The following is a 144179-nucleotide window of genomic DNA, read 5'->3' as shown; positions in this document are numbered from 1 at the left end:
CGAGCCACAACTACTGAAGCCCGCATGACACAACTACTTAAGCCCGTGCGCTTAGAGCCTGTGCCCTGAAACAAGAGAAGCCACCGCAATGAGAAGCCCATGAAGCCCGTGCACCACAATGAAGAGTAGCCCCTGCTCACCACAACTAGAGAAAACTCGCATGCAGCAATGAAGACCTGATGCAGCCAAAAATAAATAAATAAATAAATAAATATTTTTTAAAAGGACATCCTGACCACCTGAGACCCTACACACACCCTAATCTTGTCGACAACCCCAGCCTTTTGAAACTTTGCAGAAGAAGAATGCAAGACCTTACTGCCTTGATCCTTATCACATAACTCTGGCAACTGAGTCCTGACTATATAACCTCTCCCTATTCCCCAAGGAAGAGGGCACAGTTCTTGAGGCGCTAGCCTGCTGTGTTCCCCCTTTGCCTGGCAAAGAAATAAAGCCACTCTCTTTCTCCTCCATAACTCTCTCTGTGTATTTCTGTTTGGCATTGGTGTACAGAGAGCCAAGATTCTGGCAACAGTAGCAGTTTCTGCGGAAAAGTCTTGAGGTTTTAATTTATCAGACACTAAATATTAAGCAATTATGCAACCTGATTTTTAAAAAAACTGTAGTGCTATCAGCCTAGATCCAGACCAAAGGAGATTTTAACCTTCTGGCCTCCACACTATTAGAACCCTCCTATGGTAGTATTCAGGTAACACATTTGGGGAACACTGGAAAATGTGCATATCTTTAGAGAAGAGCAACTTGGATTGTAAAGGATTTAGAAACAGTTACAGGAGAAACAGTTAAACCATGTTTAGAGACTGGAAAAGAGAAGATCTCTCTCTTTAAATATTTAAAGTGATGACAAATGAAAGAAGGAGAGGATTTACTCCTGTTTGCTCTATTTCACAAAACTCAGGCCAATGAAACAAAGTTTTGGGGAGTTAGACTTACTTCAACTTGTAAAAGAATGTCTAATCAATTTCAGATGCATCACAATGGAATGGGCTACCTCAATAAAATAGTGAGCTCTTTATCATTAGAATTATTCAATTCATCCAGAGTCTGGATGAATCTTCTTGAATAATTTGGGGGCGTGAGAGTTGGACAAAGTGACTTCCAATCTTAAGAACGTATGTTTTTAAAATTAGTTCCTATTAAGATTTTAATGACTAATATGTACAGTATGATACCATATGACAAAAACAATGACTAATGGCACCACACCAAGCATTATCACAATCATTATCACAAGGTATAATGAGAGATAAAATTTTTGTCTGGGGTAGGGCAAGGAGGGTCTTAGTGCTTTTTCACCTAGGCAGTATCATCATTATATAAGACTGACTTCAGTTACATGCTTGACTGCATCAGTATCTTTGTAAGATATTGGAGAGAGGAAGCAAAGGAAGGGAGGAAATTTTATCCTATGAAGCGTAATCATCAACCTTCATATATATTATTTCAATTAGTCCCTCTGACAACCAAGGGCAGTAGAAAGTATTACACCCATTTTACAAGGAAAGATACTGACACTTAGAGAAGGTAAGAGACCAGGGCTCCACAGCTAGTAAATCAGGATTACAACATAGTGACAAAGATAGAAAAGAAGATAAATGGGCTTTCTTTTTATGGAATCCCAGATCTCTGAGAAGGAAAAAGCTTTAGAGGTTCTTGATTCCAACCACCCAGCAGCTACATGAAATCCTTCTTAGCCTTGAGAAATTAGGTATGTGCACTTGGTCTGAAGGTCAACCTATTAAGAGAAGAATGAAGTTGACTTAAACCCAGTGATTCTAACAGCTCTGCCCTCATCAACCCCCTCCACCTAGTTTAGATCAGCCTCCTCCTTCTGTGGACACCCAGTACAGATTAATGGGTGCCTAGCTCTGGGGGCAGAGACTCCAACAGACTGTGCCCTTGGTAATCTGGTGTTCACCAATGGCTTCTGGAACCTGATGGGGCCCCAGGCCAAATCCTAGTCCTTTCCAGTCCAGACACCCAGGAAGCTCTCTCAGTTCCAAACCGCTCCACAGGCCTGCACCCCAGGGAGAAGAGATCAATAGGAAAGAATGTATTCCTAACATCCCTGTCATCGATTCCATTCCTTTCTCTGAATTTCCTGATTGGGCTGTGGATGCTTCAAAACTGCCTTAGAAAGAAGGCCCTAAGATGCAATGCTTTCTGCCCCATAACTTCCTCTCATTCCTGCAGCAGTCCTGGGAGCAGTCCAGCCATGGAGCCAGTGCAAGCAAGAAACTCGTGGCCTCCTGGTGTGATTCACTGGCCTCTCATTTCCCAGCTAGTGACACATCCTGGCTCAAAAATCAATTTTTAATCTTCATCGAATCTTTGGAGAAGAGCCCAGAAGAACTGAGTGGCATGAGAAAGACAAAAAAAAAATAAAAGGGGAAGGAGAATGAGAGCTATCTGCTCTCCAGTATCCTTCAGGGCAGAGGTCAAGAGCAGGTTGTACTAGTTCTCTAAATTCTAAAACAAGAAGTTCTGAGAGGTCTCCCATGACTGTGCTAGTGCAGCTTTCCTGGCTCCTATCATGCTGTGCATTCTCTATGAAGAATACAAAGTTGTGTAAGGTAGTCTCCCGGTCCATAAGGCTCAAACCTCATGGTAGAGCCTTCTTGAATCCTCCAGACCACGATGGCATCTTTCACCATCATCCCATAGCACCCAACCTCTTCCCATCGAGTTTCACACTGTAAATGGGTCTCTACTTGTGTCCCTCACTACACTAGAAGTTCATGAACTCCAAGAACCAGATTTTAATCATCTTTATAGCCACAGGGCAGCTAGTACAGTGCCTGCCACACAAAAATGCTAAGTGTGAATTGAATGCAGTTTTATTGGAGAGATAAAAGATATGTAGGGATAAATGAAAAGTGCATGCCAGGAAGTATAAATGTGGCATAAAGGGGCAGAACCCCAGGTGATGAATCAGCTCACTTGGCTCTGATCCCAGCTCAGCCATTAACAGCTGTATAAACTTGGACAGGCTGCTTCCTCTGTTTGGAACCTGCCAATACAGGCATCCAAGGTTCCATGTTTGCCAAATTAAGGAGCTGGTAAAAGATTTCTGGAAGTTCTTCCAGAAAGAGGTTCAGAGGTGATGAATCCCTAAGGGATGGGCAGCAAAGGTCTATGTGAACTCATTGTGTTCTGGGAGCCCAAACCTGAACTTCTCCCTCTGGAGGTAAGGCTATCCCCTCAGCCTCAGACTATGTCTTCTAGTTCCTTTGCCATGAGGAACTGATGGGCCTCTGGTGGAGAAAACCTGAACAAAGATTTGCCTCAATGTACTTCTCTCTATACCACACCCTGACATCTTGTTTAAGCAAGAAAGCAGTTTTCTGTTCTCTAAATTCCTGAATATACTTTTCCTGCCATTTTTGAAAATTAGGGCTGGCAATTCTATACCTTAAGCCAATTGTAAGCGGAGAATTGTAGAAGAATTCTCCACAGTTAATGTAAACCCCTGCAACTAGTCAAAGGAAGTAACCAGTGTATACATATTGTCCTGAATCAATCTGACACCCAAAAGAGAAGAGACAGAGGCCCCAAACTGGAATCCACCAGAAAAATACTTTTTAATGACTCCTGGCTCAGGATTTCACTAGTATTCTACAGAGCACAGGGGTTTTGTTTGTTTGTTTGTTTTTGTAGTAAATGACAGAACCAGAAACATATTGCTCTTTTTTTTTAACTTAACATGTATGTATTTTGTGGTACACAACATGTACACTCACCATGTTCTTAAATTAACTGCTTAATAAATTCGACATTGTTCATTCTATAGTATAAGTTCAGCTCCTATCAACTCATCTTCTTGTAGCTTTTATTAAAGTCAACATAAAAGAGTTTGGGGAGATGTTGTTAAGAAACATCTGAAATTGAACCCACTGACATTTGCAGTGAAAACTGGAATGTCAAGAGAAGGAAGCTCAGCAAAACTGCCACTCTTAAATAATTCTTACCTAGGTGAGCCACATATGACATTAGATAGGATATTGAAACTTTTTAAAATGCATTTTGCACCAGGATGGCATTTACGATATAATTGGAAAAGAATGAATTATTGTTACATAAAATGCTAAATGATAATAAAAGCTAAAAATAATATTTAAGGTATCATGAAACAATATTTGATTTATTGCTAAGTGAATATTATTGCCGTAGGATATCAGAAAAGGAATAAAGAAATCAAAAAAGAATTAAATAAATGGAGGGATGTCCAATGTTCATGGATAGAAAGACAATATCGTCAATATGTTAGTTCTTCCCAATTTGATCTATAGATTCAATGCAATCCCAATCGAAATCCCAGCAAGTTATTTTATGGATACCAACAAATTTATTCTAAAGCTTATATGGAGAGGCAAAAGACCCAGATTAGCCAATACAATATTGAGAAGAACAACTACCCCAACTTCAGAATTTACAGTAAAGTTACAGTATTCAAGACAGTATGGTATTGGTGAAAGGATAAACAAATAGACACAGAGAACCCAGAAACAGACCGACATAAATATAGTCAACTGATCTTTGACAAAGGAGCAAAGATAATACAATGAAGTGAAAATAGTCTCTTCAACAAATGGTGCTGGAACAACTGGACATCCACTTGCAAAAACTGAACATAAATACAGATCTTACACCTTTCACAAAAATTAATTCAAATGGATCATAGACCTTAATGTAAAACACAAAACTATGAAACTCCTAGAAGATAACATAGGAGAAAACCTAGATGACCTTGGCTATGGTGACAACTTAGATACAACACCAAAGACACAATAAAATTAAAAAGTTATGCTTTGCAAAAGACAATATCAACCGAATGATAAGACTAGCCATGGACTGGGAGAAAATATTTACAAAAGACACATCTGATAAAGAACTGTTATCTAAAATATACCAAAAAACTCTTAACATTCGACAATAAGAAAACAACTTGATTAAAAAGTGGGCCAAACACCTTAACAGATACCTCACCAAAGAAGATATACAGATGAAAAAGAAGCATATGAAAAAATGTTCCACATTCATATGTCATCAAAGAAATTCAAGTTAAAACAACAATGAGATACCAGTATGCACCGGTATTAGAATGGCCAAAATCCAGAACACTAACAATACCAAATGCTGGTGAGGATGTGGAGCAACAGGAATTGCTGGTGAGAATGCAACATGGTATATAGCTACTTTGTAAGACTATTTGGTGGTTTCTTACAAAAGTAAACATACTCTTACCATACAATCCAGCAATCCATGATTCTTGGTATTTGCAAAGGAGTTAAAAACTTATATTCACAAAAAAACCTTCACATGGATGTTTACAGCAGCTTTATTCCTAATGGCCAAAACCTGGAAACAACCAAGATTCCTTCAGTAGGTGAATGGATAAACAAACTGTGGTAAATCCAGTCAATGGAATATTATTCACTACAAAAAAGATATAAGCTATCAAACCATGAATAGACATGGAGGAAACTTAAAGGCATATAACTAAATCAAAGAAGCCGGGACTTCCCTGGTGGCACAGTGGTTAAGAATCCACCTGCCAATGCAGGGACACAGGTTCGATCCCTGGCCCGGGAAGATCCCACATGCCGCAGAGCAACTAAGCCTGTGCACCACAACTACTGAAGCCCATGTGCCCTAGAGCCTGTGCACCGCAGCTACTGAGCCCACGCGCTGCAACTACTGAGCCCACATGCCACAACTACTGAAGCCCACACACCTAGAGCCCGTGCTCTGCAACAAGATAAGCCACTGCAATGAGAAGCCCGTGCACCACAAAGAAAAGTAGCCCCCGCTCACCACAACTAGAGAAAGCCCGCGCACAGCAATGCAGACCCAATGCAGCCAAAAAATTTTAAAAAAAATTTTTAATAAAATAAAATAAATCAAAGAAGCTAATCTGAAAAGACTACATACTTTATGATTTTAACTATATGACATTCTGGAAAAGGTAAAACTATGGAGACAATAAAATGATCCGTGGTTGACAGGGGTGCAGGAGGACAGGGAGAGAAAACAAGGCAGAGCACAAAGGACTTTTAGGGCAGTGAAAATACTGTTTGATATTATAATGATGGATATGTGTCATTATACATTTGTCTAAAACCATAGAATATATAATACCAATAGTGAACTCTAAGGTAAGCTATGGACTTTGAGGGCTTATGACGTGTCAATATAGCTTCATCCTTGGTTTAAAAAAAAAAAAAGTACCATTCTGATGAGTGATGTTGGTATCAGGAGAGGCATGCATGTGTTGGGGTGAAAGCTACATGGACCTTCCTCTCAATTTTTTTGTAAATTTAAAACTGCCCTAAAAAATAAAAGTCTTTAGAGAAAAAAAAAAAAGACCTACTCAATGAACAATGAATAAAAGTTAATTGAATACAATGAAGAATAAGGATAGATAAATTTTAGGGTTGGACAGTGAAAAATATGTATTGCATGAATATGAAGCCAAATACATGCATTATGAGTTGTAGGAAGTTCCTTTTATTTTACATAGTTTTAGGAGATCCAACACCTACTTGCATGCATTCCATGTGATATTCACAATATCCATGTACAACAGTCAAGGCCAATGTTATCCCCCTTTTACAGATGAAAAAACTAAGGCTCAAAATCTAATCCTTCTGACTCCTAATGCAGTGCTGCTCCTTCAAGGGTAAAAGGGCCAAAATAACTGAACAATTTTCTTGATTAACTCTCCAGCCACTATTGAAAACTTTAATACTTAAAGTCAAGAAGACTCACAAACTGTGGCTCAGGAAACCTGGGCAATAATCAGGAGATATGGGTACAAGATATAAAGCACAAATGCTCTGAAATTATAAAACTCTACAAAATGTTAGTGGTGGTGATGATTCTCTTTTAGGCACCACTTCCCAACTTTCTGAACCCACACATGGAAATGCCATTTCAGTCCCAACTAGAGCACAGCCAATGAGGCACACCAGGCCTGCTGACTGAGGAGTCAAGACCTGCTAGAATGTCCCCTTCCTCCATCAATTCCTTATATCGCCAGAGGCGCTGTGGAAGGGATGAAATTGCAGCTCTCCCATTTTATGACCTTCATGCTGTAGCTGAAGGATTTTAAATAGCCAGCCCAATCACTCAGGGAGGCTAGGCGTTTTGGGAAGCCTTCTCTTCATGTTTTGTTTGCTTCTGTCACAGTCTCTGTGGAAGTGATGAAGACATGTCCTTCCTGGCAGCTGACTCTGTCAGGCCTGCTCACTTGCCTCAGATCTGAGGCCAGGGGTTGGGAAGGGGGGGCTTAGGGTGGGGAAAAGTGGTCCCAACCTAGGGTGGTTCTTTCCTCAGACCCCTATATATTAAGTATATTGTACAAACCACCGTGACCAAGAGGGGCTCCCTCCAGGGTCAGCGAAATCTAAATTCAAATCCAAGCTCTGCCACTTGCTCATTGTGCAATAGTGAGCAAATTACTTAATTTCTCTAAGCCAAGTTTCCTCTTCTGTAAGAGGAGGAGAATAATAATCCCTACCTCACACCAGCATAGAGCCTCGCACAAAACACTAATTGCTAGCTATTGCTATTACTGTTGCAACAACTAATACCAATTATTATTAAGGGCTTAATATGACAATAAACTGACCAGAGATGAATGAAGTGAAAGATCTAAGAGAGTTTGGATCTAGGATCTATGGGTCAACAGATCAGAGCACTGATTGTCTTCCTTTTTGGAGTGGTTGGGAGAGATTTTTGGTGGGGAGTGGGTAAAGTGCATTCATCTTCTTCTATACATTTATTCACACTAAAAAATACTAGATCTGATTCACAGAAAGATAGACAAGATGAAAAGGCAGAGGGATATGTACCAGATAAAGGAACAAGATAAAACCCCAGAAAAACAAATAAATGAAGTAGAGATATGCAACCTTCCAGAAAAAAAATTCAGAATAATGATAGTGAAGATGATCCAGGACCTCAGAAAAAGAATGGAGGCAAAGATCGAGAAGATGCAAGAAATGTTTAACAAAGATCTAGAAGAATTAAAGAAAAAACAAACAGAGATGAACAACACAATAACTGAAATAAAAAATACACTAGAAGGAATCAATAGCAGAATAACTGAGGCAGAAGAACGGGTAAGTGACCTGGAAGACAGAATGGTGGAATTCACTGCTGTGAAACAGAATAAAGAAAAAAGAATGAAAAGAAATGAAGACAGCCTAAGAGACCTCTGGGAAAATATTAAACAAAACAACATTTGCATTATAGGGGTCCCAGAAGGAGAAGAGAGAGAGAAAGGTCCAGAGAAAATATCTGAAGAGATTACAGTTGAAACCATCCCTAACATGGGAAAGGAAATAGCCATCCAACTCCAGGAAGCACAGAGAGTCCCATACAGGATAAACCCAAGGAGAAACATGCTGAGACATACAGTAATCAAAGTGGCAAAAAATAAGACAAAGAAAAATTATTGAAAGCAACAAGGGAAAAATGACAAATAACATACAAGGGAACTCCCATAAGGTTAGCAGCTGATTTCTTAGCAGAAACTCTACAAGCCAGAAGGGAGTGGCATGACATATTTAAAGTAATGAAGAGGAAGAACCTACAACCAAGATCACTCTACCTGGCAAGAATCTCATTCAGATTCGACGGAGAAATCAAAAGCTTTACAGACAAGCAAAAGCTAAGAGAATTCAGCACCACCAAACCAGCTCTACAACAAATGCTAAAGGAACTTCTCTAAGTGGGAAACACAAGAGAAGAAAAGGGCCTACAAAAACAAACCCAAAACAATTAAGAAAATGGTCATAGGAACATATATATCAATAATTACCTTAAACATGAATGGATTAAATCCTCCAACCAAAAGACACAGGCTCGCTGAATGGATACAAAAACAAGATCCACATATATGCTGTCTACAAGAGACCCACTTCAGATCTAGGGACACATTCAGACTGAAAGTGAGGGGGTGGAAAAAGATATTCCATGCAAATGGAAATCAAAACAAAGCTGGAGTAGCAATACTCATATCAGATAAAAATAGACTTTAAAAGAAAGAATGTTACAAGAGACAAGGAAGGACACTAAATAATGATCAAGGGATCAATCCAAGAAGAAAATATAGCAATTATAAATATCTATGCACCCAACATAGGAGCACCTCAATACATAAGGCACCTGCTAACCGCTATAAAAGAGGAAATCGACAGTAACATAATAATAGTGGGGGACTATAACACCTCACTTACACGAATGGACAGATCATCCAAAGTGCAAATAAATAAGGAAACAGAAGCTTTAAATGACACAATAGACCAGATAGATTTCATTGATATTTATAGGACATTCCATCCAAAATAGCAGATTACCCTTTCTTCTGAAGTGCACATGGAACATTCTCCAGGATAGATCACATCTTGGGTCACAAATCAAGCCTCAATAAATTTAAGAAAATTGAAATCATATCAAGCATCTTTTCTGACCACAATGCTATGAGATTAGAAATCAATTGCAGGGGAAAAAAATCCTAAAAATCGCAAACACATGGAGGCTAAACAATACGTTACTAAAAAAACAAGAGATCACTGAAGAAATCAAAGAGGAAATCAAAAAATACCTAGAGACAAATGACAATTAATACACAATGATCCAAAACCTATGGGATGCAGCAAAAGCAGTTCTAAGAGGGAAGTTTATAGCTATACAAGCCTACCTCAAGAAACAAGAAAAATCTCAAATATACAATCTAACCTTACATCTAAAGGAACTAGAGAAAGAAGAACAAACAAAACCCAAAGTTAGCAGAAGGAAAGAAATCATAAAGATCACAGCAGAAATAAATGAAATAGAAACAAAGAAAACAAGAGCAAAGATCAATAAAATTAAAAGCTGGTTCTCTGAGAAAATAAAATTGTTAAACCATTAATCAGACTCATCAAGAAACAGAGGGAGAGGACTCAAATCAAGCAAATTAGAAATGAAAAAGGAGAAGTTACAACAGACACTGCAGAAATACAAAGCATCCTAAGAGACTACTACAAGCAACTGTATGCCAATAAAATGGACAACCTAGAAGAAATGGACAAATTCTTAGAAAGGTATAACCTTCCAAGACTGAACCAGGAAGAAACAGAAAATATAAACAGGCAAATCACAAACACTGAAATTGAAACGGTGATTAAAAAGCTTCCAACAAACAAAAGTCCAGGCCCAGATGGTTTCATGGGTGAATTCTATCAAACATTTAGGGAAGAGCTAACACCCAGCCTTCTCAAACTGTTCCAAAAAATTGAGGAGGAAGGAAGACTGCCAAACTCATCCTATGAGGCCAACATCACCCTGATACCAAAACCAGACAAAGGTACTACAAACAAAAAAAATTACAGACCAATATCACTGATGAATATAGATGCAGAAATCCTCAACAAAATACTAGCAAACAGAATCAAACAACACATTTAAAGGATCATACACCATGATCAAGTGGGATTTAATCCCAGGGATGCAAGGATTCTTCAATATACACAAATCAATCAATGTGATACACCATATTAACAAATTGAAGAATAAAAACCATAAGATCATCTCAAAAGATGCAGAAAAAGCTTTTGCCAAAATTCAACACCCATTTATGATAAAAACTCTCCAGAAAGTGGGCATAGAGGGAACCTGCCTCAACATAATAAAGGCCATAAATGACAAACCCACAGCAAACATCATTCTCAATGGTGAAAAACTGAAAACATTTCCTCTAAGATCAGGAACAAGACAAGGATGTCCACTCTCGCCACTATTATTCAACATAGTTTTGGAAGTCCTAGACACAGCAATCAGAGAAGAAAAAGAAATAAAAGGAATACAAATTGGAAAAGAAGAAGTAAATCTGTCACTGCTTGCAGATGACGTGATACTATACATAGAGAATCCTAAAGATGCCACCAGAAAACTACTAGAGCTAATCAATGAATTTGGTAAAGTTGCAGGATACAAAATTAATGCACAGAAATCTCTTGCATTCCTATACACTAATGATGAAAAATATGAAAGAGAAATTAAGGAAACAATCCAATTCACCATTGCAAAAAAAAGAACAAAATACCTAGGAGTAAACTTACCTAGGGAGACAAAAGAGCTCTATGCAGAAAACTATAAGACATTGTTGAAAGAAATTAAAGATGATACCAACAGATGGAGAGATATACCATGTTCTTGGATTGGAAGATCAATATTGTGAAAATGACTATACTACCCAAAGCAATCTACAGATTCAATGCAATCCTTATCAAATTACCATTGGCATTTTTTACAGAACTGGAACAAAATATCTTAAAATTTTTATGGAGACACAAAAGACCTCGAATAGCCAAAGCCGTCTTGAGGGAAAAAAACGGAGCTGGAGGAATCAGACTCCCTGACTTCAGCTATACTACAAAGCTACAGTAATCAAGACAATATGGTAGTGGCACAAAAACAGAAATATAGATCAATAGAACAGGATAGAAAGCCCAGAGATAAACCCACGCACTTATGGTCAACTAATCTATGACAAAGGAGGCAACGATATACAATGGAGAAAAGACAGTCTCTTCAATAAGTGGTTCTGGGGAAACTGGACAGCTAACTGTAAGAGAATGAAATTAGAACACTCCCTAACACCAAAGACAAAAATAAACTCAAAATGGATTAGGGACCTAAATGTAAGACCGGACACTATAAAACTCTTAGAGGACAACATAGGAAGAACACTCTTTGATATAAATCACAGCACGATTTTTTTGATCCACCTCCTAGAGTAATGGAAATAAAAACAAAAATAAACAAATGGAACCTAATGAAACTTAAAACCTTTTGCAAAGCAAATGAAATTACAAACAAGACGAACAGACAACCCTCAGAATGGGAAAAAATATTTGCCAGCAAATCAACAAAGGATTAATCTCCAAAATATATAAACAGCTTATGCAGTCAATATATAAAAAAACAAACAACCCAATCCAAAAATGGGTAGAAGACCTAAATAGACATTTCTCCAAGGAGGACATACAGATGGCCAAGAAGCACATGAAAAGCTGCTCAACATCACTAATTATTAGAGAAATGCAAATCAAAACTACAATGCGGTATCACCTCATACCAGTTAGAATGGACATCATCAGAAGATCTACAAACAACAAATGCTGGAGAGAGTGTGGAGAAAAGGGAACCCTCTTGTACTGTTGGTGGGAATGAAATTGATACAGCCACTATGGAGAACTGTATGGAGGTTCCTTAAAGAACTAAAAATAGGAATTACCATATGACTCAGCAATCCCACTACTGGGCATATACCCAGAGAAAAACATAATTCAAAAAGACACATGCATGCCAATGTTCATTGCAGCACTACTTACAATAGCCAGGTCATGGAAGCAACCTTAATGCCTGTCGACAGATGAATGGATAAAGAAGATGTGGTACATATATACAATGGAATATTACTCAGCCATAAAAAGAATGAAACTGGGTCATTTGTAGAAATGTATATGGACCTAGAGACTGTCATACAGAGTGAAGTAAGTCAGAAAGAGAAAAACAAATATTGTATATTAATGCATATATGTGGAACCTAGAAAAATGGTACAGATGAACCAGTTTGCAGGGCAGAAATAGAGACACAGATGTAGAGAACAAACATATGGACACCAAGGGGGGAAAGCAGCGGGGGGTGTAGGTGGTGGTGTGATGAATTGGGAGATTGGGATTGACATGTATACACTGATGTGTATAAAACTGATGACTAATAAGAACCTGCTGTATAAAAATATAAGTAAAATTAAATTAAAAAAAATACTAGATCCTACATGCCTCAACTAAGAGCCCGCATGCCGCAACTAAAGATCCTGCATGCTGCAACTAAGACCCGGCACAGCCAAATAAACAAATATTTAAAGAGAAGCAGTATATCTTAAAAAAAAAAAAAAATATATATATATATGTGTGTGTGTGTGTGTGTTTGTGTATATATAATATATATATTTATATATATATATATATATTTTTTTTTTTTTTTAAGAAAAAGGAGAAAAAGCCTCCTCCCTTCCAGCACCCAGTGTCCACTGGACTTAGCAGGGGTAGAGCCAGGGCCAGCCCCCCGGGAGAAGGTGCAGGAGCAGAAGGCAATGGCACTGGCATTTATGCTCTATGGGGAGGAGGTACCAGTATGCCTGGCACCTAGGTTGGCCCCTCCCTAGGTTGGCTGAGGAATGCAGCCTCATTAGGGTGAAGCTAGAGAAGGAGTTCTGAGCCTGGATCTCTCTGCCCTGGGTCAGTGCCAAGAGGAAAGCTTCCTTCAGCAGCTCCCAGCCCTTCCTCACAGAGTCCACACACAGTGGGGAGGCCCATCTGTATGGGGAGGAGGAAGGTTCACTAAGCACCTCCGGTAGGTAGGAGATTTACCTGTGATGTTTATGCCATCCTCACCACCACTGCAGTACTACTAGCTTCATTTTACAGATGATAAAAGTGGGATGCAAAGACCAAGGTTACAGTGCCGGTAAGTGACACATCTGATCCATCACAGATGTGTGACTTTAAAACCCAGTTCTGTCTAAGGTTCTATAGGGCCCAGGTCCAAGAAAGAGCTCATGAATCTTAAAGTCTGGAAAGTTGGATTCTAGCTGCCATTCTGCTGCTAACTAGCTGGGTGACCTTGGGAAGGACTTCCAGGGGCCAGAGATTCCTCATGGATAAAATGAGACAGTGGCCTCCATGGTAGGTTAGGACCTACCACATCCACCTGCATTCTAGGAGTGTGATCCAGTGTGTGCACAGGGCCTAGTGCACGGGGAGAGAACAGTCCTTGCCCAAAATGTGCTGGCCACAGAGGGCAGATCCAAGAGGCACCACTGGCCCCATCACGTCAGCACTTCCTAGCTCTGTCTGCACAACTTGGTTCCCAGGAGCTTCTCTTCATCTTCCCCTTCCTCTCCCACCCTACACATGTGGTCCCACCTGCTGGGACGAATGCCCACTCCCTCTGCTCTATGCCATACATTCAACTACAATCAAGGGGGCAGTGCTGAATTTAATAATGTCCCCAAGGTTACACTAAATCACAGTAATTGCTATTTACTTCCTCTCAGATTCAGTTATTAACAAGCAATTCATGTCCTGAAAGCACGAGAAATCCCCAAATCCTTAAATGTTCTGGGGCTGATAAAGGCATAATCTGGTATTTGGCCTAGAACTGCCTTTCCCTCACCCCCTCCCTAGCCCCAACCCCACCTGCTCATCCACAGAGGGAGCCAAAGGCTTCCTGGAGAGCAAGTCCTGCAGAGCCCTGCTCACCCTGAGAACCTCGCAGAGGGCAACTGCAGCCTCTAGTTTGCGATGCTCTGAACTAATTCAAAATCTTCACTGGGAGGAGCAAAGGGTTAGGAGTCTGGGGAGAGTGACACACAACTAACTGCTGGCAGTAATCACCTGAGAATGTTCCGCCAGTGACTCATACCTGGTGTGGGAAATGGAGCTAGGAGGTATTCACTGTTCCAACACTGCGAGTAACCCTAGGGGAAAGGCAAGAGAAGGATTCTCTCCAACTGAGGGATTCACCCCAAGTATGTGTTCCTAGGAAGACAGATGTGAACGTTCTAGGTTTACAGGGGCTGTCCCGCACTGCAGAAGCTAACATAGCCCTGAATCAATGGCATATTTCTGATTTGCATCCTGGCTCCTTCACTAACTAGCTCCTTCACCTCTGGAAAGCTATTCGATCTCTTCCTATGTCTTTGATCTTTTCTGATGCGTAAAATGGAGCTAATCACTTGTCACATAGGGTTTTTGCAAGAATTAAATGAAATAGTGCAAAGGTCTTTTCAAGTAGTAAGTACTATTAGATTATAACTACGATTGTTTGGGGAACTTGTGGTGAGTCCTGCTTCAAAGCCTGTACTCTTTTGTCTGATAAATTTGGCTTAGTTTATATAAAGTTTTCTTAAGTAAATCTTGAGACCAAACAATTTCCTGCTAGAAGAAAACTTGCTTTGTTTAAAAGAGGTGCGACAGCCATATTGGAGAGGCACCGATATTGTTTAAAAGAAATGGATGACACAGAATCCCTCAGAGTCCCCAAAGACTTCAACAATGCTCCTCTGTCTGGGAAGCAGGACTGGGGGCAGGGACCCCCGAGGGGAGAAGGGCTAAGGTTCAGGAGAGTGTGGGTGTACAGAGACCAGGGCTCCTGAACAGAGAGCATCACTCTGAGGCATCTTTCTGGCTAAAGAACAATCGCTGTGACCATGATTGAGGGGTCTGCCACCCTCACACAGTGTCCCTTGGTCACCTGGTCCCTTGCTGCTGCTACTGAATGAAGCAGTGGCCTGGACAGAGCCAGCCAGTCACTTCTCAGGAGGGATGAGGAACACAGGGAGCGACACAAGCTCCTCATTATCCCTTAGCTGCCCTCTCCCACCTTGATGGTCCTCCAAGACCTTGAAGCATATTTAGGTGTAGAGAGGTGATAAGCACGTGACAGCATGGTGGCAGTGGATGGTCATCACTGTTCTACAGCTCACCGTACATGCTTCCTCTTGGACGGCCCTCATCCAGAAAATGGAAACAGGTGGGAAAACAGACAAAAAATATGATGTGAGACTCTGGGGAAGGAATGACCAGGAGGAAGTAAGAGCTGTTCTTTCCCACAAGGACCAACAAGAAATTAGCAAAATAGAACATTCTTGAATGAAAGAAGCAATCAATCTAAGAATCAATTAATTGCAATTATTCCAGCTGGTTTGCTTCAATAGATTGATGCCAGAGGCATCAATGGAGAAGAGCAAAAGGGAGCCAGTGTGGAGGTTCTAGGGATCTATCTGGGCTTGTCTTAGACCCGCTTCAGCCCCAGAACAGGAGTCATAGTGTTTGGACATTTGAAAAGTCCCACAGTGGAAAACCCCCCAAGAAAAGACCCTGTTGAGCCTTTTGGCTCCAGGGAAACATATGCCAGAATTACTTCCTGCACCACCCCATGTCCAACAAATACACAAATGTGTTTTGTTCTGTGAAACTGGCTCATATAAATGACATGAGCTAACCTTACCACATCCAGAAACGTTTGAAACAACATAAAAATCACAGTTGGCCCTGGACCAACTCTAAGCGCTCAGAATGTTTAATCCCCAGGCTTTTCACCCGCTTGTGGGTAACGAGGGTATTTGCCAGCAGAAGCCCTCTCCTTGTGACTGAATTCATCACCCTCCTACCCCCCTGCTCGTGACACCACCTCCCACGGTCCCCCTTTGAGCCTCAAAGACTGAAAGCTTCACAAACACTTTTTTACTCTTTCTTTCCATTATTCCTGATCCCAACGACATTATATCCTGCTGTTTCTTCCTTTGAAGAACATTTACATTTGCTGTTGGTTTTCATCTATGTGGCTACAACCCCAGCCCAGGCCCTCATCCCCCTGCATCTGTTTTATAGCCCTCCTGCTACCCACGTCTTCCCTCCTACACTCGCTGCAGGACAGGGTCTTTTCTCATGCTATGCTGCCATGTCATGTCAGTGACTCCCATCCTTACCAAGTCTTGTCTTCCCTTAATCACATTGAATTCATGGTAAGGGGGATCTGTTCCATCACCAAAGGGTTGAACTTGAAGCCCTCCATCCCTGCCTGGCGGAGACTTCCCAATGTTTATGGCTAGCTCAAGGTCTACTTCTATTGTGAAGCTTTCCCCACTTCCCCTAGTAATAAAAGTTTTGTGTTACTTTGCTCATTCCTTTAATACTTATCACATCTCATCCTCTAAGCAGTAATTATAAAGCTAAATTATTAGCTATTTATCCATCTTACTCAACCCTCTTCCTTGCAGCTCCCTGCATAGAGCCTTACAGCAGTAAACTCTGGATAACGGTACTCATGCTTACCCCTACTCCTTCTGATCCTCTCTGCCTATTTACATCCTACCTACCCTTCAAGTCTTGCCTCTATTTCTAAACTTCTGCATGGGATTCTGAAGCACAAAGTCCTGCCATATCAATTTCATTCTTCTAGGACAAGATTATTCTAGACTAACATATTAGGGAATCTGACCTGGTAATGAACATGACTGCAGCAAAGCAGATGAGCATTTCAAGATAGCTTCATGAACAAGCATAGAGAAACGAGGGGTAGGTACTAGAATTACTAGCTAAATAGTAAAATTAGGACAATTATAACTAATTGAACTACCATATCCAAAGGATGTAGGTCTCCACCCTATGCTTAAATTTTCCGACAAATATTTACTAAGCTCCATATTTTTATTAATGGCTTAAATTAAGGTGTACAAGGCATGCTTGATACATAAGTGAGGAATAGCAAATAACAACTGTCTAAATACAGGAATGGGGGTGGGGGAGTCAGCCATGATTTATCAGCAATAGGTTTGAAAAATATCTAAGAGTTTTGACTGATACTAAACTCCATATGTCATAATAGAAGGACAGAAGAAGGAAGAAAGGAAGGGGGTAGGAAAGAAAGAAGAGGGAAAGAGAAAGAAGAGGAAAAAAATAAATGATTTTGGGTGACATAAATAGAAGTTGAGCAGCGCCTTCCAAATCTTCATGGCACATGAGGGAGGCTAATGTGTGATACTTTAGCAAATAGCTCTGTGGTCAAATAAAATTGGGAAACACTGGGTTAGGTAAAGGTAAACAGGACTACTCAGATCCTTTAGTACTCTAATGTGCACTTTGAAATCTCCAAGAGGGAGGATAAATCTGCAGGATTGCCCAAAGATATTTGACTGAAACTAACTGACTTCCCACTCCTGACCTCAGAGAATCATGTCCCAGGAGCTAGGATGAATGGAACTCACTTTGGGAAGTATGACTTATAGCAAAGGAATCCAGCTCCCTGGGCTGATCAGAGCCTAATCTAAAGTGTGGCATGCAGCTCTGGGCACCTCAAAGGAAGAGGAAGAGAGTCAGTTGGACAGGATTAGTAACAGCAGTCAGGTTGGCACAAATATTCAAAACCATAATATCTGAGGAATGTTGGAAAATTTGACATGTTTAGCCTGGGGAAGAGCTGAGATGAGGGGTATGAGATGATAACAGAAGGTTGAGATGATAACAGAAGGTTGAGGGCTTGATAATTGTAATTAAATATGTGAAGAGTTGTCCAATAAGGAAGGAATTAGACTTGTTCATGTGTGACCTCAAAAGAGAAAACTAGGACCAATGGTTGGAGCCCTCTGGGATCACACAGTTTGCTTTATCCATACTCCTTTTGGCTAAAATTCTGATGCAATATTTATTGACCAGCTAGGAGTACTATGTTCAAGAGTTTCTGATTCCCTTGCTTTTCATTCTTTTTTGCCCAACAACAGGAATTGAGTCATGAGGGATCAAACGGGGCACTCAAATCCTACCTGAGGTAGTTTGAAAAGAGTTGAATCCATGAGTGGGTCCCAGCCAAGACCTTGAGGGGAAGCTAAGAGTCAAGCAAAGAAGAACAAAGAGCAACCCCAAGTCCAAGGACAGGAGACAGTAAACAGCAGCCAAGGCCAAGAGTCAGGCCCAGGCAGAAAGAACACTGTAATGGGAACAGGTCAAGGACCTGGTCTGGGATCACTGCTGTAAACAGCAGCTCATCTGTAGGGAATCAGCATATGAGATATCAGGCTGGCATAAAGATGCTGGATGGCAAGGGGTCTCAAAGAGCCAAGCTGGATAGCAGTAAGGAGTCTTTCGTAGGCTGTCCCAGGTAGATCATCTACCACAGATAATAAGCAGTTAAGTGACACATATAAAACACCAATATTTGAATAAATTCCAAGAGCCTCTTTCATTTATTCTTCTTAGACTAATATTTTAAGAATCTTTCCATTACTTTGAGTTTCTTCAGCACTTGTACGAACTGGTCCAAGCTCCTTGTTTTACAGACGAGAAGACAGAAGCCCAGAGAGGGGCAATGATTTGCAATAGTGACATAACCTGATAGATTATGGAAAGGCAGGGCGTGAACTAACGTCCTCTGGATTGCCATCCCATTCTTCTCCCTTTGCATCTACCACGGTGCCCAATACAATGATCACCTCCCAGTCTCTGCCCCATAAATGCTGGTTGAAGTAAATTAAGTAGGCATCAGTGCGTCAAGGGCTAATGTTTACTTCTGTGTTTAAGTACTTCTCTACTTAAGTAATATTAAGTAGGAAGACTAAGGAACAAATGTGGCTCCTGCTCTGAATGTAGGCTGATGTCCCTATTTGGTATGGGGGACTGAAGAGCCCCTAACTTTGGCATACTCCTCGTAAGAATGCTGGCCTGAGCTCTAAGTGCTGACCCAAGGAAGACCCTGTGAGCCCAGATACACCACATCAGATTCTGAGGTGATGCTGAAGAAGGGCTCTGGGGAGTCTTTGTCCCAGGCTACCTATAAATAAAGTGTAATTTTAAGTTGAAATATGGGCTATGGGTTTTTCCTTGCCTGGCATTTGAGAACTCCCCCCTGGGCCCCCAGAGTCGTACTGCCAGAAAAGGCCATTAATTCCCACAGTTTGGGGGTAGTGCTGCTTGTCAACCAAGGCTCATAAAATTTCAAACAGAAATCCTTCCAAACCCAGGAAGATCAACCTCGTTGACAAGAAACACATGGGCAGAGCCAACACATGGAATGCATTTTGCTCTGAACAGCTTCTTTTGATGCTGTTTCTAAAGGCTGAGACCACAGCTCTCTGCACCTTCATGGCAAGTGTTTCTTGTTTCTCTAGGCCTTGGCATCTTGTTAGAGCTCCTACTCTCTGGGACTGTTGATTCTCAATACCTTCGTTGTGCTACAGAAGTGGCCTCTGGCCCTTTGGGCATGAACACATTACACACTGTCACTGTTTCAACCAGACTGTTTCCTCCACAACAGACACAGACTCAGAGCTACAAGCATGGGCCCTCAGCTGTAGGGCAGACAGCCTGATATGGAATGCTCATCCTTGCTTGTACTAAGGACCATTTTTCTGCTTGTTGCACTTCCCTAAATAAGCCTGCGATGTATGATTTCTTCACTGGAGTCTCAACAGCACCCTGGCAGTTCCCATCATCCTTATCTATTCTACTAGCTCTCCCCCAGCTGCCATTACTGCTCTCATTACTGAGTAGCGTATCCGTGGATAGCCCGTTCCAGGCCCTGGACCACGTCCACCAGTCCCTTCCTCCCCACCCTCAAGCATTCTGTACATCTTTCTCCCAACCTGGAATGCTCTGCCTCCTCCACATCCCCTTTCTTCTATCTCAATCAATTAATCCTCTAGGAAACCTTCCCAAGTTGACCCCTCCTAGCCCAGATCATTGCCTTTCTCCTCTCATTTTTAGCCCTCTAATCTATTAGCCACATTGCAGTGACTTATGTGCAAGTAGATGAAGTTTGGGGGCATGTTATCCATGTTTATCTTCTAAAACTTTCTTCTGTTTCACTGTAGTTAATCAGTGTGTGTGGATGGATAATAGATGAAAGGATGGATAGATGGATGGATGGATGGATGGATAAATGGGTTAAAGAAATAAACAGTGACTTCCACCAAACCCTGGACCTTGTCTAACCCTAAATTCCTATATTTGGTACAAGAATCTTAAGCACAGTACTCAAGAAAGGTACTTTTCTCTGGTCATGAGGCCAGTCACTTTTTCTACGATAGGGAACTGCCAACCTCAAGGTCCAAATCATAAAGTCTATTCTGTTCTGAGCAAAGCAATCAGAGGGCCTGGACCTGGGTTACCACCTTCAGTAAAAACAAGGAGACCCCCCTCCTTGACTAACCCCTCTTCTCCCTGAAGTCACCAGCTGCTCTCAGGTACCCGCCAATAGCCATCAAAAGCCTCCTGTCTCAGTTAGTTCAAAATATCATAAACTACGTGGTGTATAAACAACAGAAATTTATTTTTCACAGTTCTGGAGGCTGGGAACTCCAAGATCAAGGCAGCAGCAGATTCAATGTCTGGAGCGAGCCCTCTTCCTAATTCATAGATGGTTGTGTTCTCACTATGTCCTCACACGGTGGAAGGGACTAGGGATTTCTGTGGAATTTCTTTTATAAGGGCACTAATCCCATTCATGAGGGCTCTACTCTCATGACCTAATCATCTCCCAAAGGCCCCACCTCCTAATGAAACCCTAACGGGCCCTATGGGGCTCTGAGGCACAGAGGCTTTTTGTCCCCCATTTCCTGTAGGCAAGACTCCAGCCTCCATGACCTCCCCTGAGTTCCAAAGGGCAGATTCAAACCGTTGCAAATCAAGGGAGGAGCAGCCAGGAAACCACCTGAGGCAAGATTAAAGGGACCAGAGAAGCTCATCAAGATTAGGAGACCACCTGAGACCCTGCACACACCCTAATCTTGTCAGCAATCCCACTCTTCTGGAACTCCGCAGAAGAATGTAAGACTGTTACTGCGTTGATCCTTATCACATACCCCTGACCGCAAGACCCGCCTATAAGACTTCCCTATTACCCAAAGAGGGGGGCACAGTTCTTGCGCACTAGCCTGCTGTGTTCCCCCCTTTGCCTGGCAAAGAATAAAGCCACCCTTCCTTTCTCCTCCAAAACTCTGTCTCCGTATCTCATTTCGGCATTGGTGCACAGGGAGCCAAGATTTTGGCAGCAAATTCTGGGGGCTCTTCCAGGATCAACTCGTGGGCATGTGGCCGCACAGGGCCCCTCAGTTTGATCAGATGCTTGGGGATTTCTCTCCATGCCAGTGTCCCCAGGGAGAGCAGAGGGTTGGAGGATTTCTCTGAAGCCAGGTCACCAGGGTACCCCTGCCGTGGGCCGTGCCCTGATCACACCTAGCCTGCCGTCTGGACTGCGGAACTCCGAGGTTGCAGTGACGAATGGGGGACAGGTTGCCCTAGCAGCTGCCAAGGCTTTCCTTGCCTGAGGACACCTTCTTTTTCCCTTCCCTGCATCGCCCGGACTTTCACTTTGAGGAGACATTAACTCTTGGAGGATCAGAAAGAGGTCATTTGGTTCGTCATGACACACCCGCTAGCAATTTGGTAAGTGCACACCAGGATCTTTTCGACTTTGTCCATTTGGGGTACTTCGGTTCCAATGTGGGGAACTTCGGTTCCAATTTGGGGAACTCTCCCTGTGAAGGGAAATTCCATTTGTAAGATGCCACTTTAGACAAAGGTCACAGGTCTAGTGGGACTGGGAAGTCACATTTGGGGCATTTTTGCCATTTGGCTTTTGATTTCTGGGCATCTCTTTGCCTTTTGTTTTAATTTGAGTGTTACTTCCAGCTGGTGAGGTTCTGGTTTGGTTTGGTTACTTTGGTTTGAGCACACAGACATCTGGTACTAACTGCTAGAGCTAAAATGGGAAGTGCTTCCTCTAAGGTTCCATCCCCACCTGGGAGCCCCTTGGGAAAAATTTTGAATGACTGGTCGACCTATAGCTATGATCCAATGACAAAAAGGCCTAAAAGTGCGTCTCTTACAATTAGATCTTTATTGCTACAGGATGGGAAAATGGATGGACAGAGGTTTCCTTATGTCCAGGACTTTCTCCTATAATCAAAAGCCAGGGGAATCAGAAAAACTCTCCTGTCTCAGGGGTGAACCAAGCTTCCCCCACTTCTGCAAGTTTCCTTAATCCTTCAGATTCTTCTGAACATACTAAGACTCCCACCTCCCCAAAGGGACAATCCCTGCTGGAACAACATTTTTTTTATTTTTTCAATTTATCAGGATTTTTTTTTTTTAACATCTTTATTGGGGTATAATTGCTTTACAATGGTGTGTTAGTTTCTGCTTTATAACAAAGTGAATCAGTCATACATAAACATATGTTCCCATATGTCTTCCCTGTTGCGTCTCCCTCCCTCCCACCCTCCCCATCCCACCCCTCCAGGCTGTCACAAAGCACCGAGCCAATATCCCTGTGCCATGCGGCTGCTTCCCACTAGCTATCTACCTTACTGCGTTTGAGGGAACAACATTTTATCAGCCAGTCTGTCCTTGTTATCAGGGCCAATTTGAGCACTATCTGCTCTAAATTTTAGCTATGAACTATGACCACAGAAAAGGAAAGGTGATTTTTGACAGTGTGGCCACAATATTCTTTGGACTCTGGAGAAAACTGGTTAGATAAAACTTTATTGAAATTGCAAATTCAATTATTTTTGCATGTGTAATTAGAGAAAGCTAGCTTGTTAAAATACTTCTTTTTTTTTTTCAGAATTCTGACCCTGAGGGAACAAGTCCTACTAGGAGAACATGGTTTCTCTCCTGTACCTTGAGACCATGGCTGTCAGGAATACTTATCTTATCTAGACCACCCCTAATTCCTGAGACTTAAGGAAAAAAAAAAAAGAGGAAGAAGGCTTTTAAAATTTTTTCTTATTCCAACTGTTTATAAACTAGTGAGTTTTATATTGTGATATCTGATTCATGACTAAGTTTGGAAAATGAAGCTATGAGATCTCTTGTTGTGTCTGTCTGGATATATGTACGTCTCAGTATATGTCTTTGGATATTATTGCTGAGGTTAATTTATAAATGAGCTCTATTAAATTGGCTTAAAGAAGAGTGCTTAAAGTAAGCACTTACAAATCAAAAGATTCTAAATACATGAGAAATTAAGCTAAATGAATTTTAGGCTCACGTGAACTGGGAAATATTCAGTATTAAATTAACACCTGGTATTAATGTTTAAGTTTGTTGATCTAATTAATATACATGTCTTCAGAGTCATCAACATTAATACTTTCACTGAACCTAGGTTTCATATGAGTTAAATAAGACCTTATTATATCTGTTGCAAATTTGTCAGCAAGGAAAGTAACTCGATGTGAAGAAACTTTTAAGGAAAGAAAATGCAAATGAGATGAGATTTTAGATAAACTCTATTAATAATAATTATACTTTAGGACTGTCTATCTAAAATAGATTCTGGTAACTTGAAATTCTAGAGTTGTGCTGAACTAAGTTAAGTGATGGAAGTTTATTGAACAGCTAGGTCATTCCCAAATAAAATAAGATACTGAAACATTAATTACTGAACATTGGCTTCCTTTTACAGAGAAACAAAAGGTATTTAGAACTTTTTTGGGTTTTTTTCGGGCCTCTCACCGCTGTGGCCTCTCCCGTCGCGGAGCAGAGGCTCCGGACGCGCAGGCTCAGCGGCCATGGCTCACGGGCCCAGCCGCTCCGCGGCATGCGGGATCCTCCCAGACCGGGGCACGAACCCGCATCCCCTGCATCGGCAGGCGGACTCTCAACCACTGCGCCACCAGGGAAGCCCTTAGAACTATTAACGAATATGTTTGGTGCCACGTTCTCTAAAGAAAGCAAATGTTTTTAGAAAATATCACTGGTATTTATGTTCCCCAATCTACAGAATGCTGATGTAAAGGACCGTTCATAATTGCTTACTTCTTAGTTTTCACAAGAAATTAAGGTTTTAAGAGCTGAGGATTCCAATTTAAACATGTAATTAAAGCTAACAGAAACAATAAAGGAAACATTTCAGTATACAGTAGGAAAGTAGAATGTATGTTTTCAATAAAGAAGGGATGAGGGATGGAATTGCATTTTACTAAGGGAGAGGGAAGTAGGTCTGACTTACAGCTGGCTGATTCTGAATGGGGAAATAAAGTGATGGATACAAAAAGTGATAGAAAAGTTTGTCAAAGTGGACCCCGAGAAAACCGTTTTGTGCATGGTTGGGACTGACTAAGGTTAAAATAAATTTAATTGAGTAAATGAATTTTAAAAGTAAGCAGGTGCAAAACTTGGATTTGTTTTTTCTCTCTCTTAAGAGGACAAGATTTCTTAAAATGTTGAACTGCCTACGATAACAGATTTCAAGTTTCTTTACCTTTTAAGTGATCTGTTCTGTAATTGCCTTTGAAATCTTTTATTGTTACTTTGGCTGAGTGAATAACACTGTTTCACAGTGACCTGTGATTCTATATGACTGAGTGTTCTAAACCCATTTGATATTTCCTTTTTTTTGACAAAACTTCCCAAATAAAATTATAATGAAGTTTCTTCAACCTCTAGTTAACTTTGGGATGCTTCAAAGGGCCCCTGAAACATCCCAGAAAGAGATATTTAACTATGGTTCATTTGGTATGTTAAATTACATGGAAAGTATTGTCAAGTAATAAATCTTCTTAGGTTATATGGTATGGTAAATTTTTACTAATATAGATATTCTAGAAATTGTATGGAATTCCTAAAGATCTGACATGTCCTGGTAAAATGTTATCAGTCATAATTCTAGTTATTATCTTAAAGTGTTGTATGTCACAGCAGTAACCAAGTTACTTTGTCAATTGCATTGTAAGCAGATTTTAAACATGCCTTCTTAAGTCTTTTGTCATTATAGACACTTATGGTTTTACTCTAATGCCTTTGCAAAAATGCTTCCTCTTCAAGAAGACTTAGAGAAAGGACTTTTGGATTAATACAAGTTTCTGACTTTCAGACCATAATGTTGAACTGGAGATTAGAAACTCTCAGGTTCCCAGCAGCTTTATCAGATGAATTAAGAAGGCTAACTCACTAACAGATCAGATGTCCCAAGACCTGCAACCAGGGGATTAATGCATGCTGGAAAAGACATAACTTAAAGGACTATCTCCAACGTGGACAGAAGGACCCTTATTAGAGAAGACTGCTGACCTCAAACTCACCTTAAAACAATGCTCAAACAAAGGAGAAACTACACTCATACCAGGATGAGAAGAAGACAACATCAGAAGCAGACAGCTTACCCTAGATGCTGGACCTGATTTGTATGATCATTTATAATGTTTTCTTGACTTCTTGGACTTTTACATATAAATCGAATATTTTTCTATCATGGACATGATCCTATGCTAGTTTTAAAAACTCAGTCCAATTGTTGGGTTTGTGGCCAATTACCTGTGTCTAGGTAATTATGGATTACCTTGGTGGATTTCTCCATTCCAAGGCTCTAACTGGATAGCCCTTAGGAAATTTATTTTAGAAGAAAGAAGGTTCAGTCCTGTTCAGGCTACTCTTGATATTACGAGATGGGATCTCCTCACCTAGCCAATTAATAATACTTGTTCCGACTCTGGCCATAAGTATTAATTTTCCTCTATTACTCAGGCTCAATCAGGGCAACAAGCAAAATTTCAGCCAAAGAATAAAACCTCCCACAACTATGGGATGGATTTATGTAGTTAACACCAAACTATGCTAATTTAAGTTTAAAGGCTCCTCTATGTTGAGAACAATTAAATTGTACTAAGGATAATCAGTCTAGTAACATTAGGATATTAGGCTGTGTGCCTTATGGACAGTACCATTATATCATTTCCCTTAAAGATAAGGGTTGATACAGAACAGACTAAGTCAGATGACCTCAGATATACCAGGCTGCACCTAATGGAAGTTCTTGACATATATTCTTATTTATGATTTTACTAATCTGCTAGCTATATATTTGTTTTTTTTACATTGTCTGTTTTACAAAATTGTTGTTTCTTGCATTACCAAATGTGTGACTAAGCCTCTGATAAAATGATGATGTACAGTTCCGTGTGAGATCAATGATTGCAATAGTGTAACTCTAGATATGGGAAGAAGCAACAACAGGGAATATTTTCCTGGGCCATAAGAGATTAGTGAGACAGGTGGTCCGGAGACTTTTGGCACTATTAATGAGGCCTAGTCCAATAATAATAGCACATTGAGTGGCTTATCAGTGAAATCTTCACCAGACCACGGAATAAGCATTCCTAGCACCGTGGGATGAAATGGTCATGAAATGTGCCCCCAAACTATGGTCAAATTTATGACCCTGAAGGGGCCCTGCCAACTGAAAATTGGCACTTGCCATCTGCCTCTGCAAGGATTAAGTCAATGGCCACTGTGGCCATTGACCTTCAACACCCGCAGAAAGGAGTTCAGGGTGGAGATCAGGAATGAGGCACTCTGTGCTCTGGGGAAAAACTGGCAGAACAGGCCTTCAGATAGTTAGATACTTTCAGGAGAAGATTTTATGAGCCTAGATTCTTGCATTTTCCCATATCTAGAAAAGCAGTGAAATCATTAATAGTGCCATCTGCTTTAACATTGAGGAGGGGAATGCATTTGAAAGTCAAAATGGAATAACTATGGTAAAACTAGGTGACCACTGTGGATGTGATCTCAGATGCATTCATTCCTGTGTTGTTGCAAACTTGAATTTTCTAAGCTATATCAGACTCCACAAGGTTTGGGACAAGGTCTTTACAATTGCTATGTTCAATTGTTAACCGCTATGCATGAGTTTGTGTTCCACAGGTGTCCCCCTTGCCTGAAAGCCCCCTTGCACCCCCTCAAAGCAGGAGACTGGGTGCTACTGAAAGTATGAAAAAGAGCAATGACCTGAGCAGCAGCTTGAAGAAAAATGGAAGGGATCCTACAACATTCTTCTCTAAAATTGGATGGAGTAAAACCGTGGGTACATCACACCAGAGCAAGAAAATTACCAGAGACTGACCAGCCAAGCCTGCCTACAGCCAGCGAGCAGACTCCTGAGAAGCAGGCATTTCACCCTTTGAGAAACTTTAAGTATGTGTTACAACAAGCTGAATGAAAGTTCTGTTTTCTTATCCTTTCTCATACCTTATGCATACACTGATTCTTTCGATAATTCTAACTGCTAGATATGTGGTCAGCTTCCTATTTCCGGGTCTTCAGGATTGCCTTGATGGTTTTTCCCCATACAGGGAACGGTTTGGAAACAACTGTCTCTGAAGTGCCAGTTCCAGACTGAACTTCAGACCTATTCTCCTGAATTCCTAAGGAAATGAGATTTATTCTGTCTACTACAGTTCTAGTTCTCACTCTTCTTATCTCTAACTGGGTCTATTGCACCAAAATGGCAGAACAAGGGATTGAGATCTTAATCATATAAGACTTGGATCCAGGACTTGAAACTCAAATATTTCTAATTTGGTATCTATTCCCCCAAATTTAGGCAGGACTATGCCCCATCTCAGCAAGAAGTAGTTAGAGCGGTCGTCATCCCATTCCCTGAAAGATTTGGAGAAAGATAAAACCAAAATGGGGATTAAAACCAAGTCCCCCTAAAACCGAGTCCCTCTGCCGAGTTTATGATTAACATCTCCATCCAAAATGATTGTTCCCTTTTTCGTCCAACATCTGTTCTCCTCAAGATTGAGGAGTATCAAAGAAAAGGGAGGAATGAAACCGAGCGGGGCCCTATGGGGCTCCCAGGCATGGAGGCCTTTTTGTCCCCCATTTCTTGTAGGCAAGACTCCAGCCTCCATGACCTTCCCTGAGTTCCAAAGGGCAGATTCAAACCGTTGCAAATCAAGGGAGGAGCAGCCAGGAAACCACCTGAGGCAAGATTAAAGGGACCAGAGGAGCTCACCAAGATTAGGAGACCACCTGAGACCCTGCACACACCCTAATCTAGTCAGCAACCCCAGTCTTTTGAAACTCTGCAGAAGAAAGAAGCATGCAAGACTGTTACTGCATTGATCCTTATCACATACCCCTGACCACTGAGCCCTGCCTATAAGACCTCCCTATTCCCCAGGGAGGGAGGCACGGTTCTTGAGGCGCTAGCCTGCTGTGTTCCCCGCTTTGCCTGGCAAAGAATAAAGCCACCCTTTCTTTCTCCTCCAAAACTCTGTCTCCGTATCTCATTTCGGCATCCGTGTACAGGGAGCCAAGATTTTGGTAACACTAATACTGCCTGAAGGTGGGGGACAGTGTCAGAAATTCTACATATGAATTTCCAAGGGACACAAACACTCAAACCATGGCATCTCCCATGCTTCATTTTGCCTTTTTTTTTTTTTTCTGTACATCTAACAGCAACCAAATGTGTTCATTTTAAAGATTTTTCTGTCAGCATTTTTTAAGAATGAAGAAGAGTAGAGGTATGGAGAAGTTAAACATCAGACATAAGCCATCTAACCACAGAAGAGAGCAGAGAATTTTTTAAAAGGAAAAAAAAAGCCCCTGCCCAGAGGGCTTGTGGTGTCGATTAGACACGTGGAGGGAGCGCGACAAGACAGGGCAGGCACTCGGGGAGACAGGTGGCAGCCAAGGATAACTGTCTTTGTTCCTGGCCAGGCCAGCCTGTCACCTGCCACCTTGGAGGCAGCTCAGGGGAAGGCTCCAGAGAGAGATTAGAGAGAGGGCAGAGTGGGATGAATTACTTCCAATAATAAGTGGAAATGAAGAATGGCTGAGAGGGGCCCAGACACTTGGCTTCTGACTCCTGTCCTCTCATATTCCTGCGCATGAGAGGGAGACATGAAGAATACCAATGAAGCTGCTCCCCAACCTTCACAAGACTAAGAGGAAAAGGCAGACCTGAGAGCCAAACAGAGGGTGTCTAGGATGTGACACTGGCATTGCTAAATATCATGTGTATATGTAGGAGTGTGTGTATGTGTATGTGTGTGTGTGTATGTGTATTTACTGTTCCAAGGTTAGTTTATTCTTCTAACATATGTTATTGTGCTGAACCCTTGTGTGCAGGTGACATCTTCCAGCCTCACCCATGCCATAACCCTGCAGCATTCTCTATTCATGGATTCCAGGGCTAGAGCCCAAAGACATCTCAGTCCAACACATCTTGTCACATTGAAATAAAAGCAAAATTAAAACCTAGACATTGTGGAATGCCTCATAAACCTCCCCCGACACACAGCCCAGGCTCAGGTTTCCAAGCGTAAAACTGCTGCTCCTAAGACAACCTCTTAATAGGCATGTGGAGTATGTAGGTCAAGAAGGACAGATTTTAATCCTTTTATTACAAGAAATTACATCAGTTCAAGGCATGCTATTGAAGGAGAGTGTCCAGAGCAAAGCTGATGAAAGGTGGCAAAGTCTGTCCAATGTGGGATTCAACCCTGGTTCACCAAGGACGCAGCTGGGACTTGCATCCTGTGTATGCTCCCCTCTGTCCCTGGATCGGCAATCTCATAAACTAAGGAAAAAAGGGGGGGGGTCTGTGAGCACTCAGGTCCTGATCCCTGAGTTTACCTGACTACTTCATTCCTTTTTAAGATAGTCACCTCCGTTTACTAAATGGCAACTCGCCCAGTTACACGGCAGTAAATTAAAGTGTTAGTTGGGATTGAGTTTTTGCATTGTTCCCTTTCTTCAGTGATTTCAAAACTTGTGGAGGACGAGTATTTTCGACTGTGCCAGCCAGAGGAAGGGAAAAGAGATTCACAGGGTTTGACAGTTCTGATGAATGAATAGTTGAAACATCACAGGCTGACTCTTCAGGAGCCATGGAGATAGCCAGGACCCAGAGAGAGGCAAAAGCCTTTCTTGGAGAGGAAGGACTCTACCTGGTTGGTAAGAGGGTGACAGCTTTCAGCCCCTTCCAAGCTCCACCTATGGCATAGAGGGTAGGAAGCGCTAAGACAGGGGGAAAGAAAATGGCCTCCCTGTTGGTGCCTGGGTCTTGAGTGCTGACTTCCAGAGCTGAGGCTGGACTTGACACTAGTTGCTGAACTACTGGGGGGAAAACAAGATAGAGGCACCTTGAGCCTGCAGTTCATTTCTTTTCATCCCCCGCTGTGAATGGAGAAAGTTTGGGACAAGCCCTGATGTGTGCAATAAAAGCTGTCTTTCTGGATTTGCAAGTAGATTAATGAGGTTGAGTTTTATAGAAAACATATTTCAAACACATTAGCCACAGGCCAAACATCTCCTTGGAAGAATTTTATTTTTAGAAGAGACTTAAGAGTACTTTCTTTACAGTACCTGATACTAAAATCAATCCCTGTGACTACTTGAAACTCTATTTACTGTAAACCTTCCAGGACAAGAAAGGCTTTGACAAATTCTCACCAGAGTGGGGTTGCATGCTCCACTAATCTCACTCATGAAAACTGGGAGTGGAGAGGGTGGGAAGCAGCCCTGCAGTTACACTCGGCCGTCTCCTGCTTTTCAAGTTGTCTGACAGAAACTGCCAGATCGGAGAACCAAGTTCCTATTTGGATTTGACACAGTCTTGGGCGTGTCACAACTTTTCTAAGTCTCAATTTTCCTATTTATATAAGAAAGAATCGCAAGGATTTCCCTGGTGGCGCAGTGGTTAAGAATCCGCCTGCCAATGCAGGGGACACGGTTTCGAGCCCTGGTCTGGGAAGATCCCACATTCCATGGAGCAACTAAGCCCATGTGCCACAACTACTGAGCCTGTGCTCTAGAGCCCGCGAGCCACAAGTACTGAGCCCGCGTGCCACAACTACTGAAGATCGTGCACCTAGAGCCCGTGCTCTGCAACAAGAGAAGCCACTGCAATGAGAAGCCCACGCACCGCAACGAAGAGTAGCCCCTGCTCCCTTCAACTAGAGAAAGCCTGCGTGCAGCAATGAGAACCAACACAGCCAAAATAAAAATAATAAATTTTTAAAAATAGAGAAATAAACTGGTACTAACTTGTAGAATCTCTGTGGGGAGAGAAACTTTCATAAAAAAAAAAAAAAAAAAAAAGAAAGAATTGCCAAAACCATTTCCTTCCTAGCCCAGGAATTGCTTTCAGAACTATGAAAGCACACCTGAGATTCCCTCAGCTTTGCTAAGGAACATACCTACCGGCACAAATTTGAGTCAAATCATGTCTGGAAGTTTTACATTTAAAGTGGAAACATTTTCAGGATTGCTGTTTCAATCCCTCCAACAAACCTATGAGGCAGGTAACATAGATGAGAGTTTGAGACTTAGAGAGCTTATGTATTTTTCTCAGTCCCAGAGCTATTAGGTGATAAACTGGTACCGTTCATTTATTTCTACTGCAGCAATTCCCCATCACCTTTTCTAGCTGATTTCTGTGACCAGTTGCAGAGAATTTACCTGTCTCCAAAGTCTAGGACTGAATCATAGTTGTAATAGTTGCTACCAACGGAGGCTCTACTATGAGCCATGTATTTGGACAGTTACATTCACTAACTCACAGCAACCCTGCAAGTAGGTGGTATTGTACTCATTTTATAGATCAGTAAGGCTAGAATCATTTAAATATAAATGATGGGGTAACGATTCAGATCTTTGCTGTGCCACCTTCCACTCCACGATTAGGAGAGAAAGAATTCCATCAGGGGACTCTGGAAAGTCTAATGACCTTCCCAATATCACTAGACTCCTGGGGACTTCAACTCAAGGTGCTCTTACCAGGGCCAAGTCTTTAAAACTCACCCAAATCTATATGCTGTTGGCTGTGGAACATCCAGAAGGTATGGTAACTATATCAGTCTACTATGTAAAATTCCTGCCTGAGAGGGAAAACTCACTCATGTTCTGGGGAAATCCAGAATTTATTAACCTTCCACCTCGGACTACAGCACATCATGGCCATTTATGAAAAAGCAATTATTTGTATGTCTACAAAATATATCATCCTCTCCATGAGATTATAATCTCTGGGGGAGCAGAGCCCATAGGTTGTACTTTGTGTCTGCCTGGCCCACAGAGAATGTAAAGCAGATACTGCATAAATACAACCAGCCCAGTGGGTAGGCGGGTGGCTAGGCTGAATGACTGGGCTGCAAGAAGGTTTAGGGGAGACTTCAGCCTACCCTGAGACTTCAGATAAAAAATAAAAAAGATAAAAATAAGAAAGTGGGGGGCATGGAACTACATTAAAGAGAGCCCAAGTAAGCAAGGTACAGACCATTTTAAAAGGCCAGAGAATTCAATCCCACACTCAACTCAGAAGGGATAAAGTTAGCACAGTGCAAAACAGTGTAAAAAGTAAACAGTGTAAAGGCAAGAGGATTTTTCCCCTTCAGGAGTCCAGCAAAATTGCAGCACCACAAAATATGTCTTATTCTAAGTAGCAAGTAGCAAGCATGCAGTCCCAGGGGGTGTGACAACCCTGTTATTAAGTCAGGGCTCATAAAATACATACTCCTGTGGGGACTTTTGCCAAAGGTCTCAGAAGTCCATCTGAGCTTTTGCTTCTGGAAGGTTCCCCTCCCAGGAATATATCCATAAATTGATCATTCTAATCATCAGTCACCTCCAGGACAGGGCTTATCATGCGGGGTGGGGGGGTGGTGTTAAGAACGTACTTTACATATAGAAGAAAGACCCTTCCCTCCCTAGAGCACCCAGAGAACTAAGAGGGATGGAAGCTTAACCACGAGTTTACATTGTGTTCAATTTTTAAAGAATCCTCAAGTGCAGTAAACACTTCATTCATTACCCATAGGTAACTTCGTTCTTTTACAAACTTTCCACCTCATTTGCCATCGCTGGGTGACATCCCCCCATGTCCAAAAATGGCTCAGGGTATCCTAGCACCTAACATTAGTCAGTGAGGATCCAGGGAATGCTTCTGCATTTTAGTATCAGCTAAAGCAAGCATAATACAGTTAAACCTGTTATTCTCCTTCCCTCCCCCATCCCCGCTCTACACACACACACATGCACGCACCCACGCACGCGCGCGCGCGCGCACACACACGCATTCCAAAGCTAATTACATGTGATTTGGGGGTTTTTCCAGAGCTAGAGATTATCCACCTCACTGTTTCCCTAGGGTCAACTGCATTGTGACACATTTTACCATCCTGCTTAAAGAAGCAGGTCTGACATCTCATCCTGTGGCTCTTTTAGAAAAGGGAAAACAGCGGGAATTTCACACAACCGGACCTGACCCTCAGCAGCACAAATCTGGGATGTGTTAGGGATGAGAAAACAGCTCCACATCTGCATGGCGACTTCCGTTCGCCGAGCTCCGGATGGACCAGAGACTTCACTGGGGCCTCACTAGTAAACCAGGGTTCCATCCAGCCTGTCAGCCCAGGCCTCCAGGCGACTCCTCCTGACCACAGGAGGCCTCCCTGGCCTTTTGTTCTGCAGGCAGTTTGGACCACATCCCTTCAGCATTTCAGACTCCGCTGTTCCCAGCCCAAATCCGAACTAATAATCCAATCTCCATCTGTTTCCCTGCTCTGAAAAATTTTAAATGGGAGACGCGCTGCTCTTTATTTCCTGTCTCACTCTCCCCACTGATTTTTAAACAGTTTGGCACTTCCACCCTCAGCAATGGCTGCCCTTCACTGACCCACGGAGCCATAATAAGTGACCGCACAAACTCCAATCGGGGTGCTGAGCTGAACAGCGCGGTCTCCACTCAGAGTGCGGTCTAACCAGTCAAGATGCAATCTACTGCATCCGGAGGTGGATGCATTCTGACCCCTAGGGGGAGAGGGCTCCTCGTGCAACTGGCTCTATTCCCCCCTCTACCTTGTACTTTCTCCTTCCCTTGAGAATTGAGTCTCTGATGTTCTGTGCTAAGGAAAGGACAAGCACAATCCCCTGTTCCCAAAGCTGCTAATCACAAACAGCAGGGAAGATGGAGACGTCGCCCTCCACATTTGTGGGAGACAACTGTGCACACACATAGCTCCGCTCTTGTTCCTGGAAGGCAGCGTTCTTTTTTGGCTTGAATTCCCAAAGGAAGTGGCTATTTTGAACCAGCCTGGGGGATATGAAGATAGCTGACCATTCTTGTTGTCCAAAAAGAGAGAATATCCAGAAGGTGAGGGACCGTCTGTGGCTGGTTTAACTACATTCTTTAAGTTTTAGGTCGAAGTTGATTCTCTTCCCATGCGATTTCCACAATGTTCCTTTTCTTTATTTTTCCATGAAAAACTATCCTCCTACACTTTCCTATTTGTGACTGTCAAGGTTTTTTTTTGTTTGTTTTGTTTTTTTATCTTTTTTTTTAACATCTTTATTGGAGTATAATTGCTTTACAATGGTGTGTTAGTTTCTGCTTTATAACAAAGTGAATCAGTTATACATATACATATGTTCCCATATCTCTTCCCTCTTGCGTCTCCCTCCCTCCCACCCTCCCTATGCCACCCCTCTAGGCGGTCACAAAGCACCGAGCTGATCTCCCTGTGCTATGTGGCTGCTTCCCACTAGCTATCTATTTTACATTTGGCAGTGTATATACGTCCATGTCACTCTCTCACTTCATCCCAGCTTACCCTTCCCCCTCCCCGTGTCCTCAAGTCCATTCTCTAGTAGGTCTGTGTCTTTATTGAGGATAAAAAACACAGAAGCCCCTCCAGGCATGTTGTTAGTGCCCAATAAGCTGAAACTTGAAACAAAACTGTAAAATTAAGTTTTTCTCCAACACTCAACACTTCTCCCACCCCCAACAGGCACACACACTTTGCTTGCTTCTCTCACCACCTTGATACCCTCCTGAGGCTTCCTGGAAGCCCTGGGCATGGGACAGTGGCCTGCCCACCCACCCCCATCCTGCAGTTGCCTGAGCTCCAAGTTCACCCCTTCCCCCATCACTTAATCTCTCAAACTCATTCAAACAGATGTGTTAATGGACGATAATGGAAAATAACAATAACAACACTTTACAAATGTACGGAATAAAATACTGTTCAAAGCACTGAACAGTTTTCAAGGCTTTTACATTAAATCATTTCACTTGATAATGTTTCTTACATTGGCCCATTGGTTAGATAGGACAGAAATTTTCGTCTCCGTTTTATGGAAGAGGTAATTGAGATCCTTAGCGTTTAAATGTCTGGACCAAAGTCACAGCACTGGAAGGATGAGGGTTGGGACTAGATCTTAATGTTCAGGAAACTTGTTCCCATGCTATGGCTGGACGGTTGCTCTTTCAGCCTGTGTGTCTCCTTTTGAAAAAGAACAGCTAAAGTAGGCAATGTCTTAATTGTTTCACAAGGCAGAGACACGCTAGAACCGCTGGGGGTACTTGTTCATAGTGCAGATTCCTGGGCACCACCCCAGACCTACTGAATCTGAATCTGAGAGTGGGGACTAGAAATCTATAATTTAGTTCATTTCTAGAATGATTCTTATACACACTAATGTCTGAGAACCTTTTTATTTTAAGTCAAAGAGCTAGATTTCTAATGGTGAAATTTCAGCCTTTAGAGAAAGGTTAAAGAACTATATGAGAAACCCTTTATGTTGAATGCCGTTAATGCTTTCTGAGCACACATCTACTACGCTGTGGTCTGCACATCCCAGAATACCAAGACTCTGCCGAAGTACTGTTCCCCACCTTCCCCTCCACCCCAAGGCTATTCTGCCCCAACCTGGAGCACCCACCGCAATTTGGAGAGGGGGCCATGTCCTGTGCTTTTTTCTGTTTTCTGTCCTCAGTCTCCATGTTCTGTTGTGCTTGATGCTGTTAAGTATAAACTCAGAAAGGAGAAGAAAGAATAAAAGAGTATTAGGAAAAGACTCCCGTCTTCCTTCCAAGAACATTTTTCTCCACCATTATGGAAGAATAATACGTTATTATCAAGGATCAAATCCCCATTGTGACTACATTTATGTAAAATTCCAAAACATCTGGATAATTGATTGACTTTTTCTCTTTTCATTTGACTGTGCAGCATTGTGTACAACCAGCCCGTGTGTTCCCCCATGGGAACTGCTGTGGATATAAATCCATCCCTCAGCTCTTTAATTAAAGTTGCAAAAACATCAAGAGGGTCTCACCCTTGTAAACATGAGGAGGCTTTCCAGGAAATAGCTCTGCCTCTTGTGTTAACAGATGTCATGGGGCAGTTGGGTGGGAGAGTGTTGTTTTAAAATTCTCAATCTGCCTTGCAAGAGTTTTTTCCTTAGATGGTTCCTGGATAGCATCACACTTTTCTCTTTTCAACTTTCACATCACCTCATGCAGCTTTTCTGCCCCTCCTCACAGCTGTGGTCTGAACGTCTGTGTCCCCACCCAAGATTCATACATTGAAATCCTATCCCACAAGATGAATGGGAGGTGATTAGGTCAGGAGACCCCAGAGACAACACTTGCCCCTTCCACCATGTGAAGGCAAAGCAAAAAGTCCGCAGTCTGCAATCTGGAAGAGGGCCTTCACCGGAACTCGACCATGCTGGCACCCTGATCTTGGACTTCCATCCTCCAGAACTGTGAAAATGAATTTCTATTGTGTATAAGCTTCCCAGTCCCAGTGCTATTTTGTAATTGCAACCAGAACAGACTAAGACACTCACCCTGAACACTTGCCATGTGGACCAGAAATAACCCAAACACCAATTCCTTAGACCTCTGATGGCCGTCATCTGCCATGGCTGATTTCCCTGGATCGGGCCACATTCTCATTATTTCCCTCCTGAGAGAGTGAGCAGCTCTGTAGTACCACAATACTGGATGCATCTTCCTGACTTTAAATATCTGGGTGAAAAGTAGAAAATCTTTTCAGAAAATCATCATGGCAACAAGGTTCCAGACACCAAAACGAATTTTTTTTTTAATCCAGATTCTTTTGGGGTTATTGGTTTCAATGTCTCTTTGCATGCTGCTATGCCAACAACAAGCAGCCTTCCAGGTAAGTGTTCTTCTGTTCCAAGAAAGGATGGCAAAAAGCTACTATAAGGAAGAACTGAGTGCCTTCGTCCCAGCAGGGGAGCAAGTCAGAACTAGAGGAGAGCTAGGAGAATACTTCACAGAAGCAGCAGGGTGAGGAGACAATGTACAGAAGGTTGGGGGTCAGAGATTTTGAAATCTTGAAGATAAGCAATTCTGAGTTCAGCCACCATGCAGCAATCAGTCCCAAGATATGGCTGATAAGCAACTAAAGAGAACAGAGATAAAGTTCATTGGAACTGACTCTATCAAGGAATGGAGCTGGGAGGGCAGAGATGCCTCCACCCGGATGCCAAAGTCCCTGGGATAATCAGCACCTACCAACCTGTGCTCAAATCATGGAGAACAGCTAAGATTGTCCACCAGATGTCAAATGATGAAAACAGCAAAGCAGTAAATGAGGCAGTAGGAGAGGGTTGGCCTTCCAAAGAAGTGCTATACTCAGAAGATGGTGGAACAATGGTCTAGAAGCAGAGGAGATGCAAGGGTTATGGCAGCCAACCTCATGGTTTGGACACCCACTGGGAGAAAAGTGGTGCCTCTGGGATTTCCTCACCCTCCTCCCCATTATTTCCAACCCATCCCACTCCTGTATCCTACCACCCAAGAGATCCTGCTCTCAATCCTTGTCCCTATGCTTCAGGATCCGCCTCTGTGTGCCAGCTACACAAAGACCAGAGCAGCAATCAGTCCAGAGCCCATAGCTCTGTTCAATCAGCATCCAGCAGAAGGTGAGTGGGAACATGAGTGTGACTCCATCCAAGGACAGCACCACAGGGAGGAGACAGGCCCCCAAGTGAATGCACTCTGAACCTCTCACATCTTAGAGCAAAAGTTCAGTAGCAGAGAGTCTGAGAGGTAGAGGAGGGGTGAGTTCAGAGACAGAAATGGTGCTCATGCAAAGAGAAACCCTTGCACTCACGCTGCTCTTAGGCGTGAATGAGCCTCCAAAAGCCCAGGCTGAATGTAGCATGACTGATACCCAATGAGTTGGTATCATGGGAAGCAGAAGAAAGAGCACTGGACTGAGAGTCTGAAAACTGAATTCTAGACCTGACCACCACTAATTTCTGGTGTGACCCTAGGCAGGTCATTTAACATCTTTGGGCCTTAGTTTCCTCATATGTAACAGAAAGGGGCTAGGTTGGATGATCTCTAAGGCTTCCTCTAGCTCTGATGTCCAGTCACATTTGGCTCAGGGAGGAGGGAGCTGAGGGAAGCACAGAGGCCCTAGATGATAGGGTATTACTGCCAAAATCACCCTTTCCTCTCCCTCCTGTTCTCTCACTGACATGCCCTTTATTATCTTGTTGTTGTTGATGTAGTGTTTTTCCCACAGAGCTTTGTGGGATTGGACAGCAGAGCACACACAGAGTTCATAGGAAAGGAGAGGAGAGTGGCAGTAGGAAAGGCGGGTAAGGGCTTCTCTAGGAATTCCCAAGCCACTGCCCTCCAGGGCTGCAGGCTGAGGAGGTGGCCTTCCAGACTGGGACTCTGAGAAGGTGAAGGTCTCTCAACATCCTCACCCCCTCCACACCCTGCAACCTTCTCACCTATGTTCCTGGTTCCAGCACCAGGTCACTCATCATTGTTCTCCATCATATCCTGCTTTCTTTCCAAACTTCTCTGGGAGTCTGGCTCATTCCTGTAAAGGTCAAGGAGCTGAGTTGGTAGGATCTGTAAATCACAGCATGCTTCTGGCAACAAATGGGCTTTGCTACACAGCAAAACACGGCAAAATTTAGTAATTTAAAGCAACAATCATTTTATTTGCTCCAATTCTGTGGGTCAGCTAGATGGTTCTTCTGATCTGGGATGGCGTGTCTGTGGCTAGATGGTCTAGGATATTATATTTCTGCCCAACAGAAATATAACTAGGATATTATATTTCTGCCCAACAGAAATATAATATAAATCATGTCTATAATTTGAAATTTTCTAGGAGCCAATTTTAAAGACTTACACAGGTGAAGTTCATTTTAATTATATATTTTAAGTTAACCCAATATAACCAAAGTATTATTATTTCAATATGTAATTAATATAAAAATTATTAATGAAATGGTTTACATTCTTTTATACAAGTCTTCAAAATCCAGTGTGCATTTTAAACTTACAGCACATCTCAATTCATACTAGCCACATTTCAAGTGCTCAAGGGCCACCGTATAGGACAGTGAAGGTCTAGAATGACCTCACTCGTGCACTGGGGTTCTATTGCTGAAAGAAACTCTTCCTCTGTCATGCAGACAAACCTGGGCTGGTCTCCTGGAGGATGAGAGGCTATGTGAAGAGAAGCTCCAGCAATTCCAGCCATCCCAACTGACACCTCAGACATGTGAGTGAGGTCTAAACTCCCACTGGCCAAAGCAAGTCACATGACCTAACCCACAGACAGTGTGGGAGGAACATATCTGAGGGTCTGGTTACCAGGAGATAATTAGGAGGCCACTTCTTCCAAACCCCCAGGCTCCAGGGAGACATCCCACCATCACCACCAGCCTCCTCCTCTTTCCCTAGAAAATTTAAACACTGAGGAAAACACAAAAAAGCAAAATTAAAATAATTTGTAATCCTTCCTGCCACAAATAACCACAGATAAACTTGTCTCCCACAGATGCTGTTACCTTTCCACCATTTTTTCAATGCATATATACATGGTCATGTTACACTTACAATCAAATTATAATAATACTATTTTCATTTAACGAAACATCCTTAACATATTCCCATGTTATTAAATATTCTTCTAAGATGTGAATTTTAGTGGGTTAATACCACAATTTATTTAAACACTCCCTTATTGTTAAAGGATTGTTTCCCATTTCTTCATGCTTATAAATAATGAGGAAATGAACCCTCTTAGTTCATATATTTTCCATTCATTCAAGCCAATATGTGAAAAACAGATTCCTAGAAATATAGATTCTGGGTCAAAAAGTATGGCACATGTCAAAGTGTCTGATTAATTGATTCATTCATTCCATCAACAAATAGTTACCAAGCACCTCTAAGGTCCAGACACTCTTAAAGGTGCTAGGGATACAGCAGTGAGCCAAACAGATAAAGATTCTCTATTCTCATGGAGGAGCTTACATTCTACTAGTGGGAGGCTTCAATAAGGAAAGAAGTATAGTCTCTACTATGTTAGAGAATAATAAATGCTATGGAGTAAAGTAGATTGGGCATAGAGGATGGGGAGGGCCAGGGTGCGGAGCCAGGCTACAAATGTGATTAAGATAGTCGGCAAAGGCCTCCCTTATGTGACATTTGCTCAAAATATATTGTTCAGTTTATTTTTTCAGGGTGTATAAGACGAGGAGGGGGCAGGACACTGGGGCAAAGTACTAAACAGGTGACTAAAAAGGTCAGAGTCCAGTTCAGCTCAATTGTAGGTCTTCCCTGGGCTATTCCATTTGCCTTAATCTGTAAAAAAACTGCAGAGTTACAACTAGACCCCAGGTTGTCAAGCTGGGGATCCGTGGGGCTGGAGGCCCATGCTGTGAGTCCCACAGGGATATATACACAGTGGTACCCACATAACTGCGGGGAATAATTACAGTGAAGAACATATTGTGGAGAGAGGGCAGACAGCAGAAGCAAGAAGAACCACAATCCTGCAGCCTGTGGAACAAAAACCACATTCACAGAAAGATACACAAGATGAAAGGGCAGAGGGATATGTACCAGATGAAGGAACAAGATAAAACCCAGAAAAACAACTAAATGAAGTGGAGATATGCAACCTTCCAGAAAAAGAATTCAGAATAATGATAGTGAAGATGATCCAGGACCTTGGAAAAAGAATGGAGGCAAAGATCGAGAAGATGCAAGAAATGTTTAACAAAGACCTAGAAGAAATAAAGAAAAAACAAACAGAGATGAACAATAAAATTAATTGAAATGAAAACTACACTAGAAGGAATCAACAGCAGAATAACTGAAGAAGAAGAACAGATAAGTGACCTGGAAGACAGAATGGTGTAATTCACTGCTGATGAACAGAATAAAGAAAAAAGAATGAAAAGAAATGAAGACAGCCTAAGAGACCTCTGGGACAACATTAAACACAACAACATTCGCATTATATGGGTGCCAGAAGGAGAAGAGATAGAGAAAGGACCAGAGAAAATATCTGAAGAGATTATAGTTGAAAACTTCCCTAACATGGGAAAGGAAATAGCCACCCAACTCCAGGAAGTGCAGTGAGTCCCATACAGGATAAACCAAAGAGAAACACACCAAGACACATAGTAGGCAAATTGGTAAAATTTAAGACAAATAAAAATTATTGAAAGCAGCAAGGGAAAAAAGACAAATAACATACAATGAACTCTCATAAGGTTAACAGCTGATATCTCAGCAGAAACTCTACAAGCCAGAAGGGAGTGGCATGATATACTTAAAGTGATGAAAGGGAAGAACTTACTACCAAGATTACTCTGCCCTGCAAGGATCTCATTCAGATTCGATGGAGAAATCAAAAGCTTTACAGACAAGCAAAAGCTAAGATAATTCAGCATCACCAAACCAGCTCTACAACAAACGCTTAAGGAACTTCTCTAAGTGGGAAACACAAGAGAAGAAAAGGACCTAAAAAAAACCCCAAAACAATTAAGAAAATGGTCATAGGAATATACATAGCAATAATTACTTTAAATGTGAATGGATTAAATGCTCCAAACAAAAGACACAGGCTTGCTGAATGGATACAAAAACAAGACCCATATATATGCTGTCTACAAGAGACCCATTTCAGACCTAGGGACACATACAGACTGAAAGTGAGGGGATGGGAAAAGATATTCCATGCAAATGGAAATCAGAAGAAAGCTGGAGTAGCAATACTCATATCAGATAAAATAGACTTTAAAATAAAGAATGTTACAAGAGACAAGGAAGGACACTACATAATGATCAAGGGGTCAATCCAAGAAGAAGATATAACAATTATAAATATATATGCACCCAACATAGGAGCACCTCAATACATAAGGCAACTGCTAACCGCTATAAAAGAGGAAATCGACAGTAACACAATAAGAGTTGGGGACTTTAACACGTCACTTACACCAATGGACAGATCATCCAAAATGAAAATAAATAAGGAAACAGAAGCTTTAAATGACACAACAGACCAGATAGATTTGATATTTATAGGACATTCCATCCAAAAACAGCAGATTACACTTTCTTCTCAAGTGCACATGGAACATTCTCCAGGATAGATCACATCTTGGGTCACAAATCAAGCCTCAATAAATTTAAGAAAATTGAAATCATATCAAGCATCTTTTCTGATTACAATGCTATGAGATTAGAAATGAATCACAGGGATTAAAAACGTAAAAAACACAAACACATGGAGGCTAAGCAATACGTTACTAAATAACCAAGAGATCACTGAAGAAATCAAGGAGGAATTCAAAAAATACCTAGAGACAATGACAATGAAAACACGATGATCCAATACCTATGGGATGCAGCAAAAGCAGTTCTAAGAGGGAAGTTTATAGCTATACAAGCCTACCTCAAGAAACAAGAAAAATCTCAAATAAACAATCTAAACTTACAGCTAAATGAACTAGAGAAAGAAGAAGAAACAAAACGCAAAGTTAGCAGAAGGAAAGAAATCATAAAGATCAAGCAGAAATAAATGAAATAGAAACAAAGAAAACAATAGCAAAGATCAATAAAACTAAAAGCTGTTTTTTGTTTTGTTTTGTTTGCGGTACATGGGCCTCTCACTGTTGTGGCTTCTCCCATTGCGGAGCACAGGCTCCGGACGCAATGCTCAGCGGACATGGCTCACAGGCCTAGCCGTTCTGCAGCATGTGGAATCTTCCTGGACCTGGGCACGAACCCATGTCTCCTGCATCGACAGGCGGACTCTCAACAACTGCGCCACCAGGGAAGCCCAAAACTGGTTTTTTGAGAAGATAAACAAAACTGATAAACCATTAGCCACACTCATCAGGAAAAAGAGGAAGAGGACTCAAATCAATAAAATTAGAAATGAAAAAGGAGAAGTTACAACAGACACCGCAGAAATACAAAGCATCCTAAGAGACTACTACAAGCAACTCTATGCCAATAAAATGGACAACCTGGAAGAAATGGACAAATTCTTAGAAAGGTATAACCTTCCACGACTGAACCAGGAAGAAATAGAAAATATGAATAGACCAATCACAAGTAATGATATTGAAACGGTGATTTAAAATCTTCCAACAAACAAAAGTCTAGGACCAGATGGCTTACAGGTGAATTCTATCAAACATTTAGAGAAGACCTAACACCCATCCTTGTCAAACTCTTAAACTGAGGGGGAAGGAACATTCCCAAACCCATTCTATGAGGCCACCATCACCCTGATACCAAAACCAGACAAAGATACTACAAAAAAAGAAAATTATAGACCAATATCACTGATGAATATAGATTCAAAAATCCTCAACAAAATACTAGCAAACAGAATCCAACAACACATTAAAAGGATCATACACCATGATCAAGTGGGATTTAATCCCAGGGATGCAAGGATTCTTCAATATATGCAAATCAATCAATTTGATACACCATATTAACAAATTGAAGAATAAAACCCATATGATCATCTCAATAGATGAAGAAAAAGCTTTTGACAAAATTCAACACCCATTTATGATAAAAACTCTCCAGAAAGTGGGCATGGAGGGAACCTACCTCAACATAATAAAGGCCATAAATGACAAACGCACAGGAAACATCATTCTCAATGGTGAAAAACTGAAAACATTTCCTCTAAGATCAGGAACAAGACAAGGATGCCCACTGTCACCACTATTATTCAATATAGTTTTGGATGTCCTAGCCATGGCAATCAGAGAAGAAAAAGAAATAAAAGGAATACAAATTGGAAAAGAAGAGGTAAAACTGTCACTGTCTGCAGATGACATGATACTATATAGAAAGAATCCTAAAGATGCCACCAGAAAACTACTAGAGTTAATCAATGAATTTGGTAAAGTTGCAGGATACAAAATTAATGCACAGAAATCTCTTGCATTCCTATACACTAATCCTGAAAAATCTGAAAGAGAAATTAAGGAAACACTCCCACTTACCATTGCAAAAAAAAAGAATAAAATACCTAGGAGTAAACCTACCTAGGGAGATAAAAGGGTTGTATGCAGAAAACTATAAGACAGTGCTGAAAAAAATTAAAGATGATACCAACAGATGAAGAGATATACCATGCTCTTGGCTTGGAAAAATCAATATTGTGAAAATGACTATACTACCCAAAGCAATCTACAGGTTCAGTGCAATCCCTATCAAATTACCAATGCCATTTTTACGGAACTAGAACAAAAAATCTTAAAATTTGTATGGAGACACAAAAGATCCCGAGTAGCCAAAGCAGTCTTGAGGAAAAAAAAATGGAGCTGGAGGAATCAGACTCCCTGACTTCAGACTATACTACAAAGCTACAGTAATCAAGACAATATGGTACTGGCACAAAAACAGAAACATAGATCAATGGAACAAGATAGAAAGCCCAGAGATAAACCCACACACCTATGGTCAACTAATCTATGACAAAGGAGGCAAGGATATACAATGGAGAAAAGACAGTCTCTTCAATAATTGGTGCTGGGAAAACTGGACAGCTACCTGTAAAAGAATGAAATTGGAACACTCCCTAACACCAAAGACAAAATAAACTCAAAATGGATTAGAGATCTAAATGTAAGACCGGACACTATAAAACTATTAGAGGAAAACATAGGAAGAACACTCTTTGACATAAATCACAGCAAGATCTTTTCTGACCCACCTCATAGAGTAATGGAAATAAAAACAAAAATAAACAAATGGGATCTAATGAAACTTCAAAGCTTTTGCACAGCAAAGGAAACCATAAACAAGACGAAAAGACAACCCTCAGAATAGGAGAAAATATTTGCAAACGAATCAACAGACAAAGGATTAATCTCCAAAATATATAAACAGCTCATGCAGCTCAATATTAAAGAAACAAAGAACCCAATACAAAAATGGGCAGAAGACCTAAATAGACATTTCTCCAAAGAAGACATACAGATGGCCAAGAAGCACATGAAAAGCTACTCAACATCACTAATTATTACAGAAACAGAAATCAAAACTGCAGTGAGGTTATCACTTCACACCAGTTAGAATGAGCTTCATCAGAAAATCTACAAACAGCAAATGCTGGAGAGGGTGTGGAGAAAAGGGAACCCTCTTGCACTGTTGGTGGGAATGTAAATTGATACAGCCACTACAGAGAACAGTATGGAGGTTCCTTAAAAAACTAAGAATAGAATTACCATATGACCCAGCAATCCCACTACTGGGCATATACCCAGAGAAAAACATAATTCAAAAAGACACATGCACGCCAATGTTCATTGCAGCACTATTTACAATAGCCAGGTCATGGAAGCACCCTAAATGCCCATCGACAGATGAATGGATAAAGAAGATGTGGTACATATATACAATGGAATATTACTCAGCCGTAAAAAGGAAAGAAATTGGGTCATTTGTTGAGACGTGGATGGCTCTAGAGACTGTCATACAGAGTGAAGTAAGTCAGAAAGAGAAAAACAAATATCATATATTAACGCATGTATGTAGAACCTAGAAAAATGGTACAGATGAGCTGGTTTGCAGGGCAGAAGTTGAGACACAGATGTAGAGAACCAATATATGGACACCAAGGGGGGAAAGCTGTGGGGGGTTGGGGATGGTGGTATGATGAATTGGGCGATTGGGATTGACATGTATACACTGATGTGTATAAAACTGATGACTAATAACAACCTACTGTATAAAAAAGTAAATAAGATAAAATTAAGAAAGAGAAAACATTCAAAACATTTCATTTCATATTCAATGGCCTGTGAGGTACAGTATTCCAAAATGAATGTATACTTTTAGGATATTGATTAAGGATTTTGTTTGTAACAAAAAAGAAAAAAAGAAAAAAAGAAAAAGATATTGTGGGGCAGTGGGGTCTTTGAGCATTTTCCCCATAGGTCAACTCTCAGTCTCATTGGGGCTGACTCACCTCTTTGGTCAAGTATTTCTTCTGATTGGCCAGAAACCTCCCAGAAGCTACAATCAGTGACTTTTTTTTCTCAGAAAGCTCAGGCCATAAATAAAGACCCTCTTCCACCATCATAGCAAAGTGCTTGCAAATATTTAACACTGAGTATATATTTTTGATGAATGCGTGGTAAATTAAATAAACTGAGTTAAGAATAAATAAATAAATAAATACCTATATTTGATGAAGGCGAAGAGGACTTTACTATTCACAAAGCAAGCCCATGGAATTGTAGAGGCAGAGTGAGATTAGAAGGATGATAGTAGTCTCATGAAAAGAGAACTTTAGTCTAGTTGTAATTCTACCACTGACTAGATTCATGTTCTTGGATGCTGCACTGATCTCTGGAATTGTCATATTTTTATCTGGACATGGATAATACAAAACAGTATACACCTCTACCTTTGAGGACTGGGTCATAGAGAACACAAAGAAAGATCTTCCTGCGGAAACCATCCTTTGCTGCTACTCACAAAAGCATTCATTCATTCAAGCAACAAATGTATATGATGTGCCTATTATGTGCCAGACATTATTCTAGATGTTGAAAACAACTATTCTGGGTGTCAGAGATAAACAAGAAAGACCAGTCCAGACCTACATTCTATGGTGGCAGGTAAATATATAAATATATGAAAATAACCAGATACCAACACATACTATAAAGAGAAATGAAGAAAGCGTGATGTAATAGAAAATGACTGAGTGGTCTCTTCAAGTTGGGTGGTCAGGTAAGACCTCTCTGAGGAAGTGACATTTAATTTGAGATCTGAATGACAAGCAGGAGACAGATAGGTAAAAATCAGGGGCAAAAGGGAGATATAGACACCCTTAGGTGTGTTTAAGAAACAGAGAGGACACCAGAGTAGCTGGAGCTTCATGGGTGACGGGAGACTGATGTGAATTGAGGGTCAGGTAAGGAAGCCTTGTAGGAGGTTGAATTTTAATCGAAAAGCATTGAAGAGCTTACAGTAGTGATTTGTATCTCTATATCTGATTTGTGTATGGAAAATGGAAAAGGAGTTTGAGGGCAAGAGTAATAAGAAGAGTAGCAAAGAGACTACTGCAGTAATCTTGGTGAGAGATAGAAGGATTAGGGTGGCAGCAGAGAAGAAAGAAGTGGACTGATTTTGTGGTATTTTTCAATAGGATTTCCAATGGATGAGATCTTGGCTTTGGCTAGTGGCTAGATGCTGGGACAATTTACAGAAATGGGAAAGATTATGGAAGTAGCAGATTTTGTGGTAAAACTCAAAAGATCTATTTTGATCTCATCAAGCTGGAGAAGACTATCAGATATCCAATGGAGGTGTTGAGTAGACAGCTGGAAATGAGTCCAGAATTTTGATCGTGTTCAGGTTTGCAGGGCACAAGTCTAATTTGGCAGGACATGGATGTGAGTCAGTGTAATCTGTTATTAACTCTTTTCATTAAGTTGTCAAATGATAAAATGAATGAGTAGTTGTAAGGAGAGTAAAGAACACTAACTCAGCCTCATAAGACCAGAATCATCTGCCGCTAACTGAGCGAGTTGATTCCCCACCTCCAATCTTCATTGTGCTTGTCTGTCAAATAGAGTTAGTGGTGATACCTACCAAGAGGAGTTGTTCTGAGGATCAAAGGAGCCAACATTTGCAAAAGTGCCTAGTAGGGTATCTAGCACAACGGAGGCCTCTTTCAGTAAATGGCTGTCTACTCTATTCAATCTGTAAGGCCTTCTAGAAAAAGGCAAAGAAAAATATGGGGATCACTCTCAAAAGGAATATTCTCCACACCTCACAGATCTTTTTGTTGACAGTGTTGGTAAAGGCAAAATCTACACTCTACAGAGCCCTCACTTGAACCTAAACTTGGCTGCTTCTGGAAAAAAATGGTGATGAATTTCTTGACAGCCACGCCATTTGTCAGCTGATAACATATTTTTTCACACATAATTAGACTTAAACCAAGTAAGTGACAGTGAAAAAAAATGCATTCTACAAATATTATTACTACTTCTGAACATTAGTTTTCTCTCTTTCCCTCTCTTTCTCGCTCTCCCTCCCTTTCTCTCTCTCTCTCTCTCCTTTTTTTTTTTTCCTTAAGGAAGTGCCTACAAGGAACCTATTTTGGGGGCTGACTTGGTTGTTTTCCTGGCTGTCCTCCAGGGAGGTTTGTAGCAAGGGTTGCTAAAGCTGCAGATAGTGGTTTTGTGGGCTATTTGTTGCTGCTTTTAAGAGCCCAGAAAACCTCTCATTCCCATGTGTTCCTAGTTCACAAAGGAGGTGCAGGACTCCTGACCACTAACAACGAGCGCAGAGCCTCTGAAATCAAAGGGTTGGAGAAGGAAGGGGGAAGGGCTATTACTTAATTCCATGGTCATCTGTTCCCTTCTCAGGACAGTGGCAACTCTGCACTGGACATGCTCCAGGATCCTGGTGGGAAAATCTGTAGATGACTACCACAGCAAACAGCATCCTTGGGGAATGTTCTTGTCATGTTTCTGTCATAAAGGGGCCATCTGCACTCAAGAGGTTTCCACAGAGGACACCAGCCCAGCACGGTGTGTCACAAAGAGGCCACGGGGCACGGGCCTGCTGTGAACCACCCAGGCCTCTGCACAGGAGGTGGGGGCAGGGCTACCGCATGAAGGCCAGTGGCACAGCAGGACTGGACAAGCAGAGACGGTTAACTGGCCAGCTCAAGTGGGTCTTAATTCTGGGTGAATAAATTAAGCCTTGACATGTCACAGATATGGCTGTGCCTGGAAGCACCAGTACCAGCTTCTACTCTGAATTTGTTGGAGAGGATAACCTCCCTGGAGCTTCCGCCTGAATGGAGAGAAGTATCCCTGAACTCTTTAGGAAAAAGTCAAGTTAGGCCAGACAGTGGGCGTCTCCTGGTGGCAGCAAGTGGGCAGGAATCGGCAGGAAGTAAACCATGGTCAAGAGTCATGTGAGCTGCCTCCTGGTAAAGCAGGTCCCTCTCACAGTCCCCTTGCTTTACCAACTTCCTGTCAAGAAGCCAGCCGTACTGCCTGTCCTGTCTGGGTAGTCCTGTGAATGACAGAGGTCCTGACCCAGTCACATGCAGGAAGGAAAGGAATTCCTCCCTCCAGAATTCCTCCCTTACCACCTTTCTGCATACTGTGCTTGACCCTGGACAAGCCTCCCTGGCCTCAGGGAATGTCTGTCAGGCACCAGGGCACAGTGGAAAGGGGGATCTGCATCCTGGGACTGGACCTGACACTGTGCTTCTCTGAACAAACTTCATTCAGTTATTCAACACATATAGACTGAGCTTCGTGAAAGTACCAGAGAGTTCCTAGATGCAGCAATCCAAAGGCAGTCTGCCCTCAGGCTTATGGGGTAATGAAGCACACAGGTAAGTACACCTCTCTGAGCCTCAGATTCCAATCTATGAAGTGTAGGTAACTGCAACAATATGGAAACATCATAAATGACCATCAGCATATGAGCACATCACTAGATTGTGGTATAAATTTGAGAATTCTATAGGGCAGTGAATGGACATGAACTAGAACTGCATTTATCAATATATAGATAAGTAAGTGAAAAAAGCAAATTGAAGGATAGATTAGCAGGATTATTCATATAAAGTTGTAAAATATGCAAAGCAATAATAAATTATGGATACATATCTTTGTAATAAAGTCAAGAAATTATGCATGGGAATGATATGCTAAATTTGGAAAAACAGTTCTCTTTGGGGAGAAAGGGAGAGGGACTGGAAGGCACACTCAGGAGTTTGCCAGCAGAGATGCTCAAGAGTTTTCATTTAACCTGAAATGCTTTACCTTTTCAGGGAGCTAGAGGGTACACAGGTGTCTCTTATATTATTTTTATTTTTGGTATGCCTGAAATATATCGAAATAAAAGTTTAATGCTACATTGAACTTGGAAAGATAATTAGTTTTTTAATCCTTATGATCAGTCAATTGTACAGTAGTATGAATAACCCAAACAACAGATAACCCTAAGCATATCTATTTAGGCCTGGAACATTCCATTTTATTTCTGAGGAAGGGTAGATAAAAGGTTGACTTCCCAATTATTATTGATAATTACTACTATCAACATTTACTGAGTGCTTACTATGTGCCAGGCATATAATACATAGTCACTAAGGATTTTACATGCATTATTACCATTTTAAGTGAAGTTGCTGAAGCTCAGAGAAGTTGCCAACCTCACATGACCATAAGCAGGGAGTTCATTATTCAAACCCAGGTCCCTTTGCCTGAGTATTCAGCAGGGAGAAGCTGTAACGAGGAAGTAAACTCCTGGGCAACTCAGCACTCTTCCTGATTCAGTGCCTGATGCCAGGCAGGCCCCTCACCTACACCCTGTATCTCAGCTTTCTCTCACTGGCTAGAATTTGAGGATAGTAACAAGAGCTTCCACCTTGAATGGACTTTGTAACTGAAAATGGTGGACAAGTAAATGGTGGCTGGATGGTGCATGAATGGGGAATAGATGGTAAATTAATGGACGGTTGCTAGATGGATGGATAATGGGTTGTGTACTGTGGAAGTGTAGATAGAAGGTGGATGGTGGGTAGAATGAATGGATGGATTCTGGATGGATAGATGACGATTAGGTGATAAATGGGTAGATGATGGGTAAATGACAGATAGCTACATCTTCGAAAATGGATCCGTAGCAGGTGAATGGTGGATGGGTAGACGGTGGAGAGATAGTGGATGGGTGGTAGGTGATGAGTGATGGTAAATGGATGGTTTAATGTATCATGGAGCAAGATGGATAGATGGCAAGTGGATGGTGAACGGATAATGAATGAAGATGGATATTGAATGGATAGTGAATAGGGGATGGAGGGGTAGAAAATGTGCAGATCTCTCTGGGGCCTTGGACCGGATGTCACACAGTTACATTCAGTGAGATTAAATGAAAGTCTCCTGCATTGTCCCCACCTTGGTGCCACTCTTGTAACTCTCATGGTTGCCCCTTTTCTCAGTTTGACTCTCCCTGTTGATATTTCTACCATCAGCTGTGCAAAAGTGAGGTTAAGTTCAAAACTGACGTCTTAATTAGGCCATTACATTCCAGATCTAAAATACTTTTTTGCTTTTTATTATTTATTTACACTTAATTTCATAGATAACACATAAATACATTTTTATGAAAATAAGGCCAAATTCTCCACTAAACACTATACATAAGCCTCAAATGTCAGGCTCACCTCCCCAGAGATAAGAGTTTCCAGTTTGGTGACTATCCCAGTCTTTCTCAAGTCATTCACACAAACCTGTATGTTCCTATACAGTGTGGGGGCATTTATAAAAATTGTATCATGCTATATCCATCAGTCTAGAGCTTGGTCTTTCTTTTATTATCTTTTTACTTTTAGCAAAGTTATACAAGCACATAATTTAGAGTCAACTAGATCAATCAAGTTTATTAAGTCAAAACAGTGGTCCTCCGCCTCCCTGTCCCATTTCTTTCTTCCCACAGGCAACCGCTTGCAATTCCTCTGGATGATTCTTTTGGTATTGACTTCCTACCTCTTAATAACATGCTTGCTACTGTTGTTTGTTTGTTTGTTTTAGGAATTATCGATTACTTTCGCACAATAGAAGGTGAAATTTGGCTCTCTTTCCTCCTTCCCACCTCATTCTCCTCCATGTATTCTTCCCACCATTTCATTCTCCCAATATACTTACAGCACAATTTTAACTAGATCAGTATTTGGGAAACATGATGGTGACTATTCTGGAATTCACAGCTGAGTTTTGTAGTAAGCTATAGTTAAATCCCTTCCCCACACACCTTTTTGTTTTCTCTGTATTTAATAATTATCTTTTTTCCATTTTCTTTATTTCCTAAGTAACTATGATTAATTCAACAAATTCATGGTCAACTGTTTAAATTTTTTCTCAATATATTCAGATAGTTCAGGTAGTCTGTTGATTACATCTTCTTGAAGAAGCCTCCCCTGGAATCTTGTCACCTGCTTCTGTTCTCCTTGTGTGCCAGGTGCCCAGCTCACATCATGGGATCTCCCTCCATAGTAGTCCTAAGAACTCTCTTCATCTCTTTCCTGCATTGGATCTCCTGTGTCTTGTATCTTTATTCTTCCTCTTGCTTCTCTCTCAATTTAATGGAACACATTATCTATCCGGCAGCTTCCAGAGAAGGGGTACATGGAAAGTAAACCATTTGATACACTGTTGTCTGAAATGGCTTTATTCTACACTGACCCTTGATTGACAGTTTGGCTAGGTATAGAATTCTAAGTTATAAATCACTAACTTTGAAATTTTTGAAAGCATCACTCCACTGTATTCTAGTTTCCAGTATTACCACTAAGAAGTGCAAGGCCATCTTGCTTCCTGATCCTTTGTATATGACCAGTGGTGTTTTTTGTTTCCAGTTATTGGTGTGCAAAACACCAAGTATTGCATGCACTCCTCTAGGTTTTCCAGCCTTTCTAGCCTTGACTACAGTTAGATCAGGACCATATGACTAGTTCTGGCCAATGGCCTGAGAGCAGAAGTGACACATGTCACCTCCAGGCTACAAGCCAGTATGCCTCCTCCAACCCTAATTTCCCTTCCCACAACTACCTCAGAAGACCCTCAATCCAGGTGACATAATTATAAGGTGGAATTGGACCTCCTGAAGTACATCAGGCTTTGCATAAGTGACAAACTTTGGTTTTGTTAAACCACTAAGATTTTTGAGGGTTGTCTGCTGGGGGGGTGGTTCCAGCATTAATTTCCCTGACAAATATATAAATATTCTGAAATTTCACAGGGATATGCCTTGATGTGATTCTATTTTTAACCATTATACAAGTTAGTAACTGGGTCCTGAAGATGCATAGCCTTCAGTTCTAGGAAATTCTATTTCACTGTTAACTTCCTCACCTTAGTTTTCTCTGGCTTTTTTCTTGAATTCCAATTATTCAGTTATTGAACCTCCTGGATGGGTCCTCCAATTTCATATCTTTTCACTTCTATTTTTCATCTCTGGATTTTTGCTATGCTTTCTGAAAGTTTTCTTCAACTTTATTCCAAGATTTCTATTGAATTTTTAATTTCTGCCATTATATTCTAAACTTTCAAGAGCTCTCTGAACATAAAAGTCCAGACTCTTACAAATTTGGCATATCATTCCCATGCATAATTTCTTGCCTTTATTACAAAGATATGTATCCATAATTTATTATTGCTTTGCATATTTTACAACTTTATATGAATAATCCTGCTAATCTATCCTTCAATTTGCTTTTTTCACTTACTTATCTATATATTGATAAATGCAGTTCTAGTTCATGTCCATTCACTGCCCTATAGAATTCTCACACTTACACCACAATCTAGTGATGTGCTCATACGCTGATGGTCATTTATGATGTTTCCATGTTGTTGCCGTTACCCACACTTCATAAATAGGAATCTGAGGCTCAGAGAGGTGTACTTACCTGTGTGCTTCATTACCCCATAAGCCTGAGGGCAGACTGCCTTTGGATTGCTGCATCTAGGAACTCTTTGGTACTTGCATGAAGCTCAATCTATATCTTTTGAATAACTGAATGAAGTTTGCTCAGAGAAACACGGTGTCAGGTACAGTCCTGGGATGCAGATCCCCCTTTCCATTGTGCCCTGGTGCCTGACAGACATTCCCTGAGGCCAGGGAGGCTCATCCAGGGTTACGCACAGCGTAGAAATGTGGTAAGGTGAGGAATTCTGAAAGAGGACTTTAAAAAACTCCATCAGTGATGTGTATTTGTGTCTTCCTTTAGTTCTGTCAGTTTCTGCTTTATAAATATAAAAGCTCTGCTATTAAGTGAATACTCATTTGTGATTGTTATGTTTTCCTGATAAATTCATTATGAAATCCCCCACATTATATCATTATGAAATGGCTCTCTTTTCTCTATTCATGCAACTTGCCTCAGAATATATCTGCATACCTTTCTTTGTTAAAATATATATTAGAATGTTTGTCTTTTTATTGTAGAATTATAAGAATGCCTTATATATTCCAGGTAGAAGTCCTTTGTCAGATACATGTAAGACAAACATTATCTCCCAGTCTAGGACCTGACATTTTCATTTTCTTAATGGTAACAAAGAGCAAAATGTTTTAATGTTTATGAAAAACAATTTTTAAAAATTTTCATTAGGTTTTTTCCTTTGTCCTATCCACAAATTTTTTTGCTTAACCCAACTTTGCAAAGATATTCTCCTACGTTCTCTTCTAGAAGTTTTATAGTTTTAACCTTTACTTTTAGATCTATGATTCATTTCAAGATAATATTTGTATAAGGAATAAGTCAAGTGCTGAGGTTCATTTTTTCAAAATGGGCAACCAATTGTTTCAACATCATTGTTGAGAAGACTGTACTCACTGAATTACCTTGGCACATTTGGTGAAAATTAATTGTCCATGTTTCTGTGGGTCTGAACTCTCTATTTTATCCCACTGCTCTACGTGTCTATCCTTACATCAATATTACACTGTTTATTACAGCTTTTTGGTAAGTCTTCAAATCAAATAGTTCAATCCTCTAAATTTCCTCCTCTTTTAAAAAGTATTTTGGCCTAAGTCCTTTTCAATTACATAAAATATTAAAATTAGCTTGTAAAATTTTTAATGAAAAAACACCCTAGAATTTTTGTTAGGATTCCATTATACCTATGGATCAATTTAGAGGGAGAACTGCAATTTTAGCAATATTGAGTCTTCTGATCCTGGAACATGGTTTATCTCTCAATTTATTTAAGTCTTTTTTAATCTCACTCAAGTATGCTTTGTAGCTTTCATTGTACAAGTCTGGTACCCAAATGTTAAATTTATCCCTAAGTATTTTACGTTTCTGGACATTATTGTAAGTGGTATTGTTTTTTAATTTTATTTTCCAATTTCATTGCTAATATATAGAACGGCATATATTTTTGTATCTTGACTTTTTAACTCTGTGATCTTGCTAAGCTCACTTATTACTCTTAGCAATTTTTTGGTAAATTCCGTAGGGCTTTTCATGTGCAAGATTATCATTTGTGGTCTCCAGTAAAATGTTGAAAAGAAGTACTGAGGCGTTCTGGTTCAATATGGCAACATAGGAGGCTCCTAAACTAACCTCTTCCCACAGACACACAAATCTACAGCCACATATGGAAAGAAATCCAGGAACTAGCTGAGCAAATCCTACACATCAGGCAAATGAGGGGGAAAAAAAAAAAAAAGAAACACTGAAATAGGTGGAAGAGACAGAAACAATCTGTTCATAAACTTCCCCCTTGGTGCAGCAACACACAGGCAGAAGGGAACTCACAACTCTCAGTTTCTCCCTGAGTGAAGGGTTTGGACCCAACATTTAATGTCCCAACTTTTTTTTTCCAATCAGACTGCATCTAGGTGCTGACTGAGACCCTCCCCTGTGGGACACTGACAGGTCTTAGCACACCCTCAACTGCTGGGAGCCACTAAGAACAAAGACAGCAGCTTGGACAACCACAAAAATCTGAGAGTCAACTAGGAGCTATGGCCAGGTTTATTGATGAGGTTTATCTCCTACATGAGACCAGTCTGTCAAGACTGGAAAAGGCAGCTCTTTTATCTAACACACAGAAACCAACACAGAGAGTCAAGGAAAATGAAGAAATAAGAAATATGTTCCAAACGAAAGAATAAATCTCTAGAAACCAATCTTAATGAAATGGAGATAAATGATTTACCTAACAGAGTTCAAAAGAGAATTCATAAAGATGCTCACCAAAGTCAGGAGAGCAATGAACAAACAAAGTGAGAATGTCAAGAAAGAGATAGAAAATATTTTTTTAAAGTACCAAGAAGAAATTATAGAGCTGAAGAATAAGTTAACTGAACTGAAAACTCAATAGAGGGGTTCAACAGCAGACTAGATCAAGCAGGAAATAAAAGATCATCAAACTCAAAGACAGGGCAGTGGAAGTCATCCCACCAGAGAAGCAAAAAGAAAAAAGAATGAAAAAGAGTAAAGATATTTAAGAGACTTAAGGGACACCATCAACAGGACCAATATATGCATTACAGGAGTCCTGGGGAAAAAAAGAGACACACAGAAATGGACAGAAGCTTATAAAAAGAAATAATAGCTGAAAATTTTCCTAACCTGAAGAAAGAAACAGATATTCAGATCTAGGAAACCCAAAAACCAAATAAGAAGAACTAAAGAGACACATAAAGACAAAGAAAGAATCTTACAAGCAGCAAGAGAAAAGCAACATGTTACATACAAGGGAACCCCCATAAGATTAAGAGCAGATTTCTCAACAGAAACCTTGCAGGGCAGAAGGAAGTGGGTGATATATCAGAGTGGTGAAAGAAAAAACAATGCCAACCAAGAATACTCTACCTTGCAAAGTAATACTTTGGAACTGAAGGAGAGATAAAGAGTTTCCCAGACAAAAGCTGAAGGAGTTCATCACCACTAGACCAGCCTTATAAGAAATGTTCAAGGGAGTTCTTCAACCTGAAACAAAAGGATGCTAATTAGTAACATGAAACATATGAAACTGTAAAACTCACTGGAAAAGGTAAATATAGAGTTAAATTCAGAATACGATGATATCATGATGGTTGAGGGTAAATCATTTTCAACTGTAGCATAACAGTGAAAACACAAAAGTATTAAAATAACTATAACTACAATAATTTGTTATAGATATATAATATAAATAGATGAAAATTATAACATCAAAAATGTGAATTTTGGGGATATAAAAATGTAGAGCTTTTGTATGCATTTGAAGTTAAGTTAGCACCTTAAAATGGATAGTTATAGGATGCTTTATGTAAGCTTCATGGTAACCACAAAGCAAAAACCTCCAGTAGATAAACAAAAGGGAAAGAGAAAGGAATTCAAGAATACTACTGTAGAAAATCATCAAAACATAAAGGAAGATAGCATGGAGGAAGAAAGGAAAAAAGAAACAGGAACTAGGAAACAGCCAGAAAACAATGAACAAAATGGCAAAACTAAGTCCATTTGTATGAATAATTACTTTAAATGTTAATGGACTGAGTTCTCCAGTCAAAAGATACAGAGTGGCTCAGTGGATAAAAAACGAGACCCAACTCTATGCTGCCTACAAGAGACTCATTTCAACTTTAAGGACACACATAGACTGAAAGGGAAAAACATATTCCATGCAAACTGAAACCAAAAGAAAGTAGGGGTAGCTATACTCATATCAAACAAAATAGACTTTAAGCCAAAAACTGTAATAAGAGACATAAAATGATAAAGAGGTCAATTCATCAAGAGGATATAACAATTGTAAATATTTATATGCACCAAACATCAGAGCAAATAAATACATAAAGCAAACATTAATGAGGCAAAGGGAGAGACAGACAGCAATACAATAATAGTAGGGGATTTCAGTAATGCACTTTCAACAATAGATAGATGATCCAGATAGAAAATCAATAAGAAAACACTGGAATTAAACTACATGTTGGATCAGATTGACCTAACAGACATACACACAAAACAGGCCATCCAACAGCAGCACAATACATATCCTTTTCAAGCAAAAATGAAACAGTCTCCAGGATAGATCATATGTTAGGCCACAAAAAAGTCTTAATAAATTTAAGATTGAAATTATATGAAACATCTTTTCTGACCACAATGTTATGAAATCAATCACAACAAGAAAAACAGAAAATTCACAGATATGTGGAAATTAAACAACATGCTCCTGAACAACCAATGGGTCATGGAAGAAATCAAAAAATATTTTGAAATAAATGAAAATGGAAAACACAAAATACCAAAACGTATGAGTTGTAGCAAAACCAGTTCTAAGAGGACAAGTTATAGCAATAAATGCCTACTTTAAGAAAAAGAAAGATCTCCACAACACTGTAAATCAACTATACTTCAATAAAAACAAAATAAAACAAAACAAGAAAAAAATCTCATATAAACAACTACCCTTACATTTCAAGACTAGAAAAAGAAAAGCAAATTAGGCTCAAAATTAGTAGAAGGAAGAAAATAACAAGAATCAGAGTGGAAATAAATGGCACAGAGACTAAAAAGACAATATAAAAGATCAATGAAACTAAAATCTGGTTTCTTAAAAAGATAAAGAAAATTGACAAACCCTTAGCTGGACTAAGAAAAAAAGAGTGAAGACTCAAATAAAATCAGAATTGAAGTAGGAGATATTACAACTGATAACACAGAAATACTAATGATCATAAGAAACTATTATGATAAATTATACACCAACAAATTAGATGACCTAGAATAAATGGATAAATTCCTAGAAACATACAACCTACCAAGACTGAATCAAGAAGAAACAGAAAATCTGAACAGACCAATAACGATTAAGAAGATTGAATCAATAATCAAAAATCTCCCAAAAAACAAAAGTCCAGGATCAGATGGTTTCACTGGTGAATTCTACCAAGAATTTAAAGAAAAATTAATACCAATTCTTCTCAAAACTCTTCCAAAAAATAGAAGAGGAGGAAATACTTCCAAACTCCTTTTATAAGGCCAGCATTACCTTGATACTAAAACAAGACAAGAACACTAAAGATAAGAAAATTAAAGGCAATATCCCTGATGGACATAGATGCAAAAATCTGCAATAAAATATTAGCAAACTAAATTCAAGAGCACATTAAAAGGATCATACATTATAATCAAGTGGGATTTCTTCCAGTGATACAAGGATGGTTCAACACATGCAAATCAATATATGTGATATACCACATTAACAGAATGAAGGATAAAAATCATAGGATCATCTCCATAGATGCAGAAAAAGCATTTGACAAAAGTTAATACCCTTTCATTATAAAAACTCACAACAAACTGGGTAAAAAAGCAATGTACCTCAACATAATAAAGGTGACATACAACAAGCCCACAGCTATCATCACACTCAGCAGTGAAAAACTGAAAGCTTTTCCTCTAAGATCAAGATGGCCACTCTTGGTGCTTCCCTGGTGGTGCAGTGCTTGAGAGTCCACCTGCCGATGCAGGGGACACAGGTTCGTGCCCTGGTCCGTGAAAATCCCACATGCCGCGGAGTGGCTGGGCCCATGAGCCATGGCCGCTGAACCTGCACGTCTGGAGCCTGTGCTCCGCAATGGGAGAGGGAGCCACAACAGTGAGAGGCCCGCGTACCACAAAAAATAATAATAATTTTAAAAAATTTAAAAAAAATAAAATAAAAATAAGATGGCCACTCTTGCCACTTTTTTTTTATTCAGTATAGTACTGGAAGTCCTAGACAGTGGAATTAGGCAAGAAAAGGAAATAAAATTCATCAAATCAGAAAGGAAGTAGTAAAACTGTAACTCTTTGCAGATGACACAATATTACCTATAGAAAATCTTGAAGATTCCACCAAAAAAAAAAAGTGTTAGAACTAATAAATAAATTCAGCAAACTTGTAGGATACAAAATAAATATACCAAAATCAGTTGTTCCCACAGAATGGGAGAAAATATTCTCAAACAATGTGACAAGGGATTAGTCTCCAAAATTTACAAACAGCTCATGTGGCTCAATATCCAAAAAACAAACAACCCAGTCAAAAATGGGCAGAAGATCTAAGTAGACATTTCTCCAAAGAAGACATACAGATGGCCAAGAGGCACATAAAAAGATGCTCAACATCTCTAATTATTAGAGAAATGCAAATCAAAACTACAATGAGATATCACCTCAAACCAGTCAGAATGGCTATCATCAAAAAAAATCTACAAACAATAAATGGTGGAGAGGGTGTGGAGAAAAGGGAACCCTCTTGCACTGTTGGTGGGAATGTAAATTGATACGGCCACTACAGAGAACAGTACGGAGGTTCCTTAAAAAACTAAAAATAGAACTACCACATGACCCAGCAATCTCACTCCTGGGCATATACCCGGAGAAAAACATGGTTTGAAAGGATACATGCACCCCAATGTTCATTGCAGCACTGTTTACAGTAGCCAAGACATGGAAACGATCTAAATGTCCATCAAAAGATGAATGGATGAAGAAGATGTGGTACATATATATAATGGAATATTACTCAGACATTAAATAGAATAAAATAATACCATTTGCAGCAATATGGATGGACCTGGAGACTATCATACTAAGTGAAGTAAGACAGACAGGGAAAGACAAATATATGATATTGCTTATATGCACAATCTAAAAAAAATGATACAAATGAACTTATTCACAAAACAGAAACGGACTCACAGATTTAGAGAACAAACTTATGGTTACCAGGGGGAAGGGTGGGGGGGAGGGACAGATCAGGAGTTTGGGATTGACATGTACACACGCTATATTTAAAATGGATAATCAAAGTAGCTTCAGTCAATCACCAGAGGCAAGCAAAGAAGGGAGTTAATGTGCTTGCTAGGGTGATTCATCCTGATCACCAAGGGGAAACTGGAGTACTGCTCCACAATGGAAGTCAATGGAAAACTACAGCAATCCAATCCAAGCAAGACTACTAATGGTCCAGACCCTTTGGGAATGAAAGTTGGAGTCACTTCACCAGTTAAAGAACCAAGACCAACTAAGGTGCTTGCTGAAGGCAAAAGAAACACAGAAGGTATAAGTGGAAGAAGGCAGTTATAAATACCAGCTATAACTATGTGAACAGTTACAAAAACAAAGACTCTAACTGTCATGAGTATTACCTATTTTGTTTTAAATATATGTATCCAAAAAATAAATAAATAAATAAAATGGATAACCAACAAGGACCTACTGTAAAAATAAATAAATAATTAATTTAAAATGTTATATTTAAAGCATTAAAAAAAATCCAGTTACTACATACCAAGTACTTTTCAAAAAAAAATCAGGTGTTTCTGTACACTAACAACAAATTATTGGAAAAAGAAATGAAGAAAACAATCCAATTTATGACAGCATCAAAAAGAATAAAACACTTAGGAATAAATTTAACCAAGGACGTGAAAGATCTATACACTGAAAACTATAAAACATTGATGATAGAAATTGAAGACGATACAAATAAATAAGAAAATGTACTGTGTTCATGGATTGGAAGAATTAATATTGTTAAAATGTCCATACTACCCAAAGCCATCTACAGGTTCAATGAAATTCCTATAAAAATTCTGATGGCATGTTTCACAGATATAGAAAAAATGCTAAAATTCATATAAAACCACAAAAGATGCCAAAGCACAAAGAAATCTTGAGAAAGAAGAACAAAGCTGGAAGCATCACATCATCGGATTTTAAACTATATTACAAAGCTGCAGTAATCAAAACAGTATTATACTGGCATAAAAACAGATATATAGACCCATGGAACAGAATAGAGACCCCAGAAATAAACCCATGTATATATGGTTAATTAATTTTCGACAGGAGGACAAAAATATACAGTGGAAAAGGACAGTCTCTTCAAAAAATGATATTGAGAAAACTGGACAGCTGCATGGAAAAGAATGAAATTGGATCCCTATCTTACACCACACACTCAAAAATCAACTCAAAATGGATTAGACTTGAAAGTAAGACCTGAACCTGTAAAGCTCCTAAAAGAAAACATAGGGGATAATCTCCTTGACATAGGTCTTGGGAATGACTTTTTCAGATTTGACACCAAAAGCAAAAGCAACAAAAACAAAAATAAATAAATGGAACAACATGAAACTAAAAGGCTTCTGCACAGCAAAGGAAACCATAAACAAAATGAAAAGGCACCTATGGAATGGGAGAGAAAATATTTGTAAACCACAAATTCAATAAGCGGTTAATATTTCAAAATATACAAGGAACTCATACAACTCAATAGCATAAATAAATAAATAGCCCAATTGAATAATTGAATAGATATGTTTCTAAAGAAGACATAAAAATGGCCAGCAGGTACATGAAAAGATGCTCAACATTACTAATCATCAGGGAAATGCAAATCAAAACCACAATGAGATATTACCTTTTAGCTGTTAGGATGGCTATTATCAAAAAGATAAGAGACAACAATTATCAGTGAGGGTGTGGAGAAAAGGGAACCCTTGTACACTGAGGTAGAAATGTAAACTGGTACAACCACTATGGAAACAGTATGAAGGTTCCTCAAGAAATTAAAAATAGAACTACCATAAGATCCAGCAAGTCCATTTCTAGGTATATACACAAAGGAAACAAATTCACTTTCTTGAAGAGATATCTGTGCTCCATGCTTACTGCAGCATTATTCACAATAGCCAAGGTATGGAAACAATCTAAGTGTTCCTCAACAGATGAATGGATAAAGAAACTGTGACATTTGTATGGTTGACCCTTGAACAACTAAGGCGTTAGGGGTGCTGACCCTCTGTGCAGTCAATAATCAGCATATAACTTATCGTTGCCCCTCCATATACCCAGTTCCTCCAATTCTGAGATTCTGCATCTGCAGATTCAACCAACCTCAGATCTTGTAGAACCGTAGTATGTACTATTGAAAAAGATCTGCATATAAGTGTAGCCATGCAGTTCAAACCCATGTTGTTCAAGTCAAGTGTCAACTGTGTATGTGTGTGTGTGTAATGGAATATTATTCAGCCTTAAAAAAAAAAAGAGGAAAGCCTGCTATTCATGACAACATGGAAAAACCGAGAGGGCATTATGTTAAGTGAAATAAGCCAGACAAAGAAAGACAATAATAATATTGCACAACAATATGTCTGCATGTCTACAGAGAATAGAATGGTGGTTGCCAGGGGCTGGAGAATGGGGGAAAGTGGGAGAGGCTGGCAAATTGGTATAAATTTTCAGTTAATAAGATGAGTAAGGTCTGAGAATCTGATGTATAACACAGTGACTATAATTGATAATATGGTATTGCATAATTGAAATTTGCTAAGAGAGTAAAACTTGTGTTTTCACACACACAAAAAAAGGGCCAATATGTGAGGTGATGAATGTGTTATTAACTTGTTGGTGAAAATTCTTTCACAGTGTATACATATATCAAATCACCATGTTGTACAATTTAAATAATTACAATTTTATTGGTGAATTATACCTCAATGAAGCTGAAAAATATTTGTTGGACATTGTGAATTTTATGTTGCTGAGTATCTCAATTTGTTGCCCTTCATAAAAATAGGATTGTGCTTTACCTTTGTAGGAAGTTAAATTGCAGATGAGCTTAATCCTTTCAGAGCTTGTTTTCCAACTTTCTCTTAGTATGACTCTAGAGTAATATGCTTATAGAGATATTCTCACCTTACTAATAAAGTGTGACCCTGCAGGAGTCTCTTCTTTGTGCCCTGGGTGATTAATAAGGACGCTATTCTGGCTGATTGGGACACGACTGCCTCCCAGCCCCATGTGAGGTCTAGTAGTTGTTTGGCTTATAGCTTCATAGTCTTTCTTTGCCCACCCTTACGCAACTTCACTCTACACACGAGCAGCTTAGTATTCAGCAAAGACTCAATCAGACACCTATACGGATTTTTGTATCTCCCTTTCTGTTTAGCTCCCTCCATTACAAAACTCTGGCCCACAGGTTCCAGTCACCTCAGCCTCCTTAAACTTAGAACTCTATATCATCATCTAGCAAGACTACTATATTTTGCTTGAGATCCTCCTCCCTATACCTTGATTTAGAGTGTGTCTCCAAGTGGAATGTCACGGCTATCACAGACTTCATCTCATACATTTCTCTTCTCTTAGGGATCAAAGGCTCACCCTGCCTGTAGTCTATTGTTGAAAACACTGCTTCAGATATTTGTTCTGTTTTCTGGTCATTTATCATGGGAAGTCAAGTCTGGTCCTTGTTAATCCATCATAACTGGAGCTTAGATATCTTTTAAAGAAATTGAAAGAACAAAAATACAGCATGTTTTATACTCCTTACATATTTACTATTTTGAGGTCTCTTCATTCTTTCCTGTAGATCTAAATTTCCATCTGGGACCTTTTCCCTTTTGTATGAAGAATTTCTTTCAGAATTTCTTGTAGTCATGTCTACTGACATTGGTTTCTCTCAGCTTTTGTTTATCTGAAAAAGTCTTCACTTTGTCTTCATTTTTGAAGTGTATTTTTGCTGAGTATAGAATTCTGGCTTGACAGGAGTTTTTAAATTATTATTTTAGTACTTTAAAGATGTTATTCCATTATCTTTTATTTCCACTATTCCTGATGTGTTTTATCTTGCTTAGTGATCATTATGCTTCTTAGATCTATATGTGTGTGTGTGTGTGTGTGTGTGTGTGTGTGTGTGTGTATATATATATATATATATATATATATACACATATATATATATTTTTTAATCAAATTTGGGATACTTGTTTAACATTTTTCTGTCTCATTCTTTCTTACTTCTCTTTCTGGTCTCCAATTACACATGTTAGATCACTTGATATTTTTCCACAGGTTACTGAGGCTCTACTTATTTTTCTTTAATCTTTTTTCTTTCTGTCCTCCAGATTGGATAGTTTATGTTAATCTAAGTTCAATGTAATGACCCTTTCTTCTGCCATTCTCAATCTGCTGTTAAGCTCATCCATTGAATTTTTCATTCCACGTATGGTATTTTTCAGTTCCAGGACTTCCATTTGGTTCTTTTATATAATTTACATTTCTTTGCTGAGATTTCCCATCTTCTCATTCTTTATAATCATATTTCCCTTTAAGTCATTGTGTATATTTATAAGTTCTGCTTTAAAGTTCTTATTTGATAATTTTAACATCTGAGTCATCTCATAGCTGGTTCCTATTGGCTGATTTTTTATCTTGACTATGAGTCACATTTTCCCATTTCTTGGCATATCTAGTGATTTTTTTTATTGTATAATTATTGTATATGATACCTTTCAGAGTCTCTGGAGACTGTTATTTTCCTCAGAAAGGGGTTAATTTTTCTTCTAGGATACAGATTAGGGCAGCAGCTGAAATATCCACTTAGTTCCTTCAGTCTTCCAGCAGTTCCTTTCTACCTGGTTCCCTGGAGTTTCCCCTCCAGTTGCATAAATTAGTAATTAGCCAAAAACTGGGTAAAGCTTACACACAGAAATTGGGCTCCCCCTTCTGCACCTCTCTCCTTTCCAGGATTCTCTCCCTATCTTTGCAACAATTTTGGCAACCCCAAACTCTGTCCTCTGACACTTTATGGCAGTAGTACTGGAGCTTTCTGCATGAGGTCCAGCCATCCTGCACCATGCAGACTAGGTAGAATGCTTGGGTATGAAAACCTTGCTCGGTTGCCCTCTTTCATGGCATGACATCCCTCCAGTTTGCACCAACTTTTGGTCACTCTCCAGTGCCTTTAAATGGTTGATTTTAACATTTTAATTCAGAGTGTATCACTGTTACCCATAGGAGGGCTAATACAATAGAAGCTACTTTACCATTACTAGACGCACACTCCTTTATAACTTCTTTTAAACTACATTAATCAGATTAAACAATATTTTTGTATTGCACACCTGAACAACTTTCCATAAAAAATAATATGTTTGGGCTTTCCTGGTGGCTCAGTGGTTGAGGGTCCGCCTGCCGATGCAGGGGACACGGGTTCATGCCCCGGTCCGGGAGGATCCCACATGCCGCGGGGCGGCTGGGCCCGTGGGCCATGGCCGATGAGCCTGCGCGTCCAGAGCCTGTGCTCCACAACGGGAGAGGCCACAGCAGTGAGAGGCCCGCATACCGCAAAAAAAAAATAAAAAATAAATTAAAAAAATAATAATATGTTTCATGATTTTTACATTTGGTTTTATTTTCTAACACACTAGAAAATATTTTTACTGTACAATTTAAGCCCATTTTACCACTTAAGCAGAAGTACCTTTAAAAATAACTTTGCTTTGTATCTGTTTATTCTTTGATCTTTAAATTAAATTTAGCTAGGTATAGGGTTGCTTTGAATTTTCATTTTATTTTTTCCAGGTGTTATGTGTAGCCAACATGTTTCCAGGTTTTTTCTGAGTCAACTAACCTTGAAAACAACTTAATCTTTGTTAAGACTGAGAATTACAATGCTGATATTGTGTAAATGATGAGAAAATATGGCTCTCAGGACTTTGTGGTGAAAAGGGGATTATAATAAGAATAGATGAACAGGAATTACTTTGCAAGCCTCTACACTGTTTCTTTTGTGTGTGTGTGTAAGGGCATGCTCCTTACACCTGGGGAAGAACGGAAAACTGTTCCCACAATCTTGTTCTATTTCCTCAAGGATAAAACCAACCCACCCTAGCAGCTTCTGCCCCCAGGCAATGACTGCACCAACTAAAATTAGTTCTTGCAAACTCTGTCCCTTAGACCTGAACATTTAACATTCTATGTCCTTCATTTTAATCATACCAAAGTGTCCTTATTAAGGTCCTGACTGAGCACAGTGCTGTACCCAGCAAGTTAAGCACATGGAGTCTCTGTTGTCAAAGCAGAGAACATCATGAAGAAGGAATACAGACAATTCAGCATAAACACTGAATGGTGATTCCTTTCTCTCTGGTCTACTATGCCTACAGGATGCCAAACATCTGGACAGAAGATGCAACATTCAGTCAGGAAGCTCACTGTTCTTCCATATAATTGAATAGACTTTTATGCGAATTGTATAAACCTATCAATTAAAATAGTTATGCCAACTTATATTTCCATAATGATTTACAACTGCAGGGTACATATATGTGTAAGTGTATGTGTGTATACAACTTCATTTAATTACCATACCCTTATGTAATAGGCTTAATTATCCAATTTTACAGATGAGAAAGTTGAGAACCTTTATCAAACATGTATTGATCTCATAATCTGTGCCAGACACACGCCTACAAAGGAGAAATAAAACAGTTCCTGCCCTACTGGGAAACCAAGGGAGGAGCTTGGAATTGAACAAACTTGACTTGCCCAAATCATACAACTACTTACTGTCAGATCTGGGACTATGTCCAACTTTTCTGACACCAAGTTCATCACTGCCTTCACAGCTGCCTCCAATAAAGGCCAGATGCATTTACAGAGCAGTGAGTAGAAAGGGGACAGGACAGAGGTGCCACTGGAGTTGGAAGAGTCTTGTTATTAACACTGAGATCAGAAGTGAAGTGTAAGTCATTAAAATTACAATCATGAAGACTAAAACCAGACACTGAAAAATGTTTCTGATGTAACACTGAGTTAAAAAAATTTTTAAAAAGCAGAGCATTAATGGTATGTCTACCCATGTTCACTTGATACACATATGGACAGGTACAGGACAAGACCATGGGCAAATTTAATTTAAACACCTGGATTTTCTTCATGTGGCAGGGTTGTGGCTGAAATTTCCCTGATTTCTTTCCTTCCTTCTTTTTCCTTTTACTCTATAGTTTTGTTGATGTTGCTAAAATATAAATTATAGGTAGGAAAAAGATAATTTTATGGAAATATTAAAGCTTTTGTAGCCAGATAGACCTGGATTCAAATCCCAGTTTTGCCAAAGACTAGCTGTATGATCTAGGGAGAGTTATTTAACTCCTCTGTGCCTCAGTTTCTTTGCCAAAGAATAATGTTAACCTCGCAGTGTTTTGCTGAGGATTAGTGGTTATGTGTTAGAACACGTAATACACACAGAGCAACCACTCAACTTGTAATTATTATTATTATTCAATGTAAACCAAGATGTGTGTTGAAGAACAGGCAGGCACTGCAGACCTGCAGTGAGGCACAGGTTTGGTCAAGAGTCTGCCGTGGCATCTTTAACCCAAAGAACAGCAATGTGGAATCATCCTTATCAGCAGCAAAAACACATATTGAGTCAGGTCTTCAAGATACAAACGTGTTAAACATCACCTGTCCTAAAGGTGATGTCCTAAACCATCAATCTCTTTACCTACTCAATAAACATTTATCATACACTTCCTGTAAGTCAGAGACTAAAAGAAGAACTAGTGGTATAAAAGTTAAATGGGACTTAGTTCTTACCATAGTTCACTAGGGGAGGAACAACCATGGAAACAGATAAATACTATATAATGTGGAAAGCATTATCACAAAGCTAGGCATTTTACAGCATAAATAGATAAACACCTAATCCCACTTGGTAAGGGAAGATGAGGGAAGTCTAGGAAGGATTTCTGGAAGCACTGACCTGGAGCTGAACCTTTGAGTATAAGCAGGAGTTAATTAGGAAAAGGGCCTGGGTGAGGCAGTAGTAAAACATCCCAGGCAGACAGGAAGATATACGGAACCGTGTATTAGAGAACAACAAGCAGTTCAATTTTGCCAGAGCACAGAATTGGAAGCAGGGGATGAGATTGAAGGGGAAGGTAGGAACCAGATCATAGTGGGGTTTGTTCACCTTATCCAGAGAGCAGTGAAGGATTTGAAGCCAGGGAGTTCAGAGTCAAGGTAGTCAGCTTAACATTTCAGACAAAAGCTCTCGAGGAAGAGCTGCACCTGCAGAGGAAGGATGTGAATGGGACAGCCTGTTTGCAGTTAGGAGTCTGAACTCTTGGGGTTCAGGAGAAAGATGAGTCTGCACAGAGACAGTGATCATGGGCACAGAGACCAGGGCGAGGGAAATCAGATGGCAAGACAAGTCCTAAAAATCCCAAGAGCCCAGTGAGAAGCAGAAAGGAAGTACTTACTTAAGCTTTGATGAAAATTTTGTTACACACCCAGTCTGGGAAACTTCGTGGAGGAGGTAGGATATGAGCAGTTTTTTAAAGAAAAAGAAGACAGGTAGTGAAGATGGGCAAATCCCAGGGGGAGGGAGTGTAATTAACAAGGCCAAAGAAGCAGTAATATGTAGGTAGTGTTCACAGAAATAGATGAGTTGAGAATAAGAACATATGATCTCTATCATGCCCTCTACATGATAAATTCTCATCCCCATCATAGGGACAGCATTTGTGAAGGATACATTGTTTTCTCTCCAAAACCCCTGCTTTTCTGAGATGAAGCATAAAGAGAGGCTACAAGGAGCTCAAGGTGGGAAAAAATTCAGAAATTCTTCTAGACTATAACCCAGAAAAGAAAAGACAAGACAGAGTCCCTCCTGATGGCAAGAAAGGTCTGGTGGTCTTGAGGTGACTCCAGGTTGTGACCAAACAAGCTTTCTCATTCCCCACCCCCAGCTCCACTCCTTGCCATCCAGTGGCAGGCAGAAGCGACTGACCGACCAGCTGTGTCAAGGAGAAGAGAGGATAGGGGAGCATGGGGAAAGAAATGTTAAAGTGGCCTAGGGGACAAAGGGGAAGGGGAGAAAGACAGGGTCTGAGGTGAAAGGTTCCCTAGCCAACCTGAATGTCACAGAGGTGCTCAGGGTTAGAATGGGAGCCGGCAAACTTGCTCTGTAAAGGGTCAGAGAGGAAACAGGCTTTCTGGGACATCCGCTCTCTGCCTCAAGTACTCATCTCTGCCATTTAGCACGAGAGTACTCACAGACAGAGCTAGGTATCAGTAAAACTTCGTTTATGGACACTGAGATTTGAATTTCATAAAATGTTCACGTGTCACAAATATTCTTGATCTTTCTCATCTAGTTTAAAGTGTAAAAATCATTCTTAGCTCACATACAAAAACAGGCAGCAGGCTGGGTTTGGTTTGTGGAGTCTGGCTTGCCTTCCCTGGTTTAGAATAAGGGTCTCATCCCAGATAAAGAGCTCGGATGGGTCAGCACAGAGAAGCCTCCCTCAAACCTATACTCCTGTAGGTTCTGGATGGGATGAGACATAGGGCTGAAACTGAAGGAAAGAACTGTTTTCTATGCTCTTCTAGATTTCATGGGCGCTTCCCTGGCTAGCAACAAGTTGTTTAGTAATGGACTATACCACCCCTTTCCCCATAAGTAAGGATGTAGTAATGGGGTTTTGCATTGCTTTTATATAAATTAAATTTTGAAATACTGCTTCCCACATATCTATAAACCATATCACGGTATTCAAAAAATCCAATAGTAAAACAAAAGCCACACATATTTTCGCTATAATACACTCCTCTGGCTACTAAAAAAGCCAAGTAACACGTGGGGCCATGCTCATGAGCAGCTGGACCTCCCTGTGGCCTCAGCTGCCCATCTGGGAAATGGGCAGAACCTCCTAAGCAGCTTTGAGACTTACTCTTGCCCAGCTGGCTGCTCCAGCTTGGAAGGTTCTCAGATCACCTACAGATGCACAGTGTTTTATTTACCCTCCCAATTCTCAGTCTCTTCCCTTGTTAGGTACTAAATGATCTTTTCTAGTTTCCAAAGATTTATGTGGTCTTGCTTGGAAAATACTGAGAACCCTCCAGCTTTGTCTTTTCTCCTAGAAGCATAGCTGAGGGATAGCTGTGCATCAAAATTAGATGATTAGGAAGACTGACTTACAAGATTCTTGACAAAGAGCCCAACCATTTTCCTTGGCCTGGGCACAAGGCTTCAGATTTCTTAAAAATAAATCAATATCATATCAAATTCAGACTCTAAAACCACTAAATCTCTCCTCTCTCTCCCAACCCCCAACCCACTGCTAATAGAATAAAATGATTCATGTTGTTACATTTCCCTTCTTTTCTGTTCCTTGGAAGCATTTATACCTCCTTCTTAGAGAGAATGTTTGGGATGCTTTCATTGACCTCTTCCCTTATCTATTCTCCAAGATCTCTAACTTCCCAGCTACCACCCCAGACTCTTTCTCCTTCTCTGACACTCAGTCTTTTAGAAGTAGGTATAAAAGGATGGGATCAAAGAAAAGAAGACAAGCCTCAAGAAAATAAGGATGTATGTGGGGAGCTCTTTTTCCTGACACTCCTCCTGCCCTTAGCTGCCCTGATGACCAGGAAAGGAGCCAGCCACTAGATCCACCCAGGACCTAAAAAGTGAGTGAACCACAGAACTCAAACCTGAAAGGACCCTGCCTAAGGGATTTCACAGCACCAACAATGGCAAACGTTGTTGTGCACATTTCCAAGTCAAAGCTCACAGAACCTGCCTGGCTCTCAGTGGAGAGCTGGCCCCTTGTACCGTGTTTGGAGGAAGATGGATGCACCTTTCCCAACGCCAGGGCTCCAGTGAAAACCACTTTCTGCCATGAGGCACCGGGTTGGTTCAGCCGACTTGCCACAAATCTGGTTCTGCAGGAAGCATGGAGCTCTGCTGAAAACACATTCATCCTCTTCTCCCATTTGATTTTTCTTCCACATGCCTTTTGCATTAATGCTGGCATTTTGTTTCCATCTGTTTTCAAGTCTTGGTTAGAAACGTGCAAGTCCAGCTCTAGCTCTCTCCAGGGCTGGGGGTCCTCCGCAGGGTGTAGCTCCAGAGAACAGTCTGTGGGCGATCAGCTGCGTGTCTTATTTCAAACCTAAAAACACTGAGTGAGTGCCTCTTAGGTGCCAAGCATTGTGCTGTCCATCAGGTACTTGCCAGATGCCACATCATACTGCTGCTCAAAATTCAGCAGAGACTCCCATTTCACTTGGAGTAAAAGCTCAAGTCATTACAACAGCCTACAAGACCTAAAACGACCCCCTTCCCACCCCTACCTCTCCGACCTCTTCTTCTGTAATTCTCCCTCTTACTCACTCCCCAAAGCTACCTGGGCCTCACTGCTCTCCCGTGACCATGCTGCTTCCTCTGCCTGAGTGCCCTCGCACTGGCTGTTCCCTCCTCTCCACCCGGAATGCCCTTTCCCCACAGTGGCTAACTTCCTCACCTTCTGCAAGTCTTTGCTCAAATATTACTTTTCAACAAGGCTTAAACTGACACTTCTGTTGAAAACGGCACGCCTTCGACAGCATGTCTGATCCCCCTTCCTGCCCTACCCTAAATTTTCTCTTTCTGCAGCACTTATCACCTACTGCTTTGGCCCAGTTCCCTAGAAAACATAGCTTGAAGGAACGCAATTCCAGGGAAGCAGAAATGAGGCGAAAGGAGAGTGAAGCCTAGAAGCAGAGAGAGCAAACCTAAGGGAGTATGTTTCCAAAGAACCTCAGTGTTGTAACAAGAGACAGCTCAGTTCCACAGGACATCTTCAGAGGCACTGAACGAAGCTAATGCAACCCCAAACGATCTGCCCAGAGGAGGAGAAAAGAACGTGTCCTTCAGCATCTGTCTCCTGTTGGTAAAAGTCTGCCGCATGGGGGTTAAGTCCCTCATATTTCCAGCTGATGAAAATGCAGGTTAGCACACAGGAGGTCCCTCACCTTAGCAGCAGCAGGGAAGCCCCAGCGTGGAAGGTGGGAGCTAAGAGATGCAGCACAAGCGCCAGGGGAGGAGCTATGGGGCCCACATGTGAGCAGCATGAGGGCAGCGCTCACAGTGGCCTCTCTGCCTGTAGGAGTGGCAGTGGCTGACAGAGCACCAGCGGCTCCAGGACTGAAGGCGCAGACTGAGCTGCTGCCAGGGCTGCTCTAGCCCGGCAGGGTCCGTGTGTGGATCTGGATGTATATAAACTGAGTTCTGTATGATCTTCCAACACAGTATCCATCGCCCCAGCTAGAATATAAGCTCCCTAAAGGCAAGATCTTTCTTTGTATTCCGTGATGCACCCCAAGAGTCTAGAAAAGGGCCTGGTACATAATAGTCACTCAGCACACTGTTAAAAGAATGAAAGGGCTATGATAATGAATGAGAATACACATGCTGCCCTCAATGAGCCTTCAGTGCCCAGGAGGACACACTCAAGCAAACAGGCAGGACAGAACACGAGGGCTGCGCTGGCGGCAGGCCAGGCGGCTGCAGGAGCACTTCTCAGAGCTGTGGGCAACCGATCTCTGTCTGAGTCCTGGCGCCTCCGATAGAACAAGGACACTGGTGTAGGAAGTCCAGATCTGGGCTCTAAACCCAACCTCAGCCACTCATGGGCCATAGGATCTTTCAAGAGTTATCTAAATTACAGTAATCACTATTCATCAAGCACTCACTTTCTGCCACATCACAGGCTGAGTAATTTACTGTCTTAGTCTGTTCGAGCTGCTGTAACAGAGTCCCATAGATTGGCTGGTTTATAAACAACAGATACTTATTTCTCACAATTCTGGAGGCTGGGAAGCCCAAGATCAAAGTGTCCGCAGAGTCAGTGTCTGGTTAATAGATGGCTATCTTTTTTTTTTTTTTTTTTTTTTGCGGTACGCGGGCCTCTCACTGCTGTGGCCTCTCCCGTTGCGGAGCACAGGCTCCAGACGCGCAGGCTCAGCGGCCATGGCTCACGGGCCCAGCCGCTCTGCAGCACGTGGGATCCTCCTGGACCAGGGCACGAACCCGCGTCCCCTGCATCGGCAGGCGGACTCTCAACCACTGCGCCACCAAGGAAGCCCTAGACGGCTATCTTTTCACTGTATCCTCACAAGGCAAAAGGGATGAGGGAGCTCCCCGGGGTCTCTTGCATAAGAGCATTAATCCCATTCATGAGGGGGGAGTCCAAATCATCTCCCAAAGGCCCATGTCATTGGGGGTCAGGATTTAACATATGAATTTGGATGGACACACATATTTAGTCCACAGTATTTACATACATTTTATTTCATTCTGACAATTCAGTGAGAAAAATATATTGATTCTCATTTAATAGACAGAAATCTGAACTGAACCCAGCAACATTCAATGAACCTACCCAGTTCTCCTAGCTAAGAAGTGGCAGAGCTAGGATTTGAACTTGAAACTTCCTCTGCCAAAGTCTAAGCTCACAATCACCCCCCTCTAGCACTGTACAGCTGGACCTCAGTGCCCTCTTTGTAAAATGAAAAGATTAGACTATATAATCTTTAAAGTCCTCTCCCATTAAGCTATATACTAAACATGTCAAGGTCAAAGAGAAATGATCCAGCACAGACTTGTGGGAAGTGATTGGATATTGTCCAGGACAAATATACCTACAGTGTACCGTGGGCCACCAAGCAGGTCTGAGTCATCAGGAGTCCCCTTCCAGCCCCCAGACTGGTGAGCACATCTCCCTATTCTGTCCATGAGGACACACACAGGAGACCAACCTGGCTAGGGTAGAGGTACCACCTGAGGGATCTTAATGTGAGACCATGAAGATTCACAGAGTGAACTACATACATAAGTTTACATTTTCTAGTAGCCACACTTAAAAAGTAAAAAGAAAGTGGTACAATTAATATTGATAATATATTTTATTTAACCCAGTGCCTCCAAAATATTATCACTTCAACATGAATCAATATAAAAATTTACTGAGATATTTAACATTCTATTTTTCATACTAAGTCCTTGATATCTGGTGTGTAGTTTACTTAGAGAACATCTCAAAGCAGAAGCCACATTTCAAGTTCTCGATAGGAATCAACATAAATCAAGTGCTCACATGTGAATCATGGCTGCTGAATTGGACCGTGCTGACCCATATAAATGCACACACTCATCCCAGAGCAGCACAAATATCAAGGAACTTTATCAAATCCCTGCAGCATCAGGGCCGGCAAAAAACACAGGTTACAGCCCTGCACCCAGGCATCTAGGTGCAGCACCCTGGACAGGCAGAGGCCCAGGGGGAATGGACGCCAACCTGAATTCATGCACACAGAGTGCAGACAAATGACAGGAAGTCAGCCACTCATGAGGGGAAGAGGACATCTGGCTCGCTGCCCTTTGAAGTTCAGTTCACCTTCTCATATCAAGAGCAGCAGGCCAAGAAAAAATACTGGGGGCCTTAAAGCAACTGAGGCAAGAGGTCAGGGGTCCTTGGTCAATTCCTTGGGAAATGAGTTTCATATGAGATTTGGAAGACGGGGAGAAATTGTGGAAAATTTTTGAAGTTAACAATTTGTGTATTTAAGTGGTGTTAAACCACAGGAGTCTGGAGTCCTAACACGCTAATGAAAGCCTCAGCCTCAGCCTCATTTACACTGAAATGAACTGCTGCTCAAACCCAATCCGCAGAAGTAAAGGATAGCAGGGAAGATACGTGTTTTTCAAAGCCGAAGGACTTGGAGACTGTTGGGGGATTGTGGTTTTTCCAGGAATGGGATGGACTGAAATGGGTTTTTTTTAAAAAAGAAAGAAAGGAAAATATTTTCATGCTCCCCCACACCAACCAAACACGCAAAGCAGGAAAGCAAGGGCGACTCTTCTGCCACCGGGAGAAGGTGGTTCCCTCCCTGAAGTGGTGCCTCCCAGTGCGGACAGTCCCTGGGCCCCGCCTCCCCAGCCCCTCCCCCATCAGCAGAGAACCATCTGGGTGACACTTCAGAACTACTCTTGGAGAGTGTTTACTTGCTGCATGTGTGAGTTTGAGACTGCAGCCACATGGAAGGCACATGCAGGAAATGCACTGCAATAGTCTTCTGCTTATAATTCTGAGAGAAGGATGGCAGAGTCGAGGACGGGATTGATCAGGTTCCAAATCTATTTCCTGGAGTCAGATTTAAAAGAGAGATGTTAAGGGCAAAATCTCTAACGATGTGGGTACATTGCAACAAGTCCCAAGTTTATTTCTATTGGTATTTGTACAGATTTTTTTAAATCCATTGCTTTCTTCTCACATGTACTAGCCCATCCCTGCCAAAGCTTACAGAACTCTGAAAACTGCCTCCTGTAATACATTCTTATCAAATTCAGAAAATCTGATTTTCTAAGAGTTCAGTGACAGGACAGCAGTCCTGTTGTGCTGTAATGCCTTTATCATTTTTTTTATTGTTATTGTTCAGACTTTGTGTTACCATCTGAAAATCTTGTCCATTCTCAGTGATGTTAAACATCCATCCAGTCATAGTTTGGTTACAGATTTCTCCTGGACAACCAAAGCTTACAGTGGGTCTGTTCCCATTCCCTGGCACACCCATGCAAGAAGACGTGTTTAAGACTTGAAGAGTCTCTTTCAAAGCCTCCTGTCTGAGCTGGCCACTCCCCTGGAGCTGCCTCTGAGTCACTGTTCCCCATTGTCTCTCTCAATTAGAATGGGATATTTTATAGCTCTTGCTGGGAAGTAGATTTTCTGGACTCCTTAGCATGGCATTTAAATGCTAGTTACACGCCTCAGGTAGGAAAGCTGTGAGGTAATGAAGAAAAAGAGGTGAGCTGAAAAATGAAGTGTAAGGATGACTCATAGTGATTGTTGCTGTCAGCAGAGCACTTCACTGTTTACAAAATGATTCCACATGTGATATCTCATTTAACTTCACCATCACCCCATGAGACAGGAATTTAACCTTCTTTTTACAATGAGGAAACTGAGGCTGGGTTTGCTGACACATCTCACCTAAGGTCACCCATGTAGCCCACGGTGGAGCCAGGAATTGGAGCCACTCTTCAGATAAGAAACCCAGCCCTGCTCTGTCCATCTGTCATGTCCTGTAGACAGCAGCAAACTACCCCAGACAGCAGAGATGTTTTCGTGTAGCCTCACTCAATCAAACTTCGAGTGTATGAGATGTGTTTAACTGCAAATGAACACACCTCTTCTATTTAGCATGTTTCTAGGTCTCTTCCCTCATTGCCTTTTCTTATATTTCTTTTTTTTTGTTTAATTTATTTTTGGCTGCATTGGGTCTTCGTTGCTGCGCGCGGGCTTTCCCTAGTTGCGGCGAGCAGGGGCTACTCTTCCTTGCAGTGCACGGGCTTCTCATTGTGGTGGCTTCTCTTGTTGCGGAGCACAGGCTCTACGTGCGTGGGCTTCAGTAGTTGTGGCATGCCGGCTCAGTAGTTGTGGCTCACGGGCTCTAGAGCACAGGCTCAGTAGCTGTGGTGCACGGGCTTAGTTGCTCCGCGGCATGTGGGATCTTCCCAGACCAGGGCTCGAACCCCTGTCCCCTGCATTGGCAGGTGGATTCTTAACCACTGCGCCACCAGGGAGCCCCCTCATTGCCTTTTGATGGTGCTTAGGTAAAACAATTCCAGTGTTCTTCCAAAATGAATATAATGAGAGGAGAACAGTAAAATTTTAACAAATATTTGAGGGTCTCCTGTGTAAGAAAAAACTTGATGCTTACTCAAGAAATATATCATGTTTGAGTAGCAAAGCTATAGGCTACTGAGGATTAGATATCAACATAGGGTACCGAAACAAGAGCTGTCGTCATTGTCAAAGCGGGAGATGCATCTTAGGCTGGGACAGAGCCGTGGAGATTTCGTGGGGAAGGAACACGAGCCAGCCCTGGGTGTGGAGTCCTCAACTTCCCTAAAGACGAGTCACCAGGAGTGCTTGTTACAAGTATGGATTCCTGGACTTAATCCTGAATGGGAATTCCAGGGAAAAGCCCTGGTAAACTAAGTATTTAACCTGTGCTCCAGGTGATCCTTATCGTGGGGAAGGCTGGGAGCATGGGAAGCCTGAGTCAGCTCCAGAGGCTGAGACAGTTCAGCTGCGGAGAATTTCTGTGAGCTGTGAGAGGGGAGGGAAAAGGCAGAGAACGTGCTGAAAGGGATTGAGGGAAGTGAGACTTATAAATTAAGACAAATACCAAAAGAAGACTTAACTCCAAAATACGGGCAGGGACAGCAAGAAGTCAGCAGGCTGCAGGACAGATGGAGGGCAAGAAGGCTCCAGGAGAGACGGAATCCTGGCTCACACTTGCTCCTGAGACGGGAGGAGGTGCACACAGTGCATCTGGGGGGAGCCTAACTTCAGGGACATCACTTGCTGAGGCAGCGCTCACTTCTGCCTGCAAGCCCATCCTGGGAGCCACAGACCATCCTTGTCCTCCTGTTTTCAGCTGAGGGTCAGGCGGGGCAGCAAAGTGACCTAAGTTGCTAAATAAACACATCTTTGCTCAATACCTGAATTCCTTTTTCTTTTTCACCCAGCTACATCTATGACCAAGCCCTAGGAGACCTCAGGGGAATTCTGTCCCAAAGAAAGCCTTTAGCAGCCATGGTGAAGGTAGAAAGGTTCTCGGTCTAGGGGAAATCTGGGTTCAAAGCCTAGTTTCACAAGGACCTCACAGTGCAAAACCACATCTGTGGTCCTTGATTTCTTCTTCAACTAAATGATAACAACACCTAACATGTATATAGTACTCACTACATGCCCAACATTGTTCTGTATATTTTTATATGTTTTAATCCATTTAATTCTAACCAGGTAAGGAAGGTTCTGTTATTGTCCCAGCTTTACAGATGAGTAAACTGAAGCACAGAGGTTAAATCACTTGCCCAAACAAGTAAATGAAAGAGGCAAGATTTGAACTCAGGCAGTTTGGCTGCAGAAGCTGAGCCCTTAACCACTATCCCTTACCTCCTCTCTAAGAAGGATGATGTCTGGTTAAAACAAAAAGAACAGATGTGTGTATATGTGAATGTGCCCTGTGTTTGGGGGGAGGTAATTGACTTCAGTGAGATGAGAGATTTGTTGCTGAATGGTACCAAAGTAGATGCTAAGACAGAAGATGATTTCTGAGCTAGAGTGGGGTAGGAAGTCATGAAGCAAGACTGATTCCACCCCCCTGATGAGAAAGCCCAGAGGAGTAAAGAAGATCCATATGGGTGGAGACTGGGAGAAAGGGAATTTGGGGTGAAAACGCTTAGCACCCAATGGGTTCATTCATCCAATTCCACAGATGTTCAATGAGTGCCTGGTGTATATCAGGCCCCATTACAGACAAAGGAGGCACAGTAGTGGGTGAGCAGACATCCTCCCTGCCTTCGTGGAGCTTAGAGTCTAGCAGGTGAGATGGACAAAAAAGAAAGCCAACAAATGAATTAAACAATTAGCAAAGTGATGAGCCAGAGGAAAGGAAAATCTGGAGGATAGCAAATGGGTGGCTATTTTAGCCCGGGTGACAGGAATGTCGGTCTGAGGAGGGATCATCTCAGCTAAGTCCTGAAAGAGCTGGGTGGGTGCAAGAAAGTGGCAGGCCAGCATCATTAGAAAAGAGGTAATGAGGAAGAGGTGACAGAGGTGAGGGTGGCAGATGGGCAGCGCCCTCGAGGCCACCAGAAGGAGATGGGAGTGCAGTGCAGTGGAGGGGACATTGCCAGACTCTAAGCAGGAAACAGACAGGATCCAATTTCTGTTTTAGGACAAAACGTCTGACTGACTGTGAGGAGAATGGCTTGCAGGAACCCGGTTAAGAGGGCGTTGCTGTCGTCCAGGCAGGAGTGGGTGGTAGCCCGACAGGTGGTGTCCGTGGAGATGAAAAGAAGGAGCGTGAATTGAAATGTATGTTAGAGGCAGAATTGACAGGTGCTCATAACTTTGTTCCCACCACCATCGAAGCAGTAGGATTTACAACTCCACCGGATAAAGCATAAATCCAGAGGAAGAGGGCAAGAAGGACCACGTACTTCCACAGCGCGTGCCGGTGGGAAGGACAGACGGACACAAAGAGATGCTCTGTCTTGGAATCAGTAGTCCCGAGCTGCTCTCCAGGTACACACGACTCTGAAAGGTGAATGCGAGAGCCGGAATCTCTCAAGCGCTTTCGAACGAACCCAAACTTAGGGCAATGATCCAAACAGGAACAGTAGGTGTTCTGTGGAGGGCCCAGCACAATCCCCACGCTTGGCACTCACAGTCAGACAGGCAGCGCGGTGACTCATGGTGTTCTGAGACAGGACACTGTGCCGAGCAGCGAACAGACTCACAGAGCTGGGGAGAGGAGATGGCCAAAGGGACAGCACAGCTGTCTGAGAGCAGAAACACAGGGCACAAGCACACGGGGGCCCGGAGGGGGAAGGGAACTCGAGTCAGGGAAGTCCAGGTGGCATCTCAGTGTCTGTGGCCATGGACTAATAGCCAGGGACAGGGGCTGCTGGAAATGGAGTAAAACTGCTGATGGACTTCGAATTTTTGGTACTCTGTTTCATTTTTAATAGACTTTTCCTTTTAAGCAAAACCAGTAGTGTCCTAGTAAATTATTCTGCTAGCTTCCTAATCTTACTCCTTTGTTTATTTATTTAGTACAAGGTTATTGACACAATACTCTAGACCAGGGCTTCTCAAACTCTAATGTGCTCATGAATCACCTGGGCATCTGGTTAAAATGCAGATTCTGGTTCAGTAGGCCTGGGGTGTGGCCTGAGATTCTGCATTTTTCATTAGTTCTCTGGTGATGCTGCTGCTGCTGGTCCTTGAATGACACGTTGAATAGGGAGGCTCTAACCCAATAACTCTTTGGTCCATTTCTCACCCCACTTTGACTTTAAAGTAAAATGAGATCATTCACTATTTATTACAGTTCCTACTATAGACAAGACAATTGGTTAAGGGTTGAGAGAGAGAGAAAAATAAATGCGATACAATGTTACCTTTAAGGAAATTACAGTCTGGTTGGGTGGAGAGATGGGTACTAACACATGGGAATTATAATGCATTGCCCCACTTAATCCTCACTACACCCTGAAAGAGGAGTTGTCTCTATCTTACAGAGAAGGAACACCAAGCTAGGAAAAGTTAAGTCGATTTTTCAAGCTCACAGAGCCACTGAAAAGTTGGATTTTGATCTAAATTTGGATCTGTCTGGTCCCAAAGTTCAAATTCTTTCCATCAAGCCATACTGAGAATGTAGATCAATGTATAAATACCCAAAACACTGGGCACTAAGTGATGCATGCAAGACGAGAAGTCCAAACAGCTTGCCAGAGGAGTTCAGCAGGTGGGTGGTAAGTGACAGAGATGTGAAACTATAGTATATTGACTAAATTTGACTGGTTTCCCAGAAAACAGCAGTAATGAGGACCTCATGTTGAAAATGTATTTTTTAATGTTCCAGAAAAGAGAACAGTATCCTTGTTTGTTCATAAATTCTCCTTTTATGGCCTGCAGTTCTAAAGTCCAGGAAGTCACTTGCCCAACCAAAAGCAGTTGGCATCTCACGGCTCCAGATGCCATTCATTAGACATTTGTCTGCAACCACCCAGAATGAGGCCTGCCCATTCCAGGAGCAGTCTTCTATTACAGGTCTTCCTCAGTCTGAACAGAGAGCAGGGCTCAGCCTGGAAACCCAGGATGTAAGCATGCTTATTACCCGGTGCTATTTGGCTACATCTGCACCCCGTCACAGAGAGGTTTTCTTCCATTGCCAACATCACTTGTCAGGGCCTCTGGCGCTAAGTGTTGCCCCTCCCACTTTACCCACACAGATGGCTCCCTCTCAGCTCCTGCCAGCTCCTGCCTGGATTGACCACTAATGAGGAGTCCCTGTGGCAGCATGTCTGGGACTCAGAAATGACTCCGCTTTCTCTGCTGCTGAGTCATTGTTATTGGGACGGACGGGAAGACCAAAACCTATGAAAGCGCGTGTCTCGGTGGTGAGGGCCACTCCCTACACTGCCACACTCAGGGCTCCACCTGAGCCCAGTGTTCCTGGATGGTGGCAAAAAAATGTTCCTTTTCTTATTTGGGACAGAAAGGACAAAGAGAATCAAGACGGTCTGTCATCAAATACCAAAATACTAAAATACCTGGAAGTCCGCCCCCCCTACCCAGACCTACGAGAAGGCTTTAGTCACATTCTCTATTTACTCAGCACTAATGTAGGCTTTCTGTTTCCTTCATAGAATGCAGTAAACTGAAGCACATTAACTAAGGAGAGGATCCCTGTAAACACTCCCAGACAGGCATCACTTCCCAAACACACAGAGTAGCTTCCTCTCGGGACCTGTCACTGTTGCTGATCTCATTCCCTTCTGGGGACAGAAACCATAACAGTTCACAGATGCCAAGGGCAGCTTGTGTAGGGTGTTCCCACAAACTGGGTCACCCTTGGCCCCAAGTATGGGCCTCACAGAGCTGTTCCGTTACAGTCATACACAGCCCCGGGCACCAACAGCGTGTTTTGTCATGAGAGGGACCTGAACACACCAGCATTTCTTTTGCCAAACATCATGGAGACAGTTTTTGGAATCACTGAAATCCCATTTTAGTCTACCAGCTGCTGACTACAGGGGCAGCATTCAGTGTCCAAGGATGACACTTTAATACAAATTGAGCCCCTTCCATAATGAAACGAGCTGGGTTTTAGGGGTGATTTGTTTAAAAGCCACATCATAAATCAGCTGTCCATTCTTCTTTCTTCCAGGCCTGGAAGGCTCACCTTCGCACTGAATTAGTCGCATCTGAAACCTGACCTCCCAGTCCCAGAGCCTGCTGGAAACATGTGCTCAATGACTTCCAGTCAAGGCGGCAAGAACTTAAATTGTTCCACATTTGTAAAGATGGGCCAGGAATCCACGGGATGACTCCCATTGACCTGGGTGCTCAGCATACTGATCAAATAAAGAGGACAGAGACAGGTTTGCAACGACCGGATGTGGGGGAACATTTACCAACACTGGCAGGCCAAGCCTGGACAACACCAACTCATGTTCTTAAGTACAACCAGAGAGTCTCAGCCTAAAGAAAAGCCCAGAAACATTACATTAATTGCCAATAACAGCTTGGCTGGCTAGGGGGTGGGGATGGAGGTAAGTGGAAGTGAAGAGTGGTGGGAGGGAAGGTGTGCAGGACCACCTGCCATGGAGAGAGGAGGGAGCTGGGCCTCTGGGGCTCCTTCCAGTTTCTTGGTTTCTGATGCTAAAAAGAGAAATTTGATTGCTGGGGAAAAGTAGCTTTGGAGCTCACTGGGACAGGGCCTAGGAGCTGACGCTCTAAGTCGGCCTTGATGAGAAGCTCTGGTGGGCCAGGCATGGGGCTAACCACTGCAGACATGAAGATAGGGAAGACAAGCTCCCTGCTCAAGGAGCTAGGCTTCTGCAGTGGGAGACAAATGTGGAAATAGATTTGATGGTTTAATATGATGAACAGCTACCACAGGCCTGTGCTAGGGATATAATCAGGGACAAGATATACAGCCCAACCGTCCAGATGCCACAGTCTAGCAGGGGAGACAGATATGAAAGCAGTGTGATAGGGAATATGAGGAGGTGCCAAGGGGGCCCATGGGAGGGCCACCCGGACGTGTGCGCTCAGGAACATCTTCCCAGAGGAGAGGGTGTTCAGTCAAAACCCGGAAAGAGCAGGAGTTCACTACACAGGGCTGGGGGGCAAGGAAGGGGCACAGAGGAGGGACATGCACTGCTGTTGCAGTGGGACTGGATATGCAAAATCTCATGTGAGAGGAGGCACAGCACACTTATGAAACTAAGAGGAACACAGTCAGACTGAGTATAAAATGCAGAGGAAAGGGGAGAGAGAAAGCTGGGCAGCAGGCAGGCCTCCACATACAGCACACAACAGGAGCTTAATAGAGGCACGCGGAAGGGCTGTGGTGCACAGAGCAGGAAGCTGTGGAATTTGCTGAGAATGGCTGGAGAAGGCTTTGCCAAAAAAAAAAAAAAGTCTCTTAAACAGTGACTAGGCATTTACCAGAAGAAATGAGAAGATTGCTCCAGGCAGAGGAAGCCATGCTGCCCTCTGAAAATTAACCCTATCCTCTCCCGCAATCCTAAGTGGGGCCCAAGATGAACAACACACCATGTACCAAATTCTGTTCTGCAGGCTCACATCAAGGGCAAGGTTATGAAGCCCCAAGCTCCAGAAAAAGTGGGGGAAACTGACAATAAGTAATAGTAACTTACAGAGGCCAGGGTCCTTGAGCACAGGGACCCTCCTGATGAGGAGACACTACATTTCCAAAATCAGAAACATAGCTCAGCCAGCTGGAGAAACTTCAGGGGGAACCAGGGAAATGATCACCTCTTTGGGGAGGTTCCTATAAGAAGTTATCACCCTATTAATTATATAAAAATACACTCAAAACAAGGATCCTCAGAAATGATGCCAATTTAAAAGGCGACACTTACTATGTGCCAGGCACTGTGCTGACGTTCCACAGGCACCATCGCATTTAATCCTCTAATCAGCCCAATGCAATGTAAGTGTTCCCATTACTTTACAGATGAGAAATCTATAGTTAAATATCCGGCCTGTTGGTAAATGGCAGCTGGTGACAGGACTAGAACCCTCCGTGCCACATTCCCCACCACTCTGGCCCACTGCTCCCCACAGACAGGTCATAGCCTCAGTAAACTATGTGCCCCCAACGCCACCAGAGGAAATAACACGGAGGCCAGCAGAAGAAAGATTATTTCACAAATGTGTGTGTACCAAACACACTGCTGTGGGGTTTAGCTGAAGTTAAAGTCTTGTTACCTTCCCAGGCAATGACCGGAAGCCAACTCTTCTCAACTTAGTGAAGCTGAGGCCGCCTCGTCCACAAGGCATCAGGACTGTCTCACATACGAGACCCCTTCACGCACCTTTTCTTGTGTGATGCCCATTTCACAGGTGGGAAATCAAGATGCAGAGCTGCTGAGTACCTTTTCCAGGGTCTCATTGCTATTAAAGTGTTTGAGCCAGGACTCAAACCAGGTTCTATGTGATCTCAGGAACAAAGTCTTTCCATAACACCCACCACAGCAGAGCAGAGCAGAAGGGAACAGTGATGCTCCCTGGAGGAGACACTTCGTCGTAGCCTTCGTCGTAGCCAGGGAAAGAAAGCTAAGGACAGACTATCCAAGACCTCTCACAAAGAGAAAAGTGTACTTTACAAGGACACTGACATATCTGTTCTGCCAAACACAGGTTCTTCTGCAAAAGAAACAAAGAAAAATACAAAGACAGTTATCAGTGCCAAAAGAGAGAGAAAAGTAACATCTACAGATGGATACAGTCCTTGCTCTTCCAGCCAAACTCATGGTTACACTTTCTGCTCTCAGACACCATGGTCAGAAAGGAACTCTTATGCAGAGGATTCTTTATAATATAAGACAACATGCATAAAGTGTAGGGGGGATGAGCCCCAAGGGGCCTGGGGTAGACACGCAAGATAACTAGCTTGGGGAGGGGAGGTCTGCAGAAGAAAGAGCCCATCTGTGTAGACTTGTACTGATGAAGGTTTCATTGTATCTCATGGCCAAACGTATAGACCCTCAAACTGCCTGTGATCTTGTTTAGCGTGCTGAAAGGCGACGTCAGAGAAACAGCACTGGACAGAAAGGAGACCTGGGTTCAAGTCCTGGTCCTGCTGCCATTTCAGGAAAGTCACAGAAGCTCCTCTGCTCATATTTTGTCTGTAACATGAAGAAATTGGACTAGGTGACCACAGAGATGCAGCCCATCTGAAAGAGTAGCCCACCGAACCAGGACCATGAGAAGGTACTACTAAAGGGGTTGGAGCCTGAAGATGAATTCTGTCCACACCACAGTCTTGCTTAAGACCACCCTGCAGTCCAATCACTAGCCCTGACACTAGGCTCACAAAACGCTGAAATTGCCACTCTTGTTATTTCTGCACCCACAAGCTTTCGCCTACACTTTGTCCCTTCCTCCTACTGCCAGCCTCCTAGGCCAACAGGGGTCAGGCACTTGGAGAAGCCAAAAGATGAAGAGCCCCCAACCTCAAAACGAAGATGCCCCCAGAAGGCAGAGAACTCGCCCTAGGTCTGAGACAATCTGTGTAGCCATGGAGAGCAGTGGGATCCAGGTGAACCAGGCCTGTCTCTTACAAGCTGTGTGATCTAAGGGATTTCACTGCTCTGAGCCTGTTTCCTGACATGTCAAATAATGATGATGATAATGTGACCTGATGACAAACAGCCTATCTCAGAGCGTCACTGTGATTATCAAATTACATACAAAACTCTAAGGCTCCATCAATAAGCAGTTGCCATTCCTGGGGCGCACCCATGGGCAATGACCAGGAGTCTAGGAGCAAGGCTGGGGCTACTATATGTGTGAAGCTCAGTACACACTCAGGCAACCCTTTGCCTACAAAATCGTCCCAAATTGCTACATGCTTGGTGAGAGGAAGAGGAATCACTCCCTTCAGGTGGCAAGAAATATGAAGTAGGAACATGGGAGAGGGTCCAGCCACTTGGGCCAGACTTGGGAACCCACCAGTCACCACCCAGAAGTATGAGCCCCCTGAGGCAATAGAGAGGGGGGTTTGAAGAGGTGTCTCTTTCCTGACTGAACCAACTTCCACAGAAAGTAAGAACGGTCCCCAAGAGAAGGCTACAGCTGCCTGGGGCAGCTCATTTCTTGCGCCACTGCTGGACCCTCAGCACCCAGCACGGAGCTGGCACATTGCGGGCACTGACTAAATATTTGTTAACTGATGAATGATTACAAATGGAGAGGCTGATGGAACAGAAATCCCAGTGAGCAAACTAAGTAGGGGGCTGAGGACCTAATAGGGCTGGATTGGCCTCCAGACTAGAGATGCCCCAGAGGGTGGGGTGACCTGGAGAACTAAGAAAAGCACTTGGAAAAGCCAGACCAGAGAGAGGGGCAGTCTGTGAGTCACCTGTGCTTCAAACCCAGGACCTGTCTGAGGAGGGAGCTGAGGAATGTAAGACCGTGAGTCAGTGGGTTACCCATGCTGCTACCTTCTGAGACACGACCTGACCCCCTGTGGGCCTGCCTCATGTGTGAGGGGACGTGGGCGTGTGTGTGTGAGGCTGTGTGTTTATATTTATACCCACACGCTCAGCAGACACCACCAGCCAAGATGAGTCAAGATTTCTCTCACGTTTTATTTAAGCTATGTCACTGGGCTATAGTGTCAGTGACTCACTGCTTACTTGTCCTCTCCCAGGAGAAATGCCTTCCAAGAGAGGGGAAGCTCGGCATGCCTCATGGTGTGGCAGGGGCCATGCGATCTGCTTACGAGCCAGGTTCTGTCTTCAGGAGCCATGTGTCTCCAGGCTCCCTGTGAGCACCCCGATGAAATCGGGCCCTGGCCCAAGGCTGAGCACTAGTGCTTATCCCAAGCCCCACCAGGGACTTTCCCCGTCCTCCAAAAGCCCTCCTTCATCTGCCCCTCTTCTCCTCCTGCTGTCACCTGCTTCTGCATCAGCTCCTACAGGATAACTACAAAAAAGGCAGCTCCCTCCCTGTCTATTGTAATTTATGATTAGAAAACTCTTGAAGACCCCCAAAGCCTTCCCAATTCCCCTCCCCGACCCTGCTAAAAGAATTTCTAGTAAATCATTCTTCTTGCCACTAAAATCATGCCTGATGTTATTACCAGATTAATCTTCCTCAGATGTAGCTCATTGCTCAAAAACTCCCATCTCATACCAAATTCAGTAAAAATGTCTTCTTCCTAACACTGCAGAGTTTGTTGCCGGCCACACGTAGGGTAAGAGGGAGTAGCTCCTGGCAGCCATGTCTGTACCATGTGGCCCTGGTCACAGCTGAGTGTCCAGGGGTGAGCCCCTGACCTAACCTGGGCCAGTCTGAACCTCTTCCTGGGAAATTCTGAATAGATATGGTCCAAAGCTTCATTCAGTCTCTGTCTAGGCTAAAGGCTTAAACAAGTAAGTTGTAAAGACTCAGGAGTGGTGGGGAGCCATTTTTCCCATAACATGACCAGGAAAGCTTAGAAAGCAGGTCCACAGTGAGGGCAAGATGAGGCTGAAATGCACACAGAAGCAGAGGTGGGAGGAAAATGCATTGCCCAGGTCCCTTATACTTCCCAGTTCCCAGGGCCCAGTACCACCCAAGAAGTACTTTCTCCAGTTTTAATATATAAACATGAAACCTGATGATGAAATAGTTAAATGTCCATTTACAATTGAAAATTTAACTAGAAAAATATTTAGAACACAGCATATACAAAATAATATATTTTAGAAATTTTTTCCACACTCACAAAAAGGAAGGAAGGATAACAGGAAGGAAGAAAGAAAAGAAAAGAAAGCAATTTATAGCAACAGAAATGTTATGTTTTTCATTCTTCTTATAGGTGATTATTATCATAACTAAAAATGATCTTCAAAGGGCTTATTTACAATTACATGCATCACTTGCAAGAGGGAAGCCCTATTTCCAGCAAGAATCACTTAATCTTTATTAAATTTATCTGCCTTTTTTCCCCCATAGTTTCTATCTAAAGAACTCCAAAACATCTCAAAAGAGCATTAATTAAGATTGTTTCAGGCTGGCCCTTAACCAAACATTACCCTATTATTCAAAACAAAGTAATTGAGAGAGTTCCCTGTAATATGAAAGCTTTGGTATGGCCTCAAATACAAGGTTGCTGCCATTTGGATAAATCCTCACTTATATTCACACGTATATATTACTTTACCTTGTTGTAACTTTACAGGCACCATTTGATCTTTATTCTATAGATAGGGTGACTAAGTTACTCAGGGGATAAGTACGACCACACAGTACAAAGCAGAGATAGTTTTAGAAGTCAGGGTATTCTGACTTCTTCTACTCCAGCTGAAGGGAATGGGCTGTGTATCTAAGTGCGGGGAGGGGCCTTCTCTCACCCCTCTAAATCACGCCACTTGGGCAATCGCGTACTAATCTGATGGCTGGTCCTGAGCACATCCACCTCACATGAAGAAGAAAGAAGCTTGCTGGTAAAGCTGATAAGTTGCCTCGAAAGCAACACAAACTACTCAACAAACTCAATCTAATTTTAGTGAGCACTGACTATGAGTCAAGGGTTCTACTTCATTTTATCATCAGAATTTCCTGTATCAGGTAGGCATGAACCACACATGAATAACAGGCTTGAAATATCAGAGAGCCTGGAAATCTGGGCCTTGGGAAGGAGCCAGGGTAACACAGAGTGGAGAGCGATGACAGTACACATCTTCCCACCATGACTCCTCGTAGGAAAGGCAGGAATTGGTAGGTATATTAAGGGACTAACTAGATTTAGCCCTACCTGGAAACCTTAATGTGGCTCATAATTTTTTCTTTAATTGAAATTTACATATTTTTAAAAATTATTAATTGCCTAAGAGTATGAGTGACCCCAAAACTCTTTTACTATATAGACAAATAAGCTCCCAGCCAAGGCGCGAGGATCTATGGAAGAATCCATGGTCTGTCTGTTCCTCTCTCTCTCTCTCTCTGTTTTTGGTTCCCAGATGTGCAACCCTAGAAGGAAAAGGAAGTGGGGGTAGGCAGAGAAGGGAAGGAAGGAAGAAGTGCTTTTATAAGAGCAGTAAGAATAGCTAGCATTATTAAGCACTCACTATAGGCCAGTCAGAGCTAGTGCTTTACAAAGGTTACCTCATATAATCCTCACAAACAGCCTAAAAGGTGGGCATTATCTTCAAACTTCCACAAAGGAGGAAGCTGAGGTCCAGGGTTACTCAGCTAGTAAGTGGCAGAGTCACTAAGTTCAGAGCTTGGGCCCTTTAATCCCCAATTATACTGACTCCGAAGGACCCATCCGGGTATTGGTTCTCAGCTGAGTTATGGCCAAATCACATGGCCCGCATCCATTAGCCAATCTAAAATTCTGACCAGGTACTGGGGAAGTAATACGAGTCACTGTGACTTGGGACAGAGAAAGCCCATCACCACCCCAAACTAAAGGCCCAGGGACTCAGACCCAAGCAACTTTCCTGCCAGCCTTTTGTCAACCACACTCTGGTCAGGCACCAAGCTTGGCAGTCTCTCCTCCAGCCAGGATCCTGGAATCTTGAGCTCTCAGGAAGGTCCCAAAAGGAAAAGGAGCTGTCAACCAGGTGACTGTTCCAAAAGCCCTGGCCTCAAAGTGAATGTGTTCAATCACTCTTGAAAGGTCAGAAACCAAAGAGACAGGGTCCCTCATCCTCCTATTCCTAGAGGCCCCCAAACGTCCCCAGCAAACAGGAACCACTCCACTGAAGCATCTTGTTTTGATCACGCTGAAAATATCCACTGTCAAGGCCCAGACCCTGTGGAGACTACATGGAGCATTCTCAACTCTGCAGGCAGAACACAGAGTACCGTGTGGAGAGCCCGCCCACTGCACTCGAGGGTACGACGGCCAAGAATGCTTTCACAGTGGTGCTTTGCACCTGATTCCATCTGGAATGCATGGACTTTGTCCCCTTGATCTTTAATATGGCTGCTTGGAGGGGCCAGGATCCCAATATTTGCAGCTAGTTCTGTCTTCATCCTCCACTGATTCTGCCTCCACCCCAAGTTCTGGAACACAATTTTGCAACTCTGCATTCAGAAGTCCCTCTTCTCTCCCTCTCTTCTCATCCCACTCCTGAGAGTATAGCATGCCTCAACTCCAGACCCTGAACACCCTGCCTCCCCGCCCCCAGGCTGGCCTCACCACCTATGACCTTCCTCCATCATGTCAGGGTGAAGGTAAACTGATTCCTCCTCTTCTCAGAACTGCCTCCACGATGCTTCCTGCCCCCCCAATATGAGGACCAAACATCTAGATGCTTGGAAACAAGCATCTGGTTAACTGGCTGGGGAGGAGGGTTGGTTTTTTACTTTTCATCCAGATGTTGGTATCGTGTAGACACTGCCTAGAAGTCCTGCAGCCACAGCTAGAAGCTGTGTTTTCTATTATGATTTGGAATTAGTCACAACAACTAGAAGAAGTGAGACATTGTTTGTCTTTTCCAGCACCACGCCCAAGAGCAAGACCTGGGGGCTTAATCTGCTCCAAGAAATTTAGTTGTAGACACACCAGTCTCTTTCTATAAGGGAGAAGAAGGGGGAAAAAAGATAGATAAAAGCAAGATTCTAGAGTCTGCTTACAGTGGGATGAATGGTGGCCCCAGAGATACCAAGTCCTAATCTCCGGAACCTACGATGTTACATTATTTGGAAAAAGTATCTTTGCAGATATGAATAAGTTAAGGATCTTGAGATGGAGGTGTCATCTGGATTATCCAGGTGTGCCCCAAGTGCCATCACATGTAACCTTTTAAAGGGGAGGTGGAGGGAGGTTTAACACATACAAAAGAGGAAAAGGCCATGTGAAGACAGAAACAGATTGGAAGGATGCAGACACAAGCCAAGGAATGCCAGTAGCCACCAGAAGCTGAAGAGGCAAGAAGCGAGCCTTTGGAGGGAGTGTGGCTGACTTGGTTTTAGACTTCTGGCTTCCAGAACTGTAACAGGATAAATTTCTGTTTCTTTAATCCACCAACTTTGTGGTGATTTGTTATAGCAATCACAGGAGACTAATACACAGCTATTTACAAGAGCCACTGAATACAAGCCTGGAGATGAGGGTGAAAGAAGGGACAAGTGGAACTAATAGGCTGTAAGATTTCTACACATGGGAGGGAGGTTCATTGCTGACTGATGTTTGCATCCATCCAGGGTCCATTCAGATTAAAGAATTACTGCACAGCAGAAGGAGAATGTCTCCTGTGTCTCCAGCAGTGGCATTAGGGAGGGATCTAGGTGAGGCAGGGGCTCTTACCTGGCGTCCTGCCAGTGGGTCGAGGAGTACTTAAGACCTGCTTTGGCTCAGCCAGCCCTCCTCCCTGTGAGCTCCTAAGAGATGGGAGCACAACAAAAAATACCAAGTACAAGACCAATATACCTCTCTAAACATCTAACTGGCTTTGGGTCTAAAAGTCCACTGCAGAGCTTCCTGGTAAGCTGGGATGACACATGTGTCCCAGTCGAATGGCTGAAGGGTCTTACCACTTTCTGGTCAATTGTAGAAGACCAAAGAGATGAGTTCCCACAAACCTGTGTGGGTTGGTAAACTTTCAGCCCATTGTCCTTTAAAGCCCACCCACCAGTAAATATGGCTCTATGTCTTGGATTGTGACTAATCTAACTAATAACTCACCCTCCCTGTTGAACACAAAATGGGAAGTAGGAATAGAGCTAAGCTCATCCCTGTCTTACAAATAGGAACAGTTTGGGAACCACAACCTTCCCAAGACTGTTGACTGAAATCTCTATTTTGGGAAGTGGATGATGAGAGTGAATCACATCTTCTGCCCATTTCAGCTTCCTTCTCTCATCTCCACCAAGAGAAAGAGATATTGAGCCAGCTTTCTCTGGGTATCTACCTCGTGTCATGCACTGTTTTAATCACTGGGGATAGAGCATTAACAGGACAGACCAGTGCCTGCCTCCATGAAGGACCATAAATTCCCTCCTAGGCCCTGCTAAGATGTCAAACTCTGAAACACAGTCTAAGGAAGTCCACCCCAAGCTTAGTCCCCTCAGTCACACTTTCCACCCAGTGCCATGCTGGTCTGAGAACCCGAGAACTACAATTCTTGAAAGAACTATGTCTTAAGATTTTTTTTTTTAAAGTGTGAGAATCAAATAAAATTAACTTATTTGAAGAGCATGAAACGCTGTAAAATTACAAGTCATTTTCAATTGTAATCAATAGCCCATTAGGTCAGAGGATCAGAAAATAGTGCTGCTGAGGTCAAAACTCTGTGATCTCATTAACTGCATTTATTTTCATGTCACATCCTGGACTTAAACCCCAAAAAACTGATTAAAACCAACAGAAATCAGCTGACTCCCATCTATCCTTTTTTAGGATTAGCCAATAGCACTAGTTTCCTTTACAGAGAATAGCATGTTATTTTTGAAACGTGAAGAAAGAACAGAAAGAAGACACTTCGCAAGGCCCAGGAAAGTTCAAGTCCATGAATTAGCAAGCCATATATCTAGAAGCGGAGGATGAGGAAAAGGAGAAAGAGGAGGAAGAGGAGGAGGAGGAAGGGGGGGAGGAAGAGGAGGGGGAAAGAAAGAGGAAGAAGAGGAAGGGGAAGAACAAGGAGGAGGAGGAGGAGGCAAATATGCAAATGTTTGCTATGACGTTGAAACAGGAGCCCTGTGAGTGACATTAAAGGAGACTTTTCTCTTTATTTGATAACCATAGCCATGAGCAAACACTAAAACTGAAGCTAATGGAAACCAAAACAACTGTTTCAAAATGAAGAAATTTGGAGATTAAGTCTGATTGTTTAATGCTGGTAAAAACAAGTTCATTTTGACTAATTCCACAGGAAGTGGCACCAAGCTCTCTTGTCCAGGATCTGTGGTTACCTGTGTGGCACACATCCAGAACCAAAGGTCTTTGTTCTCCTATTGCTTCAGTCCCAGCTCATCACTGACACTCCAGAAGCTTCCCACTAGACCACAACACATTAGGAAGAACAACCATTGTTTGGGTCAAAATGAGTGGAAAGCACACCACAGTAGAAGAAAAACAATAATAGAGAGAAAAAGGTAAAAGAAAGAAGAGGAAGTGACAGAGATAAAAACAGAGCAGGAACATGTAATTTGAAGAAGAAAGTGGAAACATACCACTTTAGTTTAGAGGTTTGGTTGAACTGAACGACCTGAAGACAAAGCCCAGTAAAATGTTCCCATCACCCTTGGCTTCAACTGGGTTAATTATGTCCTTACAGAACAGCCTGTCCCAGAGATCACTTTGGCATTTCACAATCATTCGTTCATTTACTCACTCATTAGTTCAATAGTTACTTATGAAACACGTGGGGCCCTGAACTTAGTCCTAAGGAGGTAGAAAGGTGAGCATACACCTGAAGCTAGAATCTGGTAGAGGCATGACACATAAATGTAAACGTACAAATACTAGTGTGACCTCTACGTGGAAGAGTAGACCTTGATAGCATGCATTTTTAAAATTAAACTTTTCATTTTATAATATTTTTCGATTTACAGAAAAACTGTGAATAGAGCACAGAGTCCCAACACCACACACCCAAGTTTCCCATTTTTAACATCTTACACTTGTATGGCACATTTGTCACAATTAATGAACCAATATTGGTTAATTATTATTAACAAAAGTCTGTACTTTACTGAGATTTCCTTAGTTTTTAACCTAATGTCTTCTCTGTTCCAGGATCCCATCTAGGATACCACAGTGCGTTTAGTCATCATGTCTCCTTAGGTTCCTTGTGACTGTGACAGGTGATAGCATTCATTTTTAAGGCAACTTTCTTTTTTTTCTTAGACTGTCTCTCCCAACAGGCTTAGTGGACTGGTCATTTCTCTGCCCCTAGATGAAATCTTGAGCTGGTCCCAAAACTTCTTCAGTCTCTCTCAGATAATAAGTCCTATTCAAATACAAAATTATTATGTCCAGTATAGTGTAATAATTGGCCAAAGTTGGGGGGTGCAGGAGTCAGTAGAGGAATAAACAGAGAAGTGAACAGAAGAGCTTGAGGACCCAGGAAAGTAGAGTATCATGGAAGCCAAGAAGGAGAGAATCCTAAGAAAGAAGGGCAATCAGATGCTGCAGAGAGGCCCTGGGAGAGGAGGAGAAGAAGAGGACTTGGCAATCAGTTCACTTGCAACCCTCAAGAAGACAGTTGTATAGAATGGCAAGCGTGGAAGCCACAGGGGCACAGGTTAAAGAGTGATACCAATTTAGACTCCTCTCTTGAGAAGCTGAGTGGTAAATATAAGGAGGAAAAAAAGGTTGACACCTTAAATAGGTAGCAGCAAGTTTGAGAAAAAGCTTTGGGGTTGGGATATACGGTAGTCAGCTTCTAAAATGTTGTCAATGTCCACCCTCCTGACATCCACACCCTTGTTTAATCCCCTCGCCTTGTGTATGAGCTGGACTGGTGATTTACTTCTGACAGACAGAAGACTGGAAAAGTGATGGGATGTCATATCTGAGATCAGGTTATGAGAGACTGTGATTTTGTCTTACTTGCACTCTTTTTTTCTCTGGCTTTTCTCAGTTTGCTCACTCTGATGAAGCAAGCTTCTATGTTATGAGCGGCCCTACAGAGAGGCCCACATGGCAAAGAACTGAGGGCAGCCTCCAGCCAACAGTCAACAAGGAACTAAGGCCCTAAAACCAACAGCCCCTGAGGAACTGAGTGCTCTGAACAATCACATGAATGCACCTGGAAGCAGGTCCTCCTCTGACTGAGCCTTGATGTGGGCAGGAGCTCCAGCCAACACTTTGCAACCTTTGTGAGACCCTGAAGCAGAGGACTCAGCTAAGCCATGTCCTGGCGCCTGACCTACAGAACACAGTGAAATAAGAAATGTTGTTTTAAGCCACCAAATTTGGGGATAATTTGTTACACGACAATAGGTAGCTAACACAGGATGCTTATTTTTTAATAAGGGAGGCCTACACATGATTCTAGTTTCCAATTTTATTACCTGAAGACAAAATGAAGATTCTAGGCACCAGACCCAAAGATATTTATTTAGGTACTGGGGATACAGCACTAACTGGACAGCACTCTTTGGAAAAGATGGGGAAGGAAAGGTTGCATTCAGTGAAAAGGAAATACCGAGAGATGCGATTCAGAGATATGGGTCTTGATGTCCCAGAGCAGGCGGATGGGCCAGAATCCATGAACAGGGGGAAGTGGGCCTTGAAGTTCTGACTCCTTTCTCCAAAACAGTCAGGAGGAACAAAAACATGGGGAAAGATACATAGAAATTTTGAGATAAAAAGAAGAAAAACCCTAAATCATCTCTGAAGGAAGGATATGGAGCCATCTATGAAGGCTGAGGAAGTGGAACTATTGTTCAAGGTTTAAAGAGAAGAAGGGATCTGGAAGAAACTGACTCCTTGAGGAAGCTCTGGTGAGTCAGTAAGAATTTTTAAAATAAGAGTAAAAAGACTGAGAGGGCCAGAGAATGACTAGCGAACGCAATTTGGAGGAAAATGAAGGCATACACACTCCTCAGCCTCCCCGCGCTGTGAGCCATCGGGAATGGGAAAACAGAAGCCCCTGTGAGAGCAAGTTGCAGGGGCAGTATCCAGGGGAAAGGCAATCTTCTGTTGTGATAGGGAAGCAGGAAGAAGGCTTTAGGGGAAGGTGGAGGAGGAGTTTATTCCGATAGAACAAGGGTTCTACTGGGCTCAGTGGAAGACTCCCATAGAGGGGGAGCAGAGGGGTCGTGGGTGGGAGGGGCTGACCTGGGTAGGAAGAGAGGAGGGCAGGCCTGCCACTAGGGGAAGGAGGCAGCGCCCGAGGAGGCCAAAGGTTGAGGATGGGCCAGAAATTCCTGAAAGTAATGGGAGGACAAGCAGATACCAGTTAAGTGGATTGGCCAGCCCCCCAAATCTAGGTTAAATATTGATCCATCATCAACATCAACATCTACCGCTCCTCTAAGATCAGGTCCAAGATGAGGACCAACAGCACGAGCCCCCTAGAGTGATGCCTCTGAAAGCTGGCCTACAGTGAGGTTCAGGCCTCAGGAAAACAGGGGGACGTGGCCATATTAAAAATGATTACAGTCCTATATTTAAACTTAAAAACTGCTCCATCCATTTCATACAGGAATTTGTCTGTGTCTAACTTGGTATAGAGGGAAGATCCCTGGGCTGAGAGCTAGGAGACTTAAGTCCTTGTCCCAGATCCACCCCAACAAGCTATGTGACCTTAAAAAACCATTAACCTCCCTGACACCATTTATAAAGTGAGGGGGCTGAGCCAGATGTTCCCTCAAGTCCCTTCCAGCTCCAACATTCTAAGAGCCTGAAAGCATGCAACCCTAAACCAGGTCTAGGGATCATATGCTTTAGCTCTTGGAAATTTAGCTTCAAAAAAAGAAAGAAAGAATTCCAGCCCTTATCTGTAACCTCCTGCAGACTTCTTATCCATTGATAGAATTCCCTGTGGGAAATGTTTTGAAATAGTAGACATTCCATGAAATGAAATTCTGGGGATTAATCTGTAATAAAGGCTGAAAATTTTCAGAGTGATTTTTTCCCCAAATGTATGAGAAATCTTTATTCAATTGGATGTGGGGCAGATCTTTTCTGAAGCATCCTGATTGCATTCTCAAGGCAGGGTTTGGTAGAAAAAAGCACTTAGGCCCAGATATCTTGCCACTTACTCATAAAGTTAAGGAAGATACACTGACAGCAATGGGTGAATCATGTATAGGTCATCTCATGTCTAAGATTTTCAACTATCTCCAAGTATTGCCACATGCACAGCCACATATACCTCACTACCAGAACCATGAGACAGATTGTGAAAGAACTTCAGTCACATCAGTGAAGTGAAAGTAGGACTTTCTCCTGACCCCCAGCGTCCCTGAGGAATAGTCTCTCTCACCACCACTTCTCTCATGGGAACTCCTAAGGTCATTTAGTCCCATCTTACGTTTTGGAAACTCAGGATAACCTAACGGAAATGTCCCGACTCATATCCCCAAACTTCACATGAAAGAGAGGGGATGAAAAATATGCCTGGGAACTTCTTTTGATTTCCAAATGCAGGAATTTTGATTACCGTGTCCAGGCACTTAGAGACTCTGTTTACTCTTTCACAATATATTACCAGTAAAAACAAAAACACCTTTTACAATGTTCACTGTATATTTTAAATACTTTATACTTTTTTTTCCCCAATCATTCAAAAAATATATATTGAGCATTGTGCTAAGTGCTAGGAGGAAACTCAACATCTAAGTTGTGAATTAACTACAATGAAACAAAATAAATTCTGTAATAATAGTGGTACTTTAAAAGGAGGATATAATTGATTCTGCCTCAGGGTAGGGAAGTTGAGGAAGGTAAATGATGAGTAAGAGCTAGCCAAGTGACGCATGAGATTTGAAAGATATTTGAGACAAAAGGAACAGGGGGAAGAAAAGAAATGTGAGACTACATGTGGAGTATCTGGAGACCTACTAGTAGCCTAATTGGCTAAGTAAAGGATTCAAAGCTAGAGAACAAAAGGATGGAGAGGTGATGAAGTAGTTTTGGACCAGCTTTTGAAAACTTGTAAAGGAACAGCATTCTGAGGACTTTGGCCTTCATTCTTTAGGCAACAAGGAGACAAAGATGATCATAATCATGACCATGATCAAATCTGTACTTTAGAAAGATAATGCTGATAGCAGTGAAGAGAATGGATCAGGAGGGAGAGAGAAGTCAAGACCTTTCGTAATAGCTAGGAGAGGAATGATGAAAGTAAAACATATCACATGTTACTGTCATTCTTTGTTTATGTCCCCTTCCCACCCCAGACACACAGAGACGTTCCTTGTGGACAAGCACTACGTCTTGTTCACTTTTGTATCCCAGCACACAGAAGACTGGCTGACACAGTACAAGCATACAAAAAACTGCCCTTCATAGGTGAATGAATGAATGCGGACTTAAAGTAGGGCAGCATCAGTGGGGATGTAGAGAAAAGGGCATATTCAAAAAATTGATCTGGGCTAGAGTCTAAAGAATTTTGTCTGAAGAAAATGGAAAAATCCAAAGTTTCCATATTGAGTGACTAATAAGGTCTCTAAGGTCTTTAAAAATATAAGAGGCCGGGCAGGTTGGGCAAGATAAATGGCATTTATCTCAGTTGAGTCAGGAATATGTTGAGTTGGAGGTAACCCAAAGTCCAGTAGACAACTGGACATATGCATCAGGACCTCGGAAGAGTTAATTGGCTGATTTTTACTCATAGTCTTTCATAGAGGCAGGTGAACCAAACTATTCAAAATCTACTTTTTTGAACATGTACTGTAAACTTTATTTCCAAAGAAAAAGTAACCAAGAAAATGAAAACTGTCTTCAAAGATCCCTGACTCACCACTCCTGAAACAAAAGCAAAGATAAGACAATTTTATTGGTCAATTATGTCTCAATAATGCTGGGGAAAAAAACATTAAGTAATTTTTTTTTTTTTTTTTTTTTTGCGGTACGCAGGCCTCTAACTGTTGTGGCCTCTCCCGTTGCGGAGCACAGGCTCCGGACATGCAGGCTCAGCGGCCATGGCTCACGGGTCCAGCCGCTCTGCAGCACGCGGGATCTTCCCGGACCGGGGCACGAACCTGTGTCCCCTGCATCGGCAGGCGGGCTCTCAACCACTGCACCACCAGGGAAGCCCTAAGTAATTAATTTTTTAAAAAATCAAAGACAAGGGGAGCCAGGAATAATCCTTCACTCTTGGATCTCTGAAGATGTCACTGTCAAGTTCTCATATCTTCAGAATCACAATGGAAAGGTTCCCATGAGCAGCATTAGCTGTCCAAGAGTTAGTTTGATGACTTATTACAAAGCGTTAAAACAATTAATATGTTGACAGAAAATCCTAACACTCTTCCCCTTGCTTTCTTACATGCTGCCACTGAGAATTCTCAGGTAGTAACTGCTTTCTTAGAGCCATGGAACATGATGGGAATCTGAGGCCATATGGTACCTGGAAAGTTCACTGGATAAAGGGTTAGAAGAGCTGGTTTTAGTCCCTTCTGTGCCACCAATTGGCCATGTGACCTTGGGCAAGTCCCTTAACCCTTCTGAATCACAGCTTCCTCATCTGTAAAATGAGGTCAGTTTAGGTTTTCTCCATGTGTGTTTATTTTCTTAAACACTTAGCACTGACCTAGACCTAGATCCCTTAATATGTTAATCATTAGCTCCTTTCTCAATGGACTTTAAGGAGAGCAATAATTAAAGCCTAAATCACCTAGAACAGACTGTTAGAATCAGGCTTTGAGGAGGTTGCTGGTGAGGTACTAAAGGAAAATCTTGTTGGAAACTTGAAGAAAGGCGATCCTTGCATTGTTGTGGTAGAAAGTTTAGCAACACTCTCTCCCGCAGTATTGTAAAAGGTAGAAAAGGTACCTAATGTACTGGGTAACTTAGCTAAGAAGTTTTCCAGCCAGAGTGTTGAAGGTACTACCTGGTTTCCTGTTGCTGTTTATATTAAAATGTTAGAGGAGAGAGATAAGCTAAAGGAAGTACTGTTAAATCAAAAGAAGACAACACTTGCTCGTTTTGAAGATTCTGAGGCTCCCTAGATGGCAAACAATACTAAAAATAAGAAATTGCTCCCAAGCAAAGACCATATCCAAGACACTCTCAGGAAACAATGTTCTAAAGGTAAAGCCAATGGGGTAACTGTAAAATCCTTTGTTAAGACCTCAGAAAGTTAAACAGTAGTTCCTAATTAATGCTCAGAGTACATTCAGTCAGACAAAAGGCCCTCCAAAGAGTTCATTTTTATTTTTGAAAGTGACTTTTCTTTTTTTTTTTTTAAGGTTTGCCTCACAGAACATATAAATAAAATAATCGAGGTCCTAAGAAGCTTAAGGGCATTGTCCCTCAGCCATTTCAGCAGAAGCCCAAGTAGAGAAGATTTATCTCAGACTTTTAGGTGTGGGTTTGTCTAATGGAGCAAACCCCAGTGAGATTCACAGGAGGACCACAGAAGTTTTGAGAGACCAGAAATACTGCCAGCTTGACCTGAGAGTGACAGGGACAGTATAAAATGAAAAGAGGCCTCTGATCCTCCAAACTTCTACAAGCAGGAAATTGTCTGAGAAAACAACTCAGCTTCAAACACGATACCTTTCATGAATGAGGAAGGATGACTTGAAAGGTGGACTAAGAACCTAGAGAACAGAGCCAAGAACTATGGAAAGTCGCTTCTGGCAGGAGTAGGACTGAGCCCTAATCAAGGAACTTACAACATTTATCTGGCTGGATTTCAGAATTGCTATGAACCAGTGACTCCTTTGGGCTTCAGTTTCCCCCTGAAGCACAAAGGGGGAAATGTCTATATTGGTTATCCTCTGGTGTGCCACCATTGCATGTTGGATGGGTAGGGGACAGACAACCTGTTTCCTTAGTTCACAGGTCTACAGATTGAGAGGAACTATATTCATGGAGCTATATTTAAGGGACTACACTTAAGAACCTGGATCTGCTTTAGAAGATGAGATTCTGAAATTGGGTCTGATGCTGTAATGGCATGAAACTCTCGTGGACCTAGGAAGGGGAGGAGTGTATTTTGTATGTGTAGGGGCTATGAATTATTGAGGGTTAGAAGTAAGACTGTGGTAGCCAGACTCCAAGATGGTCCCGAATGATTCACACTTCCTGGTGTTCACATCCTGTGGCTTCCATGCTGTACAAAAGTTTGTGCAATCAACAGCATATGGCAGAAGGGATAGTAAATGACTTCTGAGATTAGGTTATACTGCAACTTCTGTATTGGGTACTCTCTCTCTTGCTCTCTCTCCGATTATTCACTCTGGGGAAATCCAGCTACCGTGTCATGAAAAACCTTATGGAGAGGCCTTTGTGGTGAGGAACAAAAGCCTCCTGCGAACAGTCACATGAGTGACCTTGGAAGAAGATCATCCAGCCTCATTTGAACCTCTGGATGACTGCAGCCTTGACCAGTGGTTGACCACAACTCAAAAGAGACTCTGAGCCAGCATTACCCAGCTAAGTCATTCCTGGATTCTTGACCCTCGGAAACACTAAGATTATAAAATGCTTGTTCTTTTAAGCTGCTAAGTTTTGGAGTAGTTTGTTACACAATAATAGATAACTTAATAAATAAGATCAATATGTAAAAATATGTTATATAGGGCTTCCCTGGTGGCACAGTGGTTAAGAATCCGCCTGCCAATGCAGGGGACACGGGTTCGAGCCCTGGTCCTGGAAGATCCCACATGCCACAGAGCAACTAAGCCCATGAGCCACAACTACTGAGCCTGCGCTCTAGAGCCCACGAGCCACAACTACTGAAGCCCACGCACCTAGACCCCATGTACCTAGAGCCCATGTGCTCTGCAACACAAGAACCTACCGCAATGAGAAGCAAGCGCACTGCAACGAAGAGTAACCCCCGCTTGCTGCAACTAGAGAAAAGCCCATGCACAGCAACAAAGATCCAACACAGCCAAAAATAAAATAAATAAATTTATTTTTTTTAATGTTGTATATATAATATATTATAGGAAAAACGGAAAATTAAATTTTAAAATATGATTTACAATGGCATTAAAAACCATAATATACTCCAGGATAAATTTGAAAACATATGTGGAAGAGTTCCACATGAAATATGATTATACATTGCTGAAAGAAAGTAACAAAGATCTAAATAGGTGCAGAGATATACCATGTTCATGGTTGGGAAGACTCAATATTTTTAAGTTGTCAATTTTTCTCAAGTTGATCTATATATCCAACACAATCTCAATCAAAACCCTTGAAGACTTTTTTGTAGAAACTGATAAGCTTCTGATTCTAAAATTTATATGGAAACATAAATACTGTAGCCAAAACATTCTTTAAAAAGAACAAACTTGAAGAACTTACTCTAATTCACTTCAAGAGTTTATTATAAAGCTACTGTAATCATAACAATGTGGTAGTGACATAAAGACAGACAAACAGATCAATGGAATAGAGTCCAAAAATAGGCCCATACAATATGATCAATTAATATTTTACCAAGGTGCCAAAGCAAATGAATGGGAAAAGGAAAAAAAAATTTTTTAAGTGATGCTGGAAAAACTGCCTATCCATGTCTCAACCCATACATAAAAATTATTTATAGAGGGATCATATGCCTAAGTGTAAAGCTAAAAGTATGAAGCTTTTGGAGGACAACATAGGAGAAGAATCTGTATAATCTTTGGGTAGATAACAGCTTCTTAGTGCCCCGAAAGCAGTAACCATAAAAGACAAAAATTGGTAAATGAATTTCAGCAAAATTTAAAACTTTTGCTTATCAAAAGACCTTATTAAGAAAATGAAAAGTAAGACACAGACTGCAAGAAAATTTCATACTTACATTTGACAAAGGACTTATACAAAGAATATATAAGAATGTATTTTAAACACACTTGCAATTCAAAAATAAAAATGAAATCCACTTTTCTTTAAATGGGCAAGAAATTTGAACAGATACTTGACAAATGGTGTTATATATATATAAATGGACAACAGATACATGAAAGGATGCTCAACATCACTAATCAAGAGAGAAATAAAATTCAAACCATAATAAGATACCAATACACCCACTGGAATGACTAAAATTTAAAAGAATGTCAATACCAAATATTGGTTAGGATATATAGCAAGTAGAACTTCAGACATTACTGATGGGACATTCATTTTGGACCTAAGTCTGGTAGTTTCTCATAAAGGTAAACATGCACCTCCCCTATGACTCAGCCATTCCACTTCTAGGTACTTCCCCAAGAGAAATGAAAACATACATTCACACAAAGCCTTATACAAGAATGTTTAGAGTGGGATTTCCCTGGTGGTCCAGTTGGTAAGACTCCACACTCCCAATGCAGGGGGCCCAGGTTTGATTCCTGCAGGGAACCAGATCCCACATGCATGCCGCAACTAAGAGCGCGCATGCCACAACTAAGGAGTCCACATGCTGCAACTAAAAAAAGATCCTGCGTGCCGCAACTAAGACCTGGCGCAGCCTAAATAATTAATTTAAAAAAATGTTCAGAGCAGCTTTATTCATATTAACCAAAAACTAGAACTAGCCCAAATTTTCATCAACAGGAAAATGGAAAATCAAATTGTGGTATGTTCATTCAACTGAATATCGTTTAGCAATATAAAAGAGAGCTATCGGTACACACAATATACGTGAATCTCAAAAGATATGCTGAGTTAGAGAATCCAGACACGACAGAGTACATATTGTGTTATTTCATTTATATGACATTTTGAACAGGGCAAAGTAATCCATGGTGAAAGAAATCAGCACAATAGAGCAGTGGTTACCTCCAGTCAGGGAGGGGGTAGGGGTTGACTCAGAGAAAAGGGATCCTTCATGGGTAATAGAAATATTCTATACCTTGGTTGTATGAGTGTATACAATTGTCAGAATCCATCTAACTGTACACTTTAAATCTATGCATTTTAGGGTTTATAAATTAAACCTCAGTCAAAAATCTACAAACAATAAATGCTGGAGAGGGTGTGGAGAAAAGGGAACCCTCTTGCACTGTTGGCGGGAATGTAAATTGATACAGCCACTATGGAGAACAGTATGGAGTTTCCTTAAAAAACTAAAAATAGAACTACCATATGAACCAGCAATCCCACTACTGGGCATATACCCTGAGAAAACCATAATTCAAAAGTACACATGCACCCCCATGTTCATTGCAGCACTATTTACAATAGCCAGGACATGGAAACAACCTAAATGTCCAGTGACACATGAATGGATAAAGAAGATGTGGTACATATAAACAATGGAATATTACTCAGCCATAAAAAGGAACGAAATTGGGTTGTCTGTAGAGATGGGGATGGACCTAGAGTCTGTCATACAGAGTGAAGTCAGCCAGAAAGAGAAAAACAAATATCGTATATTAACGCATATATGTGGAATCTAGAAAAATGGTACAGATGAACCTATCTGTAGGGCAGGAATAGAGACGCAGACGTAGAGAACGGACATGTGGACACAGTGGGGAAGGGGAGGGTGGGACAAATAGGGAGATTAGGTCTGACATAAATACACTACCATGTGTAAGATAGTTAGCTAGCGGGAAAGGAGCTCAGCTCGGTGCTCTGTGATGACCTAGATGGGTGTGTGTGTGGGGGGAGAAGGGGCGGAGGGAGATCCAAGAAGGGGGGGATATAGGTATACATATAGCTGATTTACTTCATTGTACAGCAGAAAGTAACACAACATTGTAAAGCAATTTTACTCCAATAAAAAAATTAAAAGAAAAAAAGGGGTTTCCCTGGTGGCGCAGTGGTTGAGAGTCTGCCTACCGATGCAGGGGACGCGGGTTCGTGCCCCAGTCCGGGAAGATCCCATATGCCGTGGAGCGGCTGGGCCCGTGAGCCATGGCCGCTGAGCCTGCGCGCTCGGAGCCTGTGCTCCGCAACGGGAGAGGCCACAGCAGTGAGAGGCCCGTGTACAGCAAAAAAAAAAAAAAAAAAAGAAAATTAATTAATTAATTAAACCACAATTTAAAAGGAGGATATCACTTATAAAACCATTAAAAATATCAGATACCTAGAAATTATTCTAATAAAAAATGTGTAAATCTTTCACAGAGGAAAAAAATACGAATTATCAAGATAAATTGAAGAAAACTTGGCTTGGTTCATGGCTTGGAAGACCCAATATTGTAAAGTTATCAATTCTCTGTAACTTAATCTGTAAATTCAACACAGTTCCAATAAAAATTCCAGTAGAGTTGTTTTGGGGTTTTTTTTGGTGGAACTTCACAAGCTAATTCTAAAATATGTAGGAAAACACAAAGGCCAAGGATAGCCAAGACACTCTTGACAAAGACAAAGAGGGAGAAGCTTTTCCAGACATCAAACTTATTCTAAAACCACAAAAATTAAGAGAGTGGTTTTTGTGCGACGATAGACATACCACTGAACAAAAGAGCAATTTCAGAAATCCATATATGTCACTTGATATGTGATATTTGTGACAAAAGTGGCACTACAGAGAAGTGGAAAAAGTATGATATTTTTAATAAAAGGTATTAAGTTCATTGGATAGCCATATGGAAAAAAAGTCTTATCTGAACTCTTTATCTCACACCATACACAAAAATAGGTTGCAAGAAGAATGCAGCTTTAAATGTTAAAAGGCAAAATAAAGATTCTAGACATTTTATGAATATTTTCATGACTGTGAAGAGGGTATATTTCTTAATTAGGAGGTAAACATGCATCAAAACATAAAGAAAAGTATGAGATTAGATCACTCCCTAACACCATACACAAAAATAAGCTCAAAATGGATTAAAGACCTAAATGTAAGGCCAGAAACTATCAAACTCTTAGAGGAAAACATAGGCAGAACACTCTATGACATAAATCACAGCAAGATCCTTTCTGACCCACCTCCTAGAGTAATGGAAATAAAAGCAAAAATAAACAAATGGGACCTAATGAAACTTCAAAGCTTTTGCACAGCAAAGGAAACCATAAACAAGACCAAAAGACAACTCTCAGAATGGGAGAAAGTATTTGCAAATGAAGCAACCGACAAAGGATTAATCTCCAAAATTTACAAGCAGCTCATGCAGCTCAATAACAAGAAAACAAACAACCCAATCCAAAAATGGGAGGAAGACCTAAATAGACATTTCTCCAAAGAAGATATACAGATGGCTAACAAACACATGAAAGAATGCTCAACATCATTAATCATTAGAGAAATGCAAATCAAAACTACAATGAGATATCATCTCACACCAGTCAGAATGGCCAGCATCAAAAAATCTAGAAACAATAAATGCTGGAGAGGGTGTGGAGAAAAGGGAACACTCTTGCACTGCTGGTGGGAATGTGAATTGGTACAGCCACTATGGAGAACAGTATGGAGGTTCCTTAAAAAACTACAAATAGAACTACCATATGACCCAGCAATCCCACTACTGGGCATATACGCTAAGAAAACCATAATTCAAAAAGAGTCATGTACCAAAATGTTCATTGCAGCTCTATTTACAATAGCCCGGAGATGGAAACAACCTAAGTGCCCGTCATCGGATGAATGGATAAAGAAGATGTGGCACATGTATACAATGGAATATTACTCAGCCATAAAAAGAAACAAAATTGAGCTATTTGTAATGAGGTGGATCGACCTAGAGTCTGTCATACAGAGTGAAGTAAGTCAGAAAGAAAAAGACAAATACCGTATGCTAACACATAGATATGGAATTTAAGAAAAAAAATGTCATGAAGAACCTAGGGGTAAAGCAGGAATAAAGACGCAGACCTCCTAGAGAACGGACTTGAGGTTATGGGGAGGGGGAAGGGTGAGCTGTGACAGGGTGAGAGAGAGTCATGGGCATATACACACTAACAAACGTAGTAAGGTAGATAGCTAGTGGGAAGCAGCCTCATGGCACAGGGATATTGGCTCGGTGCTTTGTGACAGCCTGGAGGGGTGGGATAGGGAGGGTGGGAGGGAGGGAGACGCAACAGGGAAGACATATGGGAACATATGTTTATGTATGACTGATTCACTTTGTTATAAAGCAGAAGCTAACACACCACTGTAAAGCAATTATACCCCAATAAAGATGTTAAAAAAAAAAAAAACATAAAGAAAAAGATTGATAAAATGGAATACATTAAAATTAAGAACTTCTGTTCACCAAAAGACACAATTAAGAGAACAATGTATACATAGGTAAGTCACAAAATAGAGTAAGGTATTGGCAATTTATGCAACTGACAAAGGGTTTGCATTTAGAAAATATAAAGAATTCCCATAAATCAAAAAGAAAAAAAATACAACCCAATAGATGTATGTGAAACGGATTCGAACAGGCCCTTCACAAAGGATAATACCCAAATGGCCAGTAAGTAGAAGTTGTTTAATCTCATTAGTCATTAAAAAGAAAAAAGAAAGAAAGAAAGAAAGCAAACTAAAACCATAGTGAGATGAGTAGCTCTACATTTCTACAGCCTGGCCAAAATTTTTAAAACTGAAAATAATTACCACTGGTAAGGATTTAGAGCAATGGAATTTCTCATCCACCAGTGGTGATTGCATCAATTGGCACAGTCGCTCTGAAAAATAGCTTGATGTTAAGTATTTAAGAGAGTCATATCCTGGGAATTCCCTGGCTGTCCAGTGGTTAGAATTCCGTGCTTTCACTGCCAAGGGCCTGGGTTCAATACCTGATCCGGGAACTAAGATCCCGCAAGCTGCGGAGCGCAGCCATAAACAGCAACAACAATAACAAAAAAGATACGCATATCCTGTAACCCAAGCATACACACACCCAACAGAAATGCATGCATATGGGCACCAAGAGACATGATCGTGAATGTCCATGGTAACTTTCTTTTTAAGAATCAAAACTGAAGACAAGTCAAAATGTCCATCGACTGTAAAAACGTATAACTAAATTATGGCGTATGTATACAATGTAATACTATACAGCAATGAAATTTATAAACTCCAGGTACACTTAACAATATGAATGAGCCGCAGAAACCAGACACAAAAGAAAAATTACTGTGTAGTTCTAGTTAGATAACCTCTAAAAACAACCAAAACTAAACTATAGCATTAGAAGTCAAATAATGATGATTAGCTTTGAGGGAGCGTCTAGTATGGAGACACAGGAACGGGCATGAAGGAGGTGCTGACAGTGTTCTCTTTCTTGATCTGGGTGGGGGTTACACAGTTACGTGCTTTGTTATAATTTATTAAGACATTTATTTTATATATATATATATATATATATATTTCTGTATGTGGGTTTTATTTCTTAACCAAAAACAGAAAAAAATAAACAAAATAATTAAAGTGCCTGTCATGTACGTAAGCACTTAGAAAATAGTCTTCACTATTAAATAGTATTCACTAAGCACCCCTGAGCACATAAAACAGACTTTCTTCTCCCAAAGGGCTCTCCAAGGAAAATTACAAGCTGTCACAGGCAACTATTGACCTTCCGCTCCCTCTCCCTTTGGGACCAAGGTTATAGATAATAGGAAGGGACCCAGAAGCAGAGTCCTTCATTGCTCCACCAGACCGAGACTAAGAGAGGACTCACAATTATCCTCACATGGCCCTACTTTCTGCTCCACAACTTTGTAAACTGGTGCAACCAATTTGGAGAATAACTTAGCACTGCTAGTAGAGTGGGAGGTGCACATTCCCTGTGACCCACCAATTCCACTTGTAGATATATATCTCAGAGGCACTCCTGCACAGTACACAGGTACAAAGATGTTTAATGTAGCACTATTTGTGATAGCACAAAGAGAAAGAAGGGAAAAACCTGGAACAACCTCAGAATCCATCAACATAGGCATGGTAGACACATTATGAAGCAGTCACACGACGAGCGGTTATTACAATGAATGAACTAGATCCAACTTATTAATATGGATGAATCTCAAAAATATGCAGCTGAGTAAAAAAAAGCAGTTGTAGAAGATATGTACAGTAGGATGCCATTTACGTACATACAAAACCAGGCATGTTGTTTCCAGATGTGTGACAAAATTATGGAGAAGTGACACACTTCAGGAAAGTGGTTACTTATGAGAAGGGAAGGTGATGGGACTTGGGGGAGATGGCTATAGCCAAATCTCTAATATTTTATTTTTTTAAATAAGCATCTGAAACAAATATGATAAAATAGTAACAATTACTTCAATCTGGTAGTGGGTGTATCGAGTGTCTATTACATGATTGTGCTTTCTTGTATTTGAAATATTATCCCACTGAAAAAAAACAAGAATGTGAATTACTTCTCCTAAAACATTCTCCAGAGCCCCCCTGGTGGCGCAGTGGTTAAGAATCCGCCTGCCAATGCAGAGGACACGGGTTTGAGCCCTGGTCCAGAAAGATCCCACATGCTGCGGAGCGACTAAACCCATGAGCCACAACTACTGAAGCCCACGCGCCTAGAGCCCGTGCTCTGCAACAAGAGAAGCTCGCGCACCACAGCCAAGAGTAGCCCCTGCTTGCCGCAACCAGGGAAAGCCCGCGCGCAGCAACGAAGACCCAATGCAGGCAAAAATAAATTAATTAATTAATTTTAAAATAATAATAAAATTTTAAAAATTTTTTAAAAATTCTCCAGGCTCCTGCCTCCCTCACAAAGGATAATTTGTCTAATTCTGCCAGATTTTCCTCCTTCTTCAAGACGCAAATGGAAATTTATGCTAAACAAAGGTTGGCAGTAGGGTCACCCATTCTTCTCCAGGCCGTTCCTGACCTTTGTAGACATCCCCCCTCCACCCTGCCCCATGCCCCGAGAAGCTTACCTGTAAGGACAACAGGTCCTTACTGCTTCCAGATTCTGGCTTCTGATTGGGTTTGGCAAATGGGAGGCAGAAGCAGAGATGGCCCAACAGGAAGAAAGAAAGGACCAGGTATTTAAATAAATGGCTTCCTCCCTGTTGGCCTGCAGGTTGGAAGTGGATGCATTTCTCTGCTGAAGGCCACATCTCCAGGTGTGGGCCTCTACCAGCTTCCCCTGTGGCTCCTTCTGGGCGCTGCAGCAATCCCTCCTTCCCCTGCTTCTTAAGGCCTGGGGTGGGTCATGGCTCCTTGCTGTCACCAGCCCCAGGTGCTTCAATGTCCAGTCTGGTTTTCCTTCATTCTGCCCGTAACTTTATAAATGGTACCCTCATTAGGCTCTCCTTGATTTCCCCACCTGAACATGCCATCTGTTTCTCCCTGGTACCCTGACCTCATGGAGCAGAGGGAAAGTACTGGGAGAGCCTAAGTGATCCGTGAAAGCTGCAGAGATAAAGCTCATACCTGACAAAGCCTTGAAAGAGGAGCAGAGGCTTGTCAGTTAGTAACAGGGTTATGATCAGGTGAGGGGGAGACGAGAGTGCCAAGACTGAGGGAACAGCTTCTACAAATGCTTTTGCATTAGGCTGACCATATGAAATTGCCAATATTAGACCATTTCTTTGACATACAAAAAAATAAAAGGCAATTTCCTGTGGTTCAACCTAATAATAGGATTCAGACTATGATGACCTTAAATGGGAAGGAGGACTACAGGAGCAGGAAGAATCAAAAATAAGCCTGTCCCTACAGTGTGGATGTCAGGAAGGGAGGAGATAACATTAATCTGGAGAGGAGGAAAATCAGCTTTGCAGAGAGGGGTAAAATGTGTTTTTCATGTTTTATTTCTATTCAAACAGAACCACAGATCTCTCTCTGTTCTCCTTATACCTGGATCTGCAATCTAGTTCTTACAAAAAAGGTAAATGCAGACAGGTTATCTTGAGCCATAGCTCTTAGAGCTAGACAGATGCTTAATATTTTATTGACTCATTTCAAAGATTAAAAAAATAATGAGGCACAGGGGTTAGAGTCTTGCCTGCTACCACACAACTCTGTGATCCTCCAGTTGGATGTCTTGATAATGGAAGACTTCTAGAAGGAATGAGTTTCGGAGGACTCCAGTGATACAATTCTACAGAGAGAAGGTGAAGGTCATTACAGGTAAGAGTCACAGGCTGATAGAGGTGAAGGAATAAAAAGCTGCATGGACAGAGAGGATGCTGAGAGCAAATGAGCTTGGCTGGCAAAGCAAAGAATGCATTTGGTGAATGACTTCCTTTTATTAATCTTATCCTCGGACCCAAATTCATCTTTTCCTCTACTTGTTAAGCTGACCAAAGTTATGACAATAAGCCTTGATGACAATAAGCCTTCCCAGATTTGGGAAGAATTAAAATATATATGATATATTCTTCCTGAGATCATTCCCAGGCCCACAGTGCTGCTTGTCAAAACTAATATTTTGGCATTTATTTTTATTTTTTTAATTGGAGTAAAATTGCTTTACAATGCTGTGTTACTTTCTGCTGTACAATGAAGTGAATCAGCTGTATGTATGCCTATATCCCCTCCCTCTTGGACCTCCCTCCCCCACTTCTCCCCCCCCACCCCATCTAGGTCATCACAGAGCACTGAGCTGAGCTCCCTGTACTTCACAGCAGGTTCCCACTAGCTATCCATTTTACACATGGTCATGTATTTATGTCAAACCTAATCCCCCTATTTGTCCCACCCTCCCCTTCCCCCGCTGTGTCCGCATGTCCATTCTCTACATCTACATCTCTATTCTTGCCCTACAGATAGGTTCATCTGTACCATTTTTCTAGATTCCACATATATGTGTTAATATACAATATTTGTTTTTCTCTTCCTGGCTGACTTCACTCTGTATGACAGACTCTAGGTCCATCCACATCTCTACAAATGACCCAATTTCATTCCTTTTTATGGCTGAGTAATATTCCATCGATCAGGCCATGTGCTCCACATTAGTCAATTGAAAAAAAAACAAAAAACTAAGTAATATTTAAAGTTGGAGTTGTTTTGATCTCATAATTTCTCTCCTGACATTTTAACATTTGAGTTAATATATACTCTGGAACCAGATTTTCAGAAGCCTGTGTTCAGAGTGACATCAACCTCCCTGCATCCCATACAGTTTAGTGACCTTAAGTATCTGAGGTGCCAGGATTTACCTGTGGTCCAGCATGTGGTAGTGCCTGGGTCTTTTGAACACAGCTCAGATCATTATAAACAATGACTATAGTGGGACTTTGGGCTAAGAGAATAAAGAGTAAGGTGAACTCTCACAGGAGCAGGGGGTGGTGACTAAGTCCTGCAGCAGGTGGGGAACTTGCAGACACACCCACCCTGGTGGACAGCCACAATCATCTGCATCATTCCCCACCACGAAGAAGGGTGATGCAGATGAAAGTCCTCCAGGAGCACATCACTCATATGCCTCTGTCTGTTGGCTCAACGTAAGTTGGCAGGCCTGTTGTGGTGTTTACAGGACCCATGCTAACAAATAGGTTACTGAGTTACTTATTTCAGAACTAAATCATCAGTCATCACCCCAAACCTAAGCCCTTGGGCAGAACTGGAAAATGACCAAAAGTCAACAAAAAAATCAAATAATTGTCCCCTAAAAGGGAACTTGATGATGACAGTTTTTAATTATCACCCTGAAAATGAGAAAACACAGGTCCAGAGATGGTCAATGCCCCCGGCCTTGCAACTAGTAAGTACAGGGTTGCACTTGATTGCAAGTCTACCATGGACCAGCAATGGCTCCTGGATCTTCCTTCAGTACATAGTCCACTATCTCATGCTGCCTGGAAAGTTCTTCTCCATCCCCTTCTTCTATACAAATCTCTCCTCTCCTTTGTTCAATTGTTTCTGATTAATGACTTTGTATTTTTCTTCTTTAAAGAGATTACATGCATCTTAAAAGTATTTCAGATTGGTGTAATTCAGGACATATTTATCGAGGTCTATAAGTGACAGGCCTTGGGCACATATTAAGCACTCGGTCAATATTTATTAAGCTGGACTATATATGGGAGGCACCTCTAGCATCAGCACATTAGGAAAGAGAGAATATGGGGGCATGGTGATGGGAAACATGGCCATGCTGGTACACTAGTCATGATGTAATTTGGTCTGAAAAGAGGAGTGTGGTGGTGATAGGAATGAAAATCATAGGAAAAAATGTGGACTGCATTTCAGAGTAAAATTGGATGTCAGGAAGAGAAAAAAGAGAGGAATAATAAGAAAATTATATTTTATACTCTTCAAATGTGAGGTACCAATTGGACACATTTGGAGAAGTCCAACAAGCAGGGTGAAATGTGAAGCTGGGACTCAGGCAGGAGCCAAGGTTAGAGTCTATAGAGAGGGGATGGTTTAAGCTGTGGAGCCAGAGCTTGCCTTGCTGGAAGTTAGCACAGCTCTCTGCTAAAATTCTACCACTGCTTTGGAATATTTAACCTAGACCAAGGACTGGCAAAGATATTAAAAAAAGAAAAAGTGACTAGGACAAGACCAGCAGTCCACACTGGCTACCCCCAGGGGCACAGCCAGCCCTTGCCCTAGTTGCTCAGCCAGCACTCTTCCCGTGCATCACTCCAAATGCCCAACCTCCTTCAGGAAGCCTTCCTGTTTTGATAAGATGAGAAACACTAGCTTACCTGCCTCAGTTCCTAGATTTGGGCGTATCGGTCATCCCCAGGTTTCTATTAGTGGCATACGTCAGCACTTAATAATTATTTTCTGATGATACTGATGGTTGCTCCATCACCCATCTGAACATCTCCCCTCCATTAGTTGCCCATTTTCCCACTGTCACCTCCTTCCTCAGACCCAACTCCCAACACCCTTCCTTCCTCCCCAGCTCCTTGAAGCTCTCTCATCTACCCATACCCCTGATAAATTCCAGCAAAAACTGAGTTTTATAAAACAAAACTTAAAAACCTGATTTATGCTTCAAAGGAGAAATTTTCTTAAAATAGACTTTGGCTTTTTAAATATTCCCCATATGTTAGAACTACTCCCTAAGTGTGGTGAAGATCTCTATTTGATACACCTCTAACTCAGTCTCATTTTAAATATTTGTAAAATTTCCACTAGAACATGCAACAGTGACCAGGGGCAACGATGATCAAAATAGCAGCAAGGAAACTGGATAAAAACAGCAGACCACTAAGGCCACCCAAGTGGGGAAGCCAAACCACAGAGGATCAGGAAACTCCGGGGACAGAGCCCTCTGGGAAAACCTTTGGTTTCCTCTTTTCCAGAATGAAAATATAGTCATATGGTTGTTTATCTTATCATGAAAGGGGTGCCCAGCCCCAATAGTAGAAGGGCAGGGGCTTTGTATGCCCTACCCCAGGGGCGCTGCAGTGTACCACAAACAGCTACTGGTATGTTGGGACTCATCATCCGTGGTCTTCTAGGTTATCCAAACCTGCAATAACTTCACCAATAACATCCCATTACTGGTACCAGAATAGTGAGGTCCTTAAGAGGATGAACTTGAAATCTGAAATTCTCACGGCCTATGACTTCAGCAGGTCTCCTTGTGTGTGCTTAGCATTTCCTGTTTGATCCATCATACCTTCTGTATAACAGACTAAAATGAGTAATTCAAGCCAGATCAACCATTCCTTGGCTTGGAACTTACAGGAAGATAAGGAGAATTCCCTGCAGAACATATCCCACTACCACAGCTAACAACAGCATCTGGTCTCCTAAGGCAGCCCCTCCAGTAAGAGCCCAGGCCTGGCCCCACCACGCCCCATAATGGGAACTTTGCTGACAAATGTTTCTCACCTGAACCCAATCAGTTTACAGGGCATTACACAGAGCTACGAATGTATTCCATATGTGCTCCATCTCTGAAATTCTGAGGCCCCAGCCCCAAATCAAAATCTTATTACTACTATTGTTGTTGTTATTTAACATTTGTTCTTTTTTACAGTGCAAAGTACACTGTAATCATTTCATTAGTGTCTTATCATCTGGAGCCCAGTCCCTGTTCACTGCAGAGACTAGAAATAGAGGTGAGTTGGAGAAATATATTGGCATTCTTGTAGCTTGATATTATTCCCCCACCCAACCCATCCACCCATCCTTGCCATCCAAATGGAGGAATTGGTCAAAGATCCATGTGAGATTTTGTTAAAAGAGCTGACCTCGTGCATGGCAACAATAGTTACTTAGTGCAGCAAAAGCAGAGAGAGCTCTGATCCTTCCAAAGAGTGTGGGAATCTGTGATACTCACACCTTCAGGCCCCAGCGAGGCATGATTATGAGAAGACGCACAGAAAGCTCTCGTTCCCTCTTGTGGAGAATGTTTGCAAGTTGGGGAAAATGATGGTCCGTGAGTCTGCGCCTGCTGGAGGGACAAGGATAATCACCTAGCTGATTTCTGAAGGGCAGTGGCCCATTTACAGCATTATCCCTGTTTCTAAAATTCTAAGCAAATACACCTTCCCCACTCCCACCTCTGCTCTAGCACACTCTGGTCAAGTTCACAGGCTCACCAGTGACTTGAGCATTCCCAATCATTTTGATGGTGACCTAAGCAAAAAGGACGTGGAAGGTGAGTTGTCTGCCTGTAAAATGGTAGGCAACGTCTTTCAGGGCTCAAAGGAGCAGATCCATACTTGGCTGTGAGCCCTCCCCTGCACACACCCATGTCCACCACACATCTTCGGTGTGGCTCAGAATCAACACTTCTGTGAAGGCTGGTGCTCTGGAAGCATGCCTGGGGGGTGCACTGCTTAAATCAAATATTAGCAGCTCTCCTAAAGCACTAAAAAAAATGTGAACATATAGCCTTTTCTCAATTTGTAGGCATTTCTTCCATAAATTTCTGTTCCGCCCTTAGTGCCTGTTACCACTTGCCTTTTAGCCAGAGAGAGCATAAGACACAATAAATGAATGAGTAGAAACTATTAATGAGAGAACTCAGAAGCAAACACTCACACATCCTTCAACAGTTTGCTTTCTCCTGGCCTGGGCTGCTTATGTTTGTGGTTTAATATGATCATTTGTTTGCTGGGGAAATTGTTCCTTTCTCATTTGAGGGAATTCAACAGATCATATTTTATGGCATTCCGAGAAAAGCCTCATGACCCTTAGGCCCCAGCCCCCAACCCCGGTAGGCTCCATGACAAGGCACTGCGGAAGGGGATTTTGAGTCAGCTCTGGTTCCCACCCCTGGGCAATTTCTTTAACTCACCTGACTTCTCCAAGCTTCAGTTTCCACATGAGTAAAAGAGAAATAACAGTAAGCACTTCATGGGGGAACATGCTGAGGACTAAACGTGATCGTGTATGTATCCTGCCTGGCGTGAGGGAGGCACTCGGTACACTTAGTGATTGTTATTCCCAGGACTGATCGAGCAAACATTTTAAATAGACCTAGCTCAATTCCTCACACTTGCAAGATGATCCACAAATGCCCTTCCTTTCACTTTCCTTCCAATCACTCTCCAAATATCCCAGAGGGCTGTTACTCCATAACAGACCTCTGAGCTGCAGGAAGACACATCTGCCCCTGCTTCACTGCCTTGAGGCCAGCCTTCATCCCTGGCCTCAAGGCTGTGTGTAAGCTCCTGCCCAGAGCCACCAGCTGACAATAGCCACCAACAGCCCCCAGAAAGCCCCAGGGATCTGAGGCTCAGGCGAAAATAAAGCCAGAGAGAGAGAGAAGGTATCTGTACACCTACAACCAAACGGGGTCTCTCCTGCCCAGGCCAAGCCCTGCGGTTCCCCCAAAGTAAAGAGGCCAGAGCTCTCCAAATACAGTCCACCCTGGCCCCAAGGTCACCCTCTCACAGCTTTGCCTGCACCAGGCCCAGGAGTTTTAATCAAATGCAAAAAAAATGTAAATAGTTCTCCTTAAACAAAGAACAAGTCTTCTCCATACGGAAAGAGCTAATCCCTCGTAGAGGCACAGCCTGGTGCTTCATCACAAGGTGTTAATCAGTTGGCAGGAGAATGCTGATGGGAAAGGCTCTTCTTGAAAAGAGAAGAAAAGCTGGCCAAGCCCCAGCCCCCTCCCCAAAGTGGCTCCATTTTTGGCTCCCTTAAGGTGAATCTAATTGTTTAAACAAGATTAAACAAGCATGGAATTTGAGAGGGAGAAGGAAGAAAAAAATTTTTTTAGAAGGGCAAGAGAATTTTTCTTCCCAAAAGATACAAAACAAGTCTAAACGGTAAGAACAGCTTTAGCTCTTAGCAGCTAAAAGATAAACAAATAAATCTTCCAGGCTGCAAGTGTCCAGGGGAAATTAATTTCCTGGGGTCAATGTAATGCAGAGGAATTACAAAGGAAAAATGAACCCAGAGTCACCACCTTCACTTTGCTTTAGGAAAAAGAAGCACATAGAAAACTTTCCAGCCCTAATGCATTTCTGCTTAGAACACCAGCACCAGCCACTATAACATAAGAAAACCACGTGCTCTGTTAGACCCCTGAGAGTCTCACGATAGATCCACATAGAAGGATTCAGGGTCAGACTCCTGATTCATACATTCATCAATTCAGTCATCCAACAAATATTCTGTGGACATCTACTCATTGCCAGGTACCATGCTAGGCACTGAAGCTACAACCAGGAGCCAGACGGAAATGGTGCCTTCCTTCAAGAAGCTTGAAGACCCGTGGGGCAGCAGGCTTGTAAACCTGCCATATTAGGTGCTGTGCAAACAGAGAGGAAACATGATTGGTTCTGCCCAAAGGCGTTGAGGTAACAGACTCCGTCAGATGAAAGGTGACATGTGCCGGGACCTAAAGAAGGAGTAGGAGTTCTTTAGGAAGAAGAGAATCAGGAGCTTTTTTTTTTTTTTTTTAAACATCTTTATTGGAGTATAATTGCTTCACAATGGTGTGTTAGTTTCTGCTTTATAACAAAGTGAATCAGCTATACATATACATACGTTCCCATATCTCCTCCCTCTTGCATCTCCCTCACACCCTCCCTATCCCCCCCCAAGGTGGTCACAAAGCTTGAGGACACGGGGAGGGGGAAGGGTAAGCTGGGACAAAGTGAGAGAGTGGCATGGACATATATACACTACCAAATGTAAAATAGATAGCTAGTGGGAAGCAGAAACTTTTTTTTTTTAATTTAATTTATTTATTTGGTCGCTTTGGGTCTTCATTGCTGCGCGCAGGCTTTCTCTAGCTGTGGCGAGTGGGGGCTACCCTTCATTGCGGTGCACGGGCTTCTCATTGCGGTGGCTTCTCTTGTTGCAGAGCATGGGCTCTAGGCGTGCGGGCTTCAGTAGTTGTGGCTCACGGGCTCAGTAGTTGTGGCTTGCGGGCTCTAGAGCAGAGGCTCAGTAGTTGTGGCGCATGGGCTTCGTTGCTCCTGCGGCATGTGGGATCCTCCCAGGCCGGGGATCGAACCCGTGTCCCCTGCATTGGCAGGAGATTCTTAACCACTGCACCACCAGGGAAGTCCCCGAAGCAGGAGCTTTTCAAGTGAGGCAGAGAGGTGTCCCTGGGCATTCTATGTGCTGGGGACCTAGCTGGGAAGGGAAGACAGCTGTGTCTTGACTGCCAAAGCTTTATTTACCATTCTCCAGAGCTCCAGGTCTGCCCTGTGGGTATTGGAGCTTCTCAGAAGGCAGAATGACATCATGAAGAGAACACTGGATTAAGAGTCAAGAAACCAAGGAATCTGCCATTTCCTAGCTCTGTGATCTTGGGCAAGGGACTGCCCTGCTCAGGGTCTCACTTTCTTCCTCTGTCAAATGAGAGAACCAAGCTTAATGACTTTTTTATTCCATGAGAGGCAAGTGAAACAATCTGAGGATAGAAGTGTGGTTTCAAAGCAGACTATGAGGCTGTCTGCTGGGGGAGGCCCCACATCCTTGGGCTTTTTGCTTAACTGCATCTGGCCACGTACATCGTATGCACGTATTCACATGCGTGCACACTCTATCACACCCCTCCGAGCCATCCTCCACTTCCCACCAAAAGGTGATAGGACTGAAATGCTTCTGGGATCCACAGTCCCTGAAGGATAAAGCTAAAAGTCCCCAGCCTGGAAGAGAAAGACCTTCATAACTCTGCAGTCTCATATCACAAACTTTATAACTAGGTGTTCAGGCCCTGGCCATGCCGCTGTCTCCCTGGTCCCAGCTCCCCTACTACATCGTGTAACCTCACATATCTGTTCCTTGGCCCGTGGGGCTTTGTCTGCCTGGAATGCCCTTTCCCTCCCCTTGCTCACTTGGCAAACCCCTATTCACCCTTTAAAACTTGCTCTAGAATGACCTTCCTTAGCAAAGCCTGTCCTCATCTCCCATCACCCCTTCTCGTGCATACTTCTCTCCATGCCTGGGACACCGGATGTAGCCACTGACTTACGTGACTCTCCCCCACAGAAGGTAAATTTCTCGAGAACAAGGACCGTGTCTCAGTGACTCTTGTACCCCAGATCCTAGGACCGTACATGGACACAGACTACCTGCAGCAGATGTTTGTGAAGCTGGCCACTTGCATTTTATTAAGTCTTCTGATTGTGACCCCTCAATAGTGTTTTGGGAACCAGGGTCTCGTAGAGCTAAATTAGCTGCCAGAAAAGAATTGTCCAGCACAGACTGGAGGACTGTCATCTCCTTGTAAATTCCCAACTTTCCATGAACTCCACACCAGACTGTGGGAAGACAGGTACAAAGATGGGCTTCTCAAACTTGCCCAGCAATGTCATGTTCATTAAGTTGTAGACTCAGAATTGAAAGGAATCCTAGAAGCCACTGCAAACTTCAACCAGGGCAAAGCATCTCAACACGGCAACCCTGACCATTGCTCATCCAAATTCAGTGGGACTCACCACAGCATGAGGGAGCCTATCCTATTCTTGACTGGTTGTTAGAAAATGCTTCCTCATTTTACCCATATAATCCCAGCATTCCCTGTGCTCTTGTCTCAATAATGTCTCATTCTAATTAAACAGTCTAACAACCAAGAATAGGTGAAGATGCAATTCAAAAATGTCCTGGAATTTCTCAAATATTATTAAAAGTCAATCAAACAATAAACTACAAACAACTTCTCACAATCCTCTTTCCCAATATTTCTCTTTTGACCCTCTACTCAGTTGCAGAGATCCCCAAAACTTTCCCTCTTTTAACCATTTCCAACCAAGCCTGCAAGCAGACAGCAGTCTCTTTCCACAGGGCTCCACCACCACTTGATCTCTGATTGTACAACTACTGTGGATAATCTTAGCCTTTCTAGCTTTTTTAATTTTCTGTTATTTTCTCCCTTACCTCACTCCCCAGATTCTGCACTACAAAAGAAGGCCCAGGAGCTTCCTTGGTATTGAAAAACGATTTTTTATTCTTTTATTATACCTTGGTGGAAACAGAAGCACCCACATGACACGAAGCCATCACACTTTCCCTACATCTTTTCTTCTCCAGTCTACACAGTCCCCATTTCTTCATCTGACCCTCAAATGGCACAGTTCCCAGAGCTTCACCATTTTTATATTATTCTTGGATAATTCCCATTCTCTTTAAAAAGATGTGTGCATAACTGAACACAATAATTCAAGTGTGGTTTCACAACACAAAGCACTGTAAAACTTTCTATGAGGAAGAAACTTTACTAATGAAACTGAAGAATGCATTACTTTACAGCATTTTCTACAAAATGAAAGTACAGCCCAGTTCAAAACCGGACACACTTCCAGAGGTGGCCACTACACTCCGTAGGTGAGGTGTGATGTAAGTGGCATGCGGATGGATGTGTGCCTTCGCGCGTCAAGCCGGGGCTGAGCACTCACGGGCAAGCCCCTGAACGGTGTGATTGGAGGGGCTCTGAGGGCATCCCCACCTCTCCCACCAAATATGTCCCACCACCAGCACACATGTTACTCAAAGGCGTTAAAAGCAGTTGTTAAGACGCAGCTGTGTCACCAGGAAGATGATACCCTCAGAACTTGTTATTTATCAGTGTCTTAGCTCGAGTTGAGATTTTATTGGCTACCGCTAAAGGAAGTACGGAAAGGCGTGGATTTGCCGCAGTGTAAGATGGTGTACGTCCAGGGGGAGCACGAGGTGAGGCAGGCGTAATGAGAAGAAATAAAGGACACATCTAAAGGGAATGACAGGAGCCTCGTAAGGGGACAGCACAGCCCACAGGGAGCACTCAGTGGCCAGGCTTGTAGCTCGCAATGAGAAGCCGCCCGAGGAGGTGCCCTACTTGGCTCGGCCTCCAGCGAAGCACACGGCGAGGGTGCCCTCTAGCGGCAGGAACAAGCGCTCACCGCCCCTCACGTCTGCGTAGAGCCGCACGGATTTCAATGTTCCGTTAGGCTCCACACTAGTTCATTCAACAAATATTGGTTGGATTCCCATTATGTGCTGAACACCACGACAGACACTAGGGAGACGTGTGGCTAAGACATGATCGCTCTCTCAAGAGGGTTTCAGCCTGGTTGAGGAAGTCCCACCAGTCGTGGTAGATGTGTGTGAAGGACGGTGGGCGTGCAGAGGCAGAAGTGGTGGGTCAGGAAGGTCTTCCCAAGAGAGGTGACCCTCCAGCCGAGATGTTTGCCAGACAGATAAGTGGGACACAGGCCTTCCAGACAGAATAGCACAGACTTGAAGTGTTCTTGCCCCATCTGGGAGAGAGGGGGAAGATGGGGTCATGGCCAGAGAGCTAGCTGGGGGGGAGTAAATTGGGTCAGATCATGGAGGGTTTGGCCTCCATCCTGAAGGTGAAAGAAGCCACAGAGGCACAAATCTGTTTTACAGATTTAAAAGGATTTCTCTGGCAAAGGAAACAGAAGCTGAACTGCATACAAAAAACCTGAGGGTCTAAATTGAGGATCCAGATGGCAAGGAGGAAGAGAGGTGAAGGCAACAGGGTCTCCAGGCCCGGGTTATGGATTGGGTGTGGAGGCTAAAGGAAATAGGGGAATCTAGACTAATTCCTAGCCTCAGGCTTGGGAGGCTAACTTGATAGTGATGTCATTCATCAAACCAGAAATTAAGAGAAGGAGCTGATGAGGAAGAAAGACAGTGAGCTCAATTCTGAGCACGTAGGATTGGATGTGCCTGAGGGACAACCAAGAGGAAATTTCTGGGAGGTGACTGTTAGCTGACTATTTAGTCTGGAGCTCTGGGAGCTAATGTGGGGTTATGAGCAATGTCTGGCATTGGAAGAGAAAATGTCTTTTAAGGTGAGTACTCAGTATGAAGAGAGAAAAAAGCTGAGGGCAGGCCCTTAGGGAAAGCTAATTTTTAAGGGGCAGGCAGAAGAACAGCTGCCCCCCACAGAGACTAAGAGGAAAGACTGAGGTGGAAGGAGAACCAGAAACGAACTGAAGCCATGGAAGAGAGCTTCAAGAAGGGTGTGGTCAACCTCCTCCAATGAGTACCAAGACTACAAGCCTTGCAGTAAGTTGAAGAGTATGTGGAGCTGAGAAAAGGAAGGTGGGTTTTACAGACACACGGCTTCATGGCCTCTTCGATGCGGATTCTGAAAATACCAGTCTTTCCTTTCTTTCTACCACTCAGCATCCAGGACTACCCAGGTAAAAAATTTCTTGGGGAATGCAAACCCTTAGTTTGATAACATCCATCACAGGACTGTGATATGAATTCAATAAAATCATTTATGGAGAGCACCTAGAAATTGCCCAGCACACAGTAGACACTCAAAGCTAGCTCCCTCCTGTACTGTGATAACATAACTAGGAAAGTAAATCCAACAGGATACAGACCTACGTTAGGTCAGCTGGTGCCTAGGCTGACTGGATCATGGCTCCCACCACTGAACGGGGTAACCGAGAGTGGGCCCAGGTCAAGTGGACATAATCTCCACCAAGTGGGCATTGTAGTGCCTCGTGTTCAGCAAGGGGGTCAGAAATTGGATCCTGAGATTTAGATCCACTCTGACCTCAATGACCCATCACAACAGTGGTATGAGGTAGCTATTACCATGATTCCCTGTTGACAGATGAGGACATTGGGCTTCTAAAGAGTATGTAATTCTCCCAGTGCCACACATGCTTTCTTAGGAAACAGTGTCTGTTTTCAAACGAAGTCATCTCCTATGTCCCATCTGAAGACTTAGGCGGACCAGAGAGGAACAGGTACACCCACACCCATTAACTGCACTGGACACCCCGAGCCAAAGCCCAATTTTTTCTCAGCTCTGCAGCTAGTTCGTTATCTCGTGTTTACGAAGCTCCTCTCACTGCTCAAGGCCTCAGTTTCTGCATTTGGAAATGGGATGAAATAGTCCTGCGCCTCCCCCCTCCCTCTAAGGAGTGGCCATGCTGAGATCATGTCTGACTGTTGGCTTGGGCAGAGGGAAGCCCAGTCCTTCTCCTCACTTCAAGGGGACGTGCACATTCAAAAGTCCAGACCAACGGCGTAGCGCCTGCCTGATCACATCACTCATGCCTGAGGCCTAGGACAAATGGGAACTTGGGGGTTTCGACAACGGTTCTCCAAAATGAGCAGCACGTAAATAAAAGCTCAATTCCAATGATAAACCTTCAAAAGGAAAGGTGCCAGATCAACTGGCCAAGGCTCAACTAAACTCCAGTGAGGTCTGCGCGTCACCGTGTGAATCTCAGGACCTGAGTTCTTTACTCTGCCGTCATCCCTAACCTTATCCTTTCCTCTGATTTTAATCTGGTCCCAAGTCCAAGTTCTGAACCCAAACAAAGAAGGTGGGGCATCTTTATTGGATATAGTGTAAAGAAATCTCTTTATGGGGTTCCTCTAACATCTCACACCGACGGCTCATCAATTTCATATATTCTCCAACTCTCCCACCAAGTCCTCCTTTCCTTTCACCCACTCTCACTGTCCCTTGCCCTCCTCCTACCCTAGCATCTACACACACACACACAAACACACATATGCACACACACATATATGTGCACATACATGCAAACACACCTCTAGACATTCCAAGCTGTGGAAAGGAGTGAGCCATCCCTAGGCCATCTCAGCACCTCAGCCTGCAGAAGTGACACTCATGTGCCTGGAATGCTCCCTGGCCACCTCTTCACTGAGCCCATCCCTTCCTCCAGTCTACCTGCTCCTGAGAACCCACTTCCTCTCGAAGGTTTTCTTACATTAATCACGTAAGAGCGGTTCCCCTGCTCCACCCTGCCTCAATCTGTATCTTAAAGGTGCTCCCACAAGCTACTTTCTTACCTCAATTATTCACTCACTGCTTTTTCTAACCTCCAAAGTACTCTTAACCTTTATGTGTAATTGACGTTTATTCTCTACTGGCAAGTTATGTAACTTCCTGATGCCTTCCCATGGTCATGTGTGTGTCCATGCTTATCTGTCAACATCGCAGGGAGGGTGAGTTCTCTGTGCAGCACCAGATAGGCATAATAAGGAATTTGTGAAGATGAAAACAGCGATGATCACATTCGACAATTATTCATTGAGCTCCTCCTATTTGCTCATCAGTGTGCTAATTTTGTTGGGATTGGGGTTGGGGTATGAGAAAACCATGAAAAACTATAAAGCACAGGCCTTACAAGAAGAAAATAATATCAGTTCCTCACTTAGCACCATAATTCAGAGTTTAAAAGCTTTCTCAAACATTGGCATTTGATCCCTGTCCCTTGAACATAGCCTGCTGTGATATCATTGTTCCTACTTTACAGTTCAGAGATGTTCATGCCTTGCCAAAGGTCACACAGCACAGAGTGCCAGAACAGGGAATCCTGACCCCGGATCCAGGGTTCAGGGAAGCAGAGGAAACAATAAACCCCCAAACACAAACCTCTAAGGGCAACAGACAAAATGGTAGGTGATTGAGTACCAAAAGGATATGTACAGATGACACACATTGAAGGTATCTGAAGAATTAACATGAGGGAAAGTTGGCCATAGTGGAGGGTCTGGGGGCGGACAAGATAAACACTGCCTAGAAGCGGCCTCTAGGGACAGCACTGAGTTGCTTCCCATCAGGCCACATGTCCTCCGCTCTGGGACAGAATCACGCTGCCCACGTCGGACGCAGAGAACAGCATTAGCATTCTCCAATAAATCATTTTCTGGGCACAAGTATTAGGAAATAGTCTGACTTTAAATGACATCTACATCCTGAAGGAAACTAAAATTGGCAGCTTCTATTGCCATGACCCATTAGTTCTTCCAACTGGACTCCCCAGGACGGGACGCTTGGCTTCCCTTGCTGATCCAGCCCACGTCCCACCGCTTGGCACTCCCCACAGCCCGGCCGCTCCACACTCACAGAACTTCCATACCGGAACTGAGCCTGCAAGTCCATTTAAATTAAGATACACGTGTGTGCACACGTGAGTATGTGTGTATGCGCACCCACGGCCATTCCACCGATCCTCATTCTCCAGGGGTCTCAGATGTTATTTAGGCTAATGTATCTTTCGTTTGCATGAGCCTAAGACTGACCAATGTTTCCTCTGGTCGTGGGGATCTCTGGACAGAGCCATGGACACAGGGACCCAGGGAAGCCAAGCAGCCTGGCATCGGGGGTGGGCACGGCACCTGGAGGTTGGTTCTGGACCTGCAGCAGCCCTGGGGCGCTCAACAGCAGAGTCTGTACATCTCCCATCTAACTTTCCACCATTAACATGGCTTCACTTCCTTCTGTGCCCTCCTCTCGCCTCTCGCTGAGCAGCTCTCTGATTCCCGAAGCTGAGCTTTTCCCCACCTCACGGCTCCTGCTGTCAGAGCACCTGCTTCTCTCGAATGCAGGCTCGCATTCGGCCAGCCTGGCCGCCCTCCCCTCGCATGTCGTGAATCTGCAGCTTCAGCTCCCGTGGCTATTTCATTCTCTCAGTGTTTTCTGGTTCAGAATAGTTAGAGGGGCATCTCACTTGGTCTGGCTCACCATTTCAAACAACCAAGTCACTGGCAGGCCCATGGGTTAGTCGCACTTAGGGTAGATGCCCTGTCCGATCAGGAGCCAGGCTGGCGCACAACTGAAAGCTTTGAGTCGCTCACACTCACCTCGCCTTTCCCCCAAACAGGTGACCGGAAGCCAGGCCCTTTGTATCTCACACCCGGGACTCCCAGCCTCTCAGCCAAACCCCTGCTTCCCACACAGAGCCAGGATTTAAACCCTGGCTTTGCCAACAATGTTTTTCTTTACAAATCTTTATTCTCTGGTGCTTCTGTTTGTCTATTTCCATTGTTTAGTTGACTCATCAACCGACTGCAAAATCCTCAAGGCCAGGGAGGACCTCACCTTTCCTGTGAATGACGAAACACTGAGTATCACATGCCACTCGTGCCAGAGGCGTGAATGAACCATCACATTAATTAATTTACGGAGGAAAAAAGACTGACCTGCTGAGCATCACTGTCTAAAGCAGTTAGCCTGCAGATCCCTGGACAAAGGGCCATGTTCCTCTGCGCAGTTCTGGCTTCAGGGCCCACAGCTCTGCTTCCCCAGGGCCTTCAGGCTGCAGGCGACTAACCCTCAGCTACCCCAGACACCCAGGCCCGGAGGGTCTGAGGAAAAGTCTTCCCTGTCTTTTAGATTATGCTGCTTAGAGCCCACATGGAAAATGAGCCGTTTATTTGATCACTGGAACTCAAGCCAAGCCCAGAAAAAAGGGGGTCAGGAGCACATTAAACAAAAGAAAGTCTCGGAAGGGGTTGGAGGGTGGCAAAGAGAAGGCAATCCTAAGAAGTTCTTCAGTTCAATCCACAACGGGGCCTGTGTTCCAGGCCTGGTCCTGTTGCTACCCTAGCTGTGTGTCCCTAGGCAGTCTAAGCAACTGTGACCTTCACCTCCTTAGTCCTTCCTTCCTCCCAGGGTTACTGTGAAAGTCAAATGTAATCATAAATATAAGACGGTGTCATTAGCATCATCACCATCACGAGGCACATAACTGTGCCCAGCGTGGCTCGGAGTCCCTCGGGGTTCTGCCATCCAGGACAGACACACTCACCCAGACATACAGGCCGGAAACACGGACAGTGGGGAGAAATCAAAACAAGATGCAAACACTCATGTGTGTCTATAATCACGTATCAAATGACGCTAAGCGGTTGTTTAGTTTTAAATGCGGGATTGTTTACAGTGTGGAGCCCATACCCTAAGCACACGATTGACTTGAAATGAAGAGAAGAGAATAATAGTGAACTGCCATCCCAGTTCCACGTTGTTTCATTTCTTCCTCACAGCAGCCTTGATATTACTACCTCCTTTTCTGCAGAGAAGGAAACCAAGTATGTATGCGAGCTGGGACTTGAACTCCAAAGCTGAGACTCGTTCACTCCAAATGGCCTCCCCCTTGAACCTCGGGTTAGGAAGCTTAGAGATGACCCAGGCCAATCACCCTTCAGAGCAGTCATGAAAACCACAGCTGGTTTCTCTGATGGTGGGCAGCTCGCTGGGTCCCGGACCTGGGACCATCAGAAAGGTGGCTGACCACTCGTGCTGTGGAGGGCCAATATTCGCTCCTAGAGAATCTTCCTTGACAGCTTCACAGAAAGGGACACACATCAGTGCCCAGAGAAACCTTAACAACCTAACTGATTTTCACAATTGTCATTCAAATGCCAGGCAGCATGTTCTGTTTTATGAATGTAAAGAACAGAACATCAGTGACATCAATGCTTAAACAGAAGGTACATGGGAAAGGACTAGTGAGCCAGCACTGCAGGACCCAACAGTCTCATGAAAAGCCAAAGGAAGGCTGTTGACTTGTGAATCAGTTTCCATGTCAGGGCCTTGGCAGGAGGGAGCCTCCCACACTCATGGACTGGACTTCTGGACCTTCAAAGATCCTAGAGCCCAAGCCCCTGCTCTTCTCCCCCTGAAATCAGGGGTCCTGGGGTCAGAATGGGCGCTTCGTGGCGAGGAAGGCATAAAGTGCAAGTCCAAGAGGATGGTGGAAAGGCCAGACAGAGAAGTTGGTAAGGCCCAGCGGGTAGCACTTCATGCCAGGCCGAAGGGCTCTCGATCCAGATGCGGCCCTGTGTCTGTATGTTCCTGCTGTTTACAATCAGCAAATCCATTCTTACGGAGTTGGCTTATGTTTGCTCGGTGGACCAGCACCTCATGCTTTTCAAACATGTGGAAAATGGGGAGGAGATATATATATATGTATATGGGGATATATGTATATGTATGTGGGGATATATGTATATATATAGCTGTACACATCACTTTGTTATAAAGCAGAAACTAACACACCATTGTAAAGCAATTTTACTCCAATAAAGATATTAAAAAAAAACAACATGTGGAAAATAATGAAAATGGCTTTACTAACTGTGGTGACTTTGGATCACAGTTTCCCCTGAGAAGACAGGAAACAAGTGGGGGCCCATTCAGGACCAAGCTGCAGGACAGTCATCCCCTCCAAGAACCTGGCAGGCCCGCTCAGGCCCCCAGCCTGCTCCTCTCCAGTGACCCAGGGAGAGGAACTTTCCATCAAAGCAAGGCCTGACTCAACCTCTCCCAAGCAAACCAGACACCAGCCACCGAACTGCCAGCATATTGAGAGGCTTCCAGGAAAGGCCCATAAAACCTTTACTGTAAATTCAATAAACTGGATTTCCAACATGGTGGGCTTAGGAAGCCTGGAGCCACACTGCCGCCTTCCACCCCCTCTGCCATCTGCACACACACAGAAGTAAGCGTTCCAGCCCAGACAGAAATGCAGCCCCACTCTCAGCCCCGTGCCGGTCCTCCCATTCCCAGGGAGCTTCTACATGCTCTCCCCACACCACCAGCACCACTGGACCAGCTCAGGCCAGGATGCAGAGGAGCCTTGTCCACAGAACCTCCAGACGAACGATGCTTAGCCAACCACAGGGTGTGAAAAACAAGCCCTCCAAGGCCCTTGAGCACCTTCGGGAACTCAGCTCCTTGACACTTGTCAGAGCCCATCACCTGCCTTTCTGTGCCCCATACCATTAGTCCCATCAAGGACACCCAGCTACTAAGACCACAAAAAGGAAATATACACACACCACAACATTCAGTCTAGATCCAGAAGACATTTGACTCAGGGTGATGGAGTCACAGCATTTCTCCCTTTCTTGGTCAAAAACCTCAGCCCCTGACCCTGATCCTTGGCTGAAGGCCTCACACTCCGCCCCCAGCACTGACACACATGAATTTCTCCCACACCTTTCACTTTCTTACCCAAGCCCCAGCCTCACTCTGGAGTCCCAGGGCTGAGTCATTCAGGGCATCAAACACGCATCTATGTGCAAGCTGGCCTGTGCTCTGTGTCAAGATACAGAGGCAAAAGCAGGCCTTGAGCTTTCAGTCTGCACTTGGCCCGCTGCTCCAGGGCAAGGTGGGTATCAGGGAAGGTCACGGCAGAGTCTGTGCTGGGAAACGTGGCTGAGTGGACCAGGACGAAGACCTTTGGCAGGGCCTAGGAAGTCTGTGTTTCATCAGAAAATACAGCAAGCACCTCAAAACTCTGGAATGGGAAAGGACTTAGAGGTTACCCAGCTCCACACTTGGCATTGTGCAGGTGAGGAAACTGAGGCACAGGGAGGTGAAGTGCCTTGCCCAAGTTCACACATTCATTCTCTCACACAATCAGTAAGCCAACTACGGGTCAGGTGCAATGCCACAGAAGGCTGGCCTCCTGACTACAGAGCACTCACTCCCCAGCACTTCCTGCTTCTGAAATAACAACGGCAGGGGCCCACAGAGCGTCTAGGGCACAAGGTTGTAAGGCACGTCATGGTCTAGCATGAGGACACTGGATTCACAGAAGACTGAGGTCTATGTGGCCCTAGGAAGATGGCCTCCCTTAACTTTATCTCTTCTTTGATGCAATACGTCCGGTAATATCCATATCTATTCCCCACTTCCTCATTTGCTGCAGTGTCAAACGAGATCATATGTAAAACTGTGAATCCCCATAAAAGGGAGGAAGTGAGGAAGAGATAACAAGAGAGTTAGGTTAGCACTGGGAGGCTTGGGCAACCCCAGCGTCCATGAAGAAACTGATGCGAGTTCCAGGTCCCCACTGAGCACCTGGGTGATTCTCCACAGACAGGTATCCTGCCTGGCCCACCCGCTGAACCACTGCTGTCTGAGGCAGTTTCTCAGGAAGCCGAGACTTGCCAGCATGATCCACACCCGACTCCTTCCTAGAGCAGGCCGAAAGTGAAAGGCATACTGTGCATTTCTCCTCCGGGTGATACGGTTTCACATTCCTTCCTGCCTCTTCGCATGAGGACCTCGGAATCTTCTCTGCAAGGCTGTCTAGAACACTTCCCGCCCCGGCTCAGACACACGGGCTGTGGATATTTTCCACATTTTTTTTAAACTGTTTTTTTGGGAAACTATTTTCCTCCAGCCCTGGACCAAGGACAAACCAATCAGAGCTTGCAGTTGTGAGTCCAGAGTGCAGCCAGACATTTGCGGGGCACCAGCACTGCCTGTACTTTTCCATGAATGGAGGGAGGGGGCCGCAGCCGGGTGGGCTTCCCTGGGAACGCTGCCTGGTGGCCTGGCATCCTGGAGATTTTCCCAGTTGGCTTTGGGGAAGTTACTCCAACCTGATCCAGTCCAGCTGTGGCGGACGCCCTGATGGGTGTGAGCATTCATACTTTCATCCCTGATTTTTTGTTTGTTTATTTATTTATTTCTGGCTGCACTGGGTCTTTGTTGCTGCGTGCGGGCTTTCTCTAGTTGCGGCGAGCGGGGACTACTCTTCATTACAGTGCACGGGCTTCTTATTGCAGTGGCTTCTCTTTGTTGCGGAGCACGGGCTCTAGGCACGCAGGCTTCAGTAGTTGTGGCATGCGGGCTCAGTAGGTGTGGCTCGCGCGCTCAGTAGTTGTGGCTCGCGCAGCCCTGATTTTTAAACAGGAGGTGGTCCTGATTCCCCCAAACCAGCTTCCTCTCCCTGCTGGATCTTCATGGTAGTTCTTCAGCCTGGGTGATTATCTGCACATCTTAAATACCCCAGGCTTTAGGGCTGGCTGGCCCCACCAGTAACCTGTGCTCATACCTCAGGCCAGCCCCAACCTAGCATGAGATGGAGACTGAACTTCTGCCACCAACAAGACAGACTGATGATAGAGGGTTTGGAGGGGACATAGGCTGTATGAAGAAGTGGTTAAACACATGGAATTCGGGGTCTGACATACTCAAGTTCAACTGGCTCTGCCACTTTCTAGATGTTGTTACTTCTTTGGGTTTCAGTTTCCTCACCAGTGAAAGAGCTAATACGACTTGCCTCAGAGAACAGGAGGAGATAGGATAAATAAATTTAAGCAATATATATATAACGTACTTATCGCTGGGCCTGATACAGAATTGGTGATGTACTGCAATTGTGAACAAGAGGGGCAGGCTGAAGCATACGACATACCCACCCTCTCACTCCAGAATTATGATCTAGTGAAAGCAGAGGGGAAGATGAGGATGAGGGAGGCACACAGAACAGCACAGAAGGACAATCTCTCCACTTTAGGAGCTGCACAGGAGAGCTGGGGTTTTGTGGCCAAGGCCTGTGGGGAAGAAGAGGTGTAGTCTCTAGTCTGGCTCTTAGAGAACTCAAAGAAACTGGAGTTTTCAGTGAGCTCATATGTGGTTCAAAAGCAGCCTTCCAATTTGACAACCTAAACCCATGCCCCAGACACGATCCATCTTGCTGCTGGGCTAATCCCCCTGGAACACAATGGGCTTCTTTCTTTCCATCCCCTTACTCCACTCCTCAGGTTCTCCTACCACTCCCGCCAATGCCCATTTCTTCCTGCAAAACCTTGGAACAAAACTATCACTTGACACACTATTTTTCTTAAGTGCTGGCTGGCAGAACAATATGTGTAGGGTAATCATTCCAGTTATGCTAAAATATAAATATTTATCAATGATTAGAAAACTATATGCCAAGGTTACTATATTCCAAGGTTAAGAGTGATTACCTATTGTCTACAAGGGGTGGAATTAGAGGTGATTTTTATTTTCGACTTCATGCTTTTCTGTATTTTCCAAATGAACAATTTTAGGTTTTATAATCATAAAATATGGGACTTTCCTGGTGGCGCAGTGGTTAAGAATCTGTCTGCCAATGCAGGGGACACGGGTTGGAGCCCTGGACCAGGAAGATCCCACATGCTGTGTAGCAACTAGGCCCATGCACCACAACTACTGAGCCTGCACTCTACAGCCCGTGAGCCACAACTACTGAGCCTGCGTGCTGCAACTACTGAAGTCCATGTGCCTAGAGCCTGTGCTCCACAACAAGAGAAGCCACTACAATGAGAAGCCCGCGCACCACAACGAAGAGTAGCCCCTGCTCACTGTAACTAGAGAAAGCCCACGCAGCAACAAAGACCCAACGCAGCCAAAACTAAAAATAATACATTTATTTTTTAAAACTCATAAAATATAACTTTTTAAGAAAACAAAGTTCATCACTTGCTTTTTTACATGTACATTAAATCATGCACTCTCCTGCTTAAATCTTTTTGATAGTTTCTCATGCACACAGAATAAAATTCAAACTCCTTTCCCATAGCCTACAAGGCTAGACATGACCCAGACCCTCCACATGCCTCCAGCCCCATCTCCTACCTGTTCTTATCCTCACCCACCAGCTCCAGCCTTGATGGCCTCCTCCTCGGTGAGAATCGCAGCTTCACCACTTACTAGCTGTGTAATCTTAGGCAGCTTACTTAACCTCTCTAATGCCCTAGTTTCCAATTCTGAAAGAAAAAAAAAAAAGACAATAATAGTATCGGTATCTATCGGTGTCTAATAGTATCTGTACTTTATTTTGTGTTATTGTCAAATAATGTTCCATTGTATGCATATATCTCATTTTATTTATCCATTCATCAGTTCATGGACATTTGGGTTGTTCCCATTTGGGGAACATTTATATTTAATGTAGCTACTAATAAGGTAGAATTTACACTTACCATTTTGCTATTTGTTTTCTATATGTCTTACGGGTTTTGTTCCTCTATTACTGCATCACTGCCTTCTTTTATGTCAAACAGATATCTTCTAGTGTACCATTTTAATTCCCTTGTTGTTTCCTTTCATTTTTTTAGTTATTTTCTTAGTGGTTGCCTTAGTGGTGGAATATTATAATTAACATCTTAACTAAAACATTCTCATTTAGATTAATACCAACTTAATTTCAATAGTATAAAACTTTGCTCTAATATGGTTTTATTCACTCCCTGCCTCCTTTGTGCTGTTACTGTCATATAAATTGTATCTTTATACCTTGTAAACCCATCAACACAATTTTGTAATTATTGATTTATGCATTTTCTTTTAAATCAGATAAGAACAGAGTTACAAACAAAAATATATTTATACTGCTTTTTATATTTACTTATGTAGTTACCTTTACGAAGTTATTTCTTTATGTGGATTCAAGTTACTGTTGAGTGTCCTTTCATTTCAGCCTGAAGGACTCCCTTTAGTATTTTTTGTAGGGAAGTTCTAGTAATTTTTTTATTAATTTTTTGTTTCTCTTGGAATGCCATAATTTCTCCCTTTTTGAAGGAGGGTCTTGCTCCATATAAAATTCTTGGTTAACACTATGACTCTTTCAGTACTTTGATATGTCGTTTCACTGCCTTCTGGCCTCCACAGTTTCTGACATGATGCCAGCTGTTAATCTTATTGAGGAATACTTGTATATGATAAGTTGTTTCCCTCTTATTTTAATATTCTCTCTTTGTCTTTGACTTTCCACAGTTTGACTATGACGTGTGTAGATATCTTTGAATTTATCCTACTTGGAGCTTGTTGAGTTTCTTGGATGGAGCCCTCTATGTACATCTCATTCCTCAGATATTTCTTTCAAGTTTGGGGTCAGTCTCTTGCCCTAAGTGGTATCACTGCCTCAAGTAGCATGATGTTAAACAACTGCAGCTGATTGTTTTTAACAAATACTCAAGGGACAGAGCTTTCCTCACTAAGTCTACCCTGAGTCAGGCAAATCAAGATAAGTGCTATGAGTGGGACTTTTCCAGGAAGCTGCCAGACTGGTCAAGGGATGACAATTCTCTATTCATTCTTGGAGATGGGGCTTCTGGGGGCACTACAAACCCATTCTGCCCCCTTCAGTTATTGCTAGGCTACTGGTTTTCACAGGTTCCATAGTTCCAAGGTTGTTGGTTTTCAAGTCTACCACAGAGCTGAGGAGAGTGGATGGGAAAAGAGCAAGTTAAAATATCACAAAGCTTGCTGTTTTTGCTAAGATGGCTTCTTAAAATAAACAATCATCTAATTGTTACAAGTCTTTTGTTAATTTCCAGAATTCTGAAAAACTGATTCTGGCATTTCTTTTCCAGTGTTCTAGCTGCTTTTATAGAGAAACTGATTTTCAGAGGTCCTTATTCCACCATTCCAAAATGCCTCCTCCCTTATAATGATTTGAAGGGCATGTCTTGCAGATTCTCTCTGTTAAGAAACAGAGCTTCGTAATATCTCAAAGGCATTGTTTCAAAGCAGCCTCCTTGGGAGCCCAATGTAGAGAAGACCTTATCTCAAACATCACTGTGGACATGGCTTTTGATTAATGGAGTGGATTATAAACTGATACATAAAAGGTCACAAAGTTTTCAAAGGATTATACCAGTTTCAATTGAGAGAGACAGACAATACAAAATGAAGAGGGCTTTGAACCCCCAAACTTCTCTAAGCAGAAGGTAGGCTCAGAAAATCACTCGGCTGTAAACATGAGCTGTTTTACATGTAAAAAGAAGAATGACCCAGAAGGTAAGATCAAAATCCCAAGATCCCAGAGGGGAGAGCCAAGAGTTACGTACAATAATTCCCAGAGAGCAGAACTGAGCCCTAATTATGAAACGAACTTGCAATATGCACTCAAATAGATTTCAGAATTACTAGGGACCAGTGACTGCTATATGCCTCCTATTTTCCTCTTTATGAACCAAAGGGTCTAGAACATACGCCTAACCTACCATTCTATGTTGCCTATGTGGGGAGCGGAAAACATCTCTTTAGTCCACAGTTCTTCAGATTGAGAAGAATATACTCAAGTTGATCCTTAAGGACCTCATCAGAGTAGCCTCATTCACATTTGAACCTGATTTAAATGATGAGATCATGGACTTCAAGCCGATGCTATAATGGGATAAGCCTTGGAAGTCTCAGGGGAGGGGATGAGTATATTTTGTGTATGAGAGTGATTTGAATTGTTGTGGCCAGAGGGTAGACTGTGGCAAGTTGTATTTTTCAAAGATAGTCACAACAGTATCTCCCATCCCACATGCTTTTCTTACAATGCTGTCCTGATATTCTTCCCATTGAGTGGTGGTGTCACGTCCCTTCCCCTTGAACCTAGGTGGACCTTTGTGTCTGCCTCTATCAATACAGTGAGACAGAAGTAACACTGTCATTTTAAAGGTTAAATCATAAAAAGTTCATGCACTGCTGCTTTGCTCTTCAGGGGCACACACTCTAGGAACCCAGCCACCAGGCTATGAGAAAGTCCAAACTATCCCACACGGAAAGGCCATGTGTAGGTTTTCTGTCCAACAGCCCAGTTCAGATCCTAACCAACAGCCAGTATCAACCACAAACTACGTGACTCCTGACATCTCCATATAATTCTAGATCCCAGCTGTTGAATCACTGCAATCGTCAAGTCTTTCCATCTGAGTCCCCAGATGTTGTGGAGGAGAGACAAGCCATTCCTTCTATGACCTATCCAAATTTCTGACCAACAGAAACCATGAAAGATAACAAAATGATTCTCATTGTTTTAAGCCACTAAACAAGGATTTGTTTTACAGCAGTATATAACTGGAACTTATACCTTGACAGTATGGTTTAAAACCCCATGTGTGGACATTTGAGTTATTTCATTTTTTTTGCAATTGTAAGCATTGCTGCTATGAACATTTTTTGTACATTCCCCCAGCACACATCTAAAAGAGTGTCTTTTGGTTATATACTTAGGAGTAGAATTGCTGTTTAAATTTACAAGATAATGCCAAACCATTTTTTCAAAGAGGTTGTACTAAGTTACATTCCACTGACAAGGTATAAGAAATCCTGTTATCTCTCACCTCAGGGCTCTTACACTGGCTAACCCCTCTGCCAGAAATGCTCTTCCCCCAGGCACTGCACAATTCACTCCCTCACTCCCTTCAAATCTTTCTCAAATGTCACTTTCTCAATGAGGCATACCCTGACTTACTCCATTTAAATTTAAATTAACCTCACCAGCCCCACCATCATGCTCAATTATCCTCACCTCTTTCTACATCTCCCTTTCTAGCACACTATATAACTAGCTAATTATTATATTTATTGCTTATTGCCCATCTCCTCCCAGAAGAATGTAAGCCACCACAAGAACTGGCATTTTTGTCTTTTTGCTCACTGCTATGTCCTGAGCACCTAAAAGAGTAACTAGTGCAAAGTAGGGTTGGATTAATTTTTATTGAATAAATGAATGAATGTCTACATCTTTTCCAATGCCCTGTATTAAGACTTTGTAATTTTTGCCAATCAGTCAGATAAATGTTAACTCATTGTTGTCTTAATTTATTTTTCCTTGATAACTAATGAGACTCAATACCTCTCCACATGTTTCTTAGCCATATAAATTTCCTTTTCTGTAAAACCCCTGTTCATGTCATCTATCCCTTTCCTATTGAGTTGTTCATTCTCCTTTTATTGAATTGCAAGAATTCTGCATGTATAATCTTGATACTGATCCTTTGCAAGTTACACGTATTGCAAATATCTTCTCCCAGTGTACAACTTGTCTTTAAGATGTTTCATAAACATAAATTCTTTATTTTAATATAATCAATGTTACGGTAAATTCTTTTTATGTCTTGTTTAAGAATAAACTATTCTCATGCCAGAACATCAATGCTGGGGGGAGGGGGAGCAGTCCTTTCTAAAACTTGCTTTTTAAATAAAAACTTACGTTATTGACCACAAAGAGTCCTTGCATGAAATTTAAGGTATTAAAAAGGACCTCCAGGGACTTCCCTGGCAGCGCAGTGGTTAAGAATCTGCCTGCCAATGCAGGGGACACGGGTTCGAGCCCTGGTCCGGGAAGATCCCACAGCCGCGGAGCAACTGGGCCCGTGCGCCACAGCTGCTGAGCCTGTGCCACAGCTGCTGAATCCTGCATGCCTAGAGCCCGTGCTCCACAACAAGACAAGCCACCGCAATGAGAAGCTCGTGCACCGCAACGAAGAGTGGCCCCCACTCGCTGCAATTAGAGAAAAGCCCGCACGCAGCAATGAAGACCCAATGCAGCCAAAAATTAATTAATTAATTAATTATTTTTAAAAAAAGGACCTCCAGGCCCCTTCAGGGAAACAAGCCCACCTACCCCTAGACCCAGGCCCCTCTCTTTCACTCAGCCTCTTCACCTTCTCCCCTCTGGCAACATAATGGGAGACAACACCATCAGTCACCCCTAAGAGCTGCCAGGTGGGCAAGAGGTTGTGGGGAAGTGGAAAAGAGCCCAAGGGAAGGGATTGCAGTTTAGAAATACCAACTGGCAGGAGGAGCCCTCCACCGCCAGAGGACTGGGCAAGTCCCAACAGAGGACTCTAAGGGGCACTTAGAGATGTGAAATGTAGCAAAAAACAATGATAATGATGGGAGGTGGGGGTAATGAACTAAGGAGAGCTCCAGCTAAAGCAGAAACAGCTGCACTTTTTAAAAAAAGAGACACCCTTTCAGATGGGCCCCACTGAGGCAGGGGACAGCAGGGGTAACCTCTGTACCTCTAAGAGAACCTGCGTTGGTTGATCTGCACATCAGCACAGGTTACTGGAAATGAGTGGACATCAAAGGGCAGAGAGGAAGAAGGGAAGGGGGCTGCTTGAGCCCAAGGCTCTCTGTCCCTAGTGTTCACACCTTGACTTTGTCGTTCACTGATGATAGGCTTCCAGAGGCCTCCTCAGCTTCACAACACAAAGATAAAACTCATTTTTCCTGAATGGAGGAGAAAAGGGGAAATTTCAAAATATAAACACCAGAAGATGCCCCTGTCCACCTTCCTAAGATTAGCTCAGCTATCAGTGTAGGTAACCCGCAGGGATTCTCAGAGTCCCAAGCCCACGACCGGATGAGTCACTAGATCTTATCTCAAGCGTTCAGACTTTGCCTCCAGTGACTATGTGGCTTTGACACTTTCTGTCATCTCTGCTGAGAAGAGAAGCAACAACCAGTCGCTGCTGCCAGAGTCTGGGGCATGGGTAAATCTCCTGCCCCGAGCCATCCTCCTCTGCACCCTCCTTCGCCAGCTCCCCAGAGAGACAGCCAGTGCTAAGCACTGGACTGAGAGCCAAAAGCGCCAAATTCCGCTCAAATGGTTTCTCCTCACGCACATAACAAAGGAGTTGTTCCCCTCGTTCTGAGATGAAGCACAAGCCAGGAAACTGAAAGGCCATTGGGTAGAGGAGGGAGTCCAGGTCTGCCCTTTATCCTAAACCACATACCACAGAAAAGTATCAAATGAACCTCTGTGCCTTGCAAAACGGCACAAGGCACCCGGAGGAAGCCCACTGCGCGGAAGCTCAGCTCACATCCCCCAGCCCAGCAGACATCACCAGACCTGTGACCGTGGGAATTCCCCCTCCAGGTTTCCCTGCTGCTCACAAGCCAGTCCTTCTTTCAGGAAATGTAGTCCCCGTGCAGGTAGGCAGCACCAGGACACGGGTGGTTTTAGCCCTGACGAGTAACTCTTCAGGAAAGGGAGCCCCTCGCCCAAATTGTTCACAATGGGCCCAGCCTTCGGGCCGTAGCTCGAGACCCTGCACGCAGACAGGTTTACCCAGAGCATCTGAAGCGGTAGTGGGAGGAGGAGAGCGCCAGTCCTGCCTCCAAGGAGCTCCCAGCCTAAGGAAGAAATCATCGTGATGATGCTCCTAATCTGGAGTGGTGCAGTCCCTGCTGTCAGGTAAAGAGCCTCCTCCAGAAAGTTCCTTAGCGCAGGGAGGCCCCTGACAAGGAAGACCAGAATAGAGCTACTGCATCTACTTAATAAAAACATAAGCTATCTAGTGAAACTTCAATTTCTGATAAACAAGTAAACTTTTTTTTTTTTTTTTTTTTTGCGGTATGCGGGCCTCTCACTGTTGCGGCCTCTCCCGTTGCGGAGCACAGGCTCCGGACGCGCAGGCTCAGCGGCCATGGCTCACAGGCCCAGCCGCCCCACGGCATGTGGGATCTTCCCGGACCAGGGCACGAACCCGTGTCCCCTGCATCGGCAGGCGGACTCTCAACCACTGCGCCACCAGGGAAGCCCGAGTAAACTTTTGTTAGTGTATTTCCTGTGCAATATGTGGGACATACTTAAACTTTAAAAAAAAGGATTCCTTCTCTGTCTGAAATTTAAATTTAACTAGATATCTTGTATCTGGCAACTCTAGAACTCAACAAAATCACAAGGCCCAAACCTAAGTCCATATATGCGGCAATGTGTGAGCAGGCAGAAATTTAAAAGTCATAGCGTCAAAATGCTGAGAAGGCAGAAAATAAAGAGTGGCTCAGAGTCAGCAGGGGGCTGCCCGGCAGTGCCCAGGTTATCTGGAATACCTCAGATTCTGACCGCCCCTGCCGGCTGCGTCCCTGTCCCTGGGTCGTGGGCCCGGTGAGATGCAGAAAAACAAGTCCCGCGACTTCGCAGCCAGCTGCGTCCACTCGTCCGCTCGACCAGAGCTGACGCGAAGCACCCTGGGAGCGGGCGGGTCAGGGGCGGGGCCTCGGGGGAGGTGGTGCCAAGATCTAGGGAACGGAGATGGGTGCCGAAGGGGAGGTGTGCGCTTTCAAAATGAAGAGTGATGCGAAGTCTTCTTTGTTGCCAGGAGAGACACCTCCGTGAGACCCACGCTGTGAGGGGTACTGGTACACGGGAACCTGAGAGCGGAGAAACTGAAAAACAGGAAACGGCGTGAACCAGAGCTGAAGCCACAGACTCTGAAGGCCTGATCTCCCTGCGAAGTCAACTCAGACGTCAGGGAAGTCGGAGGTTTCATCTTCTAAGAGGGGACCAAGGTGCAACCTTCAGAAAGGCAGTTTTTTTTTTTTAACATCTTTATTGGAGTATAATTGCTTTACAATGGTGTGTTAGTTTCTGCTTTACAACAAAATGAATCAGTTATATATAGACATATGTTCCCGTATCTCTTCCCTCTTGCGTCTCCCTCGAGAAAGGCAGTTTTTCAGAGACAGTTTTAGCAACCTCAGCTCCCACAGGCCTGAGGCTTGAGAATTGCCAAGGCTACCCAGCTAACAGACTGGAGGCTGAAGTCAGGGGAACTGCCTGGCACTCACCTTGCCGCAGCTCAGGCCTTCCTGTTCCTGGTTTTGGGCACCAGCCTCCAGGTCCTTGGTGTCCTACTGCGAGGAGGGCTGAGAACATCTGAACGTCCCGGAACATCCAGAGTCAGAGCAGCTCTCACCACCACTGAGAGTGACAGCTGGGGCTGCGTGCTTTGAGGAGCTTTGAGAAGAACCTAAGGCAGCCTTAGCAAACACCACTGCTATTATTACTGTTTACCAGGCACTAATTGTATACCAGACAACGTTAAGAACTTTATCCAGTGCCTTCCTTAATACACAACCAACCTGGGAAGTGGTCACCGTTGACTCTGTTTTATAGACGAGGAAGTGACAGCCACAGGCATCTACCAGTCTAGACAGTCAGCACTCAAGGGAGACCAGTGAGACAAAATCTCAGACTTTGGAAATGATCATCGAGGTTAAACCCCTGATTCTTGGGAGAATGGTTATCAGGACAGAAGATGCTAAGGGCAGGCTCCAAGTCCTTGCAGAGCTGCTCTCTGACAGCAGGGGGCGCCAATGTCTCCGAAAAACTACCTGTCGCAGAAAATCTAGACAGGATTGGTGCAGAGGAATACAGATGCCAAAGGGAAGAAGTGCAAAGGATCCTTTGGGCCCCACGGGCCCCAGAAAAGAAACTCAAAACAAAACTGGCCTGTGATGCAGGCAAATCAGTCCCAGATTTAGCTCCCGGCTTATTGAGCCCTCTTATCAGCTTCTCCAGAGCTCAGCCAACGTCCCATGGGGAAAACCAGCCTGGCCTTTGTGGTTTCTCATCTGTCATAGCAGCCCCTCAAGATGGCCACAACCTCTGTAGTTTTTCTTTCCCTCTGTGGAGTCTGCTCTGCTCAGGTCAAGTCCACACCCATGCTCAGAATAGGCAAATGCCCCCAGGGAAGAAAATGAGTGTGGATCAGCTGGCCTAGGAAAGGCTCCTTCTCTAGTTTAGTTCGCCTCCTGCTCATTGCTTCCGCTGGTCTCCATTGTTTCAGTCCATGACTCTGACAACTTACCCAGTTTTCTTCTTGTTACTGTGTTATTGCAGTGGTAGTGGTGGTGGTCTGTTGCAACTCTCTCTGTCCTACCCAGGAGCGGAAGTCCAGGCTCGCTCTCTAAGCTTCTGCTTCCTCACCTGTGAAATGATGATGATAGTGTAAACATAAAGGGAAAGGAAGGATGTCTATCAGCCAGCACAGTGCCCAGAGCATGGGGGCACTTAGCAAAGTGGGGCCTGTTTTTGGCCACCTGAGGGATTTGCAGGGGAGGCCCTGTGGGTCCTGGTGAAGAGCACTGGCCGTGGAGTCAGTAGGCTCAGATTTGAACCCCAGTTCCCCAACTTGTAAGTTGTGTGACCTTGAATAAATTGCTTAACCTGTCTCAGCCTGAGTTTTCTCCCCAGTCAAATGATGAAAACTAATGTCTGCCTCATAGCCTTGTGAGGATGAAATGGGGTCCTATATATGAAGCCTTTTACTCCATGCCTGGCTATTGGTAGGTACTCAGTGGTAACTAGTAGCACATCTTATTTCACTTACTAGATGAAATAAGGGCAGAGAGATTAAGGCATTGTAGTATTTGGAGTGTGCCAAATGGAGGTGATAATGTTTCTTACACTTTATATCCATTGAGCAGTTTTCCCAAGTACTTTGACATTCATCATCTCTTCCTCACCACCACCAGGTAGTCAGCCCTTCCTATCTGTGGGTTCAACCAAACACAAATCAGAAACATTCAGGGGAAAAAATTCTAGAAAGTTCCAAAAGGCAAAATTTAAATTTGCCCCATGGGCAACTATTTACATTGTATTAGTATCATAAGTAGAGATGATATAAAATATAAGGGAGGATGTAGGAGGTTGTATCCAAATACTATGCCATTCTACATAAGGGACTTGAGTATCTTGTATTTTGGTAGATGTGGGAAGTGGGGAGGGGATGGAACCATTCTCCCGTGGACACCAAGAGATGACTGACTGTATGATATAGTAGAACAGGTATTATCCCCATTTTAAAGATGAGGAAACTAAGGTTCAGTGTGATTAAATGAACTAGCTAATGTCCACCCAACTACTTGGGCAGAACCAGAAAAAGAATTAGTCTTTATACCCCTAGTTCCTGCCTTCATGGGTATAATAATCCTCCCATGAAATGAGCCTCCAAAGGAGAATACAATCCGGTGGTATAAGGTGGACATTAGGCAGGGGTATGAGAGAATATTGGAGAAAGGTGAGCTGTGGGAAAGCTTGTTAGCAGAAACTATGTTTATGTGTTTGATTGAACCACTGCATCCACCATTGCCCAGTGCAGATCGGAGCCCTAAAGAGGACAGATGAAACTCAGAAACCCCGATGAGAGGAAGGCTGGGAGCACAGTTCACATCTCAGGTTGTCTGACAAGGTCAGGTTGTACGTTTTCTTATGTATTCATTCCACAAAAATGCAGCATACAGTCAGGAACAAAAACATAGTTCCTATCCTCATGGAGCTTGTCACCTGGTGAAGGAGACAAATAATGATCACATAAAACACAAGTAGATATATGTGTATACGTGTACAAATTGAGATAAGTGTTATGATGGGGAAGTACCAGGTGTGTTGAGAGAGCACCTAAGCAGTAAACCTGGCCATGAGTTGGGAAGGGCATGGGAAGGCCAACTCCAGGAGCCGGGCAGGCAGAGAATAGCGTGTGTGAATTCCCCACATGATAGTGCATGGAACACTCAAGATAAGGGAAGACAGTGAACCAGGCAGCAGAGAGAGTGATGGAGAAGGTGGGCGGAGAGGCCACCAAGAGTGGGACAGGCTGGGTCTGCAGGCTGTGGGATCTGGGTCTTGGTCTAACAAAAGTGTGCAGCCACGACAGCGCTTTAAGCAGAGGGGGAGCTAGAAGAGCACCGAGAAAAGGGAGCAGGGAACGGCCTTTTCAGGGTTCTTTGATCTTAAACAACAGTAACAGTCTGATTTACTTCAGAAAAAAACTAATTTATTGGAAGCAGATATTGTAACATCAAAGGAAAGGCTGAACAACCGAGCCTTGAAAAGGACAGGAACCAAGGAAGTGCCACAGATGCAGGCAGTGGGGACTAAGGGATGGTCACCACCATCAGAACGAATCTGCCCAACTCTCATGGGCTCGACTTGGCCACAGGACAATACGCCTAGACTGGCAGTCTCTCGATAAAACAGCTTCCAAGGAGGGACGAGTGTTCCCCAAAGGAAAATCACCAAAAAATGTGGTGACATTCCCAAAGAAGTGGGAAAGGATTCTGGAAAAGAAAATCAGAGACCTACTACAGATTCTGAAAGAAAGGCAGGAGGATCATTAAGGACAAACTGGATTCCTATGGTTTTGCCCAGGAAACAAACTCAGACAGCATCGTGTCAAGGGTGTGGACCGTATAGGAGGCTTGGGAGATGGGAAATAGAGAAAGGAGCTACCAGATGGCAACTCATATCAGGTCACACGTCACATAGCCCTCCCCCAGGCCTCATTCTCTGAGTTATCTCTAGCATTCAGAGAGATAAGGTAACCACTAAACAAATAAGCCACCAAGCATAGTGAGAGGTGGCAGAGGAAACTGAGAAGAAATATATTCATTCTATCAATACTTATGTATAAGCATGTTCCTCTGCCTCTGACAGGCTCCTCTGCTTTAGAGAGTGAAGGAAGAGACAAGCATTACCTATTGATGAGACCCCTGGTGTGCAGGACAAAAGGAAAATATGTCATGACACCTGCTCACAGACCTGCAGGCAGGAAGCACCCAATATGGGCAGAGCCACTTCCCCTGCTACTACAGATCTGTCTGTTAGGATAACATTGTGGTTTCCTTCCCGGACAAGCAAGCTTTGCTCAAAATGTGTAAATTCAACGCATGATTTCTCACAGGAAGAACATTTCAAATGTGGGTTGCAGTATCTTAGGAAGACATTGCAAAAGGCCTAAAGATAAAAATTGCACAAGAGTTGGACACCAGGGCAGGACGGGAAGCCTTGGCTTGCCTTCGTGCTCTTTCGCTTCCTTGGAATAGAGCTCAAGGTTCTTGTGCAGTTTTGAGGCATCGGCCTGACAGTTTCTGAAAGACTTGTTTTTTCCCCTCTTTCACAGACTTCTTCCATCGCATTAGATGAACTTTTTGGTGCAAAAAGAGTGGCAATGATTCCAAGGAAAGGAGCTCAGAGATGAAACCGTGATGTGTAATCTGTCAAATCTTCAAAACGCCACAGCCAAAACCAAGAGATGCCTCTCTTGCAGAAAGGCGGTAGGAGAGACCGTGG

The 144179-nt window shown here is 42.8% G+C and overlaps 1 long non-coding RNA gene across 2 annotated transcripts; it reads right to left on the bottom strand.

Moving 5' to 3' along the window:
- Positions 1–36300: 36300 nt before the first annotated feature.
- Positions 36301–133325, bottom strand: LOC307192930. Of its 2 annotated transcripts, XR_013830197.1 has the most exons (7): positions 132957–133325; positions 132173–132303; positions 114896–115006; positions 39637–39913; positions 38935–39026; positions 37009–37189; positions 36301–36922 (listed from the first exon to the last, which is right to left on the bottom strand). It is a non-coding gene; the product is annotated as an uncharacterized lncRNA (long non-coding RNA). The 2 variants fall into 2 exon arrangements; XR_013830198.1 differs by lacking the exons at positions 114896–115006; positions 132173–132303; positions 132957–133325 and adding an exon at positions 56862–56981.
- Positions 133326–144179: the final 10854 nt, after the last annotated feature.

This window comes from Stenella coeruleoalba (genome assembly GCF_951394435.1).
Source record: "Stenella coeruleoalba genome assembly, chromosome: 1".
Lineage (NCBI taxonomy): Eukaryota > Metazoa > Chordata > Mammalia > Artiodactyla > Delphinidae > Stenella > Stenella coeruleoalba.
The sequence above is the reverse complement of the archived record's forward strand: the minus strand, read 5'-3'. Positions and strand labels throughout refer to the sequence as shown.